This window comes from Amphiprion ocellaris, chromosome 22 (assembly GCF_022539595.1).
Source record: "Amphiprion ocellaris isolate individual 3 ecotype Okinawa chromosome 22, ASM2253959v1, whole genome shotgun sequence".
Lineage (NCBI taxonomy): Eukaryota > Metazoa > Chordata > Actinopteri > Pomacentridae > Amphiprion > Amphiprion ocellaris.
In genome coordinates, this window is record NC_072787.1 from 4,342,268 (window position 1) to 4,486,446 (window position 144,179).

Consider the following 144,179-nt stretch of genomic DNA (forward strand, 5'->3'; position numbering starts at 1 on the left):
AGATGACAGCATGATCTTAATCAAAGAGGCTGTCAGGGACGAAGGGATGGACAGAGGGAGACAGAGACACTGAGTCAAACATCCCAGTGTAGCACTGCAAACACACACATAAACAAAAAAAAAAAAAAACAGTTGTTTCTGCTTTTTTAAGAAACCTCAAACTGCTTGTTGGGATTTGGTGTATTTGAAAACTGCTTTGCTTTTCATCCATTTCCCTCTGTTTCATTTTGCCTCTGCGTCAAACATGACATTTTAATTTTACTTGTAAACGTATTCAAATTGCAGCTGTTGTGAACATATTTACAATTTTTCTAAAGAAGATGCAGTGGTTTTTGGACGTTTTTGTGGAAACTGTCTGAAACTTCAGCCTCACGATTTGTGTTTTCCACAGCAGCTGCTGACTGACAACTGAGAGCTGGTGTTGCTTGAATATGTGCTGTCAGCTTCCATATTGTGCTGCTGACTGAAGCACGTCAGACTGTGCAGCCCATGAATGTTCACATAGCTGTAGCTATCATTAGCACTTTAACACCTCTATCCTCTTTCAACAGGACGCATTCAGGAAGTCTTACTGTGCTGCTATGTTTGAATTCCACATCGTAGAAACTTGCAAGTGAGGTTCACTAGTTTCTACTAGTGCTGGGCTGAAAAATTAATCACAGTAGAATATTTAATTTCAGTCAGTATTGATTATTATTGATCATTCATTATGAACTATTTAAAAAAGGCTGGGAGAAAAAAATGTTTTGTAAATGTTAATAAAACAATGAAAACACACATAAATGTATGTACACTACCAGTCAAAAGTTGGACACACCTTCTCATTTAGTGCTTTTTATTTATTTGTATTATTTTCTACATTGAAGATTAATACTGAAATGTAACACTTTTTTGTTCACAACATAATTCCATATGTATTCTTCAATAGTTCTGATGTCTTAAGTATTAATCTTCAATGTATAAAATAAAGAAATAAAAATCATTGAAGGAGAAGGTGTGTCCAAACTTTTGACTGGTAGTGTACATAAATAAAAATAAATGATATGGGAATCATTTCATCTTCATGCTTGCAGTCTGTGTTTATGTTTTCTCTCTGTATGGGTCCCACTGAGTTGAATGCAATTCAGATCAGGACTATCTGGGTTCTGACTTGGTTTATATACAGTATATCTATCTACATATATATATCTATCTATCTACATATATATATATATATATATATATAATATATATATATATATATATATATATATATATATATATATATATATATATATATATATATATATATATATATATATATATATATATATAGTCATCTTCATTGAAAAAAATGCTTTTCTTTCAGAAATAAGGACATTTCCAAGTGACCCCAAACTATTGAATTGTAGTGTATATATAATTTATACACATCAGGTTCTGATTGGTTATCTACAAAGCAAACATTCTGGACCCATGAAGATCTTTATTACAATTAAATATTACTAGTTCATATTTCCAATACAGACAAACCTCAAACAATGACTCCTAAACAAATACTACTATAGTTTCAGCATGACTTTAAAAACTTGGTAATTAAGTGCTGATGTACAAATTAGAATTGTGAAACACTGCTTGCTGAAACATTATACAGAGTAAAAACTGGATGATATAAACTTAATAAATAATCTTTATGTTCAATCACTGGGAAATATGTTGCATTTCAATTTGTGTGTTTATTGTGTATTTAAAATATTGGCAAACCATCTATGCTAAGTCATCATATTGCTTTTTCTGAAATAGAGAATGAATGAATATGTTACAGGTAATATATATTTTTTCTACATATCTTAATATAGTAGAATGTGCATTCTGTTGTTATATATTGTTGATTAGAGTTATGTTCAGAATTACTCATTAAAGAAACATAATGATCATTCTGCTCTAAAGTCGAGCGCATGTTTTGTAGAAACCCTAATGGAGAAAACATACAATTAAAAACATTGAACAGCTTCACTGCAGAATATCAGCAACTGTGTCCAGATCGAGTCTGAATGTTTGTGAGTTTATGGTCCTTTATATCACTGGCACCCATGAGTCCCTGCGGCACCAGCAGAGTGAATAAGCTCTTCCCACTTGGAACATCTACCCTGCAGCTGGCTAAAATGCTCAATAACCACCCAGACAAATCGCAAATGACCCAATCAGATGATCCAATTCCACCTGGCTGTCCAAACCACCGGCTGAGCTGCCTGGACGGTTATTAGCCATTGATTACAGCTCACGCAGATTGCTTATCATATCTTTAGATAAGGCTTCAAGCACCCATGTGCTGCAAGCTCATACTGGGTTAAATGGATAATAATGCAGATAGCAATGTGCATGATTGATGGTGAGATAGCAGGCTGATGCCAGCAGCTGTTTGGCTCGGCAGCAGGCCACCAGTGGAGAATGACACTGACTGGATTCATTAGAAAACCGAATGGGAGCGATTGAGCATTGTTTGCTTTTGTAATGGGGATTAATGATGATGATGAACTCAGCAGGCTTTATAAGCCCATCAAGTGTGCACACAAAAAAGCATAGACTCACACAGACACAGTGTACTCACATGCCCCGACAAGTTGGTGGAAAGGAGCTGCATATTGATGAAATGCGCATTACTCCTGCGCTCATTAGAGAGCGAGAAACCAATGAAAACCCCACTGTTTGATAGGAAACCTGCTTAGGATCTCACCTGGGGGACGTGAAATCCCAGGAGGAGATCACCCCCCTCCAGAAACACACTAGCAGTGATTATTGTCGTCTCTCTCATGCGTTTCTGTTAGGAAATAAACAAAATAATAATCCAACAGTGCAAACTTTGAGCCTACATTTGCATTCAGAGGCCTATTGAGTTGGTCCCAGTATGTTTGTTCATCTTTTGGATGCCTTCTAGCCTCCAGCTGTTCAATACAAAGATAATGTAATATTTGCAGATATCTTCAGCTGCCGGTTTCAGACAAGTCTGACCTTTCAAATGAATATATCTTCTTATCATGAATGCACTTTTGATAGATTTGTTTGCTGCCACCCGGAATACAAACAACAGCGCTCCCCTCGGCTGAATTTATTTGCGGTGGCATTTTGATGTGCCCCGCTCCACACAGTGAGCTGCTCATCAGGGCCAGCTCATCATCCTCAGGGAGGGGATTGCCAACCTGCACCACACACTCAAGACAACCCACACGGAGAATGAAAAGTCTGCTCTCCCACCTGTGGTCAACAATCCTCACCTAATCCACAAACCTGTCTGGGGTTGTATAATGAAAAATTTACAGTGTGAAATTTACTGTCGGTCTGTGTGTAAACACATGTTTCAGTGCAACACCATCAGTTCTGCTGTCTGCCCTGCAAAAACAACCCTGTTATACACCAAATCTACTGAAATGGAATGATGTTGATTCATTTTTTCTTCTTTTTTTTTTTTTTTTTTTTTGGAGTCCACAGTGCTGTTTGGTCAAACCGTCACTGCAGAGGATTTTATAGTTTCTCCTGAAGGTTGTGTTGCTCAACCCTCTTAAACTTTACTATGTGGTGTATAATCAGTCAGACTGAATCACTTTTATATCTATGTACCACCAGAAGATCACACCAGCTCAGTCTGACATATAATGAAAGGCCAACAAACAGTAAATAGCAGAGGATATGACCTATTGAATCCTCTGTTCAGGGATCCAACACACACATATTGTTCATCCTCCTCACCCCAGCTGGCGGTTTGGTTTATGAGTCAGGGTCAGAAGCAGCAGGTAAACTTCCTGTGATGCCATCACATGTGAGTGCAGGGGGGAGGGGCTGCCAGGAAATGACTCGATGTCTAAGTGGTGATGCTGCCAGATTGTTCTTTCACATGCAAACACACACACACACACACACACACACACACATGCGTTGCCAGTTAGTCTGTGCACGTATCTGCAACGCTCCCATATGTTAGTAATAACGTCTCGATCCCTCATTTTGTTCATGTTCTCTACATTTGGATCACATGACCTCAGGTTGCTGCTAGTGATGCCAGCAAAGTAATTATTGTGGAGGTCGTTAAAGCTCATTAAAGTTTCTGTTGTGTTTTATATGCCCTGGTTGGGCTGTTGCTGAACTAATGGGGCTACAAAGTGAACAGGGAGATATAACTCGAGCCATTGTCCCTGAGAACTTGGCATCCATGTGAGATGAGACAATACACCGAGTGATGTGTAATGCATAATAATGCAATAACAAGCAAAAGACTAATAGCAGCTTTTTAAATTGTCCAAATACCTGATACTCCGGTTTATTTAGGATTTTCCCAACGCTAAAATTCTGTCCATGTGTAATGATATCTAATTACGACAACACCAACAGAAAAAAGAACAGTGTGACTTGCTATTAGTTTTATGGATCCTGTCTCTATGTCGGGGATCATTTATAATCATAACTAAATAAAGAAATTAATGCTGTTGCTGTGTGCATAAATGTGTCACACTCATATTAATCCTGCTCCTGTCTGACTGCAGATATTTATACAATTTGAACATAAAGGTCCTAAAAACAGCTGGAAACAACAAACTAAACTGTGACTCTGTGTGTGACAGCTCACCTGTTTGTTGTGAAGATAAGTACACAGTGTAAGTGTCATTTGATCCTAACCTAGACTGATCCTGTCAGAGTAATTTGTAATTACAACTTATTAATGCAGTTACAAGCTCTGTTGTTTCAGGGGCTGAATATGCACAGTTTGGAGATGCTTGTACTGATTCTACTGCTGACTGATGCTGCACATGTTTAACAAGAAAAGCACTCAGAGAGCACAGTATTCTATCCAGGCTATTCAGTCGTATCATTTCTGACAGCTGAAATCTTGAAAAAAAGTCATGGCAGAAATCATGGCAACATAGAATGTGCCCATTTAATATAGATGTACCCACAAACAAAATGACGTTGCACTGAGTACAAGTGTGTATTATTCATGTGTACGTTATGTACGGATACCGAATCACGTGACCTAAATATGTAGCAGGCAGCGGGAATTGATGGGACTCAGAAACACCCCCACAATTTAATCAACTGTTCCTTTTATCATTTCCGATGGATAAGTCCTGATAAGTCCGCAGCGGTGGATTTGTAGTAGGATCACAATCGTGATCGTCAGCAGGCAGCTGAAGTGGAGTTCACTTGTTGTCATAGTTACAGTGACGCTGGGTCACTATCTGGCAATGATAAAGAAATCTTTAACAAATCTGTGGATCCAGACTATAAGCTGCATCACTACCAAAATCTAATCACTTGGTCCTTGTGTCATTTCTGACCTTAACTGAAAATTTCATCCAAATCCGTTTGTCTGTTTTTTGAGTAATGTTGCTAACAGACAGACAGACAGACCAACGCCGATCGTCACATAAATCTGCTGAGGCTCTGTCTTCTTGGCAGAGTAATAAACTCAGACAAAAGACTGTCTTTGTTGCTTTTTTGGGTGATTGATGCTAAAATGTGGAAAAAGCCTTCCCTTCATCACTGTGCACAACTCAAAGTGCCGTTGTTTGGACATGCTTTACTGTTAGTTACTGATACGGTGGAGGTGATGTAAAGTGACCAAGGTGCTCATTCAGACATGAAGCCGATACATTCAGCTGCTGTCAGATCAAACAAAAGTAATACACATCTGAAAGGGGTTGGAATGAGTAACAATCCACGTTTAAACATGACTCCACAGTTCTACTCTACACGTTTGTGGAGCCATTTTAAGGGTCACCAGAGGGGCACTGCAGGGAGAGTAGAGTGCTCATTTATGGAGCAAATTATTAGTTCAGGTTTGGGACAGCATGCCCATATATGGAGCCACTGATTAGTTCAGGTGTGGCGCGCAAGACATGCATTGTTTTTGACTGCAGGCTGGCGCACTTCTTTGAGCTGGGATTTGGACATTTGATTGTTGTTTTTTGAACCAAATAAATGGACTGGCATATCCAACTGAAGTAAGTGACTGGTTGTATTGTTTGTGGAAGCAAAGAACTGAGAAGCTGCCAACTAAGCCAGAAGTGCAAAACCGGGAAGGTGCATCACCACACGTTCTTAAGCTGCAATGACTCGTCCTGACTCCCAGCTAATTCAAACATGAGGTGGAGCATAAGATCCCTGGGTCAGGGATTGTCCTGGGATGGTATCTACCTGTCACACACAGTGGTGACAACCTTTATTTTTCTGGTTTTAAACCTTCCTACATTTTAAACAATTGAGTAATATAAAACTTCAACCCCTGTACAGGAAAATTATTTATTGAAAGCAAAACAATTTTCTTGCACCATGCTGTAAACTGTTTTTTTTTTTTTTTTGCTGGTCATTTTAACATGGGGTTCTATGAGGATTGACTTGCTTTTGGAGCCAACATCACATGGTCATTTGAAGAGCTGCAGTTTTTGGCACTTTTGCAATGGCTTTATTTTTTTAGCCATGGAAGTTGCTAACATGCTGTATAAATTTGCCCAAAGATACCAGCTTTTGAAACAAAAAGTAATATGTAATAGGTTGGAATTGTATCTGGCCAATAATAGCTCATAATACAAACACAAGAGGCTCTATTCTACAAGTGTAGCCATATGCTGTTTTCTTGTTTTTATTACATTCACTGCTAGTGTTTTGACAATGTAGAGCAATGCAGACACACCATTATACATACTGACAATGATGTAGACGCTGTGCAGTTTCAGCAGAGGTTTAGCACACTGAAGTTCATTAGATACAAAGTTTTCCACGTTTTCCATTTTAGTTTAGCTTGCTAGCATTAACATTATTTGCTAATTATCGCTAAACATGAAGTACGGCTGAGCAGAATATCATTATTTCTGCAGATATTTGGCATGGATGCATGGAAAAACGGCTGCCACTTGCCTGAACGAAAACTGGTTGCCAAGCAAATAAGCCAAAGCTGTACTGTAACTGCATTGTATGGCCTATTGTATGTGCACTTTAGTATTTCATCAATAAAATGAATTCACAATATAGCACAGATACACAGGTCTTGCGTGTTGCATGTGATGCTCTTTTAGTTACAATATTACTGTCAGTAGAAGTAGATTGTTTAAGAGATTTTTTATTCATTTTTATAGTTTTGTAACACTCCTGGTTGCTTCATCTGCATGCTAATACGTGGCCAGTTTGTTTTTGCACACTTTATCTGTCTTTTACTAGCAGATGTCTGTGACCACAAAGCTTCTTGCACCTCAGGTCACAGTTCTACAAATGTGAACTTACTGTGCACCACTGCAGATATCCAGAGTGATCACAAACATACAACAACATAACAAACCAGAATATCAGCAGATTATGTGCTGGGATGACGTCAACAACTGTTAAATAACTGAAACAGTTCTGACGGGAAATGCTGTGCTCATGTAGGATCTTATTACTTATAGTCAGAGCCTGCAGGTGAATTGAAATAGTCATGAAAACACTCGTCTGTTGTGTGTACACCCTGGTTATAATGGATTAGCAGTCTTATGGCAGTTTAATGTCTGAGCTGCAGGTGCGCTCTGTAAAAGGAATACTTTTTAATGAGGTTGCATTATTTGGTGTTAACAAGCACAGCAAGCCCACCTCCTTTCCTCTGAATGTTCCCTGTCGTGTTTCCACTTGCACCATTTGAAAGTTGGCTGCATTCTCATATCTGCAGCGCAATGAAACATAATGCAAATCCTCACCAGTGTTCCCTGTTCACTCAGCTTATTAGTAAGACATGTTTCACTTAATGATCACAATCTGATGGTCCTTCTGCCTGCAGTTCATATCAGCTGTGCATCTGCAGCATAGCCTCCTCAGAAAGGGTTTTTAAACACTGGAGTCACATTTGCCTTTGAGAGCCCAGGGCTTTTTGCTTACAATTAACATTTTTAAAGGCCTCTAATGTCATAACACCTTTGCTTTAATATGATCATTCATCTGAGAAGCATCTGCCTGATAATGGTTTTCCCATGGCATATTTCAGCTCATGATTATTCTTGGCCCAGGGCTGCTTTAGCACATCACAAATTTTGCATTTACATTTTAGATGCATAGCTAACTCTTGGAGCTGTAGCTGTACCAGGGGATCAGGCCTCAATTTCAAGATCACCAGCATTATAAGCAGTAAATACATTACTAGAAAAGTGTACACTTAAAACACTGAAGGAATGCTTATGATATTTGACCCACATTGGTGAATAATTAAGTAGATCTCCATATGTTCAAACTCTTTGCTAACATGTTTGTGATATTAATGGTGCAGAAAAAATGCATTATCACAGTTCTATGGGAAAAATACAGACGCTAAACATTTGCTTTGTTGCACAAATGCACAAGACTGTCAGACTCCAGGTGACGCAGGACAGTCCAGATGCAAAAATCTTTGTTTGCATAAATGTTAAACTGTACAGAATCTCTGTCGCCAGTAAATGAACTGTCTAGCTGTAGAGGAGAAAGTCCTCATTGTTGATAAAGGTCTTTGTTGTTCTGGACACCCTCTTTCTTGTGTCTCCGGCCTCCAGGATTACACATGCAAACAAAAAGAAAGTGCAGCTTGGGACAGCGCCAAATCTGAACACATTTGTATTTAACCCATTAAAGTAAATATATCTGAAATGGCTCAAGCATGTCACATAACCCAGTGTTTATGTAATTCTAAATTCTATTCTGTTTCATGTGTAAGATTTAGCATTTTGTCCAATGCAGCTTATCAAGAGTGGAGCAGATGGAGTTCTGAATCTGAGCTGATGTGAACTGTCAGTGTGGTGCATTGTTGTTAAAAATTCCTTCAGTTCCTGTACATTTTCTTTTCCTTCCCTTGAGCTGAACTGACAAAAACCTTGTCTGCAAAGTCTTGTACTGCTTCACACTTCATAACCCTGGCCAATCTGGGCCCACAATTCAGAGTTATTTGAAAAATGGCGCAGGGTCCCGACTGGCCCTGAGCCTGGTCTGCAGTCAGGATGGTCTAGGTATTCACTCTTGAACCCTTTCAGAGTGCAGGCTAATCTGCACCCACAGCTGGGTTACTGCAGTCGCACTTAGAATAAGAATAAAGCTCATCTAGTGTGACATAGCATTAATTCATATGCTAACTGTGGCCAGTCTGGGCTATTCTGCTTTAAAATGCTCGGCTGTGACATGTTGCTTTGCCCAGAGCCAAGAACCAGTTTGGTCTTGGGAGAAGGCTGGTGTGGGAACTGCTTCGGGGAGCTATAATCAATCATAATTGCTCAAAGTAGGGAGGTGAGTGCATTGCTCACCTCTCTGCAGTGGCAATCCTATCACTGCTTAACTTGATCTATTCAGCTTCACGTATAAGTGGGCGACAGGCAGTGAACGTCAGTCACGATGTCAGACGACGGTCGAGTATTTCCACCTTAACATCAGCTGTATTCAAACACTCTGGCTCAACATCATGTTACTCTCAAACTTAGGTCACAGGAACTCCTGATTTGTTCATCACTAACTCAGACATTAGTAGATGATGATGTACAGATCATTAGACCCTGACTGGTAAATTATAGATCAGCTGGGAAACACAGCATTCTCTTTCACTATTATAGAGCATTTTCTGCTTTTCCATCACAATATTTAAAAAAAAAAAGACTAACTATGAATAATGTATTGGTGTCAAAAATGTATACTATCCATTTCTCTTTTCTTGATACAAAACAGATGCAGTGGTTCTCCTTCCCATATTAGTGCATCAATATGAGTTGTATAAAAAGCAATCATCAAAACTGGAAAAAAAGGAAAAGCAATTATGTTTTGTGAGGATTCGCTCTTCTTTTTTGCCCTTTCTTCCCTCACTTATCATTGGATCAAGAGTTAATTAGACATTTTAAAAGAAAAAATTGTGCTTATTCACTTTCTTGCTGAGAGTTACATGAAAAGATCCCATTCTGGGAAGTTACTGTGAATTTAAAACTACAGCCAACAGCTGCTTGGCTTAGCATGCAGACTGGAAACAGGGGAAACATATAAACTGGCATTGTTCAGAGGTGTCAAAATCTGCCAGCCAGAACCTCTAAACCTCACTCATTAACATGTTATATCCAGAGTGTTTATCCATCCATGCCCGGTTGCTTATTATGTGCTGGATTGTGGTGGAAGCAGGCAAAACAAGGCAATCCACACATCACTCCCCAGACACATCCTCAAACTCTTCTAGGGGATCCAAAAGCCTTCCCAAGCCAGAAGAGATAAAATCCCTGCAGCATGTTGTGGGTATTCTCTGGGGTCTCCTAGAGATGCACAGAAAAATCTCCAAAAAGAAGCACCCAAGGACCTTGATCAGATGGATAAACCACCTTCGTTGGCTCGTCAAAGCCCAAACACCCTGCAGAGGTTGCTTGTATTTACAGCCTCATTCTCTCTATCACTACATTTTTTGTGGGGGCATTTTATGGCTTCTTTTGATGACCATTGTGAAGGAAGACCAGCAATGTGGGACAAAAGAGTAGACATGCAGCAAATGCTCCTGCGTCGTAACCCCTTGTCAATTGGGTTGCCCCTTTCAGGACCCACTTAGAGCTTGATGGAACATCAACTCATGGAGAGAATGAACCTAAGGGCAAAGCTCACTGGTTTTTTACAAAACCTACATTACTGCTGATCACCAATCTACCTCAAGCTACACAGATTCTTGTGGCAGCAACTCACTCTCAACACCAGAGGAGAAAATCCATTATTTTCCAGCTAGGAAACAGGACTTGGAGGTTGCTGACTCTTGATCTCTTCACACTTGGCTGCAAACTGCTGCAGTGCATGCTGGAGGTCACAGTCCACATCTGCAAACAACAGAGAAGCTATTCTAAAATTTCTTTACATTGACTTGGATTTGAGATGCTGTCCATGAAGATCCTGGTGGAACCCAACGTCCATCACAAATTTATTTGAGTTCCTGCCAAGAATCTGGATGCTCTTGGTCCAACTGATTAAAAACACGTGTAAAAGATTTACATGCTGTTTCTTAGGCTTGTACAGTAACTCTCTAGCTAAGCTAACCTGCCATGGCTATACTTTAAAATATCTGTCTACTCTGCAGAAAAGCATATTCCCCAAAATTTGAACAATTCTTTAAAGTTTATAAGTGTTCAGTGCCAGAAAAAAACACTTAATGCAGAAGATAGATGCCATGCCTCTACACAATCTACATTATTTAATGTCTTGTCCTTAAGTGCAGAAGATGGGTTGTGGTCATTGCCTTCTATAGTGTTGTACTTCCCCTCCAAGTTTCTCCCACTGAAGTTATTAAGAGCTCAGTTATGGCATCAGTCTGCCTTATTCCCACAAGCACAAGTTTGAAAAAGAAACTGTTGGCCACACTGAGCCAGGGAGAGAGTTTGCCAACAGCACCAATTGACCTACTTCCGATTATGCGGTGAAGATCGGTTTCAGGTTTATGGCCAGTGGGTGGCTGCATGGTACGAATGTTTACCCCGTACAGGAAGGGTGGGAACATTTTTGGTGCAGAGCAGAAACTCTGGTTTTCAGAGCAGTGTAACCACAACCAATCAGGAGGGAAAATCTCCCCAAAGCCATTTGTGTGTGTGCTGTGTTTCTGTGTGTGTGTGTGTGTGTGTGTGTGTGGTGAATTACTTTCCAATGCTCCAACTTTGAAGCTTACAGTTTCTAGTCTTATCAGATCTCTGGGGAGGTACTGCACAACTATTTTTGACATTGCACCACCATCTAAAGTCTGTATGTTGGCTGATACTATCAATGCATGTTAATAATGCTGCGGTAGATGGATGTAGGAAAAGTATCTAGTACAGTACACTGATTGAACAGTTCAACTTTATTTTTTACTAAATGACACAGACCTGGACTTGTGTGTTTCGTGTGGATCCCAGTTCTTATCAGGCTGCCAAGTTCTTTTCTATGGCATCCTTATTTAATGCATCAGGCCAGACACACCAGGAGTTGTGTTCCTGTTTTGCAAACTTGCATCCAGTGTCAGCACTGCCTCCTGCACTGACAGTGTGTCCCACAGTATGTATAGCAATGTGAGGTATGTGTACTGTGGAGATTTGGGAGATGCTGATCAGGAGAGGAAAAAAAACATATATCAAGCAAGCAGAGCACTGCTTGTGTCTCCATTATGTTTTTCCTCCTCTGTTCCATACAACTCCATTTTGAGTGAAATCACTCATCCGAATAAAATTGATTATCAATTGTGTGAATTTTAAAAAAGCAAGTCTTGTCCATGCCAGCAGCATAGTTACAATCAGCATGTTACTGGCATGTAGTTTGTTTAGCTGGCAAGCTGCCTGCTAATCAATGGTCTTCTTTTTTGTATGTTTAATTTCAGTCAAACCCATGTATTTGAACTATTTAGAATTATTCAGAAAAGCTTTGGGAGACATGCACTGCTTGCTGTGATATATATTGGTGAGGACAAAGTTAACAAGACCCATCATTGGAAAGGTTGTAAATACAAGCTGTTTGCTATTGCAGCAACTGGTGGTCCATTTCTGGGAGGCCTGACCTTTGAGTGTGTCCCAACTGCAGGAACTGCCCCTATGCAACCTTTATAGTGGGTACTTCCAGGGTATGTACTACTGAGTGTGTGGAGAACTCTACGACGATTACGGTAGTTAAACTTAGAGAAGACAATGCTGATTGGTTGAATTAGCATATTTTCCAGACTATAAGTTGCACTTTTTTTTCATAATTTGGCTGGTCCTGCGACTTATACTCAGGTGCAACTTGTATATATTAAAATATATAATTTCACATGTTCTTAAATGTTATTTCACACTGACCAACATGACCAAGGAGTAAACATTACTTCACGGCAACCGGGAGGATGCGCCATGCAACTTTCCTGCAAGTCATTGGATGGATCGACACAGCATAGACTTCAGTGACAACCGAAACCATCCTGTCGGGATTCAGAAAGGCCGCATTAATTGGAACTGGAACTGATGCTGAGTCTTATGACAGCCACGCAGAAGAGCAAGCGGTGCTTCATCTTCCTCCGGAGTTGGCGGAGTTGTTCGGAGGTGACACCAAGGATGAAGAATTCAATGGATTTAGTGATTTGGAGTGAGATCGAGAGTTTGGTAAACTTGCTTAACGGTATCTTGCTTTTTGGACTCGTGACTTTGTTATTTTTATTCCTCCTATCCATCCTCCCTGTTATGTTCTTTATGCTGTAGTGTATCTGAATAACTGTTAATATGTTACGTTAACATACCAGACACCTACTCAGTTTGTTGTTTATGCTTCGTGTAGCTGAACAATCATTAATGCATTACGTTAACATACCATACACCTATGCAGCCTGTTGTTCTTTATTCTATTGATATTATTATAACTTGCCTTTCAAGATAAAATCTCTGTTCTTGGTCTCGGATTTTGTAAAATAAATTTCCCAAAAAAATGCAACTTATAGTCCAATGCGACTTATATATGTTTTTTTCTTCTTCATGATGCATTTTTTGACTGGTGCGACTTATACTCCAGAGCGACTTATAGTCTGAAAAATATGGTAACTGTTTAAAAGACAACAAGCACCGTTTTCTAACTTACTTGTACCTGAACCATGCAGGGACTTGTACAGCTACTGTAAAAATGAAGTCTCCAGAATGGTCCAGTCTTGCTGTTTGGTCTTGGACACACAAAATACCTGCAGAAATGATATTTACTGAAGTTCAAGAGGGTGGTTAATGCATGAGTTAAAGAAAATTATTGGTAATATTTACAAATGACAGCTAGAATTCGCCACAAGAATAACACACAATTTGATAAATCAACAGACAGTTTGGTAAGTAATCAGGCATCTAATGTGAAATTGCCATGACTGAGAGATTTGAGAAGAGAATTAGGACAAGAAGAATGGTTGAATATGTTTATACAACATGTGATACTGGATTGATATTGTACTGTGGGAAGACCCTACAGACAAAAAACCCGGAATGAAAGTAGAAGCCTTCCTATATTGTGTACAAGACGGAAGATAGAACCTCCCACTGAGCCATTTTTGGACCTGGATAAATACTGACAGAGATCCTGGTCGAGTTTAAGAATAGCCAAAAATCTTTCACTGGAAAAGTCAAAGTAGTTTTTTTTTTTTTTTTTTTTTTTTTTAAAGAAAGAACTACAGTTCTGCTACATTCCCAGCCTCCAAAGATGCAGTCCACGTATAGTAAAGTGTGCATTATGTCCTACGCTGTGCTTTGATTTTCACATCCCTCCTCCACACCTTCTCTTTCTGTCTTTCTCTCTCTTTTGTCTCTCCAGGCTTCTTTTATTGGGGGTTTTTGCTTTTATCAGCAAGGAGACTGCCAGGATTTCAAAGCCAACACATCCATTGTCATCCCCATGCGTCCTCAACCAATTTACTGCCAAATCAACTGACCACCCTGCTGACTGAACACCTTCATCTCATTCATGCATCAATTTCTGTTCTCAGTCGCATCAGGTTGTGGTTTTTGAGTCCAGCAGTGAAGCATGACACACACAGGTGATACCTGCATGCGTCTCTCTAAAAGCAGATCACAGGAAATCGATCGTTTTGTTTGTTTTTTTTGCTGATGTGAATCTGACTGCACGACTAAGCTTATTATGTAAATATCCAGTCTATTTCAGCGATGGCAGCGTGTGGGCTGTAATCGGGTTATTTTTATACCAAGTCAACCCATTTCAGCTGTTTGTCTGTGTGTCGAAAGTTTAAACAAGCCGGTGCCCATCTGCAACGGAGCCGGATGGCAGGGATTCTGGCATCATGGCTGAGTTAATAGAGATCAGCCCTCTGCCTCATGTCAAAACTTCCTAGAAGGAGGCACAATCACATCACTGATGGGCTGTGATTGGAGCCAGGGACCCAGATGTGTTGATTTCCTGTGTCATTTGGGCCTGAGAGTGGAGCCAAGCCATGATTCAAAATGGCAAAATTACAGGCTCAGCAAGCACACGGTGCCATATTCTAAAATGACCTCACGTGTAGGAATGCATCCATGTGAAAACTGCAGTTGAAATGTGAAAGAAATACAGGACAAAGTGGGAGAGAATGAGAACAAATGTTCTATTTTTTTATTGAACTTTGGCAGCACTGACATCCAAACTACTATAAATCCACTAACAGAGGAAAAACTACAGCAATAATGAGAAACGTGGGATTTTAAAAAATCAGGAACTTGAGTTTTTAATGTAACCAAGAAACCTTTTTTTAATAAAAATGTCTTAATGTATAATGTGAAAGACACAAGGTGCTTATTTATTTATTTATTTTAAGATTAAATTAAAAAGTAGTAACACGGAATAAGCAAAACTGCTCGTGGTTGGGAAGAATTTTCATGTGAAAGAAAAACAACCCAAAATGATTTTGGATCCACACCAAACCAAAATGGTCCAACAGTGTAAAAAAAAAAAAAAAAAAAAAAGAAACTCTTTTTGGAATACAGCAGTTATTTCTTACTGGAGGTTTTTCTTCTTATTTGGCTTCAACAAGTCGTACGATAACACAGCAATCAATCCGAGACCTTGTTGAAAGGGTGGCTTCTCACTGTGCTTCCAAGTCGACCCCGGAGCTCCATCTGGAGAGAGAATGTGATCCGATGGTGATCCCACCCAGCCTCAACAAGCACATTAGAACTTAAACATGCTGTGTTATGTTGCTTTACTCCCAAAAGAAGTGAATAAAATGCCAGCTCCAAATTGCTTTTTGCTGATAAATTGTGGTTTATTTGATATTGTAGTGCGTGAGCCAAAGCAGAAGTGTATGGGAATTACTCATCCCCAGAACAGTGTAGGTTTCAGCTCCTTTGTTTAAATTACCCATGAGCGCTCCACTGCTGATCACTGGCCTCTCTTCATCATATCTTTTTTATTTTATTATTCTTTTGCTCCGAGAGAAAGCGAGACAGACGGGAGGCTTTGGATTCATGCTGCCAGGAGATCCAGGAGGTCTGAATGGGAGCAGATGCAGCAGTTATGAGACAGAGTCGTGTTTGCAAAGGGAGGCTTTGAGGATCCTGGCAAAGCTGTGTGCTGGTGGGAGGACCGGTTGGAAAGGGCCAGAACCTTTCAAAAAGGGTATTTAGGATTATCGAGAGAGAGAGGAAATCATTAAGGAGAGGAAGAGAGATGGTGAGTGAGAGAGAATTAAGGAAGGAAAGAGGAACTCAGGATGAGAAAATGAGTCAACCTGTCAACAAACTTCTGCATGAGTGCAAAGATGGGATGTCAGACTTTTAACGCTGGCAAAACTATTGTAAATATGTACAAATTTGCACTTGTTTTTAGCCGTATTTGTGCAACTTATCCAGCAATAAATGCAACTGAAATATCATCATTGAATTTAAAGGAGCATTATCAAATGGCAATCATTTTTAAAAGTCATCGGTATGATCTTAATACATTTCTGCTTATGCCCTAGTTTCTGAGTGAGGTAAATAAAGCAGAATGAGTGGGAGTTTATGGGAACATCAACATGTTGTTTCTGTGCCACAAATGGCACAAAACTGCAACAGTGATGGGTGGAAAACATTCAAAATCCCATGAAGGGAATGTATTTTTCAGCTGAGGTTGTAATTAGCTGTTAGCACCTTACAATCATAGTCAGCGCTCTGGGTTTTATTGATTTTGTGAAGAAACAGGTCAAGAAGAAATACCTGTCTTAAGGCAAGACAGGTCATTCTGCTCCTGTGTGTTTAAAGCTGCTTAGTGAATATTGTTAAACGATAAAATCAGATGTTTTGTTATGTTTATATTTTGCAGACATATGTGGAAAAATGTCTTTTCATAATCCTGTTTGCCTAACAAATAATGCTAATGCTGTATTCACACAGAGTCTTATGAGCAGAAATGTGCCTGTATACACAGCAGTCATGTAAGCAGATGGTTTAAAGCATGTTATATAGCATGTAGCATGTGGGAGCTTCTGTGCTCTTAAACTGTGTAGCAGCTGCTAACTTTCACCAAGTGCTCAACAAAGGGAATCTCTGGATTCATTGTGTTTTCCATTTTGTAATTTTGTAGGGTCTTAACCTTGACATTTAAATTAGTCAGATAAATTTGTACATTATATCATATTGTATGATCTTAACCTTAATAATTAAGCCAGGCAGATTTGTCATATATTTAACCTCCTAAGACCTGGTGCCCACAGATGTGTCCATCTTTTTTTTTCTCAAAAAAGAGTGTATTGTTAATAATAACAAAATAATAATAGAAATATAATAAAATATAATGAATATAATAATCTGACATTAGAGATTATCATATTTATCAGTTACTCTTTATCCCAAACAACTAGAGGAAATCTAAAATGCAAGCCCAACCAGAGCTCAGGTACTAGGAAGATAATATTGTAACCTTAATTTTTAAGTTAGTCTGGCATATTTGTATTATACATAATCTTTTAGGGTCTTATTCTACATATTTAAGTCAGGTATCATACATGACATTGTAGGGTTTCAACTTTATTATTTTAGTCAGGTAAATTTGCATCATACATCATATTATAGGGTGTTACGTTTCCCAAGTGGGACCCCAGGAAAATACCCAGAACCCCAAACTTTATTAAAGTATCAAAAGGAAAACCGTAACAAAACAAAGAACCCCAACACAAATAAACCAAACAAAAGGTCACAAAATGGGTTCGGAAAGGTGATAGAGGTAGATTGCTTCTATCACCCACTAAGCCAGCCAAAATGGCTGGAAGAATTATAAGAAACAAAACCAAACAAAAGGAGGGGAGGGTGAAATAAATGTGCTTAGGATGTAAACACAATTCAAAGGGGCTTTATTTCTCACAAAAGAGCTATTTGACACACGCTCTCAAACGAACAGAGAAATATGATGTGCAGTTCTCTGAAGTCGGAGCCCATCTGAACAGCTCAAGAGTGTGTCTTTTAAAGGAGTGTCACCAATCACTGCAGCAGGTGCGTCGGATGCAGCAGCTGTAGCCACTCAGCCTAATCAACCAGTGTCCCAACACTGATCACATAGACACATATGGAAAAACAGCAAAACAACACAAATTTGCAGTCACAAAGCCACAAAACAAGTTTGAAATGGCCAAAAATACAAGACACAAAACTCAAGTGAACTGATCAATGTGTTTTAAGCATTATTTCCTTCACTGTGGTCACTCATGAATTAAAAAGTCCCCTCACAAACATATGGCCACCAAAATTGGGCAAGACACCACACAAACTCATAACAAGGGTCTTAATTTTAATATCTAAATCAGACAGGTAAAATTGTACAATATATTGTAGAGTCTCAATATTACTTTTTAAGTTGCATAAATTTGCATTATATCTAATCTTGTAGGGTCTAACCCTTAATATTTAAGTTAGTCAGGTATATTTGTTTTATATATAATACTGTATAGTCTTATCCCTAATATTTAAGTTTCGCAAACTTGCATTATATTTCATATTATAGGATCTTTATCTCAATATTTAAGTTAGCAAGATATTTTTTTAAAATCATATTTAATATTGTAGGACCATAACTTTAATATTTAAATCACTCAATGAAAGTTGACTTATATGTATTCTTGTAGGATCTTTATCAAAATATTTAAATTAGGTCAACTTATACAATAAATATTATTGTAGAGTCTTTAATATTTAAGTTGTTTGGTAAATAATTTTAAAATTATTATTCATCTATTGGAAACTGCTTTGTCTCTCTTGTTTTAAGGTGTTACAATAGTAACAGTGGCTTGACTTAAGGTTAAAGCTTTTTATGAAAATAAAATGTCATGTATGGGGCTCTGCTTGTGTGATTTTAACTTCTGTAACAGTCAAACAGCAGCATGTAATGTAACTTAACCATATCTATGAGATGCTTCTTTGCTTATAGTCAACAGCATGCTAACATAGCTTTTTAAAAATTCAAGCACTGCATAAGCGGGAGAAGTTTCTGCCTTTGTGCTTCGTTTTATTATCACTGGCTACTTCTAGCTAATTAATGGAATTTGCGAGTTATTTTAGCTAAGACAATTTTTGCATACAGATTTACCACTGAGCAGTAATTTCATTGGTTTACATCAAGCTGTATTTTTCAAATACCTAAAATATGCCTATAAGCTTTCATGACATTGTGGTAATGAGTTTTCTACCTCCCGCTGCTCAGTTATTACACAGAAAACCCATCTACACATTAGCCCTCACTGTTCTGAGTGATAGGACGACATTAGCATCATCTCCCCGGTAAGAAAATGAGAGCTCATCGTATTAATTTGAACTGCTCTGTTGGGAGCTCTGAGGCTGATTTTAGTGTCCATATTCTCGTCACTGATGAGGTGAATCAACCGTTTCTGTCTTCCCTTATTGCCCTCCATTCTAAACAGCAGCTCAGCCATGCAAAAGGTGAATCAACAATTCATGAGCCTCCACCTCGTTACGCACAGTGTCGATTAATGACTGTGTGCAGCAGCAGCAGGCCCCTGAGCACAAACACAACCTTTATCCTTTGGGACCCGTGATGAACTGTGTCACATGTCATCCCCTGTGTCTAGATACAATGGATTCACACATGCAAACTATATTAATAATAGTTACACTGTTTGCAAGACAGTGTTTGTTTTTAAGATTCGGCGTGACTCTCTTTCCTGCAGAAATTCAACACATGTGGGTGACGCAGGGGTCAAACAAACATGTGTGGTTGTACATCTGACTTTAATGCTGCCGTGGTGTTTTCAAACTTTAAGTGGAGTGTTCCATTTAGTGTGATCTCTGAGACGTCCTCGGAGGAGGATGGCAGGGCGTGTGTGCAAACTGAAACCCCATCAATGGGCTAATGGTGCAGCTCACCTAACTTGGCTGGAGCACACACACTGACACACACATCTGCTTCCTCCGCGTCCCTTGGTGTTAGTCTAAGTGGAAAATCATTGATCTGACTCATTAGATCTGACCCTTCTTTATTATCCAAGAATATTAAAGAAAGGATTTTTTTTAGTTGATACTCTTGTTGTATTACCGGGGAGACACTAGCCTCTGGATGGTTCTTTATACGACAACAACACTGTTTTTACTGATAACACACAATTGTAACATTACACTAATGAATTTTAAGAAGATTGATGTAAAGGCTTCCTTGAAACCTTAAACACATCAGTTTCTCTACAGTAATGACAATGACAGTCCTGATTGCATCACCACCACCATCATCATTAACATCATCATCATCTACGGGAAGTGATGCAGACACATTCTGAGTAGGACTATCCAGTCACACAGCATTATGTGAATTGGGCCTATCATTGCCCTCTACTGGCACTACAGGGTTTATAACATAAATAAACGGAATCAATTCCACACAGACACACAAACACACTCATAGAACAACTAGATTTATACTGGCAGATAGAAAGCATAATAATAATTACAGTCTGGATCTGCATAATGTAATTTTTGAAGATCCTAAACACCAACAATAATGATAATAATAATTAATCATTATCATTATTTAATATATGTAGAACCTCTTTAAACAGGGGTACAAAGTGCTTTACAGCCTGAAAAAGGAGGCTGCCCAAGAAGACTAATGGACAACAGAAAGCGTAAGAGATTTACAAAATGAATTAATATAAAAAACACCAATGGACACAAATAAAATAATCAAAACACCATGTACATGAACAGATAGGTATACAATTAGCTTTAGCCACATTCTGCTTATGTTCCAGGGTATTAGCAGAGTTTGTCTGTGTTGTGGTAGAGTGTCAGTGGTTGTTTCATGTCATAAAGTGTGCCCCCAATGTGGATATACTATTAAAGTGTTTATTTACATATAAAATAAGTATACTAGTATGGTCTGAGTCAATGACCGCTAAGCTCCTGAGCAGCATGTGCGGCTCTGCTGGCAGCGGCTCTGTTTTTATAGCACGCTTTGGATGAGGAGTGGGATGGGGGCGCTCGTGCCAGCGCGCACATGCGCACTCGGTGGGAAACACGATTGAAAACGGGCAGCTATGCCGCGCGCAGCAGAAAACGGGGTGGACGCGTCCGCTTGGAACAACGGCCGGTGTACCGGAGGACTGACCCGGGGACTGCGGGACCGGGAGGCAGCTGACAGGCGCTAACAGCGATTGTTTCCCCGGGGATAACCTCCTCCTGAAAGCGGCGGCGCCAGCGACTCCGTCCGCTCCTTCTCCCATTTCTCTGCTCCGCTAACGGCTCCGCAAGAGAGACACCGAGACAGCAGCGATGTTGCTACTAAACGTCTAGGATTTATCCCCGGTGTCCGTGTGTTTTAGCGACTGTAAATAAAGCCGAGCACAGACAGTAAGCTACAGCAGCGGGCTTCACTATGGTTTTATTGGCGCTCCGCAGTAGGAGATGTCTTAATAGCTGCTGTATGGGGACGTTATGCTTGCAGTTGTTGCTGTGGATTTTATGTGCCGTGAACGGAGAGGAGCAGCCGTTCAGCGTGGAGGTAAGAAACACGAGCGATGTTTGTTGACATGACAGCCTCTCAGCAGAGCTTCCCCTCGTGTTAAACTGCAGTTTCTGTGTGTAAAAATCCTACAGAATGAAGTATTAGAGGCACGATGTCGCTCATGTTCCCACTGTGTTGATGTTTCAACAACAACAACAGGGTCTTTGTGAGATGTCCAGCTGGGTTGTAGTTCAGCCACGGTCCTTTCTCCACTTTTTGATTCTTTCAAATGGACACACTGAGGGGAAATGTAGTCACTGTTGTTGTACAAAAACTGTATTTGTCTTCCAGTCTGTGCTCAAAGTGGGAAACATTTCAGTTTGGATGAAACAAAATGAGTTTCTTTTGTGTTGTCATTCAATAACAATAATCCCAAGAAAGACAGGAGAAAAATCCCCAGTTTTGTCCAGCCTTTTCTAAACACAGCACACTCTTGTGATTTAAGCTAACTTCAACAAAAAATGTCAAAGAAGTCAGTGAGGTGAATATTCAGTGATTTAATAAATAAATAAGTGGAATACGTAGCATGATAACATCCACTATGGAGCATTCAGATACCATCACTTGTCATAGTAACTAAATCAGCACATGCTCCAGGGCTTAACTCCAAAGAAAGAGATCTTATGGGGTCACAAGCAACAATGTGGGCAGCTGGATGAGAGGAGGGCTTCTTTACAAAGGGGGCTTTTATTCTGATCTGATCTCCCAGCTTAATGGATTGGCTAAAAGTCTTTACGGAAATAAACTTCTTTCTTTCACCATTCTGCAGAACAAACTTCCATCCCTGAATTTGGGGTTTCATCAAGGGCACATCTGTCTGCTTCTTACATCCCGCTTCTTGTTTCCAGAGAGACGTGTTACACCGTTTGCTGTCTCTCACGCTCGGCTGCACACCCACATGCACATAGAGACACCACATAGGACCGTCCTGGCATGTGCACCGACAGTCATTCAAGCCCCACGTCCGCATGATTTGCGAGCTTATGCCACGCTGTTCCATTAGGAGAGGCGGAAAGGCAGCAGATTTGGTCCAGATGCTACAGGTTATGCAGTTAAAATGCCCACATGACAGGAGGAGGAAAGATGTAAAGAGTTTCGTTCACAGCTCTGGATTGAGTTACTCCGCTGTCGTCCCTGTATGACCAGCAGTTTATTTCCTCTGTGCCTGTCTGCTGTCAAAACGCACGCTGTTCAATTCCATTTAATCTCATTCTCTGCTGCAAGACACAAACCGCGATGTAATTAAGAGCGTAATATTAGTGTTAACATTACTGTCATACTTTAGAGTGTTCCCGTCTCCCACATAGTCTGCCTCCACTTGAATGTTAATATCCTTCCCTTGCCTTTGCATCTCTTATTTCTTTGTGTCACTGTATTGTGAACATGGCCTTGGCACTCTGACTTGCTCTTTAGAAATCTCACCACCATAGTAAGTCAGTTGCAAATGACTTACAGTTAAAGATATTTTGACTTTTGTATGTGTTTGCAGTTACACGCGTACAGTGAGAGACAAGAGACATCTGCTTTGATGCTGTATTTTCATGAAAAGAAAGCAAAATAAATGCAAGAGTGCAAGATGAGATGTTGTGCATGTATGTTGTTGGCAGCCTCCTGCTGTGCATGTTGTGTAGAGATACTGCTGAGCTCACACTTGTCAGCACATTATCCTGCCTATAGAAAGTAGCGTTGCATAGTCGTGGTTACAGCAGTTTCACATCATTGGAGTCTGTGTTTCCAGCTTCCTGACATGACAGCTTGTGTGCAGGATTTCAAAGCCTCCGCATGTCGACATTCTTTCGTCAGCGAGAAGAGGGCTTTTCACTGTAACAGGAGATCTTTACGGCCGCTAATTTAACTGTTCTTATTGTCTTGAGGTGAGAGGAGAGTCTCGAGGCTGTGGAGAGCCTGTTAATAGCATTTAAACCTCTTTTATCAACAACTGGTGAAGTGCCCTCATGCAAACTTCGAGGATTTAACCCTCATCTGTCAATGCAATGTGGAATTTTTCATTTTTCACGTGCAATAGTCATATCGCATGTGTGATATTACCTCAGTATCACTGTCAGCATTACCTTTAACTTTTCTATTACAGTCTTATTTTAGTTTACTTATGTTATTTTCAGTACTTTACTTTTACATTTTTCTAAAATTTTGTTTTTCCGAGCAATATTAGGCAAAAGAATAGCTTTCACAATTAATTAACTTGAGTCTTATCTTAATAATAATAATAATAACTACCTGTATAGCCCCTTTAAGAAGAACATTCACAAAGTGCTTTGACAGGTAGAACATATAAAAAAAAAATGAATGGATAGCTAATTAAAAGCTGGTTAACAGGACGACATCACACAAGGGGGTCCAGAGAGAAACTGAAGAAAAAATAAAAGATAGAAATAGATTAACCCTTTGATGCACAACATGGGTCAAAAGTTACCCAAATTCAATAGAAAATGGGTATCTCCTGACCCACGTTGTGCATCAAAGGGTTAAGATCTTGTTCCTAAATGATCTTACCAACATATTCAACATATAAGGACAAGCGACTGTGCTCCCCAATAACAAACTAATATAAGAAACAACAATTATAGCATAAAATTGTACTTCTGACTTTGACCATCACCTTATTCTAGAAAGAGGAGTATTTAGGCTAGAGTACAGGAAGTGAAATGTGTCTGTCTCCTTTAATGTCATTGGCAAAGTGACCCTGCCCTCCCTCATTTCAGTAATACCTGCCAAAGATGAACTTCCCAATATTTGGAATTGATTGACAAAGTAAAAAAAAAAAGAAAAGGCATGATTGAATACAACACTTTTGAGGAATGACGTGCATTATCCTTGCGTTTCTCTCACTATAGTCCAACAGGCTGCAGTTTAAACAGCAATGACTGACGTCCCTCTGTGTGTCTGCAGACTTATAAACAGTTTCTGTCTTTGAAAACCTGAACTGGTTTCACTGGTGCCACTTTCTGCACTTGTTATGACTGTGTGTATGTAAGTGTTTGTCATCACACCTACACCACAGGTCACAGAGGGTAATAATGAAGCCAGAGATGAGTATTTCTTCTAAATAATAGGTGTGGTTTGAGGTGGGAGGTCAGACAGAACCTCCCCTGTAATTGCTGGTCAGACTGCGGCCTTCTAGAAAACCGTACCCTTTCGGATGGCGGCTTTAATGCCGTCTGTCTGGATTTGACTTCATGGCTGAACTAACTTTAAAGCCACTGTTCTCCCATCGTTTTCTCTTTTTCTTTTCTTTGGCTTTACAGAAAAAGCCGCCTGTCACTGTGTGATAAAGAAGTAATTAATGCTAACATGTTACACCTCACTTCAACCCTATAGATCTGCCAGTCTGTGCTTACTGCAGAAATATTTCTGAAAGCTCTTCAGCTTTTGTTTATCCGATTTTCTTCCCTCGAAGAAGTAATTTTCTCTGCAAATTAGACAGTCATTAACAATAGCACAGCCACGAGTTAATTTTATTTATGTCCTCATGAGTTTTATTTTCTGTTTCAGTTCATACTGATTTTATGGGGAAAAAAGCTAATGATTTTGTGTGACAGCCATGAAGTCATTTTTCAGTGCTTTCTCTGCAAGGCCTCATGCTGTAGGTGGGCTGTGAGAGCAGTCGAGCTATCTTGAGTTATTTTTATCATTAGCTTTCATATAACTCGGAGTAATTAAAAGAGATAATGGAGGTTTAATCTCTTTTTCCTGTCCTGGTTTGACACTGTCCTACAGTGAAATTTCACTTCATATTACATAACTCATTCAGTGCCACAAATACACAGGCATTTGCTTTAAATGATTTCAAAGTGCGACATCATATTTAGCTGTTTTTAAGGACAAATGCATCTGAAACTGTTGCCGCTGTGCTGCTTTTGCGTTGGAGCTAAATTTATTCATCTCGAATGCTTTTGTTTCCATCTAAAAATCGTCGCGTTACGTAAAATCCTCATTGTACCACTCGGCTATTTCTGTACTGTGTGGTCTGTATTCTCTTCATTCTGTCGGGATTTGAGATATTTTGATTCATTTTTCTTCGCACTGCAGTCGCTTTCTCTAGGTACACAACAACAACAATAGACGCTCCACGGCCTCATGAGCATCGCGCTGCCTTGGTTGCACTGAGTATTTCACAGAGAGGCATCAGGTGCAGTGCTGCGCTCTGAGTCACATTAAGTGTTTGAATCATGCCACTATGCTCACCAGAGACAAAGTGAAGTTGCTTAGTCAGAGATAATCTGCCATACAATAAAGAGCGCAAAGTTGTACTCCCATCTGTTAACACATCCTGTCTCAGATGGATGAATGAATTAAGAGAAGGTGGTTTGGTTAAGACTCTGCTGACTGACTGTTGGCTCTAATTATTAAATCCACCAAGGATTTTATCTGCTCCCTCTGTTTTTCTGTGTGTCAGTGAGGTAACTCAAAAACTAGCAGCAGATTTCCAAGAAATGTGGTGGACAGACTGAACTTTGGTGAAAACAAATTGGACGTTGGTCATCATCCAAAAAAAGAAACAGTAGTAAATTTTTGACTTTTTGTTATATGTGTGAAACAGACACAGGAGACTTATTATTACTAAATTTCTAGATGCTCAAATCTATGTGACATTAAATGTAGGGATAGAAACATGTTAATTGGATTCATAAATGTGACTGTATTACTCTCTTATTTCCAAAACGATCATGTGAAATCAAATCAGATCAAATTGCTTTGGGAACTGTATCATCATATGATTGTATTCAAATATTTTGCTAAAATAATAACACATATTTGCCATCATTTGTCTATTTATTGTAGAGAATTAGATGATAAGACCGGTGCCACTCGCATCTGAATCTACAGCCCACAACAACAACAAGAAGACTGGAAACTAGATGGCATTGATCCGTCCATAGCTCTGATATGCATTTACAGGCATTATTAAAAGTTTCTAATTAACACATATCTTGTTTAGGTGAGCCAAACGCAAACTGAACTGGAATCGTTTGGTGGAACCATTTCTCATCTGGGCACAATGAAACTGTCAGTTTTGCAGTTGGGAATGAATTAAACAAATGAGATGTAATGTGTTCATTGGAAAGAGCTTTAGAACTCGTAGGGTTTTTGTATGCTGAGCTAAGCTAATTGTCTCTTGGTTCTAGCTTCATTTTTAATGGACAGACATTAGAGTAGTACCAAGGTTCTGATCTAGCTTTGGACAGTTAAACAAATGTGTTACTCCAACAGTTAGGAATTATCCCTTGGCATCAAGCAAATAATTGCCAGAAACAAAGAAACTTATTTTGCTTGTGTAAAGAGCAGGATAAAGGTCATTATATAATTGCAGGACTTTTTGTAACATAGTTGACAGGTATCATGGTTGACATTTTTGCCATTTTCAGGCCTAAAATCAACATGGCCGCCTATAACCACCACATGGCATTTTTAGAGAAAGATTCTTATAACATACTATATATAGAATTGAGTGAAATTGAAAGTTATTTCTAAAGATATTGTAGTAAACCTGTTGACATGCCATAAATCCACACTTGACTCACACACTACTTTATATTAAATAAGTCAGAAAGTCTTGGAGTCTGGCCAGTCTTTTCTTCAGGAGGAAATGACATCACGTGGAGCAGGTCATGTGATCTGGAATTAACACACTTCCTTGAGAGGTGTTTTTGTAATGGGAAACTTAGTTGAAAGTGATTTCTCGGACACAGATTTAATGTGTTATTTTCCATATAAAATTTGATGTATTGCCAAAGAAGAAATATCTGTCATGATTATCTCAACTTATTAAAAAGAACACAATCAAAACAATTTTTGAATAAGTTCATTTTATTATTTTTTAGCTAATTAGAAGGTGGTTGTTATGAATTTGGACGGTTATTTAGTTGTCATTTTAGAGATATCCAGTCATTTTTTATTAATAAGTGCCCGTTTCCATAATAAATGATTATGGAATTTGTAAAGACATGATCATAATGAATGTAAGAAGCATTTTTACTTTTAATAAAAATGTATGCAATATATACGCCATGGACTTCAAAAGTCCCTCAATCATATATTAACCCATGTATAATTTTGAATTGACTATTAAATATTTCATATGTAGTTTTCCAAATCCTCACATTTTCATTTATGCCACACAAGAGTAACTAGTGTCGCTGTTTTCAGCACTGTGCTGATGCCAAGCTCAGTGCTGTCCAGTGCAAACTACTTAGTGCTCTTGTCACTATGTGAGGAATGGCAAAGCTTCATCCCCGTCTCAGCTCTTGTTACCAGTTGGCATGCTCAGCCCCTGAGTGGCATCTGAATAATGGAAAGCAACTGGTGGGAATGTGTGTGGATGAGTGTGTGTCTATTTTGTATGTGTTGTCATTCCTCTCACTTCTATGGACTTTTCTTCTTGCTTTCCAATGTTTGTGTATGTGTTCATTTGTAGCCACTTGCATGTGTGTGTTTGTGCCTTCAATGGCTTCAGCTTTGCTTCAGAAAGCCACAGTCCTGCAGGTCACTGGACCAAAGGAGAGACTTTAATTTGGGCTTGAATATAACTGCATACAACAAAAAACTCTGTTATAACCTCCTACTTGCTATTTTTGGTGATAAGGGCTCAGTGGCATGGGTTTTTTTTAGCGCTGCATTTCCCAGAAATTGTTTGGCAGCCAAACAGTGTACTTTGGTACTTTGGCGTGTTTTTCCTTGAAATTTCTGCTAATGAAGTTTGAATGTTTCTTTACTTCCCTGAGCCATGGTGGTTATCAGCATCGATTCTAACTACTTAACTACTCCCCGCAATTGTCCAAAATAGCCTCAAATTGAAAATGCATCTCTTCCTTTGTAGCAGACGCTTTTTCCAGAGCACCAAATGTAAAAGCAGCTGCAGTAATTGGCTTTGTGCTCCATCAATCAGTGACAGTGATTGGGCTTTTATTTGCATGAAAACATAGTCAGTTATTTCTTTATTTCCTTAACAGTTTACACACTTGCCTTTAACACAGTCGATATGAAATCGTTGCTGTTGTTCCCCTGCAGCCATATTCGCCTCCTACATACAGTACACTTTGTATGTATGAGCTTACCTCTGGTGTCTGAGTGCATGCAGGCGTATTTATGAGTGTATTTGTATTGGTGCGATTCGCCCTCGTTTCTCACTGAGCAATCATATGGATTGCAAGCGCACAAACGCGCACACAAGCCTAGCATTCTTGACGTCATTTGGCTTTGGTAAGGGAGCAGATTTCTGAGGCACCAGGGTGTCTGTGTCAGTCTGTTCACCCAATCCTGCAGAAATACAACAACACCTGCATAGACCTAAATGATTCATAATCACAGACGCACACACACCTGACACTCCACAGCAGCCACTTGTTATTGTAATGTATTGTTCTAAATCTTTCTCTCTGCGTGTCAACAGACAGCTTCGCTCTTTCAAAGACGTATCTTTGGTCACAGCTTACTGAGCTGTTAAATCTTTAATGTGACTGACAACTGCAACATTAGATGATGCTGGTGGGGCGTCACGTGTAAAGCTGTCAATTAAGCTTTTGACAAGCTCTCAGGGACGTGAGTGTGTGTGTCTGCTTCTCCACTGCACAGTTTCGTGAGTCATGACAACTGTTGCAATCTGTTTCAGCGCACAGTAATATAATCACATTCCAGCATGTTTGAATAAGTGATTACTCTGCGCTTCATCCCATAATTAACATAAGTTGAAACCTGAATATCAAGCAGCCTTATGGGCATTTTTGTCTATTAGGATTTGATATCACACTGCAGCTGATGTCAGATCCCATAATCTAGACATTTCTTGCTATCATTTTTCATCATCTTGAAGTCATTAAAATCCTTTGACAAATCTCCCAGAAAGATTATCCATTGAGAAGCCAGTGTTCTGATCAGTATGTATGATCAGACTGTGACATTTTTGGGTGACATTTTTGTGGCATTTCATCCTAATGGGGCCACTGAGATGGTGGACATTGCATGCATAAAGCAAGCTTGTGTGTGTGTAAATGTAGCAGTGCCCTGTTCTGCCTCTGCAGTAATCACATTGCATCGGGGTCATGAGGTGCAGATGAGAGTTTTGGTATCATTAAAAGTCATGTTGGCTCTTTTTCTAATTTAAATTTCACCAGCATGAATTCAAATACAGCAGTTTGTATTACGTGTGCATGTGTGTGGGTTTGTGGTTATTGGTGTGGGCAGGAAAGGCTGTGGTTGCCTTGACGACCCTGGCACACTCACCAGTGGTTCAGCGTGTAACCGATGAATAATTAAGGGCGGTCAGAGGCGGCAGGCCTTCCTAGGAGCCTGGGATCATGTTCCCACCAGTCACCTGTGCTGAGAGCTATAGTCACCCTCAGCTGCTCTTTCACTGCACTGATAGATTGACTTCTTACCGTCTTCACCTGCCATGCATTGCTTTACACTCAGAAAGATTAATGCAGAGCTGCTGGCACACTTACTAGATGTTTCATTCTAACATCTCTGCTTGGCTGAAAATTTACAAATGCATCCAGTAGCCAAATGTGCTGATCAGTACTACTTCGAAACATGGCCACATGGATGTCGCAGCTGGAATCTTTCTAATAAGTGACTACTCCTTTCTGCTTTTTAAAGTTTGGAATAATTGGCAGACCTGTTATTTGTGGTATGAAAATGACTTGGGGCAAGGTCTTCCACTGCTGATTTTCCATCCTGGCAGGGAGCTAATTGTATTCTGTCAGCATCCCTGGATGTAAATCACTCACTGATTAGATGAGCAGAATAAAAACTAGAAGGGCTTTAAGTGTCTGTGTCCTCAATTGACAAGTCCTGGCCTATAGGGGAAAAAAAGTGTTGGCATTTTGTAGCCTACAGGCTGTATTTCTGTCCTGCTGACACACAGAGTGGCACACTATCAACTGTGTTTTTCTGTTAATGTTTTTGAAATGGTACATTTGACCACCATATCAAGTGGCAATAAAATTCAAAGTAGGACTGATAACTATTGTCATTGCTTATTAATGCCAGTAATTTTCTCGATTTATCGGCTAGTTGTTCACTGTATAAAATGCCAAAAAATGGTGAAAAGTGTCAATCAGTGTGTTACCAAAAGCCAAATATGACATCCTCATATGTCAACCCAAAGATATTCAGTTTACTATGTTAGAGGATGAACGAAACCAAAAAATATTCATATTTAAGGAACTGGAATTGGAAAATAAGACTTTTTTTCTTCTGAAATTACTTAAACACATTGGCAGTTAATTTAGCAGTTGGCAACTAATCAATTAATCATTGCAGCTGTAATTTAAAGTAGCAGTGTTATACCACATAAGTAAAAACATATTTGATTTTCAAGGTATTTGTACTCTAATTACAAAAGTAACATCCTTGTGTTTTGAGACGGAAGAAGGTACTAATGTTGTTTCTGCATGTGTAGATACAGTACGTACATTTAAACTCATATAAACATGAAGCATCACTTTGTGTACACAGCCTGAGTAATAAATACTGCCAAATTAAAATATGAGGTACAGCTGATCTGCTTAGTTTCAGTCTGCCTGTATACCTTCTCTGAGTAGCTTAGGTTTGTAAAAAAAATCCACTCTGTAATCATTGAAGGTCTGTTCCAAACCTCATCACCAGCATGTTTCAGAGATTTGAGAACAGGCTACTCCAGTGTTATCATGTGTATCACAGGTTTGAATTTTTTCATGAGACCCAGAAAAAGACTTCAGGTTTGTAACTAAGGAAAAGTTTGACATCAATATATTACAGGTATGGTCACCTGATCTTCTTCCCTGATGTCTTTTTGTGGCGGCTCCTCATAAAATTTTCGACCACTTTGAAGTGACTTTAATGTCAAACGTGTGCCCCCACCTCCTGAGTAAAGCTCAACTCTCATGTCCACAACTCGCCATCAACAATTAATGCACACGTGATCTGCAGCACAAACCGCATGCTGTCCCTGTAACCTGAGGGGACCGAGCTCCTATCAGCTGGTCCGTCACAAACGTCAACATCAGCAGTCGCCGCATGTCGTCGGCGCGTTGCCATGCCGACCGTGCTTCCTAAGCCACGTCTCATCAATAATAGACTCTCGCCAACAAGTCGGCCTTTTGATGGCACCTATCGGCTAATTGGCCCGTCTTCTGCTCGTCAGGTAGCAGGCTGGTTGAGGGGTGGTCTGGGGACATGAATGCTGCAGGTTCACCTCAGTTCACAGCTTGTTTGAGGCATCTGGTTGAGGACAAGGCCTCTGAGTCATTCCAGTTCTCTGCCCTCTCTCCTGCTGGGTCATTCACCTGCTACTTTGCATGAGTTTACCTGAGATGCCTTTGCTAATGCTGACTCTGGTTTTAGTCACTCTGTTTGCGACCATTCTCTACCTGAAAGGTCTTAAGCAGCTGGATAAGAGGCTTAGAGAAATGGAAAAGTGTATTTTTCTCTAGATAAGGGTGTATTAAAAGCACTGAAATGTCCTTTAAAGGTAGCTGTAGGACCAAGATTTAAAACCACAAGCTGTACTTTTTTCCATAATGTGACAAAGGTGAAAAAGAAATGGACTCTGCATAGAGAAGTGTGGAGGGGGGTTAGGTGAGGCCAGGTTCTTCTTGCATTTCAAGCATGAGGAAAATCTACTTCAAAGTGAAGTGAAATCAAGTGTGGAGAACCCAGAAATAGGCACTGATGCATTTCAGAGATTTTAGCCTTCATCAGGGCATTGCTGGTGGACTCCTTATCTTTCCACTTCATGAGTGCCTTGATTTCTGGAGAAGTTTAACCTCGTTACAGCACTCACTGCTTTCTGCTTTCAGGAAGTGCTCAGTAGTTCTAACAACGTTATTGTTAGATCGCACAGATGTGAGGGACCTGTGCTTGTTCTTTGACATATTAACGCTTGGCTGGTTTGAATCATTTGAAGCCTGGTGAGAGTTAGAGTTGCTGTGAAGGCGTAAATGAACCAAAGTGACACTTCAAGATTATTTTCGGTTGGTTTGTGATGAGAATGCAACACAAACACAACGCATGAAGTATGTTGAAAAAGTAGTTTGCCAGGCTCTTATGTTGTCTGCCTATAACTAGAGTCTTACAAGAGAAGTTTATATTTTGGGAAATATTCTCATTCTTTCTTTTGCTTAGATTAAGATGAGACGATTATCACCATTCACGCCTGTGCACCATCAAGGTATATGAATCTAATGCTAGTTTGGCTTAAGACTAGAAGCATCTGACTGTCAACAATTATTTTGTGCCATTTTTCAAGAACTATTGCAATGCTTCTGTTATCACAAACTCTTTGGGCCACAATAATTGTGATTTCATTACAGCCTACTGCTAAACTAAACTAAACAACTCCTGGCTGAAGCTTCACGCTCATCAGACAGTGATGACGTCATCAGAACATAGAACTATCCCTTTAATGCCTGTGTGTAAATATTTCTTTGTTTTTCCTCCTCAGCTTTGCTTTCTACAGCTCCCCTTCATCCACTGTGACTTACTATGTACAGCTTGTGGTTTGGTTTGCAAACCTTAAATGGAGAAAAACTGAAATGTACCTATTTGATCCAGAGAACTGAAATACAGACGTGAACTCGCTCTTAACATGTCTTCATTAACGGTTGATGCAGTTTGGAAGCCCCGTGTTTTCTCATTCTATTATGATCTATCAAAACGACACTTAAACGCCTGCGGATGTTTTCCTGAGCTCAGCTTGGACTCATGGCTGTACTACCTCAGTATGGTTACCATTCTCTGTCACTGTTATTACACCAACAAGGAGTCCAAATTGAACAGCACCATCTATGCTTACAAGCTCTCTTGTTGTCCATTTGCAGCGAGAGGACGGGGAGGATTTTCTGTCTTATTGAATAAAGGAGGCTGTCGAGCTGGAGCCTCCTGCTCTCAGGAATCCTTACATCGGCAGAACGCCGGGACCCATACATCACCAAACGAAAGAGTGAATCAATGAGAAGGAGAAGTGGGCAGCAGAGAGCAAGGATAGAGAAAGAAAACAGAAAGATATAAGACAGGAGAGTGAAAGGTATAAAAAAGCAAAGAGCTGAACACTGATTCAGCAAAACACATCTCTAGGATTTGCTCTTTTTTCTGTGATATTATAGGAAGTTGGGTCACCATCATGGAAATGGTGAGGTGTTAAAATGAATGAATTTAACATTATCCATAGTTTGCTATAGTTTCTGACTGTATTCTGCATCATGGGAAATGCAATAATCTTTACTATTGCTTCTGCTTCTTCTTTTTTTTAACCCTCTTTCCCCAAGAAGCCATAGAATACTAATAATGTAGAAGTCAAGACATAATCTATCAACTTTGGCATGATGATAGAATGAAAGATCAAAGACTTGGATTTAATCTTTGGAAGTGTATGCAGTATTAATGTATTTGAGCCTTGAGCTTGTGCGTCTGTTTGATTCTCATATTGGAGTGTGTGGATTTTGAGTCTGGAAGTGCAACTGTGGCAACTTTTGTTTGACCATGGACTGAGGAAAAATGCAAGCAGGTGCACAGCGATGGTTTTGGGAAAATCCTTTAAGGGAGTTCAGCTGTATTGCCGACATATAGAATATTTGTCTGAATGCAAATGGTTGCTCAAGGTTACGTACAGTCATGGAAAAAATTATTAAACCATGATTGTTTTGTTGTTTATTTTGTTCATTTTGATGTCTGGTACAACTAAAGGTACATTTGTTTGGACAAATATATTGATAAAAACAAAACTAGCTCATCCAAGTTTAATTTAAGAGCTGATATCTAGGCATTCTCTAGGCTTTTGCTGATAATAACCAAAATCATTTAAGTTCTTCCACCAATAGCTATGGCATTGTACTGCCAAAAACAGTGCTTTTAGGCTTTCCATGTTTTCTTTTCTGTCTGTTTTAGTTACAGGAGTTAGTACTTGATTGCAAAACCATTGTTTTTGATGACAGGAGTGGTATAATCATTGTTTCCATGATTGTATGTACAGCAGATTTTGAAGCTGCAACGATAACAACTTAGTCAAAGTTACTTTTCTGTTTAAAAGGGAGGATCTTTGACAAGTATGAGATCCCTGATGGCAACACTGATGCTTAAAACAGCAAGCCTACTATGTGAATTGCAGATATATGCATATAATTTTTGACTAATTGTAATTCTAGTTTCAGATACCTATAGTTTACTTCTGACTTGTCATAATTCTAGTTCAAGGTGTCTTTAGTTCCTCTCATTACAAGATGTTCACATTGTCCTTTTGAGATATCCTAAATTCAGTTTGAACTGGTCAGAATCACGTTCTAGATATTTTAAACTGGAATTCTGTGAAAATGCAAATGGAGACACTGTGATTTAGAGTTTTTTCAAGGTGAAATGATATGGCAGATATCTGCAGTTACATCACAAGTGGTGGATGGAGGTGGAGGAGGCTTGCTTTTCAAACACACTAGCTGCATATGGCAGTCCGTGGGAGATTAGTGTCCTGAGCCCATCCAGACTTCGTCATACGCCCTCAAGTGTGTCTGGAGACAGAAAATTGCAAAAAGCTATATATTTCATCCTCAAGTTGTTTAATGAGCAAAGCTTGTGTTCGCCTATAAGGACTTTCCGATTAGCTTTTTAATTTCATGTTGTTTTCTAACGATTTCGTCCACCACAGCAGTTGGCTTTGCTTCTGCCAATTCTGTTCTAATGCCGTGCCTGAAAATATCCAATGAGAATGCACAACAATTCAGAGTAGGCATAACGAACTGCACCATCTATGCTCACCCATTTGCAGCTTTGGCTTTTTGATTGGAACGCAAGCCTGAATCTCTCTCTGTGTGTTCACATCTGAAAAGCACTAAAATGTTGAAACCACAGATTTTCTCTCCTTTGCCTTGCCTTCATAGCTATTTATTGTTTCTGCAAAAATGTAAACCTTTTAATGTTACTAGTTTACAGAAAGACATATTTAATATATTTAATTAGTCATAGCTTATGTTCTTCTTGTGAGGTTTATGAGAGTTTATTTAATGTAGTTTGTTTGCACAGCATAGTCAGTCCATAGAATATTTAGAACGGTCTCTTGTGACTCGAGGTTTTTGTGTCTGTTGAATTTGGCACGGTGCTCCTCGGAAATTAAATGCTTTATTTGTTGTTGATTCTAACTTTTACCTGTTTACAAAGCCATCCTGCCCTTTGAAATGGAGGAATAATATGACAAAAAAAATCTGCATAACTTGTAAAAATGCGAATTAAGATGTATACATCTGAAGATATTTGAAATATCTTCAGTCAGAATGATGCAGAAACTCTGAATAGTTACGGTGTAATTACAATTTGGCTAATAAATGCCTAAATGATTTGCCGTAAATCTGCACACATTGAAGGTGTAGAGTTTCAATGAAGTGAAAAGGTGCAACAGAAAGATAATATCTGTGGCATTATGGGAAATGTAGGATCATTTTTGGAGCTTGTGTTGTACTAAAGAGCTGGAGTACTCTTCTTAAGTATGTAATCATGCATGGCCAAGAAGCTGCAGTGTGTGACATTTATCTGCAATTCTATATTCATCCATGCATGAACAAATTTCAGTATCAATAGCCACATTTCGACTTTTCTGTGAAACGCTGCAGTGGAAGACACATGGTGACCAGAATGACTCGGCTGACTGCGTTTGCTGTCAGTGTAGAAAAGTTTCATTGAAATCACTGGCTGCCCTCTTTCTGCTGTATTCATCCTTTGTGCTGTCTTGCTGTTTCCCCGCGGTGCTGTATATAAAGAACCAGCATGACAGCTACACCCTCCACATCCTGCCTCCGTCTCGCTATCTCATTCTCATATAGGATGCCGAGCAACTCCTCACCTCCTGCACGCTCATGCAGACACCATCCAATATCCTGTCAATATCTGAGTGACAGACATGACAACAGTCTCAGCGTTCTTTCTCTGATACATCCCTGTATCTGATAATGGCTGCATTGTCTGGAGCCACGGATGCACAACCTTCATAATGTTACTTACAAATACTTTCTTTATGTTTTAGAACATCTTAATATCTGAAGTACACATTTTCCTCTGGAGAAAAAAAGGCCTACACAGCCTCTTTTATCTCCAGAAAAAATGGTCCAAATTTTATTAAAATGCATCAAATGTAGTGAAGCTCGAATTGAATTAAAATATTTCTCTGCTGGCAAAATCAAGTTGTACAGTAGTCTTTTCAGACTGCAAAGGGGAAAAAAGTGTTTTTCTTCAGATATGCAGTGCCACGTCTGAACTACAAACTTTTTCATCTATGTCTTTTTTTTCTCCCTATTTCACCCTAAAAGCACCAAAGAATTCACCAGTGAGACATGGCAGCGGTTAAAGGACGCAGCTGAAGTTCGGTTTTAATATAAAGCCTCCAATGTCAGAGAGGAGATGAGAGGGAGGGACAGAGATGATTACAGGACAAGAAAAAGGAAAGTAGAAATTAGAAAGAAAAGAGAGTGACATAACAGAAGATCTTGGAAAAGGGAACACGAAGCCTTGCAGAAAGAGAAGATCTAACAGTGTGAATATATAATGTTTAATGTTGCTTCAGGTTAAACCAAATTTACAATCATGAAACGGAAGATTTGGAAAGCTGAAAAATGATGTGGAGGATTAAAACGTGGATTTGACTATCTGTAATAACAGCATGTGTTAAGGCACATCCATTCTCCCGAGGCTAAAACATGCCCTTTTAGCTTTGCCTTCTGGTATTTACAGCTGTATTTTAACAGCAGAATGACCAGGAACTCAACATAAAGCTATGGAGCTTCAGTCAGCCATTTGTGCATTTAAAATTTAAATCATTCAAAACTTCTAATTATATATTGGGAATTTTACCTCCTACGTTGTGTCTTCCTCACACCATGTTCCTGCATCTTGCCACAACATACTATCTGTTTTGGAGAAAGATTTGTTGATGTGCTTGTTTGTCTGCTGCAGTGTTGTCTCACGATTTCTCCACTGTGGACTGTCATGTGTCATTTCATGCCTGAGCTCTCTGAAAGCGTCGCCGGGCTTTAGAGTGTGTGTTTGTCAGCACGGCTTGTTTGCAAGTGTTTTATCCGTGTGTGTGTCTGCGTCTTTGTCCAGGCTTGCGCACACGCGTGTGTCACATTACGGAGGTGTAGCTTCAGTGGCCGAGCAGCTGAATGACAATCTCACCCATGAACCTCTCTCCCCAGAGGTTTTTCACAGTGTAAAAACCTGACACACATTGTAATGTTATCACCCACTCACTCAGCGCTGGGGAGGAGGGGTAGAGTGCGTGGATGGAAGCAGAGAGGCAGCGGGAAATGCATGAAAAAGAGCAGAACACCCAGCAGAGAAAGAAACAAGCAAGAAAGAAATAAAGGAGGGAAAGGTGTAAGAGAGAACAACATGCAGGGAGGACCTCAGGTGTACAAAATGTGAATCATGTTGTGTGTGTATCATTTTAACATCTGCCACTGATGGGTGTAAGTCATGTCTGCAGAATGTGAAAATGTACATGTGTGGGTTTTTCAGTGTGCCAATCACAACACAGATAATCTGCAAAGACATAATCAGGCTTAGATACTGTAGAGTTTAGACCTTAATGGTACAAGGAGACTTAAATGTCAGTCCATTTTTTCCTATTATACACTTGTGAGGCTGGGCAGCATATCAGTCAAGACCTTCACTACTCGATTCATTTTCTTTAATGTAATATGGAAATGCATTAATAACACTTTATTATATGGGCTCTTAATTTAGTTTATAAATAATTTTCTTTCCAGGAACAGTGTAGGGTAAATGTAGACAAAGTTCTGAAACTCCATTTGAATGTATTTAGTTGTATTGGATGAATAATCAGTTGTTGATTTGCTCCAATTAAAACCAGGTAAATACTGTATGAATTAATGTTTAGTTGTATGATGCCAATGTACAAATTATTGCATATTCAGTTGACCTGCTGTGCACAGATTAATATTCGCTCTGTTATTTTACAAGTTTAACATTTCTGTATTTTGCTTTTCAGGACACTTTAGCAGTCGCAGAAAATCATAATAATTTATCTGTTTAAGTGAATCTAAAAGTAGTGTTTATATTCTAAAATAGTTTGATATTTTGGGAAATGAGTGTATTCACTGTGTTGTACAGAGTGCAAATGAAAAGATTGATATCATACATGGCAAGGTTATAGCTAGCAGCTATAGCTTAGCTTAGCTTAGCATAAAGATAGGAAGCAGGCTCAGCTAGCCTGGCTCAGTCTGAAAAGAAAAACTGCCTGTTTTTGTTTTACAGATTAAACGAACAAGATGTAACGTACTAATTAGTCAGCTTTAGAAATGCTGGTAGCAGGAGACAAACCAACTGTTTCCTCATCATCTCAGTCTTACGCTAAGATAGACTAATTATTTGCTGCAATTTCAACTTCAAAGTACAATGATGAGGCTCTTCATTCTTTCTGTAGAGCCATCATGCTCACTAAAAATGGATCTAAAAGCACCAGTCATTACCCCAAGGCAATATTGTTGTGTTTGCATATTTTGCATTTCTGTTTGTTGACTATTAATATTTTTTTTAAAAATTTCAGAGGATTTTTTTATTCTAGTCAGCTAAGTTTTAAAGTATGATTTTCTGCAGAACTTATTGTTGCTGCTTAGAGTGTGACATGAGGCTCACTCACTGTATCCAAAGCTATAGGCTCACATTTGTTCCATTGTTGAGTAATGGTTTGCCTTCTATTGCGTTCTCTTCGCTTGGTCTCACACCGTGCTTCCCTCCCTGTTTAGTGAATTACATTCTCAGTGGGTATACTATCCTGAGCAGCAGGCCTCCGTGATGACTGAAGCAGCTCAACAACATTGTGTACGAGAATAGCGCTCAGGTTTCACAGCATAGTGCTGCTGAATGAGGAATAAAAAAGGTCTGAGGCAAATTTGCAGCCTGACAGTTCATTGGGTCTTTGAGATTCTAGGCCAGCGTTGTGTTGTTTCATTTTCTCTGCACTTCAAGCAAAACAGTTTAGTTGTGTTTTTATTGGTTGGTTGGCATTGTGTTAGGATGTGCAGCGATTCTGTTTACCATTTTTATGATGAAAACTGAGAGAATACAAAGAGGCTGAGACTATCCAAATCCCTAAAGCCTCTTCTGTGGGAAAACCCAGCCGATTCCCCCTTCTCCTGCCTGGTCCAAAGATCTGAGCAGTGATTCCCTCTGGCTGGATTTTATAGAGACACGGAAAGCTCTATTACACCAAAGCTTTTCCCTGACAAGCCAAATGACATGATAACAGATGACATTCTGCACTATAACCGGTATAGAGATTTCTCTTTTTCTGCTTATGCCCTTTTACAAATGTCTTTTCCGAAGCATCTTTGGATATGTTATTGGCTGGTCTTTGGTCTCTGTAGCTTTCATTCAAAGCCGTATCTTGATGACATTTAAATGTTGTTGTAGGTCGTGTAGAACAGGGAATGTTTTTTGGCTTAATGTATTCAGGGAGATTCTGCCGAATATATTGTTAAAAATGCTTCTCACATGGAAATGCAGTACTATGAATTCACAGCTAACATGGGAACTTACACTGTAATACTGGTGACCCAGCGCTGCTCTGCTTTGCCAGGTGGAAGAAGTGCTTTGCCAAAGGATAGACTTTTAGTTAATGAGCTTTAAGCTGTTGGAAAGCACATATATTTGAACCACATCAGGTAAAATCAAGCTTTTAATCTTTGAAACATATCCATATGGTGTTGTTTGTATGCTAGAAGACGCACCATGAGCAAACTAGAAACTGTACACAGTGTGGAGTTACATGTACGCCATTATAAAGCTTGAAGGGAATATTTTATTTTAAGAAGAAAAACAAAAAAACGAGCCCTTCAAAATATGTGACTTTGATACTCAGAGATGAGTTTTTAGGCATCTAATTAATGGGAGAGTGACTTTAACTTTGAACGGAGCCACGCTAGTTGTTTCTCCTTACTTCCAGTTTTATGCTAAGCTAAGCTAACTGTTTCCAGGATTCATATTAATCTATTTATGGTAATGACTCCTTTCAAGAAAATCAATTGACATACTTTTGAAAATGTTTATCTGTTCCTGTAACAACTATACCACAGTCATGCTTGTCTTTGAACTCCTTGCATTGGCATTATTTTGTGGACTTCTCGATGATGTGTAACCTTTTCCTCTCTGTTTGCTTGTTTGCAGGCATGGCTCCAGAGGTATGGCTACCTCCCTCCTGCAGACCCCAGAATGTCAGTGCTGCGTTCTGCCCGAGTCATGCAGTCTGCTATCGCTGCCATGCAGCGCCACTACGGCCTAAATGTCACAGGGGGTCTGGACAGCAACACTATAGAGTGAGTCACACACCTTTTAAAATTATGCTTAAAGATGCCACAGTGTGAACTGGATGTTAAATTCATGATGTTTTTTTTTCCAAAACAATAAGAAAACACGATAGGAAGGAGTCGATTCCAAATACAAAGAAGCTACTATGATTAACGTATTAGTGTATGCGATTATTTTTTTTATTAGTCATTAGCACCGTAAATGTACATTATTTAATTTTAAACAAATGACTGCTGGCTAATAACATTTTACATCAGTGTGATTAATTGTGGAAATGTCAAAACATCAGCCAAAAGAAATGCATGCTCCTCTATTTTTATTTCTATATATTTAGATGTTACTTCCAAACAAATTGATGTTATGTATGCTGAATTTTTATAATTTGGAAAACAGTACCAATTGAAATTTGAATTCTCTCAGGGCCTTAGGCATAGAGATATCTTTTACAAAAAGGAGTGAACAAAAGCCAGCAGGTAAAAAATGCTGTAAACTCTGTTGATTTTGCGGTTGTTTGTTGTTTTTGATTAAGATTCACAGTGTTCACAGTTAAGTGGACGAGACATTTTCAAAATGGGGGTACAAATGGTCGGTGCCTCTTTCATTCAGTCGCTGTTTTGCATTCCGAAGGCAAGCAGAGCCATTCTGCCAGACACAAAGTTACACTGACATAGATTAAGTGGGGCGTTTTAATTTGATCAAAGGGACCTTTTGCAGAGTACACCTCCGATGTCAGATCAAAGGCTGCAAAATGCCGTAGTATTAGATTCAGTGGAAGAGAAGGAAAAACAGGGACAGTGTTTGGTTTCCCCTCATTCGATCAGTCAAAACTAAAAGCAGACAAGGATGACACGTGGGTTTAGATTAAAATAATTTTAAAAAACATCAAACGTATGTTGTATGTTGTCCACACGCAGGAGTGTAACGGAGGATAAAACCCACCTGAGGCTTATAAATCTTTAAAGAGATATTTTTTAATTATGCATCACATAAAGAATCATAGTGATGGAGCAGAATAGATAATTCATGTATAAATGTAAACCAAATATTGTCTGTTTTACCCAGATTAACCTCTTTGTACCTGCAGATCACTAAAACGGTGCTCACTGACATTTGTACCCACCAACAGTGAAATACCATCCGTGCTACAAATAGCAAATGAGCTCAAATTGGCCACTGAACTGTAACATGGCAATGTGGTGGCCAACGATGTGAACGCAGACTAACAGCTGTCCAACCACTGGGCTGAAACAGAGAGAAATGTGATAAGCTAACTGTATGTGTGTTTTTTTTCTCTTCTGCTTCGCTTGGTTGATGTAGCGATAACACGATAAGGTGAGGTACCTTTTGTATGTGATGTGTGTGAATGCATATAATAAAATGCATGCAAACGTGATGTATTTTTGTATGACGTGGGAATTACATGTGTTTTATAGATGGATGATTTGTATGTTTCTTCTGCCAACCCTTCGTCATGTTTTAATTGCTTGTATTCTACATACAAATGCACAAATGGCTTCATATGAGTCATTTTGCTCTCATCTGTTTAGTTGGAGCTACACTGGATTAGAGTTGGGTTCTGTTCATTACGTACGGTAGTCAGTGTATAAGGGGTGATCGAAAGGTTTTGATACTGTTCATTCTGCGAGTCAGGAGACCGTGTGACATAAAGCTTCTAACAGCAGAACCTTGTTAGACATTTTTGTGACCACTGATAGATATGATTTATCGATGGATCGCATACAAGACCAGAGAAGAAATCATCACAAATTGTGTCTGTCAGCAGCCTGGGATGATTCAAGAAGTGGGTCTGCGGCTACCACCGAGAGACGAAAGAGCAGGTTTAACAGTAGAAAAGCCCGCAGTTTCCAACAACAGGCTTATTGTTTTCTTCAGCATTCATGTGTTTGGTGTGCACTGTGAACTTGTTCTCCATGGTTGGACTATCAAGGCAGATTTCTGTTGTAGTGACCTGAACTGTGGCGCTATGGTATGTGGGTACTCCTGTGTCCCAATCACTATGTGGTGAATATGTGTCGGGGTTGTTTTTGGCCACAACAACACAATCGTTGTCCCCACAATTCCCACTAGCTCCTTGTGACTTTTCCCTCTTGCCCAAAGTGAAATTCACTTTGAAGTGTCGCCGTTTTGACACTCTTAAATAGAGTCATGGTTCATCGCAGATGGTGTTTGACATGTTTACATAACAGGAGTTCCAGGGAGCGTTACAAGCAAAAATGCTGGGAGCGCTGTGTCACTACAAATGGAGGCTACTTTGATGGGGAAGCTTAAATCAGGTACTTTGATTGTTATAGGGGCAGTCTCAGAAATGTTACGATCACCCATTGTGTATCACTTTGACAGGAAAATGTTGCAGCCAACACCTATGACAAGCTCGTAAGTATCTATTAACTGTTGTTTTGTGGCCTCCTCACCTGTGTCCTGTAGGTGGATGAAGAAGCCCAGATGTGGGGTTCCTGACCAGATGGGTGGGGCATCCAAATTCAATGTCAGGAAACGGCGGTATGCCCTCACAGGACAAAGATGGCAACACAAACATATCACATACAGGTGGGTGGATTTGGATTTACCCAGTCTGTTTTATTTGAATTTGTTTTTTTCTTTTGAGGTGGCGTCATTGCACCATTTCATAATAATCCAGCTTTCGTCCAATCCCTGTAACCACCCCCAACATGCTCAGAAAATCCCAGCAACACACACTGACTTTCCCCATCAAGGGAGCTTTTGTCAAGTTGCAAAGACACTCAGTCAACAAGATTAACCCAGTACAGGCCTGCAGCCACAAAGAAGTAACTGATATCTGTACACATTCAGAGACACGTGCGCACAAACAGGACTTCAGGACTAAACCAGTGTTGCTGACCTTTTCATTAAGATACACAGAGACCACCAGCAATCACTAGCCGTCTTTTTTTTTATGCATGTCTCGCTCTTTTCTTGTCTTTCACATTTGCCTCTTTTTAAAAACCAGCTTCTTAATTTTTCCTTGATGTGGAAGCCTCTTTGAAACTGTAAGATGTTGTTAGGCCTTTTGATTGCATAGATCCTTGTCTCTGTTTGCAGGCTTGAATATTTCCCTTTTCTCACTTATTAAGCAAATAAACAAGAGCTGAACACAATTGACAGTATTTGAACTTACATAATGGACAAAAAAAACTACAAAATTAAAAAGATCAACTGAAGTTTGACATTGCCTAAAGCCAGCATCACATCACATACAACACAGGCCCTGTTCTTCAAACCCCCACTGTAGAAGAACCAGCTTTATCCCCCAGGGAACATGTAGTGCAAATGGGAAAAGACTGTACATGTAAGATGAACATGTCACTGGTACACACATGTACCAGAGACCTCATTGCCAATTTCATAATTCACAAGCCCAGTTTCTGGCGTCCAGCTACATGAGTAATAATGTATAGGACAACATGCCGTGGTTATATAATATTTCTCTGTAGATTTAGTGAGGCCAGTAACCCAGATTCTGTAATATTTTATATGTACTATACTGCCGTTTGCCCCCAGCTACATGTTTCATGGATTAATCCTTAAGAAGTGAGCTTGTTTTTCATTTTTGCTCTGCCTTAGGGATAAATGTATAAGCAGTATTACATGCTAAATATAATCTATGGATCAGTGACCTACAGCTGAAGTAGGACTGTATATCACCGATGGCACAACTGCCTGCGCATTTTTCATTAAAAAAAATGACACTGGGATCACGTTTGAAATTAGTTACATGAGCGTGTGGCTCATCTGCGATGGCGCTGCTATGAAAAGAGGCGAATGAACGGGCTTGATGAAGAGCACAGGAGTAGATAGGTGGAAATGAGAGAGGAAAGTGTGGAATGGAGGGAGGAGAAGCAGCTGCAGAGAGAAAAAGATGAGCTGAGCTGAGAGGGGAGGAGAGGAGAGGAGGAAACCCCGGTGGAAGGCAGAGGGTGCTCTCTGACAGATTAGGGTTATGTAATAGGATGGGAGCATTTTGAGAGTGTGTGCTCATGTGTGCGCATTCATATGTGTGTGTGTTGTACATGGATGTGTGCCTGGCCTTCAGTCAGTAGGAAGATGTGCCTGCAGCTGCTCCTTTTATCTCAGATTGGCGCAATGGAGGTAGTTGGAGAATGCAGCACATTCATCGAAAGATTCTTATAATCTGCTAGAAGTTGTGTGTGAAGCGTTACAACTCACCACCATAAGTATTAAAATGTTACCAGTAGTGGAAGATATGCTGTGTTGTCTGCGCTCATAGAACAAAAGCATTTTTTTTTTACATGGAAATGAGGTCACTTAAATAGAATAAAAGTGCAGGAACAAGAAGCAACATCTTTATTGCTTTTGGGAAAACATCTGAGTTTGAAGAAAATATTCAGAATTTTAAAGAATAGTTGTGACTTATTGCAGCTTGGGTCCACAAACTGTATATCTGAGATAGACATAGCCACCATGATGTCTCCTGTTGAGTTAAGGACTGCCATTTTGAAGCCTCAAATTTGTAATTTTGGCTGTCACCATCGTCTTTTTAAAGTGGACATGACAAGTGAGGGATAAATCTGACTTAGAACTCAAGGTAGCAGTTCAGGACCATACAATAGCGACTTTTCAGCCACAATGTAGCCATGTCCTAAAGCATATCCTGCTTTATTGTCTATTTTCCTCTGAATGGGGTTTGTAATTTTCACAATGAGCATCGTGCTGTTCTGAACGAGACATGAAACTTGTGATTGAGACCATAAGCTCTTTGGTAAAAGGTTTATTAAGGTAAGAAATCATCTAAAAAGAAGGGTAATTTTCTCATGGACTTCTATAAAATCTGAGGTATTTTTGCAACAAGAGGAGTCGCCTCCTATTGGCAGTTAGACACAATGCAGACTTAAGTCATTCCTGCACTGGCATTACTTTTCACATGCAGTCTATGCTTGGGCCTTGATTTTTAATTTCTGGTTATTAGTTATCATATCATCCCAAATGACAACATTCTAGTGTTGGGAACTGTGAATTGCCATCACTACAACATGTTCTGCAAACCATCAGCTTAGCAACATTGTCTACACCACTTTATTTAGTGATGAAGTTTGCACAGCTGAAGTGTTTTTCATTGCCAATAACCCTTCATTTCACAGTAGACCAGTGAACAAAAGTGATCATTTTAGCTTGCCTTTTCTGATGATCTAACCATGTCTGTTTCTTACTACGTTTTTGTCCTGTGAAATCTACAATTATACAGGAATTGCGACACAAACTTGTAGTAAACAGATATGATCAGTTTGCTAAAGTTCTCCTTCGACGTTGGGTTGTTCTGCAGGAGTTTGGATGGCTGCATGGAATATATTCAAACTTTGAAGGTACATATTGTATGTAAACTTAAGTGGAAATGTGCTTTGATGATAAACACTCAGATCATTATTTGCATTTAAATAAATGCACTATAGCTTCAAACACTAACTTGCAGCTCTATATTATCCAAAATATACACACACACATATATATATATATATATATATATATATAGTATTATACATAATAACGGCATCACTTGTTGAATGTCTTTTTAGGTAAAGTTTGAAGCTGAGAGATAGGGAACTGTATGTATTGTGTGATTCTGACATCAGGGAATGAGAATTTTCACTCTTGGTGCCTCAGCTGGACTAAAGAAAACGATTAAAACCTGATGTCTTGTCATTCTTTCTCCTTGAAAAAACTCAGTTTTCTCTTTGATGCTTTAAGCTTTTAAAATACTCTTGAAAAACAACGCTGGCATTTGGAAACTATAACAAATGCATGACCGCCCCAGGTGTGTACTAGTTTCCATGTAGCCACATACAGTACTTTCTGTGGGGAGGCACTAATTAGCTTTGGCATCCCTACTGTTCTCTCTGCATGCAGGTACTATTACTGCACGAGTCGCATCCGGTATCATTATCACTTCCAACTTGGAGTTTAATGTCTGATACGGCCTCAGAGCAGACTGGGATTCTTTTCATTTGTTGTTTTGCAGCTTTTACCAGCACGTGTTTCTCTCCTTATACATCTTTCCCTTAAAGTAGGACACACATACAGCAAGTCGGGTCATAGACTTAAGTGAAACCATGTTTTTATTCCTCAAGTGGCCGTGGTTGTTGGTAAGGCCTTTCAAACCGTGCAGGACAAGGACATGTTTTAAAAAGAACCCTTCATGTTTTGTTTGTTATGCTTTTATTTCTATCTGCTCTACGTAAGCCTTTCAAAAGACAAAACAGCCAATTGTGCTGCCTCCATGAGTGGTCTCCATCAGGCAGCGATAGTTTGCTTAGTCAACAGCTAACCATCGCACTAATGCCTCTTCAACTGATGTTCAAGATTGTTTCTGTAATTTTGGATTTGTCAGCACCCATCTTGATAGACACACTTATTAGTCACACTTACTGTAGGACAATTGAGGACGTGCGCAATTTTCAAGCTGTTATTCATCATAATTTGCAGCTCTTAAGACAAATTTGATCACATTCAGCAGCAGGCTGTCAAAATGTGGTTTCTGCTGGGTATAGCTCATGGTCCTGTTGATTATGAGCTGATCAGTTCTTTGGCGTGAAAATGTTCTTGACAGAACTGTGTTGAGAAGAGGTAGGCTTGATTGTTAAAGGCGTCCTCATAGACCTTGTGTCCAAGCTCAGATGCTGGGTCTGAAGGGGTTTCAGCCAACATACTTTTGACTAAAATGGACACAGTTTTGACAAAACACGGCCTCAGAACCTTTACAGCACTAAAATGCTATTTGTAGTTTTTCATTGTGATAATTTATGCTCATCTGCCATCCCTGCAATATACACTATCAACGTTTTTACCTGCCATATTTACACATAACAGCTACATGACAGCAGGAAGACAAATTTAATGACTAGCTAATGAACATAATGGAGCATTTAGGAGTTGGAAATGTTATTGTTCTATCCAATAATGCATATCAGTGTTAACCAATAAATAATTAGCCAAAAATATACTACACAGATGGATGTTGTAAATTGGCTGCTCTGTGATTTGTTTGTTGGCTTGTCCTGCTTAGCAAGGTTGCTATGTAATCATTAGGCTGATCTGCAGTAGGCTAGCAATGCCGCTAAGTAGTTAGCTTGCAAGGTAACCTGTTTGACTAGTAACCATTCAACTAATCTCTTATGTAATCTATTGGTTTTAAGGAAGTAACTGCATTCTGACTACCTAACCTTCTTCTTTTGACACATTTTTACCCATTGTGGGCTCATTTTCACTGTAATATAAAGTCCTGCACTTCTGTGGAACAACACCCCAATGGCTAGAAGTAATGAAAACTCAAAAATATTTTGGGTGAATTTTATCGGAGACATGTAGCATAAACTGACTTTGATGAAATATCACAATTACAAGCTTTGATTAAGTTTGTGCAGGAACAGCACATCACAGCACTGTCAAAAAGTTGAAAAATCCAATGAGACTTTCCGTTTTCATGGTTTCTGGCTGTGATGAATGGTGTTCAGAGTGAATATTCCTTACATAAGGAATCCCTTCATGAAATCTATAGATTTTTAGAAACAAACTGTATTGTTTATGCCACTTATTTATATCCTAACTAAATACAGTTACTCATATTTTATGTTGTAAATACCATGCATTCCAATACTTGTGCTATCATGTTAGCCTTATCAATGCAGGCTAATGCAGGTTAAAGTACAGGATAGTGAAAACTCTACAGACAAGGTTTGGATCATATAAATCATGCAGAAATATCAAATGATCATTACCTGATACAAACAAAGGCCTTTCCTGAATCCATTTTGTAGGGCTGGACCCAAATATCAGAATATTTGATCGTGATGGTGGTATCTGGATATTTATTTTGAGATCCGAATATTCGGATTCCACCCACCACCCCCATTGTCGGATGATGTTGCGCGAATGGTATTTGCCTCGTCAGTTCGCCCGATGTGTTCCCCGTCGAACTTTAGGATATGAACAGAGCCCAAAAACTGTTATTCGGGCCAGCCCTACCATTTTCATGCTTTATGGTCTGTTTCTGTGGGCCTGCCTTTTAAAATGAAATATATTCCATTTCCTCATGATACCTGTGTGTGTGTGTGTGTGTGTGTGTGTGTGTGTGTGTGTGGGTGTGTGGGTGTGTGGGTGTGTGGGTGTGTGTGTGTGTGTGTGTGTGTGTGTGTGTGTGTGTGTGTGTGTGTGTGTAGCTTTCCATTCTGTCAAAACAGAAATCATTAGCTGAAAGAGAAAGTTTTACAAAACTTGTGAGAGCGTAATTAAAGCAAACACATCTCTGCTAAAGTGGTTGTCGGCTGTCAGCGAGTCAGTCTTGAAAGAGCAGACAGAGAAAGAGAAATGGTGTGTGATTTGATATTAGCAATTACAACATTTTAAATGAACGTTGCAGGTTATTCAGCAGCACGCTATTTATCTTTCCTAACCAGCCTTTAGGTTTCCCTGTTCACTGAGTTTGATTTAATAATAAATCTGAGCTTACATGCAGTATTAATATGCAGTATGGATAAATGTGCCTTGCGGCAGCAGACAAAGACATTCTGATAATATTTATTCCTATTATGAAAAATGACAGTCTGACAGCCAAACACAGAAGAGCTAAACTGAAAAAGGGAACAAAGGCAAAGAGGTGACAGAAGGAACACAAAGGACCCAGGGTGAATGGGAGGAGAAAACAGGGAAATCTTGAATAAACTTGAAACACTTGAACAAGAATGAAAATAAAGAAACTGGCACAGTGCTGTTTTGCTGCACATTTTATTTCCACACTTATTAACTGAACTTCAGCCAACCACCTTCATACCCAAACCCAGACGCTGAACTACCAGCAGCATAATAAGACATCGAGAATTGTGTGTTTACAAGAGTCTGAGTTGGATGATGTAAACGACACCTATCTACCTATCCCTGGAGACAAACCAAATTTTAGTAGAGCATGACGCTGAGATATTTCCAGAGCGAATAAAGTGGGAGAGGTTTTCCTGATTGCCCAAACCAGACTGGGGCTCTCAGCAGGCAGTGGGCTGTTGATAATCCTTAATTAGAAAATAAATTCCAGAGGCAGGAAATCGTCCCGTCCTCGCCACACCTGCAGCAACTCAAAGCCGGCAGGGGAGGACTCAGCTGTTTTCTCTCACAAATCGCTCCATTTAGCTCTCTGTCGGCGAACAGGATGAGCGTGAAATGGCTGCATGCCGAGAAAACAGTGATAGTTGAGGTTTTTTTTTTTTGGCATAGTCGGATCAAGTAGATTGACATGCAGAAGTAGCCTCCTTTTTCAGCTTTTATGCTGCCCTAAACTTTCCATTGTTCTCTACTCCATCATATCTCACGCTTCAGAGGAGTTTGCTTTCCCTGATTAGGTTCTATTCTTTATTTTTTCCTCTGAGTGGACATCCAGCAGAATAAGCCACTCTTCGGTGTGCTTGTTTTACCAAACGCTGGGAGCACCCAAGAGTCTTATCAGGCCAATTTACAATGGATTTGCTCATCCTGACAGCTGAAGGAGAAATCCCGATCTGAGGCTTACTGGGGCATGATGATAAGAGAAAATTATCTGGCTGTGTGAAATGTTTACAAAGACTTCTAGTGTTTTCCCCACTCTAACTTTTTCTTCCTTCGTCTCATGTCTCTGTAGCATAAAGAACGTGACACCCAAAGTGGGTGCCGAGGAGACCCACGATGCCATTCGGCGAGCCTTTGACGTGTGGCAAAACGTGACGCCGCTGCGCTTTGAGGCCGTGCCCTACAGCGAGCTGGAGAGGACCAAGAAAGACGTGGACATCACCATCATCTTTGCTTCAGGTTTCCATGGTGACAGCTCACCCTTTGATGGCGAGGGGGGCTTCCTTGCTCACGCCTACTTTCCAGGGCCAGGAATAGGAGGCGACACACACTTTGACTCAGATGAGCCGTGGACGCTGGGAAACCCCAACCATGACGGTAAGCACTGCTCAGTATTCTGATAACATATTAATGAATAAACATGTCAAATCAGCCGACTCACGCAGAATGGATAAATATGTGAATGTCTGATATATTTACATTAGGGCTGGGACTTTAACATGTTAATTTTGATTAATTAATTACGGAAAAACTATCACGTTAAAAAAAATAGCTTGAGTTTATATAAAGTTTTAAATGTTGAACATAATCGCTATAATTGCACTTTGAGTTTTCAGTAGTCTGTGAATGTAGTAGACAGATGAAAAATGCAGATAAATAGAAATGAAACAAACATTTTTGCTGTTTAAATTCACGTATATGTCTATTCATCGATTCAATCATCAACCAACATTTAAATGAAATGAAAAACTTTGCTTTTTGTGTTAAATATTGCTGATTGGCAAAAATACGATTACTCACGATTAGTTAATTACAAAGCTTCTAATTAATTTGATAATTTTTTTTAATTGCGTCCCACCACTAATTTACATATGATGAACTCATATATTGCAAACATAATTGTTTACTGTGGCTTGTTTCACTGGAGATGTGTAGAATAGCCTCAGAATCATCACTTCAGTAGTGTGAAAACTCAAGAAAACCAAACGGCAGTACAAGTAGAAATCTAGAACCGTTTGTAAAGTTCACATTCCAATAGAATCACTAAGAAAGCTTAATTTTGATTCTATTTATGGGCTTTGAAGCAAATTTTACTCGTCCTAGTTAATAAAAGTAGACTGCATTGGCGGATCCCAGATAGCTCAACTGGTTGAGCGGGTGACACATAAACAGGGGTTATAACAATGCAACACACAGCCTAGGTTCGATTCCAATGCACGGTGTCTTCCTTCTGATTCTTCTCTCTACTTTTCTGTCTGCCTCTCTGCTAGCCTGTTCAATAAAGCCAATAAAAGGCCAAAAAATAACTTGAAAAAAAGATAAAAGTATACTGCAAACGTCTATCCCATGTGAGCTGAATACATTTGTGTCTACCCGTCTCCTGATGCATTTGTATTAATAAACTGTGAGTCTGCATTATTCTCAGTTATCAGCTGCTGCTGCGTCGCTTGATTAGCAGGTGAACAGCTCGAGTTGTGTGATTGTCTCGTTGCAATCACCTTAATTAAGCGAACACTGCTACAAAATTCTTTGACAAGTTTAGGATTCGATTTCGCTATGGTTGCAGTAAAGTAGCCGAAGCAGCCAGGAAACTATTCACCAGAAAAGAGACCAGTATCGCTGTAATTTCTTCATCAAGCTTTTTGTTTCTGCTGCTAACACACAACTCTACTATTAAGAGTGGATGTCATAGTAACATTACATTACTTTTATCTTCTGTAGAAACAAACAACACACAGACATAGTAACTATTCTGTTTGTAGAGTCACGTTATGGGTGATAAAAGTAACTTTGCCATCCTTATAGCAACACTTTCCTGTGACTGCAGTTCACTGTGTGCTGGTGCTTCTTTCACACAGCAAGAGAGACTCACTTCACACAACTAACCCACTAGTCTGCGTCACCACACTCCTTAAAGGAGATGTGCAGTCAGACTGTGGCTGTTCTAACCTCAGTAGTAAAAAGCATAATAACATAGTTTACCTTGATAGACAGAGATGGGCAGTGAGGGAGGGAGGAAGCATGCAGATCTTTCACTTAAGCACCACACTATAAAAGTCTTATGTTTAAGTAAAGAAAGTGCACTGTGGTGATAAAAGTAAAGGTACACAATGCAAAAATGTCTCCTGTGACTGTTATATATGCATACATACATACAGTATATTATAGCCATACATTGTCATTACTCATGCATTAATTTGGATATAACTTTAATATGCTTTATGATTTGTTTTAGTTTTTTGTGATTAAATAATCTCAATGGACCACTTACAACATTTTTTCAGAACTTTTGGCAACATCTTACAGTCTTGTGAATAGAACTGACTCAGTAGTTGCGTTCATTGCATTAATTATCATTACTGACACTTAACCACTAATTTGATACTTTACACTAATCATCAGGAAATGGAATAATGTTTTCAATATATAGTGATATACAGTGATACATAGCAGACAATTCCAAGACATAGAAATCATTGCACAAGCTGAAAATATCAGATCCCTAAGAAAGTCTATTTTTCTCATATGTATGTCGGATTAATCTATTTCATAGCTTGTTCTGTGCATTTGCTGCTTCCAAATATGTAATCTGAATGGACTGTGTATGACATTATCCTGTATATATGTCTTGAATGGTTCGGTCATAGAATAAAAGAACTAAAGCCAGAAATGAGATATTTACAAGTCTACAGCTCTGACAAACATAGAAGTAGAAGACATTTTGTGCACTGCTAGCAGGTCTGATACATGATGTCTGCCCCATGTTGCTCAGTGTACTGCTGATTTCTGGTCCTCTCTGGTGTGATTTAACTTTGATTTGCTGAGTCTTGCTCAGTCCTCTCTCTCTGAAAGCAGATCTCTCCCTTGCTGAACTACAGTAATCATATCACCTCTCGCTCTACGCTGACCTCCAGTCCGTGCCCTAGCTGAGTACTTGCCCTTGGAGCCTTGCAGCTTGTCAGGCTGCCTTTAGCAGGGTCTGTATGCCATTCTGTTGTGTGGGTTGCATGTTGAGCAGCTGTGTTGCTGTCTTGGATTGTGCAGAGATCCAGCAGATCTCTACATGTTTGTGAATCTGTGGCAGCGAGCATCCAGTTGACTAAGCTCTCAGGTCGACCTCTGAGTGCATCCTTCAGTGACCGTAAAGAGATAAAGGAAAGGATGGGAAGTTGAAATGAGATGCAATGCAAGCAAAGTTAAACAAGATCAATGAGAGAGATATACAGCCAGATAAATGGTTTTGAGGTTGATTTCAAACTTGTCGTGGAGATTGTGAAACAAAGAATGTTTCAGCTTCTCCATTTGTGTTTTGCCCTGCAGTCCACAGAAAGAACTCAAGAGGAGTCAGGACTGTTACTGAGTCAGGAGTCAAAACAAGGACAGAGGAGACAAGGAGATTCTCTTATGAAATAGGGACACAAATGAAAGGGGAAAAACAGATGAGTTTACTAGTAGGGAGGCAGCAGAGATAACAGTAAAAGAGAGGATAAGAGAGAATGGCAGAGTATCTCTAGACAAATATTGGAGGTTCAAGAGCTCACAAGAGAGACAGGCGGAGAGGGAAAGACTGAAAGAGCAGCATAGCGAGAAGTAAAGAAAACATTTGAAGAGGAAAGGGGAGAGAGGAGAGCAGAGGAGATGAGTGGGAGCTGTTGAACACTATACGTCGGAAATAGAAGTGAGGAACTTGCTGTTGGAGACTGAATTTTAAGCAGGAGCAGAGGGCCGTTTGTAGGCTTCAGATAAGGCTTTTGAGAATGCGCAGTTTGATCGAACCGACAAGAATCAGTCCTGCAAGTTTAATATCACAACTGACGGGATAACAGTTACCTCAAGTAAACTGTTGGCATAGGCGTGTTTCATTCACTGACATGATAGATATGTGTTAAGGCTTAGATGCGCACATGTGCAGGTGAAAAGTCACACATGCACAAACAGTGTTGTCGTTGCTGCTGTCACGCCTTGGAGGAAGGAGAAGAAGCTGTCATTGAAGGCTATGATTCACTCCCCTCACTCTCTTCTACCCCTCAATGCAATATTAATACAGCCCTGCTGCGGCCCACACTTCTGTAAAAACATCCCATAATGCATGCAGTTCTATTACCCCCTCTCCAGCTGGCTTTCTTGCCAAATGCGAACATGCACTGGCTGAACCCTGACTGGCCACCGTGGAGTTGGGGATTGCTCCTATTCCTCCATGATGACCAGTGTTAGACAGAGATGCGGTTCTGAAGGCAGATACAGCCTGTAGCTGCCTGTTACCAGTATTTTGTGCTGAGACAGAATTCTTATGCCAAAAACTGCTACAAATATCAGGTACTCTTTATTCCTGCCAGATAGTTTTTTTTTGTTTTTTTTTTTTGTCTTGGCACGATAGTCAAACTTCTGAGGCAGTGTGTAGCTTTTGGCAGGCAGAGACCTAAAACTTGTACGATAATAGTACTGAAAGTAATAACACCAACGTTACTACTAATAATCAAACATAGTCCTGTTTCTCTGCAGCATGTACAGTTGCAACCAGTGTAGGAGTGATCAGATTAATATATTATGAAACAATCTCTTATGCTACAATATTGACACTCTGGCTACAGTTTCTATGAGTCAGAAATGCTCTCTTTTTATCTCATGAACAGATTTGATGTTTTTTGCGCTGGCAAGTCAGCATTTTGCCAGTTTAAAACTCTTTGGTGTAACAATGCAATAAAATGCACATTATAGGTTTGATTCCTGTTTAATGACAACTAATTTACTTGATGTTTAAGAGCAATACTGTTATCTGTAGCTAATTATAGTTCAAATCTAATGACAAAAGCAAAGATACACCTTGCAATTAAGCAATAAATGGTATTTAAGTTTTCAAACCAACTATATGTGCAGTCATTAAAACCGCAGCATTTCCATTCAACTGGGATGTCATGAATCCTGATAGTGAATGGTTACGGAGCGCACAGTACCACATCACTAATAAAGGAAAAAATGACAATTACCGAGTCCTGGAGGAAAAAAGAGTGCTCACAGTTCTGTGCATTTGGAGACATACTGGATGTTATGAAACTAGACCAGACAACTCTGGGAAGTTACCATAATATGCTCTTGCACATACTGGATTTGCCAGTGCATTGCCTCTCAAGATGACATTACATTGTGACAAAGGATGAGTCAGACGATCATATGCTCTTTAGTGGGGCCATGTTGATGCAGTGCACTCGAATGATATTACTGCATTTTAGTTATTTTTATTTTATTACACAGTGCTATTGTCTCCCTGAAGCAAATGATGCTTCTAGATTATGTTGGTATTTTCCCCAAACCTATGAGTCTAAATGGAATTGATAGAATAGATTTAAATAAACACGTGTCCCAGACTTTGTTTTTGCCTAAACATACTCATCATTTGATTCCAATCAGCCTTTTTTCTACATCTCCAAAATCCAATATTTTGATAAAGTACATGCATGTAGATGTTCATTTTAATCTCGATATTGTCAGAGCAGAGATGGATAATTCCATATATTTCCAGTACATGTTGTTTCAAGGATTTGTAATCCATCTCTCATCCATCTCCTCTCTCTTTCCACATCCATGCTTTGTAAGGAACAGCTGGGAATGATGTAATTTTAGCTCAGAATGGCACATGATGTCTGGCGTTTCTTTTCTCTTTCTCATCTCTCTTGTTTGAGTCTCCTCTTCCTCCTTTTCATTGTGTTTTTCAAAGCTACAGCCACAGACACACACAGGAGATGAGCTGCTGTCCGGTAAGCTGCCCATGCCTGTCATACCTAATCCCCCGTACACTGTTGTCGAGGAGGATCAGTCATCACGGCGACTGTTGCCAGCATTGCGCCATAGATGTTATTGTTGTTGTTTTGGATGATGACATCACTGATGCACACTGGAGGATTAGTCCCTGTCTGCCTGGAGATAAACACTCGCATGCACGTGTTTTAAGTACCCACACACACACTTTGTCCCTCACACACAACGTCTGCACCTTCTCTCACGCTGCAACTCAGGCATCTGAGGATAGAGGATTACTCAAAAGTTAAATTCAGTGGGATTTTTAGCACACACTGCAGAATTACGTACTTATTAGGATTAACTAATGGCATTCGGAGAGACTTGGATGTACAGTATGCAGCAGCTGCTTTCTGTATGTGTGGGAAACTCACCACCACAGTAGCATCAAGATCAAGCAAACAGCATCTGATCTGAGGTTCCTTTTTCACAAAATATTTAGTAATTTCAGTCATCAACATTAACTTGATCCAGCTTCTCCATGTGAGGATTTACTTTTTTTTTTTTTTTTTAATAAAAAAAACTTATATCACTGTAAATTAAATATCCGTGGATTTTTGGAACTTTTCTCCGGGTCCTCCAGCTTCCTCCCATAGTCCAAAAACATGCTCAGGTTAATTGGAGATTCTAAATTGTCCATCGGTGTGAATATAAGTGTGATTGTTTGTCTGTATATGTATCCCTGTGATAGACTGGTGACCTGTCCAGGGTGTCCCCTGCCTTCACCCTAAGTCAGCTGAGATAGACTCCAGCCCCTCGCAGCCCGAATGAGAATTAAGCGGTGTATAGATGATGGATGGATGGATGGATTTTTAGAACATTTGTCGGACAAAACGAGAGATAAACACATGACTTTTGATTGTCCGATGTAATATTTGCCATTCAGTGCTGCCAATTTTTGACATTTGATAAATAAAATGATTAAGAACATGCATTGATGCATGCATTGATAATAAATGTCAGCTGTAGTTCTTCATGCTTCTAAACACACCAGGCCATCTGTTGAGACTCCATGTTCATCCATTTCTTAGCTGTGCATTAACTAATAACATCATGTGGGGTTTTGAGACCCATTTTTAACAAAAAGATTCAGTACAAGATGCTACAGAAACATTGCTGCATATTCAAGATTATAGAAGATCAGATGTAATGATGTGTGAAATATCTGTGATCCACTGTATGAAAACAGTTCATATATTGACACTGAATACTTAATAAGTCAATTTTTACAAATTTCCTTATTGTGTCTGTTTGCACACAACCAATACTCATGTTGCGTTTTCCTTTTAATTTGTCAGCTTTATGAATATACACCCACAACTTCGCCTATTGTGGTATACAATAGCTACAATAGGTGGCTGTTATATGGAATGTAAATGAGACTGTCCTTCCCCGTAGCAGCAGTGGTGTCATCTGTGTGTTACGACTGCGAAAGATCAGGGAAACTCTCAGGAAGTGAATCTCACATTCAGCCACATCAAGCTTCTGTTAACGCCTGTGCTTCACACTAAACCCCCTCCTCTGTGCTGTGTAGTAACTATTGCTGACATTGGACTCCATGATCACATCACACATGCCAAACCTCCAGAAGCTTTCATGTGCAACATATCATACCTGAAAAGAACACCCAATGAGTGAAGAGTGTTTGACACAGAGTTTTGGAGAGATCTTTTTTTTTTTTTTTTTTTTATGAATACTAACTGATGGATTTACCCATCCTCCTCCCTGCCTGCCACTTTCCTTGTGTTTACTACAAAGCATGCGTTGGCTTTTGGTGCTGCTTTAAAACAAAGCGGGCTTGTTGTCGAGGGAAAGGATTTGTTGAGGCAATATTTAAACGAACAAGCATTTCCAGCAGTGGATTAGAGATTGGCTGTTGGCTCTTTTTGAAGTTTTATACCATCAAAATGAAAGTCTGTATCGTATTTGTTCACATCGACTCTTATTAACAAGCGTTAAACACATATCTGTTAGGGTGAAAAAATAAACTGGATAAATACAACCTGGTTGCATCCATGTACATAGAATAGATGCTACTAAACTGAGCAGCTTTCAGGAGGATTTGATTTGTGCATCCATCCTGGAGGTAGATAACACTGTTATGTAATCTCAAACCTGCTGGCACCTTAAACTGGTCAGTTCCCATTCCTCATGCCTTTGAGCCGTCGAAGAACGACCAAGTCATATTAAAATGAAACACCCTGACTGACTGTTCTTGGAGCTTTTTCATCTGTTCTACTTCTCTTTCTCTTTCTCTCGCTCCGTTTCATTTTATCTCACACTGTGAGAATTCACACATTATTGTGTTAAGGATTGCACAATGATAGCTCCTGGTGTTATTTTAGCCAGAATGATGCACAGCGAGAGACAACAGGGAAGCAGCGTGAGGGGGTGGGTGATCAGCCAATATTCCCATTCAGAGTGCAACAACCCTACGGCCAAAACAGAAAGAAGTGGGTCTGGAGCTCTTTCAGCTGCTTTGACTGTTTGGGTTTAGAACCTGATGGATGAATAGCTGTGAGGGATCAATAGATGGAGGGACAGATAGACGCATGGGAGAAAAACTAAAGACATAATAGGTTACGCTGGGGGAGAGTAGAGGTTGAAAAGGAAAATTATGCAGGGAGAGTAAGAGGATGAAATATGGTTGCATGAAGCATCATGGAAAAAGTGAAATGGGGATACAGAGGCAGAGCCTGGGAGGGCAGACAGGAGAGGATTGTGGGGGGATTTAGTGTGAATGCGGGATAAGGAAGAAAAGAACTAGAACTGGAGATGGAGATGATTAGATTGTCTTTTCACCAGATCTCAGCATGCCACGACCACTTTTCAAAGGGAGCGCATTTGCAAAAGGCGTTTTTGTTTTCCGCTTTTCCACTTCTGCGCAACAAAAAAGGCGAACAAGCGGAGAGCTCATCTGTGCTTTATCACAAGGTCATCTTTGTGGGCTGAAGCTGCTGTGTTTTTCTTTGTGAGAAATCAAAGCGATTCACGTAGGAATAGATAAGACAGATTCCATTTAGACTTTCAGTCGCGCTAAGGCTGATTGGATTTTACAAAAAGACCAAAAAAAAAAAACAGCAGCCTGGCACCCGGAGAAAAAATATCACTCTTAGTGCATACCATGACTGTACACAAACACCCAGTTTCACCCGAGGGTGACTTATAAGGCCTGGTATGTCTATGTCAAGGACCTCCAGCCTCCAGTAATATCAGTAAAAACTATGTAACAACACAGCATGTGAGCTAGACCTACACACAGGAAATGAGAGATTCCAGGGCTTTATTATGTTCTTCACCCCTGCTCCCAAAATGAACCAAAGAGGTTAGGAAAACACACAGTCACCAGGAGAAAAAATATGGCAAGAATTTATGTTTCCAGGTAATGGGATTAGACAGTGGGGGCTGGGTTGGTGGGGCACTCGATAACTGAGTGATGATTGGCTGAGGGAATAGATGTTGGGTCAGACATAACATCAATCAACTGATTTGATTGATGGTCATGGGAGAAAACTTGGCGTCTTGACGTCGATTGGCAGAGCAGTTTATCATCGATGTCCAAGTTGCTCGATTGTTCATTCAAAGCAGCTGTCATTTAAGGTGTTTTTACCAGTTGACTATGAAAGGGGATCAATTTCTGTCTTCTCAGCGGCCGGCATTGTTATGTGGAGCAGCCTCTGTCGAGTCAGGACACTGTAAAGAAAGAAAATAGAAGAGGAAAAAGAGAAACTCGGGAGCAGGTAGAACACAAGAGAGGATAAAGGAAGAGTAGTTGAGGAATAGAGGAGCATATGGTGTCCTTGCAGGTTTATTTTTAGGCTGCTACTCCTACTGGGTGATGAGGAGGAAGCAGTGCACTCTGTCTTTTCCACCCTGTTTCTCTTTCTCTGTTGTTTCTCACTTGTCATTCTTGCACTCACTCTCTCCATTACGTTCAGTGCCTTTGGTTGGCCTGATGCGTTTCCAAAGCACTGTTAAAGCTTTTGAAATAATAATGACTACAAAACAAACTGGCAAAACAAGAATAAAAACAAATTTGACTCTGATATGCGAGTGACTGCATATCCCCACATAGTGGAAATGAAAAAACACACTTTATGTGCTTGATTGACTTGATGATATTTCCCTCTGGGTGTCGGGTTTTTGTGGCAGGCAGTAACATACTTAACATCCAGCACTTCCCTAGATTCAAGAGTTATTTCACCTCGTTGTCCAGACATTAAAGTCTTACTTGTGTATATTTTTCCAAATGTTGGAAAGAATGTTGTTTAGACAACGTTTTAGGAAGTTGAGTTAGTCTGGATTGTGTGGTCTACATGTCTACTTTTAGACTATACTCTCAGGCTATATACTATGATGGCATTTTTTAGATTTCTTATCAAGTATTTTAGTTTAGTCATTTCATGTGCTGCTGCATGTGCTTCAGCTTTGTTTGCATTTGTCGTTCTACCCCAGCAAATGATTTATTTTTGTTTTTCTTTCGTGGTAATTTGGTATCATATTCTGTGTCTATATGGCTGTCTCAGGTTAATGATGTCAGTTGTTGGTTCTGGGGCTCCTTTTTGTGACATCCTCTTAGCAGAAAAGGGCTTAATAACGTTAAGGGGTACAGTCGCTATTTTTTTATGTGTCTCTCTAGATCTTTTTAAATGTTAAAGATATTGACCTCAAGTGAAGTGTGAGCTTTACTAAGCCATGAAAATACTTGCTGAACTCAGTTCCACATAGATTTCTGTTCCAATTTCTTTATTGGAGCGGGTAGAGCCTCATATCTCACTGAAACCCTGAGCATTTTTTACTTTAATCAAATGGAAGTGCCTTTCACAGTCTATTTCCAGTGTGATTAGACAGATACTCTCAATTTTTTCTGGGGCTCAGCAGTGCATTGTTAAGTGGATTACTTGGCAACACTAACTTTGTACTAGGATCAGATAAAGCTCTGAAATTCTTGGGAAAATATTTGTTGTTTCCTCATAATCACTAATAATGCTCACATCAAAGAGCCGATGTACATTTAAAAGTTTCTGATTTTGTTTTTGGGGTCTTGTAGATTACGTGTACAGACTTTAATGTTCTATAAGCACATTATTTTTATTAGGGGCGGCATGGCTCAGTGGGTAGAGTGGCTGTCTTGTAACTGGAGGGTTGCCGGTTCGATCCTCGCCTGGAGAGCTCATGTCAAGGTGTCCCTGAGCAAGACACTGAACCCCTAACTGCTCCTGATGGGTCGTGGTTAGCGCCTTGTATGGCAGCTTTCACCATCAGTGTGTGAATGTGTGTGTGAATGGGTGAATGTGATGTATAATGTAAAGCGCTTTGGGTATCGTTACAGGTATAGTAAAACGCTATATAAATACAGACCATTTACAATTAATTTTTTCATGCTGTACATTGCTGCAGCACTTCTACTGACTGAAATGCCCAGTTTTGGCTGTTGTCACTTTAGGACCACTTTCTATAAAGCCCAGTCTGCCCTGATAGGTCAACTGTCTCGAGTAGAAGCATCTCTTGTGAAAAAATAACTGTATAGCAGCTGCTGATTCTTTGTTTGGCATGCCATACTAGCTTATAGGCAGCCATTACGCAAATACATTCCATGGTGATGTACACAAGTAACAAAAGAAAAGCCTGGACTTCGAATGATGTGTTGAGGCAGGAGCAGTGTTTTTTATGGGGGATCTTTTAAGTTTGAAGACCTTTTTACATGCATAAAACACATAACAGACTATATAGTCCATGGGCCAGGACCCAAGATTTTCAATATCAGTACCACTCGAGGTGACCAATACTTTCTGGTATTTTAAACTTGTTATATGTCTCTAGTTTGCATTTTGATATGATAACCCTTGCAGACTCACAGCTTAACATGTGTTATCACTCGTTTAATGGACATGCCCCACAATGAAAGGTGCGAGATCTAAGCCAAAAATCCTATCAATGCAACGGAACGGAATTTGATAGGATTTTTCCTCATTATAAAAAAATATGCCACATGCTACACATCATCATCTGTATTAATAACTTTACCACACAGAACAATACTTTAACAAACTTGAGATTGAGAAACATTTCGTTGCTATGGTAACAAGATTTTCTGTAAGCGGGACGTAACGATAGCATAGTGAAATTTTGACAAACAGATTCAAAGTTAAATTGTACTGAAGTGAAATACTGAGACTAACCACATCTTATAGGAATCTATATCTAATCTTATCTAATAGGAAAGGGCAAAACCTCAAAAAGCTTCACATGGGCTCTTTGTCTAAGCAGAATTTGGATTAGAAATGAACGCTCAGTGGCTTAAAATGACTTTTTAACCTCTGAGAGTCTCATGTTTCTATAAAACATTTGTGTAACTCTGCAGATTCCATGCCATTTAAAATGTACATCCCGTTCCTTTAACGTAGATTTCTTTATAAATTGCCTTTTTCAGTAATAACCTAAAAGGTTCAGGCCCCATTGTAGTCATTCTTTAGGGAAAAGAAGCATGTCATCTGCGTAAATAAGGATTTGGATTTTAAATTAGGTGACCTGTACTTAATAGTATATCAAAATATTGAGTGGACTGAAAATGTACATCAAATATTAGGTTTTCAAGGGGTCTCTAAGCTCCTGTTCAATTAAAGGATGATCCGGAAGTTAAATAATTCCTCATTCTTTCAAGGTTGCCAACAAAAAACCTTCCTTCATGATTTGGCCGTTTCTATAAAGATTTTTAATCTTCTCTGTGTCCTTCAGTCTCTATCTTTGTCCTTCTATCTCCCTAACTCTGCTGCTGCCTGTCTCTAGCTCCCGGAGAAAATAAATGGGGAGATTCAGATGCTTTTTCTTACCACCGGAGTAGATCTTTATCTTTTACTGGAAACGTGTATGTGCGAGTCTACGACCAGCATGGCTACATTTGGGCAGGCAGTAGGAACAGTATTGATGGCTGGGTTACTGTAAGTCGAATGGTTTGTGGGAGGACACAGGCGGTAAAACAGCACATAAATACACACACACACACACACACACACACACACACACACACACACACACACACCATTTTCAAGGGTGCTGGAAGAACTCACTATATTGTAGGCAGTTTATCTCAAGGATCCTGGATGACGGTTGACATTACATGATGTAACGCTGTGATACGATCCTGTGTAATATAATAGATCAGTGTGTGATTCTGTGCAGTCCAATATAGGAACATCATGATGAATATACTGGATGCAGTCATATATAATATACTGCATACCTATATACTGCATACACTGCACTATACGATGTATATCTGTGACGTATGGTGTAGTGCATATAGCTCTATATGTTGAAGGAGCAACACAAAATGGTCGTGACCCTCCTTTTTTCTTAACCCTGGGCTTTGTCTCTCAGGCTAGATACAGCCTGTCATAACATTGACTAGGGAAGGGGCTGTACGTGACCTGACAGGAAGAGCGGCAAATACTGTTCAGGGATGTTCAGGACTGCTTTTCATTATGCTAACTTATGCTTCCTCGCGTCCTCTCTCCTCCGGTGACCCAAAAATCGCTTTCCCTCCACCATCACAGAGGATTTTCCTGTTACTTAAATGCACCTTAAGAAGATGAGGAGAGCGGAGGAGCTTAGAATGGGAAAAAGCAATTGTGTCCTATGCAGAATTTTGATTTGACAGGAGGTGTGCCGCACATGATAAGTCACTGGTGTTAGTTAAAACTGGCCCTATGGAACAACGGGGTTCTCATTTGGCAGATTTGTTCCTTCCGTCCACTTGTGTCTTCCATGTTCCTCTTTTTGCATCCTTGCTGGGAGGGATGTGATGAGAGAGACATTTGTACATTGAAAAGCACTAAACTTAAACAACCCTACTCATGTACACCATTTAAATGCCAGCACAGAACTATTGTCGTTTTTGTAAAGATAGAAATACAACCATAAATGAAAGTCAGAAGGATTTAAAGTATATTTCGTGTTATTAGAGATCATTACAGATAAGACCAGCTGCTTGTGTCAAAAAATTAGATGTGCAGAAATAAGGAAAGAAGGCTATGAAAAATGTGTTTTGGTAGCTCCTGGTGTTGTGTAGGTCAGTGAAAGGATAGCCTATACCCATGTCATCATATTAGATTGTTTGCATTTTAGCAAGTAAATGAGAGGCGTATGAAAAACAGGAGTAACATGGAGGGATGAGGTAAAGGATTGAGCATTTATTCTGTGGCAGAAAGCCAGTAAATTTATGTCAAGTATGGTCTTATATTTTTGTTAATATATGCGGTGACAATTGCACAGGTATTAGATAATGGCCAAGTCTCTTTATGATGTTTTTACTAGCGTTTGAATTTGGGTCCACAATCTTTAATACCTTGTTTATCTTTGCGAATATGCCTTTGGTGATTACATAACCACTTTTGTAACTACGATTACCACTTTGGAGAGAGATGAAAGATTTAAATCATTACTTTTACACTTTCTCAAAGAAAAAAGAAGTGAAGATAAAGAAAACAGATATCACCATGCGTTCCTGCCCACCATGTTGCCACTAGAAATAGACGGCCGCCTACTGACAACAGCATCAACTTCCTCGTGGGCGGCAGTACTCTCTTCTGCCCCCACACATGAATACACTCACGCACACACTTACGCACTCAGAGACACACAAACCGTGCACCTGGGGAGGCTTGCCCTCCCACTAGCCAGTCAGATGCTGTTGTAACCTCGTACCTATAATCCTTAGCAAAAACAGTGTAAACAATCCTGCCCAGGGTACGCCTCCTTCTGAGAACACACATAACATTCTTGAAGAAATATTACTCATCCTGTGCATATTTCTCTGTTTTGAGGATGGAAGTAGCAATGTTGTCATGAATGTTATGTATTTCTAATGAAATATTTTACAGATCTTTAAGGACTCTGTGGCGTTGGTGAGATCTCAACCTTTGTTACTATTTGGATCATTCAAGGGAAATGCTACAAACCCAGACAGTCACTCGTAGCCTACTTACATTTAGACCTCAGGCTAGATGCTCTGAAACACACTCACAAAGACAGCACGTGTCTGTAAATATCTGATTTGTAGCTCTACATCCTGGGAGAAAATCGCACCTAATAATGCTGCTTCAGTTGATCCAGTCATAAAACCAAGAAGAGTTTTGGCAAAACAGCAAACACTTTTACTCTACGCAAAGGTGGAGAAAGTAGAAGGCTGAAACATTTGAATATAGCTGAAAAGTTGCAACGGCTGAAATATTATTGTAGTCGAAGTGACTGCCAGAATACAAACACTTAAAGAAGTTGATGCGGCAGTGAAAACGGAAGCACTGAAAGAACCTGAAGTGTCAATTTAAGTAAAGTTGAAGTATCAGCTGAACGGAAAGAAGTGTCAAACGAGTTGAATTAAATTGGATGTGACAATTGAAGTGCAACTCTTTAAAGAAATAAGTACCATGTGAAGAGTAGAAACAAAGATGAAGAACGCTGTCTTCCAGTGTTGGTCAGGTCATTACATCTTTGCTTAACTTACTTTCTGAGTTTAAGAAGGTCTTTTTTTAAAGAAGCTTACCAAATCTACACAATATATTTGTACTATTTTGAGTTTTTCATAGTTTTATTTAACATTCCATTACCATTATCTGTCTTGCTGACTGGTACACGGTGAATTCAGACAGTTACCTCCAGCATTTTTCTGGTGAAGTAACATTACTACAGACTCAACTGTCGAAGTTTATTCAAATGCGCACACCATCGCCTCACTTACCATAGCCAATGCATTATTAATGATTAATGATTACAATGAAAATGTACACACATCCCTGTCTCGCTCACAGGTGCTGCGAAGAGATAAACATGACAAGAATAAAAGAAGTCCTTTGGATGGCAGCGTTAGTTTTTTCCCCTCCTTTCTGCCGGTTTATTTACCTCGAGTCCACAGGAGCGGCCAATATTTGGATCCCTGGCAACGTTCCACACACCGAATTTCAGTCTGTAGCAGTCTCTGTAAATAAATAATTACTCCAGTGTACATATGTTGCTCTCATCAGTCAGGGTTTTGTTCTCTGACAAGCTTGTGAGAATTAAGTGTAATAGATTCAGCAGCACAAGTGTTGCTCAACCAGTGTCAACAGCCTAGAGCGAGGGGAGCAGAGAGAGAGAGGACAGACCAAGAGAAAGGGAATAGAAGAAGAGGGGAGGGAGGAGAGCAGCACACTCTTTTCCTCTGCAGGATAGTGTAACTCAGTGGATAGTGCTGTAATACTATAGGGTTGGAGGCTTTGATTAACACTATGGATAACCACACTGACAGTGAGGTTATTTGAAGTTTCCACTGGTCTTTGTGGTGTTTTTGAAGTAAGGAAGCACTTTTACAAACACCTTTTGAGAAAAATAGGTTTATGAATGTGATAAATTTGCTTTGAAGTAAGAACATTTGAGAGAACATGATAGTATGATGATATTAGGCTTGTAGTTTTGTAAAATTTCTCCATAAATAACATTGTTCAGTCTGTATGTTGATTGTACAGTGATCCCTCGCCATATCGCGGTTCACTTTTCATGGTCTCACTGTATTGCAGATTTTTCACTATATTGCGGGATTTTGCGGTATGTAGGTATTTTTATATATTTATTATTGAGGCGAGCTGCGTTGAAGAACGACGCCGGAGAAAGGATATCTGCCTTTCATGCACTCTGCAACTGGCAGATGCTTTTATTTTGACACACGCAGAGACCAACAATCTAGCAAATGTGGCAGGAAGTCATCAAACACACTTCACCCTCATGGTCCTGACAACATAACGCTTAACCAAACTAACTAAACTGACTAAACCACAAAAACACAGTAAAACACAAACACTAATAATACTGTAACACTAACATAAATCACAGTAATGACATTTACACCCCCAACACCCCGAACTCCCATGGTGCATTGCAGCACAACAGTTCAGTCATAGCGACCGACTCTGTGATCACTACATTATTTTAATAATTTTTGCAGTAAAAGAAGCATTTTCTAGCCAAAAAAATGTAAAACAATATAAAAAATAGAAAAAAATAATAGTTAAAACATATCACAACAATATTTAATTGAAATATGGGTGGGTGGGGGGGTCTAGAATGTAACCCCCATGATAGACGAGGGACCACTGTATAACTATTCTGCCTCTGTCACAGTATGTTTTAGCATTATGTATGATCATTTTCCAGACTGTCTTGTGGCCACACTGGCCACTAAAATACAGCTTGTGTACTATACTGAGTAACTGATTATTAGTGGTGGGTGTTTCATCTACATTTTAATACCAAACTGCCCACAACACCAGGAAGGAAAGACATTTTCAAGTTCTTCAATCTGACATCTGAAAACCTCGGTGTTTATACTTGTGGTACTGTAAGTTAATTTGGTGAAATGCACCAACTGGCACACTGTGCGTTTCTGTTTTGTCCTGTGAGGGTATTTTGGAAGCGGGGGAGAGTGTGAAAGCGAAGCGAACAGAATGCAGCCATTGTACATTGGCTGCATTCTTAACAATGGTCACTCTGTCAAATCAGGCACACAGCTCTGGTTTGACAGCCAGCAGAGCTGTGTGCCCCGGGCCCTCTGAGCCAGGCACTGAACCACTGGGCTGAGATCATCTGGCAGCTTGTCAGTACAGCACACCACTCCTGGACAGCCAGTGCTCTCATTGACTCACACTCTGTTTCACTGCTGCTGCTCCGAACTCTCTGCTTTTCCTTCTCACTTCACATATCTGCAGCTTCCTCCGGTGTCAAGGTTGTTCTGATTTCTGATGACGTACTGCCTCCGACAAACAACATCCAGTGTCAGGATTGTGTACTTCACCGCAGCTAGTGGGTAACAGCGGATTTCCTTCCTTTTCCTGTTCCACACTGTAGAGCTTTCAGCCAGTGTCAGAACAGTGAAGTGTGACAGTGAATTTTACGTTGCATTTAGTGTCATAAAATTCACTGCCAATTCCTGAATCAATGCTGGGCAAGCACTTTTCAAATATTTAAATTGTTTTAATTAACTCCTCTCGGGTGACCTTCCCCTTCTTTTAGTGTTAGAGAGATTCTGCCTGAGCTGTACAAGATTTTTACGACTGCTGCTTCATAAAAATATTGTGGTTGGTTTGTTTCAAACAAATTTATGAACTTTAAGTGTATAGAATGGAAGCTAGTGAGACAGCGCTGCCTATATCAGTGATTCCCAAACAGGGGTCCTTGAAGTTAGTTAGCTCAAAGCTACCAATATACAGTTGATATTGTTAGCTGTTGTTATGTGAACAGTTGCAATAATGAGCCAGAAGTAAAGGAAAAAACTGTTGAAATAGCTAAAAAAAATAATGGATCAACAGTTGAAATAATGAGTTACAACAGCAATGGATAAACAGCTGAAATGTTTGAAAGTAAAAAGTACTGGATTAACAACAAATATTTCACTAAACATATTGGACAGACAGTTTAAATAGTTAATTTTATAGGTAGAAAAGATTAGTTAAAATTTAAATGATTAAGACTGCTAAAATTGTACAATGTGGTACACATGTAGTATTCGACTTCACCTCATATGTATATGTAATTAATAGTGGTAAATAATATCCAGTTTACTATCCAAGTTAGGTATTCTTAGGGGATATTTAAAGGTCCCCTTCAGCCATTAAGACATTTAACATTATTCTAGTGTGAGTAATGACTTGTATGTCATTTTATTTTCCACATAAAACTTTATTAACTCTTTTCCTGTTCTCATCGAAAAATTCAATACCTTTAATTATATTATTGTTCCTTTTACAAGTTTTAAATCTAAAAACAACATCTCTCCTTTACCATTGTCGTTGTGTATTTACTTAAAGTTATACACATACATACTACACTTCTTTACATAACTTATGGGTCTGTGATTTGTGTTACCACAAATCATGCTTGTCCATGTACATCTTAAAATAATATTTTTAAAGGGAAGGAGGCTTTAAGTTCTTGCGGCACTGCAGAAACCGCCCAATGTTCCCAGTGCTCTACCAAACCAACAAAAACATTCCTGAAATTGCAATTAACACCTTTTTGTGTTTACTGTGCAACACTAGTTTTTTCCAACACTATTCCCGAAAGCGCTGTGTCAGCCACTCAGGGAGTTGTGGGAGCTGAACAATGGGGAACATTTCAGCTCCTCAGAGACAAAGAGAGTGCTTATGCTTGCTTACACTTGGATGGCAAGACAACAGCAGTCACAACAGCTGTTTTGTAAAGAAAGGAGTTAGTTCAGTTCTCTGCTGGACACCCTCACTACTACAACCTGAGGTGTACTGAACAGAACTGTAATCGTTTTGTTTGAAGACTTTCACAAGTACAAGATGTTTATATGGTGTAAATGTCACAGGGGAATGTTGTGTTTTGGAAAAACTTGGTCCCTTGGTGGCATTGGGGGTGTGTCTACACTGGACCAAAAAAGACAACAGAGTGATAATGAACATGTAAAGCTGAGGGAAAACATGTGCAGAGGGATAAAGAACAGAAAAACTAAGATTTGGTCAGCCTGCTGGTCACCCATGCTTGAAGTTTACGTCAGATGTCATGTATCAAATGAACCACGGGCGCTTAGTTAAGCAGTAAGAAGGCAGAGAGGGTTACAGGCCACAGGAGGCATCCGCTGACAACCTGAGCTATTACTGCAATTGAACAGCAGTGACCAGAACCCTACATCTGATTTGCAGGCTGGTGTGTGTTTACCTGTGTGTGTTTCTGTCTTAAACCTGGTATTGTTGTGTCATGTAAGCCCCCTCTCCCCGGCCAGCTGATGGGCAGTAGCAGCTGTGGCATGTGCAGGGAGCCGGTAAATTATGGAGAAAGAGCAGGTAGAGCTTTCTGGTTTCTAATCACAACCCCTGTTTTCTTTACTGCAGCCCCTGTGGGGAAATACACAGGAAGGTACATCTGATCGTAAATCTCCAGTGTCTCTCCTCTTCAGCCTCTTCTACTCCATCTTCCCTTTTTTATTTCATTTTTTTTTTCCTTTTCTCCTCAGCTACACTATCTCATTAGCGGCAACCTTGACCTATCCTGCGCAGAGCGCCGGCAAGACTGCTGCTGCCGTGGGCTGCCTCTGTGATCATTGCCCACTTAACATAGACAAAAAAAGCTAAATAATTTAACAGAAGTGGAATTTTGTTACTTCAAATGTAGCTTTCATGCTTTAAATAGATGCTTGGGATGACTTACTTTCATCCTGAATTCTTGCCCAAACTAGCAAGTGGCACACATAAGAATGATGATTTAACATGTGATTAATTTCTCCCCCCACCAACAACAACAACAAAAAAAAAAAAACGTTTTTCTTCAGTGGTTTGTAACACAAGACCTGCAGAGCTTTGTAATGAAATTCATCTCCCCGTATTGTTTTCTTCAACTGTATCCTCCATTTTCTGTGGTATTATTGGCGTTTGGGGCTGAGACACAGCCACTAACAGGAAGGCGATGTTATAAATGCCAAGGTCAAAGGTTAGAGCTGTATAATTCATCATCTGTCTTCTATGATTGCACCAACACTGGAACATCTTACGAGATAACATATAGTACCGGGCCTTATCATTTTCCTCGCCTCAGTTTTTCCTCTTCTCTTTATCATCCAGTTTTCTTCCACTTTCACTCACGCAGCTGTTACTCCGAACGCCCTTTCTCCTTGGTTTACCTCGTCCTTTTTATATCTCTGTATTTATCTACTCCTTTGAATCTTTGTCTCCCACTCATCTGTTTCTTCATCCCATAACTTCTTTTCTCTCCCCTTCATCTTTCTTCTTTTCTCCTCGTGTGCACTCTCCCCTTGCTCTTTGTGTCTTTCATCTTTCTTCGTCTACCTCATACCCTACCCATCTCTTTCCACACTTCACCATTTCCTGTGTTGGCTCTGTGTACCTTCCAGCTGATAATTAGGCAGGCAGTACGAAGTGCTTCAGCTTAGTTTGTGGCCCCGGGGGCCGAGGGGACATCCCTGTCTACAGCAACGTGACTTACATAAGCAACCGAAACAAAGTGACGTCGCTGACCTCAAATGGACCCAGGAGGCAGAAAGGCTGACTCAAGATTGAGGGTTAGAGCGAGACAGACGGAAGAACATAGAGACAGTCTTTCGCTTCACTAGTGCAGCTGAGGTGACTGGAGCGTCTTTAGTATCAGAGCTTTATGCAGCTCTGTTGTAGTTGCACTGCATTTATCTGTGAACACCTTTGATAGCACCTACTTTAGCACTGGACAGTGCCTTTTTATAACCTCATTTGATTGGTGTAACAGCAACTGCAGTGCTTGCACTTGTTACATGGATGTTTGATCAGATAACGTACACAATGAAGTAGCTTCCCTTGGCTGTAGGAACTAGGGCTGCATGTATGAGAGCAGGGAATTAGACAGAATCCGCCCTTCATTTTCCCCCTTTTTCAGGTCTTGTAGATAATTGTGTAACAAACATGTTTGCTACATCAGCTGTTTAGACATATGGAGCGTTTGGTGGTAATAACTAGCACTTAAAATGTGTTATTTTTCCTTTTTTTTATGTCGATAAGCATGATCATACAAAAATTACCTGCGGGAATTTCATCAAACTTGATGGAGAGATAGGAAATGGCAAATTAAATTCCACTACAGATCCAAGTCACATGGACCATCGTCTCCGAGTGCCCCTCTTTAGAAAGTAAGGGTGTCAGCCGCTTTCATGGTTAAGTTTTATAATTAGTCTCTAGTTCACTTGCATGCCAAAACGTAAAAGGAAATACACACGGATCATGGATCAACTACAGCCTGTTAAACCACAAGTATTCATAAAATAAATGGAAGTTTGTGTGTTTAATAGGCTGTTCCTGAAAAAACATGTTCTGTATGACAGATGTGGCAAGTCTCTTCTACAGATTTAAATATATCGAAACTAACACTGTGCCTTTCCACAAAAGAACAACTCAGAATGATCATTAGTGCGCCATATGCTCATTGCGATGAAATGTACATTTTATGAGTCATTACATCTTATACAATCCATTGAACTTTATGGAGCTTCATTCCTCTCAACCAATGCATCGACTCCTTAACACTCACTGAAATTTTTTGCTGTTGTAAGTTAAATGGCATTGGCCTTTTCTGGATCATATTTGACAAAGTGTGCATTGTTTGAAAGCACAAGCCTCACCATTCAAACAATGTCAGTCATTTTATTGTACAGATACTACAGTAGTGATAGTTCCTTACTTTGTAATAAGCAGTGTATGAGTGCAGGCACTGTAAAATAGTGGAACATTACTATGTGCTGCACACTCTTTTCACCGTAACAGTCAAACTAACAAAATGCTTCCATGCTTTCAGAATTTTTTTAGCAAACATAGAGGCAAATGTCAAGATGTTCAGGTCAATGAGTCCTCATATTATTCAAAAGTCACAAATGATGCCAGTCAACATTTAACTTTCAGAAATTGTTCTGCAGCACCAACAAAACATCTATTTTAAGAACATCATCTACATTCGAGATCATTGACACATTTGTATACTCTTATTGCACCAGCTGTTGTAGCACAGTTAATTTGAAAATTACATTTGGAAGTTTAGAATTTCACTGAGCTCTTTCACTCTCCACTGCTATCACAGGAAGCAGCCTGAGGAAGGGTCTTCAGCTGCAGAGCTGCCTCACCCCGTTTCCTCCACAAGTGATTCCCCAATCACGGAGTCGTTTCTCTGTCCTCTTTATCTCTCTTCTTTCCTCAACCTCTCTTTATTTGCTATAAACCACATCTCCAGACACTTGTTCAATATTACAAGCTTGCATAAATTTTGCCTCAATTTCTGGACTTCTCCAGCTTTAACAAGGCATCTATTTTCATTGGGAGATTTTGGCTGAAACATCAAGTTCTCTCAGCCAAACCCTGGATATTAAACCGACACTGTGTAGTGCTGGACTTTACATCAGGCCTATAAAGACTCCCTGACATTTATACAGTCAAATATTATTCACAAGGTCTCAATTAAGCCATTTCTCTGTGGTAGCCTGGTCTGTAAATTCTTAAGTATCGCACTGTACTTGCAGTGAAGTGATCTGAATCACTGTCTCTATCTGCTGATGCGTTATTCATGTGACAGATTTGCAGCAGATAAGTGCCTCACTTTAGTAGGAATTCCAATGAATAAGTGATGCTCTTTTCCATTCCTGTCGAGTCTCAGTGTGATAAGAAAAAGAGAGAAAGGTAAAACTGATGAGAGCATGATGGTAGTGGGAAAGGCATCAAGGAGGCAACCTTGAAACTAAAAATTTTAGATTCTATTTCTTGCTTTTGGCCAGCACAATTCCAATTTAACAGTATCAAATGTCATTACATTGCTTGATTTCTACTGCAAAAAGAGACCGCAACTTTTTATTTATGATAGGGAGGGAAAGACTCTCCTTTGAAGTTCAAGAATAACATATTTAAGCTTGAGATGTCTCATTGGAATCAGGTTAATAGCTTGCCACAGACAGCCTGTGTAGTTTTATAAATAATAGAAGACTGAGCAGTCCTACCCTAATTGTATGATGATCAGCTTCTTTGCGGGTCAGATTCGACATCTTGGCGAAGCATCAGAAGGGAGGTTGGTTTTTGTTGTTGTTTTGGTTGCCAGTGACGCAAGTTGAGGAATTTGAATAGAACACAGAGGGGCGGCTTCAAATCCCAAATATCTCAGCCTAATACATTTGGGATTGGTTTGGGGGTTGGCTGTCGGCCACAGAGGGTTTCTGAGTCAAAAGGTCAACAGAGTGTAGTCATCGGCTTACCACAGCTCGAGTCTAATTACAGAGTGCAGGGTTGTCTGTGCTCTGTCAGTGGGAGTGAGTGTGTATATATGTGTGTTTGTGTATAGTGCCTGTGTTTCTATGTAACATCTATCAGTGCACACATAATCCACTCATTCGGTACATAAAAGGTGGATTATCTGTGCTCACACACTTATCCGTACATGTTTGGATGCATATTGGTGTGACAGTCGTACATTTAATGTCTAACTGTGAACTAACTTTCCCGTTAAATGCTGCTCTTTATTTAAATCAGTCAGTATGAAACTTGTAAAACTTGGCTTCATTTTGAAGGAAGTGCTCTGGCTCTGCCAACCAGAACAGGTGCAAACCGACAAGCCGCGAGGTGACAAAAAATAACCTGAGGCTGACCAAGATTTTTAATTCATCTTCGCTTGCTTGTGAGAGACATAAAATGCTACAAACAAATTTACTGCCAGCAGCACTGACAGAACTACCGTCTCTTTTTCTCTCTCCTTATTCTGTCTTTGTGTTTCTAGGTAACGATTTGTTCCTGGTAGCCGTCCACGAACTCGGCCATGCACTGGGCCTCGAACACTCCAACGACCCCACGGCCATCATGGCTCCATTTTACCAGTACATGGACACTGACAACTTCAAACTCCCCATGGATGACCTGCTGGGCATCCAGAAGATTTATGGTAAGACCTACTGGCATCATTCAAATGCACACTGTAAATTTTGAGGCCAATGTCTCAGTAACTTGCTGAATATTGACACACCACACAGTTGACAGTGAGATTTATTTGCCAATTATTGTCAAGTTTTTGGTTATAAAAGCTGTGACAAACAACAGCTATTATGCCAGCAAACCAACAACATGCTAACACTGTCAGGCACAATAGCTTCCTAAGCTACTTAGCTTGCTAACAGGACAATAAGTTAACAGAGTATTGTACAAACGCACAAACTTGTGCCATCAACTTCAGTTACCAGGACATGGTGTTGAAATCCTGATGTCATGTGCCGGCTAGCCAATAACTGAACTTTCATAATGTATTTTTAAGCACATTTATTTTTAAGTACTGCATTTCAAAAGGTTTATGGAAGTTGCAAGATATGAAAACATTTCCCCAACTTTGGACAAAACTTTATAAGTTTGAGGTGGTATTTGACTTTTTCAAAAAAAATTTTGTTAATGCCGTAAGTCTTAATTGTCTTTGTCTCTGGACAACATGAAACATGGTCACTACCAGCTGACATGAAGATATAATTACAACTCACTAGGGCTGGATGACTCATCCCTTCATTATTTGGGCCAGCCCTACAACTCAAGAGATTTAAAACAATTCTTTTAGACTTTACTACTCTTTTTTCATAGATTGTCAAAGTTTTGTTTCTTCATCTTCCAACACCTTGTGATGACACTATGCAGCCTAGTTTATTCGCTCCAAGGCAGTTAATGCCAACAGTCTGAATTCACACTGCCTTTTTTTGATTCAGTGTGACATTACAGATTAATTTGACAGTTATTTTTAACATTTAGAATTTCTTTCGACTGTTTGTCTGAAAAAATGACGCCTAGTCTTTAGGGTTACTTTCTATAGTGACTGATATAGTATTTGTTGTAGGACAAAACACCATCTACTACAGCAGTGCCTAATTCACTTCCACAGTGGTCTTTCCTCTGTGTTGTGCTGCTATTACAGACATATCTAAGCTTGCCCCAAACCCTCAACTCATTTGTTAAAGACATATGTTTGTTAAATCCAGCAAAAATCATGACACACTGCAGTCCTCATCTAAGCATATGAAGCAACCCAGGCAACATACTGTCACTAAAAAATGCTGCAATTTTTGGATAGTAGTGTAGTTTTACGAGTTACATGTGTAGGTTTTTGCATTTTAAACGCTGGTGTGCCTGAAGTCAGCCATCATAACTGGCTTTCTCATAGCAGAAATAGTGTGTTTTCTATGTTATTTTACCCCAGTTACAGCAGCAAATCACTTTGATAACAGATAAAGCATAGATGTAAGATTAAGACCTAAATTTAAGATCTCAGACGTCACCATCAGAGCACCTGCAGCACACATTTTGAGTTGACAGGCACTGATTGCAGAGTGTTTTGTCTACTCATAAAGCCGATACAGCTCTGGGGTGTGTGAAATTCAATTTGATGGTAAAGGATTTACGTGAGCAGCAACGTAGGCTTTATTTGTACACTCTTGGAGTTGAATTAGTACATCAGGGTGGCAAAATCAGAGTTTCTTGTTAAAACCTCAGTCTAGATGCGTTTTTAATGTTTTAGTCCAATGAGGTCATTCTGGTGAGGAGTAACCCTTTTATATATTTAAATGTGAACGTTCATGCTGTCATCTCTAGCGCAGTTCAACATCTAAGTCAGGAAACCTCTCGGTGGTAAGTGACAGTATTGTCCCTCACAGCTGTCGACGCTGTAAACCAGTGGCACTCCGTTGAGATGACTCGGGTCTGTCACATGAATGGCTGCATGAACACGCACACACATACACACAGCAGCAGACACACAGAAGAACCTGCCATCTGCTTACATGGTCAGGGCACGTCCCTCTGGGAGTGACAGACCTGGGCAAGCGATCAAATCTCTCCTCATCCCTCTTGTGTTTTACTGCTCTCCGCTGCCTCCCCCTCTCTGTTGTAGCAAGAGTTGAAGGGCAGGACAAGTGATGGCAGCTCTTCGCTCGGCCTCATTTTGTTTTCGTGCAGCGATTGGCCTCCTTTTCTTTCCTCATGGCGACAGCAATGCTAGATGTGGAGCTAAGCGGTGACAAAGACGGGAGGTGCACGGTTTAAATGGGCTAGACGGTGGCGAAGTTCAGGCTCAGTAGGCAAACATGTGAATGAGACTGCATGAACGCAGAGAGATGTATTGAGATGTGAAGAGAACGATAAAATAGGCTGAAATAGGAAGGAGGTTTTTAACGTAGGAATGCATTTGCAGTCAGGTACGATAACAAGGAATTGTGGGAAGAAAAGTTTTGACAAATCACCGTTACAGTTTTTGGATGTGTAGCTCTGCTGTTTTTATTTATTACCTCTGTGCTTAGGTGATAGTACTGTAGGGATGCCTTCTGGCTGCATTTATTCCTCAGATCATTTTTATTTCTTTTACAAATCCATAAAGATATTTATTGCCTTAAAAAATGATAAAATGCTTAGCAGCTTGCAAGTAACTACAGTCATTCCATATAAAATCAACCAAATCTGAAAAAAATTCCCACCTTACCCCCTTTAGAATCAGCTGATTTTTATGTACAATAACTTTAGTATATTTAATAAAGACATGGAATTTTTTACGTGCATATTAGTAATATTTTCTGACTTACAGACCCTCAAAGTATATAGATGTGGATCAAAAGGTTTCACTTTTTAATTCTTCTTTCAGATTTTTTGAGCCCTTATAACTTTTTAGGACTGAGAAACATATTTGATCTCTGTTGAAAAATACAACCAACTCAGTTTTATGAGTCTAGGTGTGCCAATCTAAAGCTAAAATCAGGTTTTTGTCCAGCACAATTCCTTCCATAACAAACTATAAACATCAAGATCATAGATTGAACAGCAAAACTGCACCAGTTTAATGTCTGACATAGAAAATAGAAACAAGCATTGGTACCCTGGATGTATTAAAATGTAACTATATTAGACAATTGTTGTTCTGACCAATCGCCTGTCCCACTTGGTGATATCAGTCTTGAATGTGTCCCAGAAATGCACTTGTTAAAACAGATAACACACCTACCACAGCTTTTTTCTTTAACTCTGTGTCATAGACATTAAACTGATAATGTCTGTGATATATCGTGTAACATTTTTCATGGCTTTATTAAAAATACTGAAGTTATTGTACAAAATAAATCAGCTGATTCTAGGGGGTCAGGTGGGAGGCGCTGATGGATTTTTTTTCATAGAAGGACTCTATAATAATAAACACAGATGATTCACAGGCTTATAGAAGTGGCGTTGCTGTCATATAGTCTGTAATTCTTTGTCCCTTTAATCCCTCATGTACAAATCATGTTTTTCTCACTGAGCTTTGAAGAGAATGACTTCCTGTCCCTTTGAAGAGAATACCCCACTTCCTATTTACACAAGCCTCAAATTTAGGAGAACACTGACATTGCCGTACGGGACAATATTGTCAACTGGCAGCAGAGTGAAAATCAACATTGAGTTACTGAAATCACATGGCAATAACTCTACTAAATTTCAATTCATTTCCAATTTCAAGCTTGAAATTGAGAGAAAAATCTAATAGTAGCTACACAAAAACAACTAAATTAAGAGTTTTTGAGGGTGATGACCTAAATAAAGAATCATATTACCAGAAAGCTGGCACGTCCGGACTCTTAGGATGTTCTACATTTCCAATAATCAGCTCAACACCACCCTCAAATAACCCTAAGGACATCAGATGCCCCTTTATGTGTTCAGCACCATTTAAAACATATTTTAACATAATTCATTAAAATCCATGTGTATTTAGCTAAGCAGGTCAGTAATAAATGAATGTAACTTCATGGTTACAGAGTTAGTACAGTGATTAAAAACACTCTAAAAGGTTCTTCGGATGCTTCTGTTCCAAGGCTAGATTGCTGGTTTCCATCTATGGTCCATTAAGGCCTGTGTAGATTCGCAGCCGCCACACCAGCTGAGTTCACTGATTAGATTCTCGTCCTCTGGTTTCAAATGTGCTAATCAGGGAAATGAGCTGATTGGCTGAGGCAGTCCTCACAGTGCTGGTCTAACATGTGGGACCACCTGAAGATCTCCAGCTCAGTTGTGCCCAAATTACAGCCAGACTGAAACAGGCCAAATCTGCAAAATGCCACGTTTAATTTTTCATGTCATGGGTTTACCGTGACGCTGCTGTGTACACACATTAGCATGTTTGTTTACATGTCTGTGAATCTCCCCATGCTTACATAACAGCAGAGTACATTGGCTTCACTAATCTGGGATGTATTTCAGAGGATTTAATTTAGTCAGTGAATGGAATTGCTCTCGTGTAGGCCTTGCTGATCAGTTTTGTGGACTGGGCGATGTTTTAATCCTGCAATCGTCTGGTTTGTCAACTAATTTGATGGTTTATCTTCCTTCATTTGTTTGTTTGTTTGATTGCTTACTGTAGACCAACCCATTCAGCAGTTTTTAATCCTCTTTTCATTCACTCACATTTAAATCATGTGTCAAGTCATCATTCATCCATAGCTGCTGAATGCTTCCAGAAGCTTTCAAGGTCATTATTTATATATGCCACCATTACTCATTGATACTTTTCATGACTGGAAATGGGGGCAAAGAGGGGGGTGCTAGTCACATTTACATCTTTCATTTTGCGGCCATCTATTCCTGTATCTGTTGGCCCCAATCAACACATAGCAACTCATATCCTCACAGTTACACAGAGTGTTATTCATGCGTCGTCATGTTCTCAATTATTCATACACACAGCCCACTCATTTGGCCCACCTCTACCTCTCTCCTCACTCTGGTTTTCCTCTGCAGCCATCGCACTCTCTCTCTCTCTCTCTCTCATGTAATTCATGAATGTTAAATGACACCCAGGCATATCTGGACCTCCATTTGGGAGCAGATTTTATTTTTATCTCTGCAGTGTGTACATTTTTAAGATTAATCCCACTAATATTTTTTCTGATGCTTTTTATTTTATTAAATATATATTATTCTTTGCTGACACAGTTAGGTCTACCCAGTGATTTTTGCATGATCCAGTCTTGTTTTCTCCTTTGTCTCTCTGTAGTCGTTTTCTCCTTTTTCTTTATTCCTTGTTGCCATTCATCACTTCTTGCTGTTTTTTTGCCACCATGGTTCCTGTTTCAGGTGAAAAAGCCAAACTTGGCTGGAACGTTTGGCTCTCCTACAATCTCAGACTGCCGGTTGGGTCTAATTGGTGCAGTAATGATGAGCAAAGTGTTTTGCACTAAATTGGCATGCATTTTCACATCCACAAGTATCTGAAAATATCACATTTAAAAGCTAGTTTATCTTCTGCCTACCCAGGAAAACCCATTTTGAAATGCATGAAATTTGGGCATTTGGGGCTCTGCTTTGGCTCATACACCATGCTTTTACTTCAGTTAAGGGATTTGTAACATGTGGATTTGTCAGATGCATTTAGCAGCACCACTATTGGCATGTTAGTGTTGAACCCAGATGATGAATTTTGATGACTTTGGTGACTTGTCACCTAGTGCCATGAGCAGATTAGAATTTTCATTTACGTAGTAAAATATATCAGCAAATACAAGACGGATTGGAGCATATTTTTGTTGTAACATCCAAGTGTCCCAGATGATTTTTGATCTTCCTTGTGGTTTTGAGTTGGACGGATTGCCATGAAATTTGTTTCACCCATTCATGCCCTGCTCACAATAGACTCTAATAACTTTTGTGATCCTTTAGCCCTTAGAACCCGATGAACGCACTTTACTCTTGCATCCTCTCTTTTTGGTTGAATTGCTCTCAAAGTGCTTATTGCAGTGTAGTAAGGTGTAGTGCATAGCAAATGATTTGACCCTTCCAACAATGCCAGCTGCTTGTCTGTGCAACCAAAAATTTTGAATTTATATCAAATCTAATCTGAGATACAACCTGCTTGCAACTGTGTGTACATCTCCACACCCATTACCATTGTTTGAAATACTTATGAAGTCATCATTGCACAGATCTGTCCACATCTAGATATATTAGACCCTCTATAAATCCCTGTAAGTAGAACTTAGTCTTTGAGATAGTGCTAGTTGTTTATCTGTGCAGCCAAAAAAATTTGATTTTCAAATTACAGCAAATGTCTGCATCATCTCCAACATGGGGCTGACATTACATCCAACTATGCATGAAAAATAAAGACAAAACAATCAATACGCTTTTCATCGCAATGTTTCAAAAGATGTAAGACAGTAGGCAGTGGCGTTCCTGGACTCTCGGTAGCCTGGGCGAAGTGGCTATTTAGGCCAGGCAGACTTTTGCCCGGTTTGCCACCTCTGGCAGTAGGCTACTGTATGTTAACATGTTGAAACTTAGATGAATAAAAAAAATTACATTTATTTCCGTTAGACATCGAGCACTTATTTTTTCCAATTTCAAAGCCATAGAGTGGGATATGTCTGTATTCCATTCAATTTCCCCTCCCTTTCTAACCTGACCTTTTCTATACTGCCTGTATTTTCTGCTGAGATACATGTAAAAAAAAAATTCATAATGTGAAACTCTTTTTGCCCCTTGATATAAAGGCTAATTAAATTTAAAAAGTACTATACATTCAAATGATGGAAGTATCTCAATAGCCTAGACTGTTCTGAAAAGAACAAAGTACAGCAGGTGTGACTAGTCCTTATAATAACTGCGAAAGTAAAGGTAGTGAGATTATCCTGAAAATAGCCAAGAGCCTGTAGGGTTCTGCAATTTTTGTACCGTGTTTTTTTCTTATTTATTCTCGCACTGTCTTTATACTTGTATACTTTTCCTTTGGAGCTGCTGTAACGGTGAACTTTCCCCACTGTGGGATCAATAAAGTTTATACTTATCCTTATCCTTAATTATTCTTGTCGTATTTTGAATTATTATAATTATTTTGCACCAAACAAACACCAAACAGGCTAAATATCAACATGTTAATATCGTCAATGTGAGTAGTTGCGCTGTAAACTTGCATGTTGCAGATTTTGTATCCCAACCAGTGAAATGTATTTCTCTTACTTCCTCCAGGGCCTCCTGATAAGATTCCTCAGCCAACTAAACCCTTGCCAACGGCGCCCCCTCCTCGCTCCCATCCACCTTCAGACCCGCGTAAGCCAGACAGGCAGACGCGACCCCCAAGGCTGCCCCCAGGAGACAGACCGTCCCACCCCAATTCTAAACCCAACATCTGCGACGGAGGCTTCAACACCCTGGCCATACTGAGGAGAGAGATGTTCGTCTTCAAGGTAAATGAAGTGTCTGTAATATCAAAACAAACCTGAGGCCTTTTCCCATGTAGTTTGTTTTCCACTGTCATTTTGAACCCTCGAGCTGTTTAGCTTTTAACCATAGCCTGGATCTCTTAACAGTGTGAGAGCACAGCAATCTGTCTGTGCAGACCAAACAGCTCTGTGTACCTGAGGAGAGTCCTTTGCTGTGTGACATTTCTGGCTTAAATGTATAACTTAATTGGCTGATAAATGCAACAAAAGAGCAACTTATCCCTTAATTCAGACCAATATGGCCTGTAGCTTTGAAAACTGCCTGTGGAGAGAGAGAGCTGCAGCTGGCAGTGGTTGAATACAGAATGGAGTGCTTGAGCGCTTGGAGGATTACCTAAGTGTACAGAGGGTGGGAGCTTTTCTGTTAATCTGCTTCATGTTTAGCATGTGCATAGTGTGCATAATGTGGAAAAAGCTCATTTGGATGTGCTATAAATTATTTGGTCAGAAAGTTGGCTGGAATTTTTGGGAGAGCAAGTCTGACAGTGTGGTTAAAGCTTGTACAAATATGGCGGAACCTGTTCTGTTATCTTGAAACTAGCGCCTGTGTATTTTATTGTATAATTAAAGATGCTACTATGCCTGGAGGGGCTCTTTCCAGATTACTTGGGGCCTACTGAGCAAGAATGTAGAAAAGTGGATATTTTACTAAGATGAAACACCATGCACAGTGCAATACAGTTTTCCTTTCTCCCAGAGAATTCAGCCTAGCTTTCATTCAAGTACAAGAGAGAAAGTACACATCTTTATCCTGGGTCTAAGCTTGAGAACACAAGGCCTTGGCAACATGCAGTAAGGAACAGAGAAAAACCTTGGGGCAACACAAAGCTGTCCTGTGTTCTCCACAGAAAGGAGAAAGAGTGCCTGTGATGCTTCATGTGAGTGCAACTGTATTTTTCTGAGGATATAAATAGATAGTATTCATTGGTTAAATAAGAGGCTTGTGGAACCAGGGAAAAACCCTTCTCTGCCCCCCACCACCACCTCCACGAGTGTGTTCCTTTAGGCTCAAAAAAATAAATCTGGCTTGGAAGTGGAGCTGCTACCTGTGGAGGTATTTAACCAAAATTAGTCTCAAAGCCCACACAGTGTCTGCTTTGTAATTGAAATAATCTGCTTGTCACAATAGTCTAAATACAGCCCCTGTCTCTTTCACATGGCGTCTGCAGCAGCTCTTGTTAGCCTTCATTACTCTCAAAGCAGCAGACTGGTCTGATGGAGTGATGAGGATCATGAGATTTCTGCAGAGTTCAGATTTAGAGTTGTGACAAAAAGGAGTTCAGCAATCAGTCAATGCTTTTATGAGTTAAGGAAGTGGAGAAGAGGAGGACAGAGAGGCTGTACAAAGTCTCCATTGTCACAGTAATCACAGTGATTAAATCTGAATTTATTGCTGCAGAAACTGTCTCGGCACTACTGTTTTTTTTTGTTTCTACTTTTATAACTTCTGTTATACTGAACATCGCTTGCTTACATGTAACTGTTTTAAAATCAAATCCCTACTTTAAACAGCCACCAGTAAAGATTTTTTTCTCATTTAGTATGTCAGTGTTTTTTGTTTTTTTTTTTCAAATTCTGATCACTTTTGAGATGTTACAGTCTGTGAATGTGTCAGTAAAGCATCTCTTTGTTTTGCTGCCATATTTAATCCAGTGGGACATTTTTATGAACTTTTTTCTCTTTTATACAGCCAGTTGACTGTTTTTGGTCTACATTTTTGCTAATTTACTATGTGGAGATAAAGAGGATATATGGGTCTAGCATGCAGTAAAACAATCAAAAATCATAAAAGTGATATAATTGTATGCTACTTAATCATTGCTTTTCAAGAATGCCAGTGACCGGGTTAAATTTCTTGACATGCAGAGATGTGATGGTTTGTATCTGTGGAGCTCTTCTTTGTCAAATTAATAAAGATGAAAGGGAATGCTTTGATTAGGTTTAGTTTATTTATGAGGTTCAATCAAAAAGTTTCACCACTGTTGATAAAAATCAAACTGTAATTTGAACGTCCCCATCAAAGTAGTCCCATTGTGTCGCGATACAGTTAGTCCAACACTTCTGAAACACTTGAAACACTCCCAGGAAGTCCAGTTACATAAGCATGTCAAGCATCATTTATGATAGGTGCTTAATCTTCTAACCTATGTCAAAACAGCACCTCATCAACTTGCATTTCATTTTCCACTGTTGTGGCCAAAAAAAACCTGTGCATAATCATGGTTCTGTAAATGGGTCCACAGTACATTAAAGCACATGCCATTGTTTTGGTTGTTTGCACTGTAGACGCTACGGTAAAATTCTGCCTGGGGGACTAATTCATGTTGCAAAACCACGTAAATGTTGAAGAAAAACTGCAGTTTCTTCTCTCAATGATAGATGCAGACCCACCTCTGATCACCAGTCGTGATGATGCTTGTAATCCCGAGTTGCTGACTGACTCAGAATTTGATCTTGAACATTTTCTAGTGACACAAAAATGTGTCTAACACTGTTGCTGCTGTTAACACAGTGTCACAAGATCTCCTGACTCATAACAGTTAATGTTTGCACATGTTTAACAGACACCAAAAACACTCCCTGAACTTTTTGATTGCACCATGAATATAATAAATTGTATTTATTTTGCATTGCACTTCTACTTGGATTTTAAAAAACTGTTGCTCCTGTTTCAAATGAATTGCCAAGTACAGTTTGGAGGGCCGATCCTCTGGGGCCAACCATGTAAAATGATGTTTGGCATGAGCTGCATGGCTCCTGTCATTCATTTCAACTCTGCACTTTACATATTACTGCCACCCTTCCATTTTATGTATATGATAATTATAATCGATCCCTAGGAAAAGGCCATGAGATATAGCCTACTTTATGTTCGTTATTATCGGTGTGGATAAGTGGAGCATGAAGTGAGAAGAGAGTGCTCAAAAAACAGCCAGTACACTCATATAGAACCAAAAGTGTCTGCAAACCAGTTTGTTTGCCAGATTTTAAAATTCTCTGTGAAGTTTATGACAGCACGCTAAGTAAGTAGAAGTAGCTGTAATTACTTTGCTTAAGTGGGACTCTGCTGATGTGAAGTTGGCTTTCTACTTCCATCATTTTGAGGGCTTTGAATGTTTCAGCTCACATTTTCCCAAAGATCCAGAGGAGTGGAAAGGAAACACTGACAGAAAGAGGTGATTTGTTGTAGAGCACATGCGAGCATAGCTGTAAATCCACAGTCTTCACATCATTAGGACCACCAGTAATATTAGGACCTGTGATGATTTGCTCACCCTTTAGCGTAATCCTCATCTCTGTCTGTTAACGAGTGTGGTTAATGAAGTGAAATCAATGAGGGATCACAGGTTTGACTTGGATTTACTTTGTCAGTGTGTTTCACAGGAGGAGCAGGTGGTCCCAATATTTCTTGATTCTCAGCGAATGTTTTGCCAGTTTTCTTCAAGAAAACCGACGTATCGTGTTAACGCCTTCTTTTCTCCTGGTAGATAAAGCTGCCCAACTGTAAAGCAGTTTATCTGGAATCATAATTACAGATGTTTGTATTACTCCAGGCTGTGATATATTCCCTTTAGAACCAGCCAAGGTCGAAGTATGAGATTAAGGACTGGTTAAAGAGATGGCTCCCACAGAAGGAATCATGGACAGTGTGTGGTTATGGCTCGTTTCGGTTTTATTAACATTTTTTGTCACTTGTTACTGTCATTTATAAGACTGATTTCTTCGATGCTTAATGGTTCCATTGATTCTTCGCTTGGTAACTCCATTTTGTAGGTCCATTTGGCCTGCACAACTTGGCTGTACTCACAGTCCCTACTTGATTGTTTTGGAAGACTGGCGTCTGGTTGATGCCAAGTCATTATAGCAGAGATCTCAGCTGTCTCGCTGGCCCTGAGGTCCACAGGTGGTCCAGCAATGTAAAGTAGGGGGCTTTAGAGTGAGGTTTATCTGGTGAGATACCCTGGGAGCAATGAGGTTTTCTAGGAAGAAAACACTACATTTATCATGGAGAATTGTGTTACTTTTTGGCTTAAATTGACTAATTGGGCGGCTTTTTTTTCTCGACAGTTATTAAATGCACGACTTGTTGGCATTTGCAGCTCACTTTCAGCATTTTAGTACAATTCAGAGATAAGGCTTGATTTCAGTGGAAGCTTCTGTTCTTCAAAAGGCAAAATAAAGCAAAAGAAAGAGATGATGGTCAATTACAGTTATCTTTTCAGAAGAACCTTCATTCATGGCACCAGTGTGATGATTGTTTTTGTCAAAACTTTGAATGTTATTCCCTCTTGATTGTTTTCTTCCTTTTGAAAGTATAATGGAGGCTACAGGTTTGTATATTGCCCTCCCGCCCATTTACATGTAAATAGAACATTTCTTCTCAATCTATGGGGTTATTTGCAATATATACAGTGGGATGCCGGGACATTTCAACAAATATTTCTCCTGTGCTAGAGTTTTAGAGCCTTTCAGAGTTTGTAATATCAGTGATTTGCACAAACAGCCTCTGACTCTTCATGTTTTTAGCAACGGAAAATGGTGAAACCAGGAATCGTGCATTGCCCTGCAGAGGCTGAGGTTATTGTTTTCAAAAATATTTAAATGCTCCCCTTTTGAAATCACAGAGTAGTACAGTTCATCAAAGGACTGCTAGGGAAACTGCTGAATATTCAATTGCATGCCAAGTCATGAAGATAAATATATTCTTTATTACAGCAGGACTTCAACATGATCAGTGCCAGTTAATACAGTAATGATTGTACTGACGAATTACAGATTCAGGATTGTACTTTGATTAGGTTTGGGGAAACACAGAAGACATATTTAAAACCAACATATAATGCATATAATCATTCATTAGACATACCCCCATAACTCCTAAAATACCAGTTTTATCTATATATATATCTATGATCTATATTTCCTGAATGCATCTCTTGCAACTACTGCAGATGTAAGTGTAATTAGTGCAGTGTTAAGCTCTTCTTCCCACCAGTGCTGAGAGGTGCCTGATTTACACAAGGCCTGTTAATCTACAGAGGCAGGCTTGGAGTCATGCTTGTTAAGGTGCTTGTTTTATGGTGGCTCATTTTTCTTTTCTACGGAGGCGACATAGGGTCAGTTAAGGTTCACAGATGACTGCCTGGATCCAGTGTCACCAGTAAATGTCCCATTAAAACTACAAAGTTACCAGTTTTATGGTTGCAGTCACTTCAGGTTCAACTTTCTATGAACCCACACACCATATGGTATCCCGCCATTCATGTATATGCATGCGTACATACATGAATAGTGCACTTCTCTGACATTATTTGCAGCCACTTTTATCCAGCTGTACCCCCAAACTGTGAGACTGATACTGTCTGACAACAACCAGACAGAAAGTTTCCAAGACTCCATTCATTTCCCATCAGGCTTGGAGTGTAGTAAAATATGGATGAAGAGTCTCAGACATCATTATTGAAGTTTGGATTTGGGTTTGTGGCTCACTGCTATCTTTTGAGTTTGTAGAGCCAGAAAATCCGAACAGGGATTTAGGGATTTAGACCAAACATTCCCTACAACATACTTCCCTTAAAGCTTTAATATTTTTGTAATGGAACAATAATGCAACAAGACCAACACGAGGACATCAGCAAGCAAAATTAGCCACTTTGTGATTTTATTTCTTGTAAAAAGTTGAGCTTTTCCACAGTTTCCTAGTCTCAAAGCCAATTATTTGTAATTCTCTAAGACCTTTATGTAAAAGCCATGGTAAAAGAAAGGCTGCATCTAGTGTTACATGCTGCCTCATTGTACTGTAGCTCTCATTTAACGACAATTACTTATATATATATATTTTTTTTTAAATAATTGTAGCTGCAGATCAGTGCATAGACACAGTTAGAGGCTTTCGCAATTCCCATTTGCAGATATGAGAAAGAGGAAAAACACACTTAGATACATACAAACAAATATATTTGTACAGAAACTTCGGCTCTGCACTCTTTGTGTCAAGAAAAACTGCTTGAACTGACTTTGTTCAACCCTAACCTCCATTCTCAGTTCATTGTCCATCTTTCAACATTAGACAGTGTATAATAAGGGAAACTACCTCCCTCCCCCCACCTCAATGAGGGACATTTCCTTCCTTGATGTGGCCAGATACAGTGCTAGGGATTCTGGGAAGCCGGAGGGTCCCTTGCTGTTGAGGATTGCTGATGTTGGAGCCATGCTTTGATTCCGACATCAATTAATGAGAACACAGTGGCCAAGTCGGCAGTAGGATGTTCACCCTTCTTTGAATCATTCTCTTTTCCAGTACTGGGAAGAAAGATATGGCGAGTCCAGAAAAAGCAGGATGACTGAGTGGACTTTATAATGACACCAAATGAACTTTTGACCAGTTAAAGGCTTAAAAAGTCAAATATGACTAAATAGCTGATTACAGTGTCAAGTTCATCAACTTTGATACTGATTTTTTTCATCTGTTCTAAGAGTCCTTAGAGAAAGTATATTAGTAGAAAAGATCAACACCACTGAGTTAGGCAGGTAGCTTAGCTTAGCTTAGCATAAAAACTGGAAAGAGGATGCCAGCTAGCTTGGCTCTGTCTAAACATAACACAATCCCTCTGCCAACAATTCAGAATTTTACTAATTAGTATGTTATATATAATTTGTTTCATATGGGCACATTTAAAACATGCTAATTTTTCCCAATTCTTCCAGACTTTATGCTAAGCTAACTGTCTCTTTGCTTTTTTTTTTTTATCATGCAGACATGAGAGTGGTATCTATCATGTTTTCTGGCTCTTAGCAAGACAGCAAAAATCGAAGTTCCCATGATGTCAGCCTGTTTATCTAAACATAAACACTTACAGTTCCAATAAACAGCTCCAATTATTGCTTCCCACAGTCATGTAACTTCTATTCTCAGGAAATTCACTCTTTTTAATATAGCTGAAGCCCATTTTAGATCATAGAACTGCAGAATAATGATCACAGACTTAGACTACAGGAGCGTGCCTCTGCAATGCTTTGATGTAGTTATATCTTCTGCACTTGATGCTTCACCTGTTGAAAATCCCACTGCTCTCTGATTTTGAGAATGGAGGCTTACATGTATGATTAAAGTGCCTGCATAAAGCACTGTGCTGTGTTGACATTTATTGGATCGGAAAATCTCGCCACGCAGACATAAAGCTGCCATATTAGAATGAACAGTAATGGAAAGAAACAGCTGCAGGTTGAAAAGTTGAACCACTGTTTATTGCTCTGACCACTGCTGTTCAAGGTCATACTTAATTATTTACAACGATTGCAGTTTTGTTCATGCAGTTTAGAGGAGTTTTGTTCAAGGCTGTACAGAACCACACACGTATTAAACAAGCTGGTCTTCTGCACTTCATTTCCTCGGTGAACAGAGTAGATTTTGCAGCTCAGTGCTGTGATCTCAGGCTTCAACTTTAATCCTCATCCCTCTGAATTATTTGCACTCATGTTCTGCTTACAGTAAAGCATGTGGCCCATATAAACCGAGTGAGAGGCCACTGTCATCCTAACACCACTATCTGTCATATTCTCACCTCTTTATGCAGATACAAACACGCATGGCAGCAGCAGATGCTCACCCAGGGCTGACCTGGATGTTGGAGGTTCTGGGCTTAACCTCGTTACAGTTGGGCTTAACCCCACCAAACAAAACAAAGCCTGTTTTTTGCCCTTTGAAGGATAAAAACACTACAGATAAGGTTTTTTTCATGCTTTGTTGTTGTCTCCACTTGTTTTCTTTAAATAGCAGGGTTCTCGCTACAGTCTTTTGTTCATTTTAGCAAATTTATTTTTTTATCCATATTTATATATTTAAATTCCACAAACATAGAGATTGTATAGTGTTAATTTTCGAGTTATTTATATGATATTTCAATGGAGACATCAACAATATAGTATATAACAGGAAAATTCTTGAGTTTTGAATCTCTCTGTAGTCATTTTGTGTCACCTTATCTTTGTTTTACATCTCTTTGCAGTTATTTTGGATCCCTTTGTAGTCCTTCTTTGTCTGTTTTTGTATGTTTTACGTCACGTTGCAGTCTAGCGGCGTCTTTTTATGGTTGTTTTGCATCTATTTGTAGTCCTTCTTTGTCACTTTTTGGTTTACATGTCTTTGTTGTCATTTTGTGAACCATTTTTGCATCTTTGTGGCCATTTTAGATTTGATTGTGGTATTATGAGTATCATTAAGTCCTTTGATTAAACCCAAAAAAAAAAAAAAAATGGTACGTATGGTCAGTATTAACAAAAAGCAGTTGCAACGATGTTCTGAAGCTAAAAAGTGATTTGTCAGATTGGCAGATCAGTAAAGTCATGCAGTACAGTGACGTCTCGTACATTGTTGATTTTGAGCTTGCAAAACACCTCAGCTCAGAAATTCGTGTTCTACTTCACAAGCTTTCCTCAACACTGACAAAAACCCATTGTAGAGACAGTTAATTAATGCAGTCCACAAGTCATTTTCCTATAGAGAGCATATGGTAATTCAGCCTTATTGCTCTGAATGCATTACCATGCAGCATGAGAAAGTATGCATGACAAACACTCCACTGCCCTTTTATTTAAAGCAGACAACATGAACAATTTGTGCTATAATATTTCCAACTTCTACTAAGACTGAACTTGTTGTGATTATTCTGGACGTTCCTGTAATTGCAAAGTGCCTGCTGAAATTTTCTACAAGTGAAGTCTGCTCGCCTGAGCTTTATTTTCAGAGTGGGAGTGGGACGGGCGAGCGGGAGAAAGAACATTTTCCTTTTTATAACGTCAAAAGGATTCAAATGGGTCGGATTTCACAGTTTGATCTGTTTTCAATTACTGGGCCGAGCCGTGTACAGAAGAAAATGCTGAACAATTGAAATCTATAGAGGCAGTAGGTATGGCGTGAGAGTGGGAGAGGAAGAGAGGAGGAATTGGAATGAGAGACAAGGGGAAATGAAAAGAAAGAGGAGGAAGAGTCTGGGGAGAGTGGAGAGTCCCAGAGAAACAATTGGATTAGACAAAGAGAGAAAGAGCAGCACAGAGAGTGTTTGATAAACTGGCTATTTATTTAGCTTTCGCTGTGAATGAAGCAGGGTGTGATGATGTGTTGTCTCCCTTCTCTCTGACTCTGTGTCCCTCGCTATGTGGTCAGACTTTTTGGCCCGAGCGGTCGGCAAGTTCAGGAGGCGCAATTGGCCATTCATTGCCAAAGGGTGGAACATCTCGCTGAGTCCTAATGGCTTTCACAGCTGGGTCTCACCCCAGCTCCCTCTGTCATCAAGTTTCATCCAACATCAAAAAGACACACCTTCCACTTGGCCGCGCTCATGTTTCCCCACCCCAAAGGAAATCAAAGACTCTTGGCTTCTCATAAAGCTCCTGGCTATCACTTTGCCCCCGTTACTTGATGGTTTTCCCAGTATGTTCTTCAAGCTCTGCATGTGAGGTGACTGTCACTGAAGCTTTCCAGGCAACCTGAGAGAGTATATGGGGATCTTAGAGGCATCACGGCTGTCAAAGCAGCAGCCAGAGTTGATCGTCACGGGCAGGCTTTGTTGTTCGAGCATCAAAGCAAGGAGTTGGCGTGAATTCACCGATATCAGATGTTAGAATTTACCACCAACTGTGTTACAATATGCAGAATCTTTATAGATTTTTACTCGCTTTGAGGCAGTGGGCTGTTTGGTCTCAAGAAACGTTAAAAGTAATTAAAACTCTTGCATGAGAGTTTTTCTTTCCTGAGACTTCTTTTTGTATTTTGTCACTACTTGATTTTCCACATAGAGATACAACAAATAGACTGCACATCTACAAACACACGTATCATGTAATTGTGTCTTATCTAATGGGAAACAGTCCTGGATGCTTTCTAATAAAAAGCTCAGGGAAGCAGCGCTGCGCTGCCCTTTATCAGAGGTTAAACATGCATTAAAAGATTTTTGGTCACTTGGGGCAGTGGAAACAAACTGTAAACACAACTGTGACCTTTAATGTTGATGGCAGTTGTGTTCTCAAACGTTCATATTTACACATCCAGCAAATGCATAGTAATTTTGTCATTTAATTCTAGTCATGTTTCTGACCACCCAATGACTGTAAGTTCAATATTCACTCTGTTTCTTGTTCTATTTTTGATCACCAACACAAATATCTTTAGCTGTTAGCTTTGTTCAAAAGCTACTTGCTAGCTTTATCTCTTCAAAAACAGTAGAATTGCAGACCAAAAAACTAAATATTGAGTTATACAGGCTTTGCTATTGTGAATCCTAACTCGCTTAAAGCATACATGTCCCATTTCTCTTCTTCACTCCGGTGTATTAATTATAATTAGGCTCATTATGGCGGTCAGGTTAGATGGTTTGTCTCACTGAGCCTGCTTCCGTGAAAGGTTTTTTCTATTAAAGGGAAAATGATTATTCCCACTGTTGTCAAGTGCTTGTTGAAAGGGAATCATTAAAGTATGTAAAGTGCCCTGAGATGAATTATGTTGTGAATTGACGCTATATAAATGTAACTGAATTGAGTTGAATTACCGATGTTGGCCAGAGTTGTAATGACAGTGACATTTTTTTTTTTTTTTTTACCCTTTGGCTACAAGGGTGAATTCATTCCACTCTCAGGAACAATTGAGAAGTCAGTGAGAAAAACGTAACACAGAAATTCACTATGTGATTGCATTAACCAATTTTGTCTTTCGTGAACTTTGCCACCTCTGATGAAGAAAAATGCACAAAAGTTTTCTTAAATCCTAAATGTAATCCATTAACAGATGGACACAGCCTCCAGGTCCGAAAGGTGAGGTGGAAGTGATTTAAACCAGCAATCTGACTCATAGCCAGTAGGGGGCAGAAAGAAAAAAGAAGTCCAATTTTATGGAAGTCTATGAGAAAGTGACCCTACTACTGACTTGATTTGTTACCTCCGTAAATGTTTTTGTAATAGGTTTATGTTCTCATTTGTTAGTTTCAAGTCTCCTTCAGTGCAGCAAGATGTTGTTAATGGAAGGTTGCTAACATATGAACTTGCATAGTGTCCTTGAGTTCTCAGGCACACTTACTCTTAACTCGTCACATTTGATTTCAGAAGACCAAGATGGCAACAACCAAATGCCAAACTCAAGGCTTTAAGACCGTACTTTACTGACCAAGAGGTGCCATCACAGAGACCGTGTGCAACTTTTACGCTGTGACCTACCCTTGTATTGAACCTAACAGTTGGTAATTTTAAATCATGCTTGACCTTTATCGTGCTCTTTTCTTTCCTAACACTCTCCATTGTTGCGTTTCAGGACCATTGGTTTTGGCGGGTGAGAGATAACTCTGTGATGCCGGGATACCCCATGCTCATCAGTGTTTTCTGGAGGGGCCTCCCGCCCAAGATAGATGCAGTCTACGAGAACAGCGAGGGCAAGTTCGTCTTCTTCAAAGGTAAGGCTGTGCTCTCCACCACCATCATCACTGTTGCCATCATCTTGCTTTGTAAAGCCTGTTTCCATTAGAGGCAAAGCATCATAAAGCTTTGATTTATTCTGACCCTGCAGTTTCTGAAGCCCAATCAAAACATTGTGTGCAGCTCTGGTTTACATTAGCCTCATGTTGTTATTATCCAATGTATTTTTCATCCACAAGAATCCCTCGATGTGTTTTGTTTACATGGATTCCCTGTCGTCTTTTTATATAAGCTGTATGCTCATGTCTTTTTAATGCCCTGCACACATTTTCTGCACGTGTCTGTGTTTAGAGGAAAAACGAGGGTTTTTATCTTCAATAACTGCTGTATGTTATCATGCTCACTCAAACCACTGCCTTGATCTTATCTGTGTATGAGTTCAGTGCAAATCTGGGGAAGATTAAAGCAGTGTTTTGCTGGGTTTGAAAATCCACCATAATCCACCTATTTTGACCTTTAATAATAATAATACATGTGTTGTTGGAGCTAGTGATATATTTTAGCATAAATCTTCAACTGTAGCTCTACATAATTAGCATGCGTAGCTCATAGAAATCACAATCACAGCACATGCCAAGGAGCTTCACTGCTTCCTGTCTGTGTTTGATGGTGCCCGATTTAGATTTTTGCACCTTTCTAAAAAGATTTGTGTACATATTCAAATCTAGACTAAGCTTGCCCCAAAACACAGAGCTTTAAAGCTAATTATGTCTAAAGCTGAAAAGCTACTTAAAAGAAACAGCGAAGAAACATGGCAGCGCTCATATTTGCTCCATAGAGGAGGAGAGGGAGGCAGACAGAGAGAGACGAGTGTTGACAAAAGGAGATGTAGGTAAGCATTGGAAGTCTGCTGGGATAAAAACTACAAATCTTCTCTCGAACCCATTTCTATTTTCAACACCAAACAATTCCTGGAAATGCAGACTGCTGGTCCCGTGCGCACCGCAGACTTTGCAAGTTTGATTTTGCTGCCTTTTCCTCCACCCCGCTCTCTATCCGGGCTGCATAGATTTAGAAAATTTATACTAACAGAATGCCATTTTTCATTTGAACACACACAGCTGATTTCCCAGAAGGCCTTATTCCGTCTGTCCCCATTTTGGAAGAAAAAAATTAGGAAGAAAGTCAGTCAGAAAACAAAATGCAGCACTCTAGGTCCTTGTCTAAGCAGCCGTTTTGAATATCCTCTAATAGCTCCTGGTCTGATGAATTCTTTTAAGATGAATGCACAGATGGGGACTTCAGAGTCTAGTTTGCGCTGAAGTCATGACTGAGACACTGATTAACTTAGAACTTTTACAGCATCATAGAGCAGGTCGGAAAGCACACACCACTGGTGTACATTAGAAGTAGATTCAGCATGTGTTGTTCATTCTTACAGTGAAGCCTAGTGCCAATTTTTAAGTCATTGTTTCCTTGTTTCCATTTCTGAGACACTGGGTATCCATATCAAGAAGGTGTATTTGAAATTCATACGACTCAAGCATGTTGTCTGCTTTTCTACCCACACTGAACATCGTCACAGAATCATCATTCACAGCTCAGCACCCAGGCAGATCTTGAGTAATTTATGTGTAGAACTCTTTATTTAGTCTAAATGGCAGGTAAGAGGCTGCATTATAAATTGAATCAAATTAAACCGATGCTTTTTGCAGGGTTACATCCAGACACCATACATATGCAGCGACATCTATACATCAGTATGCATTTTCCTCCTAGGAGGCAGAATCCAATCAGAGCTTGATTGGGCCTTTTGTGTCAGAGGACAGACAGAGCTGCTAGCTTCATTTGTATCACACTGACATGTCTGAAAGTGGGTTATTTTAGATTAAAGGAAGAGCAATGCGTCAGCTGGGCCAATATGTCTGCCAAAATGAGCCAAAATGAGCTATATATCAGCATTGGCATGTACATTAGGTGTATGTTACAATTTGAAATACTAAATTCTGGAGACAGTTTTATCAGCTGAGGCTTGCAAGTGGGGGCTAACACTAACACAAAAAAATCTGTGAGTTGGTTGAAACTGAGTCTCTAGTTGTTTTATTAATGTTTCCAGATGATTTTTCTGAAACAAGTATTATATTAAAAAGGGTTTAGAATGCATTGTAGATGAAAAAAATGCCAAAACTACATGTTAAAGACAAAACGGATCTGTTTTCAAGCAGCATTACTGTTGTGTTACAGTTTAGAGCTAATTAGCGCTGCAATTATAATACAATACTAATGCTAATTCTGAATAATAATGTTATTAAAAGTTCTTCATTCTGACTTAATATGGAGAAATAGGTGTTACAGTAAGTAACGGGTGAGTTTGTAAAGCGTTGTTGGAGTGTAAAATTTCCCAGACCAAATAAAGTTCAGGGCAGAGCTGCTAATGTTATCCTAAACTTTGATATCCTAGCATTTTGCCTTCCAGCGGCTCATTGTACAGCTGTTGTTAATGTATTTATAGTTATAGTAGTAGTTATAGTAGCTAATATGATCCTTACCTTAGCAGATGAAACTAGGCTACCAGTGAAAATAGTGAACTAGTTAAGAGAACCTGCTAAAGTTTGTAGCAGAGACTAGAGCAGATGCACACACAGTTTAATCCAACCATTACACTTTACTTTTTAGAGATGATTTTGGTTTTATTAGATAGTTGCAGTTGAGATTGGCAGAAATTATGGTAAAAGAGAGGATGGCAATGACACGCAGCAGAGATCAAAAGGTATCAAACTCCAGTCAGAACCCCATGAGCACCGTTTTAACATTTTGGCCTGACAGGCCTGAAATTTTCATAAACTGTGTGGTTCAGGTCAGAGTGTGTAGAAAAACCCTATGATTTCTGTTGCATGAATACGCTAGAAAGTATTTTGCAGATTCTTTGACATGTTCTTTGCATTTGATGGTTTTAAGCAAACTGTCAAGCAATCTTACCACAGAGACATGATGGGTGTGCATGTGCATATTAACTTAAGTACGGACAGGCACATGTGGTTGGTTTTCCTGTACGATGCGTGCTTGTGTGTGGCCTGTGTAAGGAGGAGGCATCTCTTTTATGGAACAAATCTTCATCCTATATAACACTCTTCATACACTGTCGAGGGCAAGCAGGGGATTAGTCGCTGCACTGCAGCAGATGCTGGAGCTGCCACTACATCAAAGCAGCCCTCACAGCTCTGAAGATGAAGCTAGACTTTTATGTGGAGGGCGATGCAAGTCGACTCCAATTTAAAAAGAAAGAGAGAATGGAGAATCCTATTTTATGTAGGATAAAAAAGGGAGAAAGGGTAGTTTTTTTTTTTTTTGTGAATCAACTTGAACTCATTCTTGATGGGGATGGAAGACTATTAATCTCAGGGTGCGGTGTGTTAGTGTGTGTGTGTGTGTGTGTGTGTGTGTGTGTGTGTGTGTGTGTGTGTGTGTGTGTCTGTGTGTGTGTCTGTGTGTGTGTCTGTGTGTGTGTCTGTGTGTGTGTCTGTGTGTGTGTGTGTGTGTCAAGGCCAGAGGAAACGTGACCCTCAGCGAGTGGAGCACTGTAAGAGAAAGACGTGAAATGACAGGAATTTCCTTTCCAAAAAGAGGCCACTACAGGTCTCTCCTTCCCACTTAACATTCGACCAACACCCTGTCCTACTGTTCCTTCCTCCGCTCCATCTGTAACTCTCTTATAGTTTACTTCTTTAAGGTTAAATGTCACATATGCGCCCTTTATGGAGCAAGAAAGTGAATGTAAATATTGCTGCAATATCACGTCGGCTTTATTTCACACCCATTTCCTGTATTTGTTAAAGAAAAGTGCTCAGGTCATCTTAAAGCTGACATTGCGAAAGTTCCACATAGTTTCTGAGCCTGGCTGGTGTTTAGTTAGACACCCAGGAGGAGTCAGGATCCGGCTCTTTAAACACAGCTTGTTAATCAGCTTCTGCAAACATCGCACAGATATTTTACATCCAAATGTTTGATTCTGTTTTCTTTGGGGAAGAAGTGTTCATGTTCTCAAATATTAATCAAACTACAAAGAACAAAAGTCTTTTTAAGAAACAGGTACATTCAGGTTCTTTAAGTATTCATGAGAAAGAGTATATTGTATATTTATCCGCCGCTTTATCGCTGTTTCTCTTCTTTGTCGGCCTTTTCATGTTTTTCTTCTCAAGCTGGCGAAAAAGAGACGCTCATTTATTTTTGTCAGTCCTGAGATTATTGAAAGACTCAGTAAAATGTACATCCAATTTGGAGATATTATCATATTTATAGTCTTTGTGATTAATTTTATTTTCCCTTGCATAAAATATTGAACATTTGTAGCCTTAGGCCTCATTCCAGCGACTAACCAAATCAAAGGGGAATAATAAAAAACTGTATGTGCTCTGCCTTCGTCATTCCACTTACGTCTTTTCTTCTGTAACACACACCTCCCCCGCACACACACTTCCTCCTGCCCCAAATTATACCTCCACCAGTGATGAAGAAATGCACTTCCTGGGGTCATACTGTGTCAGAAATGTGCAGTTTAACCTAATTACACCACAGGAAAGAATGCGTAGAGAGAAAAGTGGAAAAGAGGAACAAATGGAAAACTCACACAATGTAATATGATTTAAAAATATTTCAAGATTTTTAATATTTCAGCAACATTAGCCCTGCCTAAAAATAGCCCACAATCCAGGTATTTTCTTTGCTTCGTGTGGCTGGGAAACTTTCAAAAAAGGCTTTAATTTGATTTGTTTGGTCGCCAGTTTTCCCACAAGGGTCTTTGCTGTTTCTTTTTTATCTCAGCTAAGCAGTCACCAGCATCGTTTGCCAGCCCCTAAAAGTTCCCAGAGTACCTCTAAGCAAGGGCAAGGAGAACTTGTCACCACGTTTGTGTCCTGTTTTAAATTAGGGAAACATCAACATCAAATACAGTAATACAAGGCAACAGGTTATTGCCTACTGTTTGTTACAAGGCTTGTATCTGTCCTTCATGTATGTTTTCCTCCTGGAGGGTAATCCCTGCTGTTACTTGTCCTTGTTCTTCTAATTTATTTTCCCATCTCCTCCTTGATGTGCAGGGAAGCAGTTCTGGGTGTTTAAGGACACGGTGTTGCAGCCTGGATACCCCAAGGACATCACCCAGTTCGGCCACGGCATGCCGGCCCAGAGCATTGAGACCGCCGTGTGGTGGGAGGATGTGGCCAAGACCTACTTCTTTAAAGAGGATAGGTGGGTACGACTGGAAGAGGACCATTGTTTTAGATAAGATTTAGGTCGCAAATATCTTTTAGGACGTATGATCATACAAATATATTCTAATATAGTTGGTATCTTTTAGCGTGATGCTTCCTCTCTGGCAAAGGTTAGACATGACCAGAGACTGAGTAGATTCTACTTTAGATTTCATTTTGTGTTTTAATGATGGTGCTAAAGAACACTAACACGCTGTCAGTTCACTGACCCCTTTTGCTCTGTGGATAGGGAGCATTATCACATTGGAACTACTGTCGTTAAAGTTTTGCTTTAATTTGTCATCTGTCCGTATTCCCATTTCATTAATGTGAAAAAATGGTTTCAGAGTAAATGTTTGACTGTAGAAGTTATAGTTTTAAAGACCCCATTATATGCACATTTACAAATCTGGAATTTTATTATAGAGGGTTGACTTGAGTGTGTCAACATGCTTTATTGTTCAGAGCACAAATTATTTTGCTCATACTGTAAATAGCATCTTTTTTCAACCGCCATCTGAAACAATTGATTTTAGGTCCCTTCTCTTTAAGCCTCTTCTGCAAAAATCACAATCTGCTCTGACAGATGCTCATTCTTTGTTTGAGGTTGTACCAAACTAGCCACTAGACAGATATTCTGCTAATGTGTTAGATGGTGACATAAATAAGTAACGGAAGATAAACCTTGGTGTTTCAGGCAGGTAAGGAGCAGGGATTTCTGTGGGCTTGAACTGCAGGCTTTGTAAGTTTGCAGAAAACAGCTATATAGCAAGCTAAAAGAAAGCAAACCCCATCAAATATATAATATGGGCTCTCTGAATCAATAAATGATGGTATGATGAGAGCTTTCTATTGAAAACTGCATGCTGCCCAGTGGCTCTCACTGCCGTTTTGACTGATATTATTCAGCTTAATTCAGATACAGTCATCTAGAGGATGCCCTTAACCTGACATGTGGTGTTAAGATACTAAGTATGAACATAAACTACCATCTGTTGTCAGTTTCAACCCTATTTCCTCCACATTTATAGACGTACAGTACCAGCTTTGTCTTCCCGTGGCTCATCATTTGTTCCTGTTTAGGTACTGGCGCTACAATGAGGATATGAGAACCATGGATCCTGGATATCCTAAGCCCATCACAGTGTGGAGAGGTGTGCCTGACTCGCCACAGGGGGCCTTCGTCGACAAAGCCAATGGTACGATTTGTCCTGCCCAAAACTCTGATTTGGCAATAACAGCACAGTTCATGTTCCAGGCTGCATTGATTTCAGCTGGTCACTGGCACACACTGTGTGGGAGGTAAACCAGGGTAACATTGATGAAATTTGCCCCAGTTATTACAGCGAGTCTTGGTGGGTGGCATGCTTCCATACGTGCAGTATCAAGGGAAACAAGCAGTGTTTGCATATTGCAAACACAAGATGAAAACAGGTCAGTTTATCCAGAAATGCCTGTCTTGTTTTTGAATTGTTTCACAAGTGAAATATTCCATAATCAGTTCATCCTGCTCATTGTGCCATAAGACCCAGTTGGAGCAGGGCTGTGGAAAGCAGAAAGGACAAGACCACTGCTGGGCGCTCATTCCGGTTTAAGCCAAGTGGCCCTTGCCAAGGGTGGGGAGGCGGGATTTATAACTCTCAAAGAGCTCAACCATAGGCCAGTGATGTAGTCTGAAGAGGGGAAAGCTTTTCCCATTGGTTGCATTGTGCCAGGTGGGTTTGGGTCTGGTCTTGGCAGCAGCTTGGTTGGAAAAAGGAGAGCAGGTGGTGTTGAACGCTCCGGCCATCTGTGCCGAAGATCTGCTGCCAGATCCGTCGCCGGGCATGTCTGCCGGTGAGGCCAGGTGGAGCGGGCATCAATCAGAGCATGGAGGATGGATTGATATCCAAGGGGACGATGATGTGTCTATGTATTTCTGCTCGTATATGTGTCGGCATGCATTTATTTGGCAGGCTAGCTGTTTGCACAGACTGTGTCAAGTGGCACGCTCATAACATTGACCCAGATAACCAGGCATAATTGAGTATGCTGCTGCAGCCGATGACAGTGTGGGTGAGGCAACACGTTTCAGAGCAGGGGCCCCAGGGCGACACTGACCTGGCTCTAACCCACTGTACCTCAGCCTGTCTCTCTTCTCATTCTCCCCTCACCGCCCTCTCCCTTTCCTAATAGCCATTCTTGTCACTACACTTTATGTTTGCTTTCTATCTGTTGCTTCATCTGGATCTCCCCACCTCTAAAAAAAAAACTGTTTTTGCTTAATTTGTGTTAAATGTAGAAGAAAAGTATTGCAGAAGCGGCTGCCAGGTTGGAAAGAATAAAACTCCAACAGTGGTTATGATTCTTCAGCTAATCACAATACTCAGCTGAAATCTAAATGAGAACTTAAAGGGCGTTGTGTGTAGATTGGCTTGTGTTTGACTTGCATACACAACCACATGTTGCTTAGACTGCAAGTGGTCAGGTTGGGAAGACCAAACTGTGCCTTCTCATGGAACACAATACGAGTCCAACCCTTTTATAAGCCATACAAGATTAAACATTTTCAAAAATACATGTGTTTGCTCGTGTGCCAAGAGTTTGAGACGATAGATTCCGGTCTTATGTATGTGAGCTGTGCATAAAGCTACAGCTGGGAGGCCTGGCTCTGTCCAAAGTTGAAAAACCTGCCTCCGGGATCACTAATTAGCAATCTATGTTACATTTATTTAATCTCTACACAAACAGAAGTGTAAAAAAACTAAGACTCAGAGAGTGTTGTGTAGAGTAGCTAGTCTGACGACAAGGCTCTGGAAGCCACTGCTCCCTGCCACTACTTGCCAAGAAATACTCAAAGCATATAAATCCCTGTAAATGATAAAACACAAGGAATACAACATGTGAATCATTAAGGTTTACAAGTTCCAGTAAGCAAGTAAGAGTCTAACTTCGCCAAGCTAACTTTCTCCTTGATTGCTGGCATTATGCTAAACTAATTATTTGGCTAAACTCATTGCTACCTGGTATCAATCTTTGCTTGTGATTTCCCAGAATACACTGGAAACTGGACTCAGGGCACCAGACTTGTGTTTTACACTGGTGGCACTGGGGGTCCTCAGTTTCTCTAAAGTGGTACAAGCACATAAGTACTCCGTAGGATGCGTACGTTTGTCTGTCTGTCTGTCTGTCTGTTAGCAACATTACTCAAAAACGGACAAACGGATTTGGATGAAATTTTCAGGGAAGGTCAGAAATGACACAAGAACCAAGGGATTAGATTTTGGCAGTGATGCGGCTTATAGTCTGATCCATGGAATTGTTAAAGATTTCTGTATCATTGTGAGATAGCGGCACAACGTCACTGTAACTATGACAACAAATGAACACTACATCAGCTGCCTGCTGACGATCACATGATTGCAATCCTACTAGAAATCGACAGCTGCGGACTTAACGGAACTTATCCATCGGAAATGATACAAGGAAAAATTGATTAAATTGTGGGGGTGTTTCTGAGTCCCATCAATTCCCGCCACTCGCTACATATTTAGATCGTGCGATATCGGTATCCGTACATAACGCACATGTGCATAACACACGCCTGTGCTCAGTGCAAGGTCATTTTGTTTTTAGGTAAATCTATATTAAATTGCCACATTCTACGTTGCCGTGATTTCTGATCATCAATAACTAATAAACAAATGCTGCATTTCTACAAAAATATGCTGCATTTCTGATAATGCCATATGGGGGAATGAGCAGCCTTGGCGGAGTACTGCGCTCTCTGATCTTGTTCAGGTTGTGAAGCCAAAAATTATTTCTGATTACTTATGTTACTTGAAACAGTGATTTTATTTACCTGTGCGGGTCACCCATAGACACGCACAGGCAGAGCTGTTAAACGTAAGGCCTACCGGTGCAACCAGTGTTTAGTCACACCCAATAGATTTTTGGTTGCATGTGAAACCAAAATTATCACCTGCTGGATCGGCTGTGATTTCCTGCTACCCCTGAACTAGATGTAATATGTCAGCAGTATAGGTACATAATGTCCTGAGCATCCAAAACACCAGTTGCATTGAAATTGAACTGAGAGTTACATCTATAAACACTCTGTTTTATATGCTGCCAGGTGTCTGACAGCCTCATGGGAGAAGGCGTACAAAGGGTCTACACAGTTTCCAATAATTTGTTAGCAGTTCTTCCTTTGTGGATGCCCTCAATGCCGCTTCATTATTTTATCTCCTTCCAAGATGAATCTTTTAATACTTCACCCTGTGCTTCTTCACTTCCCCACCAGAAACATCTCCAGCTAACAAGTGATTTAAAAAGCCCTGGCCCTCCTTCACTGGAAATTTAGAGCATTCCTTCCCTCATCTTTCCAGAGAAGGGTGTACATGAATAATAAATCGCGAGACACAAAGTGTAAAAGGGGGCCAGCGAGGAAGAGGCGAGCTTGAGAATTCAGCCAGGCTGTCAGGCTCAGTTTTACACAGCATATACTTTCCCAACGAGCATTTCGGGGACAGTAACTTGCAGCAGGCAGCAACGTTTAGCGTCAGCACAAATAGAAGCAACCTTTCCACAATATGGCGTTATCATGGAACCGCAAAAACTGTCATTGTCAAAAGAGTTGTTAGAAATGGCTTGTGTTTGTCTGACAAATGATTGTCTCTCCATTTTAATTGCAAAAATGGTTCCCAAATGGAATGAACAGTGGCTGACTGTGGTGGTTGTATTAATCTGGACAGCACAAAGACATGTTCCTGTCAAAAAACAACTGTCACTCTTGTGATTTGAAAAGCAGGTTGTGTCTCGATGACATTCGCTGTGCTGTTGTGTGACTCTCGTTGTGGGGTCTGGCTCCTGCATGGGTGTGTTTTCTCTTTTATGACCGATATAATTAGTCCTGAGGGACAGTCAGAGACATCTTAGCTGAACAGTCAAGCTGAAATGGAAACAGCGCTTCAACAGCAGCATCACACTGGTTGTGAAATAGTTTGAGGTGGGCTTTTCTGAACCTTACTGGTGGGTTGTCATCACTTTGACTTTAGCTGAGTCAGTATTTTTCTGTTAAGAGGAACGGCAGTTTTACTGAATATTTTCTTTAGAAAGAAAATGCTTTTCCTGAATTGGGAGTAAACAGCCACAAGCACAGAAACACTACGTCTGCCAGATCAAGTCATTGAGTTAATTTTTAGTGTTGTGAGGTGGTTGTTGGAAATTATTGGATTGTATTTGGCCAGTTGGTCTCAGGACTCAAGAAGTTGTAAAGAAAGCTTCCAAAGTATGATCAGTGGTGAACTAAAGAAATGGAGTAAGGACAGTTACTCTAAACTACATTCCACTTTGCACTTAAAGTTTGTTTTTCCTCTTTCTCCACTCCAGGTTTTACCTACTTCTACAAGGGGAAGGAGTACTGGAAGTTCAACAACCAGTTCCTCCGAGTGGAACCGGGCTACCCTCGCTCCATCCTCAAGGACTTCATGGGCTGCGATCTGACACCCATCGACCCCGGCCGCCCACCGGCCGACGACGGCAACTCGGACGTGGTGATCGAGCTGGACAACGAGGCCAACACGGTGAAGGCCATCGCCATCGTCATCCCCTGCGTGCTCGCGCTGTGCCTCCTGGTGCTGGTCTACACTGTGGTGCAGTTCAAGAGGAAGGGTACGCCACGCCACATACTGTACTGCAAACGCTCCATGCAGGAATGGGTCTAAAGCGTTGGAAAGAGACAAGAGGGTGGGGCGAGGGTGGGAGGAGAGGCTGGTAAAAAAAAAAAAACAGGACCACAGCCCCTGCTTTCACAGAGAGGAGGACGGCGGACTTCGGACAGCTTTATTAAAAAAACACAGCCATGCCTCCTCCTCTTGGGTGACCTGATACCTTCGTTCAAACCCGCAGAAACAGCCGGACAGTCTGACGGTGATCCCTCGTACAAAAGGTGATCCCAGGACTTAAAGCTGACTCTGCTAGCCCCCAGCCTTTTTAACAAACAGGGGAGTAGAGAGACAGCTTGTGGGGGGAGGGAGGGGTCTTTGTCAGGAATGACCTTCAGTCCCAGTCCAAAAAAAAACAAAAAACAAAACAAAACAAAAAAAAGAGGGTCAGCATCACTTTGTATCGCAGAAACTTGACTTCCTATCCCCTTCTTTGGTTTCTGCGCCCGACTGCTTTTAATGAGAGGGAGGACGTTCAGGACTCACACTCTTCCCACAGGGCACTGCATTGTCATCTGTCATATCAGGTTGTTGGTAAAACAACGGTTTTCTATGTTCTGATTTGGGTGCCCCCCTCCCCGCTTCATACTGTGCTCAAAAAAAACAGTCTTAGATAAACACGAGTTAATCACATTACCAGTCATCTTTTTTATTTTTCTTAATTTTGTATTTTTTTTTTATTTGAATTTATTTGAGAAAGGAGGTCCTCACTGTTCCCTTTAAGACGCTCCTGAGGAAGAGACCAAACTAAACCAAATAAAATCAATTTCTCTCCAAAGAGGATCACATTTTTAAAGTTTTTGTTCTTTTTTTGTTTTGGTTCTCATTTCAGTTCATTCTTCTTTCCCTTCTCTGGATCCTTGCAGCGATTAAGAGTCGGGGAGCTCTGACTGTTGTGGCAGTCTGTTTGAGACACAGGGGCCAAATTATTCTGCAATATTTTAACTCGCCTTAATTATAGATCATTACTACTTGTGCTTGGTTTTGCTGTTCTTGGTGTTGTTTTTTTGTTTAGTTTTTTTATTCGTATACCGCTTTTGTTTATGTTTGTTTGTAAAAAGAAGCTGATTAAGTGCTTCTTGTGATTGGTATTTTCTGGATTTTATTACGTTACACAGAATCCTCAGCACTGGCTTGCTGAGCCGTTCTGGACAGAATATACAGTAGAGGTCAGCCTGTATTGAGAGTAATGTATTGTATCGTATAAAGATGTTGGAAGGTTCTGGAGTAAAGCCACTATTTTTGTGTGTTAAGATATTTGTTACTGTTGCTTTCTTATTTCCATATGACAGAAACCAGGCTATAGAGGGTCTCGAGAGTCTTGTTATTGGGTTTGTTATTGGTCTATATTCCCCTCAGTTGAAGAACAGTTAAAGTGTGCATCCAAAATGTTCATTCTGTATGGTTATTGGTGAATGGACAGACCTTTTTTTTTCTTTTTTTAAAAGAAATTTTGTTGACTGCCTTGTTTGAGAGAGCTTACAGTTCCTAGAATGCTCTTGTCTTGTGACTGAGGACCCACAAAGTGAGACACCAAGTCAAGATCAGTGCCTGTGTCAACGTGCATGCAAGCATTTACTGTACACCCAACTGGTTCTGCTCAACATGGCTTTGGAACCCCCTCTCAAAAGCTGAGGAGGAAGTTTTCTCTTGAAAGTACTGTTTTGCATTTATTTTTGTACCTTTTCAATGTTCCCCCACACGCCTTCCTCCAGGTACAATGAAATCTAAGAGGAACAAAACTATTCAAGTGGTACATTTGGGAAACTATTGGGAGATCTGATGGGTGATTGGATTCTTCAAATTGGCCTCAATGAACCGTGTAGTGTCCTCGTCGCCGTGGCGAGCAGTCTTTGAATGTGTGTTTGTTTCCATGATCAACATACTGGTTTTTCTTTCTTTCCTGTTTTCTGGTCAAAACAAATTGGACATCTCACAATGACTTCTTTGTGTAAGACTTTGGGACAACAGAAAAACATGTCCTGACTGAATGAATAAACTGATCCGATACATGATGAAGAGCTGCCTTCCAACTCTGCTCATCTTTTAACTTGCATGTTTTTTCCGGTGCAGGTCGTGTATTGCGTTTTTCTGGTGGTGCTTGTGTGTCGTGGTCCTGTCTGGTTTGAGCACATCCAGCTGGTTTTATTAGCTTGAAATGGCAAGTGATAATGTGAACATCCAGAATTCATGTCTGCTGATGTCAGGGTAAAGCAACTGCCAGAATGCGTAAAGGCTGAATAAGAAATTTAATAAAAACAGGACATTCTAACTAACTGAGCATCCATCACAAGTAAACCTCTGTCTTGATGTCAAAGGTCAAATCTGTACTAAGCATTTAACAGATTTAGAAAGTAGCTTACCATTAGCTTCGACAGCTAGCCTAGCTGTGTCCAGTACATATTATATCTTGTTTGTTTAAACTGAAAAAAAGCATGAACATTTCTCGTCCTGGTCTACACTTGTGGAAGTCACCACACTAGAAATAGTCCCACATATAACCAAGTAAACAAACCCCATATTCTCATTTTTCACACTTGTGTGGGTTAAACAAACAAAAACAGTCTGAGAGAAGTAGTTGTTTCTAGTGTGCTATGCTATGCTAAGCTAAGCAACTGCTGGCTATAGCTTCATGTTTCAGGTCAGTGTTATACTTATTACGTCCATGAATACAGTGTTCATGAGGGTTTGTTTGACATAAATTTTGTCCACGAGAGTGCATGTGGACGTCAGCATGCAGCCCAAAATTCGTGTCCGTGACAACTGCGCTACAAGGGCCGTATTGTTAGTAATGTGCATGTACAGAATTCATAGTTTGTAATCTATTGCGCTTGTATGTAACATGAGTCCTCCGAGGAGACTAGAGGGTATTCAAATAACGGCTCCACGTCTGGTAGTCCTTTTGAATCCACTTGTAGAAGATCGTTAGATACACTACCGTTCAAAAGTTTGTGGTCACTAAGAAATGTCCTTATTGTTGAAAGAAAAGCAGTTTTTTTTCAATAAAGATAACATTAAATTAACCAGAAATACAGTCTAGACATTGTTAATGTGGTAAGTGACTATTCTAGCTGGAATTTTAATGGAATATCTCCATAGGGGTACAGAGGAACATTTCCAGCAGCCATCTCTCCTGTGTTCTAATGCTACATTGTGTTAGCTAATGCTGTTGATGATTAGAAAACCCTTGTGCAATTATGTTAACACACAAATAAAAGTGTGAGTTTTCATGGAAAACATGAAATTGTCTGGGTGAACCCAAACTGTTGAACGGTAGTGTACATACACAGTAGTTCGTGTTTACGTATGCCATGCATGCTACTATAGAGTATCTGCACCACTGCCATTGTAGCTTAGTCCATGCAAACACAAATTTTGGACTGTACACGAATGTCGTCCCATGGACACTTGTATACTCGTGGATATGAAAAATATCAAGCCTTCATTATGGTCCTTTGCAGACGTGCACACAGACACCACTGATGCATAGTTGCTGTTATTGTACTAGTTTAAAGTCTACAAAGTCTCCTCTCTCTGCCTACGTATTCGCCAGTGCACACTACTTGTAGCAAACTCCACATGAACACAAATTTTTGGACTTCCCCGCAGACCTTTGCTTACGTGCACACTCGAAAACTGTAACACTGGCCTTACAGGTTCAAGTGATACTGATCTTCTCGTCTAACTCAGCAAGAAAATGAACATATTCCCAACTATCAAATTATTTTTTTAATCTTGACTGGGACTATCGTTGCCTGTGCCCTCCCACACACAGGGCTGACCCACAGTAAATAAGGGTATTGGCTCGAACCACGGCGTTCTCTGAACTCCACAGATTAACCCGGCCAGCAGCAGGGAAAAAACATAAAAAGTAGCGTTTGATTCAGAGAAATGTGTATACGTGCTGATGTGGGTTCTGAGCGCTCAGCAGTCCTCTGGTATTGTGTGCGGCTGCTGCTGTATTTTTGGGGTGGTATGATAAAAAAAAAAAACTGCTCTTTAGATGTACGATCCCAGAGGTGCAGCGCTGGCATTTACTGCGGATTGAATGTGAAACAGGAGCCTCACAGGGCCAGATAGTGTTTATTTTAGCTTTGCTGGGACACATTTGACATACAGTTGCTGACAACAAAGTGGGTGAGGTCAAACCAGTTTACTGACTGCGGTCACTGACTCCTTGTGAGTGAGTGAGTATGTGTGTGTGTGTGTGTCTGTGTGTGTGATGAAATTACACTCTTAGGAATAACACTTCATTGGTTCTCATCATAGGACTGTTCAATGGTGAAATTGCCTCTCTGCTTTTAGACAAAGGCATTATGTGCTCAGTTATGTTTAGATTGGTGCTTTTTCTCGAGGCTTTTACTCATTGTCTGTCCTTCCTCCGTCACTGTAAATACAGACTTGGAGTGTGTGTCCATGTGTCTCCCTCACATCTCCCAGGGTTGTGTTTGCTGTATGTACAGGTCCTCTAACAGTGATATGAGCAGTTTAGTTCCATAGAAAGCCTCACAAACTTTATCTGTATGTATCTACGCTGAGAAAAGTGCTGCGTTTGTGTTATAGAAGGTATAAGTTGGTCCCTGAGCCCCGCTTTGCTGTGTCCATCAGGATGTATCCATGTCTTGGTCTCACATTCTGGTTTCTAGTATGTAAATCTGTGTGAGATCGTGTGTGTGTGTGTGTGTGTGTGTGTGTGTGTGTGTTTAAGTGCATGTCGGCCTCACAGCTGGAGCTCGGACAAAACCCTGTGGACCCAGCAGCCTCTTCTGCGCCTGCCAGGCTAAAACATTGGTGCTAAACTGACCTACTGGCCAGGGCTGTTTTTCCACAGTGCTATTTCTGTCGGCACTTCTCCTCCTCCTCCTGCTGTCATTGGCACAAAACTTGAATGATTACAACAGGAACCAAAGTCATACATTTTCATTTAACCCGAGTCCTTTACGGTGCACTTCTTCTTAACGGCCGCTCTTAGGTTAAGGTCCATATAACCTAGTGGTGGTTGTTAGTGCAGCACAGTGAAGCAGCTGAAAGGAGCTCGGTTGAAGGTCAGTAGTGGTCAAGATGTTGCCTTGGTCGGATGAAAAAGGGTTAAAACATTTACTGAAGACACAAACGGAGATGGCGGTTGTTTACTTGTACTGTCTTATAGCAATGAGGCCAGTGGATCATGTGTGTTAACATTGTACCATCAAGTCCTAACATACTTTCTTGCCATTTTCTGTTATGTGCTCATCAGATCATTATGTCAGTTTGATGACATTTATTGTGTTTCCTGTACATGTGTGACATGTCCTCAGCTTTCAGCTCATTCATTGTCAAAACTGACCATCTGCTAAAACTCTCCCTGAATTGTGTAAGTAGACACAGCAGGTCTGTCAAGTGTCAGGTGTTCATGGGGCAACCATAAGGAGTTTGAGTGAGATGTACTTTTTAAAACCTTACCAAAACCAAATACACAAAGGCAAATGTTTGAGTAACGGATTCGACAGTGTTTCCTTGCCCTAAGCTGCAATTGTTAGCATGGTCTGCTAATTAGTTTATTCTTCAAGAGTAACTTCCAAGGCCAAGGAGGACATTATTAACTAAGTAGGCTACATTAATTTTACAGTTGAGGGCTACATACAAACATAATATCCATGTCCACAATTAGCGGCACGCTCATTATGTAGCATTTCGGTCTTGGATGCAGCACAGCTTTGCCTGGTGTCAGTAATTCCATATAATGTTCCCCTCCGATGTTCAATGTAAGCAAATGCATTTAACGGATGGATTGAAACAGCAAAGAGGCTAATATCAGTGGTTCACGATTCAGTTTCATAAAATATGTACGTGGCGCATTACTGTGACAAACGGAGCACTAGTATGGAACGGAATTAATGCAACAAATGACGAGGTTCGCCTGTCAGGTGTGTAGCATGTTCTGTAAAATATTTTGGTAAAAGAAAGGAGAACCTCCATGCATGCACTGCACAGTCAGCATGTCTGTGTGGATTCTAAGTCAACAAGATAATAGGAATCCAGTAGAAGGCAACAAGACTAAACTTAAAACACCCAAATACAGCTTAGCAGTGTTCTACATGCAGTTCAATGTAGCAAGGAGTGGACAGACTCATATGTAAGGGAGATTTAAATAACTGCTGAAGAAGTTCATGGCTCCTTGGGACAAGACTCAACAGTCCACCTGCTTGTAAAGGATAAGAAACTCCTTTGGGTTCTCATTCTGGACAGAGAAGGCAGATTTGCAAGCAAAGCAGTTGCCTGGTAGAAATGAGAAGCCTGCTATTGTCTACTAACACCTGAAATCAGGAACTCGCTGTTTCAAATATAATCCTGAAGTCTGAGCAGTAATTGTGCCACAGTTGTCTCTGTAAACTGAGTATGTCCCCTCCCAGAGCAGAGGGCTCGACACTCAGGGGGATGGAGCTTAGCGAACCATCAGCTGAGCTGTCCAGTCATGTCATTATGTTTGGGGAGGCACTCCGATGACACCCATTTAAAAAAATGTCTTTTTCTACCATTTTTTCACTGATTGTTTCTCTGCGTTGTTCCTTTGTTGTGGTCTGTCTTTGGAAGTGCCGCTCTGTCGATCAATAAATACATTTGAAAAGATGTTCCCATGCACCTTTGTCTTGTTCATGCCGGTGTTCATGCTTGCATGGTCTCGACCCGTCACCGTTCCCTACAGGAGCACTATCGAGCTCGCTCAGTTGTGACATGACAGGGGGACGCGGGAAAAAAGTTTACAGATGAACTTTGTTGAACTTTCCCTTACATGTATTTGAGTATAAACCTGCCAAACAGCAGATCTAAATTGCATCTTTTGCCAGTTTTTTTTTCTCTGCTGATTTATATTCACAGTTTGATCATATGTCATCCTTTCATGTCATTCCTCCCACATCCATTCAGAGATCCTCTATCATTCCTTCAAAGAGATGAACGGAGCCATGCCCGTGATTTTTCACTTTTTTTTTCTTTTTGTAATGAAATAGAATAGTTACTGTCACGATGTGGAGTGTGACAGATGAAAGCCATCTTCCAATCTCCCTCAGGTCCATTCAGAGGCAGACAGCCTTTCTCCTCATACCACAGAATAGACCATCTTCATATTTCTGCAGCCGTAAACCACCTCTGTAAGGACAGGAGAATTTCCAACACAGCACCATGTAGAATGATATTGAATGAACAAATCAATGACACCTCTCCGCTGCAGTACACCAGGCTCTACATCTACAAAGAAATACCCATTTCAGCATCTGCTGGCTTTGAACGAGCTGCTCGGACCAGACAAGCTGTAATCTGTTTCCAATTTCTATCATTTCCATCATTGGTTCCAAATGGTTTTTGTCCGTGGTGCACCTTCTCACTGAAATCTGCTTAGAATAACACCTACATGCATATGAAAACATACCCAGGGCATATTGTACATTCCAGACACTCAAATGAGACACATTATGCTTTTGTTGAAAGTATTTCAGCCCCATATTAACAGTATTAGATTCTTTCTTTTTCTAATTGCTGACATTTTATTTAGCCTTCCCACCGTGTTTTGACTGAAAGCTTTCTAGTTTCTGACTCCCCAGCTGTCTCCAGCACTGCCGCTATGCGTACTATGTTCGCATCATTAACTTCAGTGGTATGGGGCTGATGGATTGAGATGCATAGAAGAATAATTTAATACAGAACAGGCCTAAATGAAGCAAAGAAATAGTTCTTTACGGTGCTATCACTTGCTCCCTGTCGTGTCCATTTGCTATCCCTCCTAGTAAGCGTTTGGTTTAATGGTACTGAGGCCACTAGATGACACAGCCTACAATTAGGTGCTAATGGGGTTGGAGCTGCAGGCATTATCTTACTATGCAGATTAAGGTAAAATAGACTCAGGGTAAAAACCTAAGGACCATCTGGTCATCCATTAAGTACAGATACTGATTTCAGCTTTAAAAATCCCTCCACTATGAGGTCTCCATTACTGCTGAGCTTCTTCAAGCTAATGTCTACCAGCAGCATCATTACGATTAATAATGAAGACAACAGTAATGAGACCTTTCCATGCTGAAGTAGTTCCACTTTACTTACATCTGTCAGGTGAGTTCTATGGAAAAATCTTGCAAAACATTTCGTCTTCTTTCTCCCACCAAAGTCTGTAGGGTGACATCTGGTGACCATGAATGTATTTATCTAAAGACTGAGTGGTTGAGGAGCGTAACACATGGGTTAATGTGCCCTGAGCAGTGGATCCCTGCTTTCAGTTTGTGACACGTCAAAGTCACAACATGCTGCTGCGCTGGTGTTACACAGAGCTTTACAGATGTACACTGCCTGGCCAAAACAAAAGTCTCCACCTGGATTTAACTAAGCAAATAGGTAAGAGCCTTCCATTGGATAACTACTGCAGTGATGAATATGTTTCAGCTGCAACAACCTGTTTAACCCTAGCTGATGCAGTGAGGAGCTTCTCATTTCTTAAACAATCGTGTCAGAAGACATATCCTCTGGTCATGGAAAGGATGTTAATCTGTTTCAGAAGGATCAAATTATTGGCCTGTATCAAGCAAAGAAAACTAAGGAGATTTCTGAAAATACTAAAATCGGGTTAAGAACCGTCCAACGCATTATTAAAACTTGAAGGATAGTGGAGAACCATCATCTGGTCGGTCATGTGGTCTGATGAGTCCAGATTTACCCTGTTCCAAAGTGATGGGGGCATCAGGATAAGAAGAGAGGCAGATAAAGTGATGCACTTATCATGTCTAGTGTCTACCAGCCTGTGGGGGTTCGAGTTATGATCTGGGGTTGGTCAGGTTCAGCAACGTTATGTTCCTAAAGAATGAGGTCAGCTGACTACCTGAAGATACTGAATGACCAGGTCTTTCCATCAGTGGAGTTCTTCCTGATGACATGGACATGTTCTAAGATGATGATGCCAGGATTCATGGGGCTCACATTGAGAATGAGTGGATCAGGGAGCATGAGATGGATTGTCCTCCGCAGAGTCCAGACCTCAGCCCCATTGAGAATCTTTGGGATGTTCTGGAGAAGACTTTGTGCAGTGGTCCAACTCTCCCATCATCAATATAAGATCTTGGTAGAAAATTAATGCAACTCTGGACAGAAATAAATGCTGTGACATTGCAGAAGCTTATTGAAATGATGCCACAGTGAATGAGTGCCATACTGAAAACTAAAGGCAGTCCAACAAAATATTAGAGTGTGCGACTTTTTTTTTTCAGTGTACATCTACATGATGTAGATGTCTGCTGCTACTTGGGGTCAGAGTCTAAAATATGTGGAACAACTGGAAAAGTCGGCTACTCTTGTTCATGCTTGTGCTGTTTTTGTGCTTTTTGCTTTTGCCCCTCCTGTAGAAAAGACAGAAGTCATAGTGAAGTGTGGAGTGTTGTGTCACAAGCTTATAAACTTATACATTGTTCATCATACCAAAAGCACCTTTTACCCTTTCCAGTTCAAGGCAATGTTTCAACCAATGGCCAGTTGATCAACACCAATGGGTGACACACTGGTGACTGCACACAGCCTCAAACAAGAAGTCCCACAATCCTTCACTATGAGTGCAGGCAGAGATAAACAAATAACTTGATTATACTCCCTTGAGGACACACATACCGACAGCTGCTGACGCCACAGATGCGTAGTTGTTGTTGGTATAGTACTTTCTAGTCTGGTTGAATCCACTAGTAGGACTCCATTCCATACATGTGGTTTGCACCTGCACACCACTGTTGAGCACATGCACTACTGCTCTCGTAGTGGAGTTGCCACATGGACACAGAATTTGTGCTGCACAAGCAGAAGGGTCTGAGTGGACTCTTGGAAAATGGGTAGATGACAAAATTTACATCCCTCAGACAACAGCAGACCCTCATATACTCAGGGACACAAATTACAATGCTGGACACAGAACAACAAAACTGGCTTTATTTCCTGCCCTTTTTTTCACCGTACCTTTGGAAATAATACCCCAAAACAAATCAAATTGTTGACAAGAAATTCTGTGCCAATCATTTAAGGAAATGTTGGGATATTGACCTGCTGGAGGAAAAGTCAATGGAACACCAGAGTAATAAGGATTCACTCTCTTGGCTCACTGAATGTCTTTATAAAATACTGTGGCAGTAATTAAACTGTTAACTTCAGTATGATGTGAGAGGAAACATGGGGCTTTTATATTATTATGATATATTAGGATTAGGCTATATCCCGTGGGGACTGTGAATGTCTCTGCAAAATTTCATGTCAGTCCATCCAGTAGTTTTTGAGAAATTTAAATTCTTTTAATTGTATTTTGAACAGACTGATCAGTCAGGTCAGGTCAGGTTTTTAAAAAATGAATTTAAAAATTTGCTTTGAAAAAGGGCATTTTAAAAAGCAACATTTTGTCCACAAGGGGAATCCACAGTTTTCATAGAGACTGCTTCCTCAGTAGAAAGTGCTTCACAGCTATTAACCTGGGCACCATAGAAGGACACACTAGTGTTGATTTTTTTTTTTTAAAAATCTACGTTTTCAGGATGCCTCAAGCAAAACTCCTTTGACCTTCATCATATTGATGTGGTGGCCGTAATCTCAGGGATAGATGCCTCACTACATGAAGAAATAAAATCAAAATCATTTTCATGGCCAGATCCTATCAAAGATATGGTGAATGAGGAAAAGTCTACTTTTTTTAGTCCCATTACAAAGTAGTGTAAACAAAGGGAAAAATACACTCTTCAAGAAGGGACACAGTATGCTTGTTCAGTGGTTAATGGAGTCACAAAGCTCAGCTGACTCATGTTGTCATCCCCACCCATCTATTGTACAAGTCCCAGTGGGCCCATTTTTTCTCTTCTCTCTTCTCTGCACGGGCCACAAGTTCATGCTTTGCGGCGGTCATCCTGAGAAAACCACCCCCAGGAGGTTACACGTTTTTAGTCATATTTCAAATTGTCATCTCAGGTGGCCTCTGCAGCCATGCGACCGAAACACACGGAAGGGCATCATACGACCCCATCCCCCTCTGAAACTGAGCTCAAGGTTAAGGTCAGCTAAAGATGCTTTACTTATTGTTGCTGTCAGATGAAAATTTCCAAAATGTCAAGGTTGCAAGGGTTCAGGAAAACCAGCCCTGGCCTTATGCTGACCTTATCTAAACGGCAAAGCGTTTTGTGTTTTGAAAGGGCTTCATGAGCCCAAAAGCTCTAAATATCAAGCCACAGAGAAACATGTACTAAACAGACCTAAAAACACCGTATGGACATGTTAACAAGATTGTAAAGAAAAGACTTTCCACAGGTTTATATTAGTATAATGATAGGTTTACAGGTAAAAAGAAATCAAAAGAAATGCTGCAAGTATGTGGTGTTTATTTACGTTGCTGTTCATATTTTAGGATTCAGTTTGGACTAAAGCTGACATTTGAGTTCATGTTTTCCTCCAGCATTTTCATTCAGGTCATGGTACAAAAAGCTCTGAAATAAAATTTTCAGAGGCATAAAAAAAAAACCTCTCCATAGAAAACCGGACTAATGAAATATTGTTATGAGACAGGTATGCAGGGTAACATTTCAAGTCAGCACATTGTGGTGGAAGGTCACGACTCCATAAGCCGTGGCGATGCTTTCAGTGGCGGCTGCAGATAGCATCTCTGCGTGCCCGGGCTGCAGTCCCAGATGACTTGTCGTCCGTGGCTTTTACCCTCCACTGTCCTCTGACTCCCTGCGGGACTCTCATTAGTGAAGCAAACACATTATCCACGCCGGCTTCCATATAGACAGGAGGAAGGAGGAGATGGAGAGCAGGAAATAATGATCCGCAATGTCCAGGTAAAATTAGCTCCATTAATCACACCATTGATTTGGTCAGCTGCAGAATGCAATGACTCTTCTCTGTCTCCTTCATAGGAAGCACTTATGAACTTCTGGAGACTGGCATGACTCTCTGCTTAACTATAAATGATATGTTTTGATTGTGGAGGAATAGTTTTTGCAGAAATGTCTTTGTTTATCTGGAGGCTCTTTTCTCATGCTCTTTGTGTTTTTCGCTCTTTAGAGAAACAGTCGATACCTGTCTGCTGGTAGATTAAGAAGAATTGCGCTTGAAAACTTCCTCCATCGCCTTCTCATTCACCGAAGTGGGACTCAAAAGTGATTTGCTTGAAAACTTTTAAATCTTATTCTCTGCATCACCACCTTTGTTCTCCCTCCTTCCTACCCTCAATAGATTTTCCACTGGCTTCTTGACCCAGACATTATGCACTGTTTTCATTTTTTAGAGGCCAGATTCCAGAGGGGGAGTGAAAGAGCCTTCTCTTTTATTGATATCCACCTTTCAGAGAGATGTATGAGATTTCAAAGGGGAGATGCCAGAGAGGCCATTACTATGCATCAAACATCAAAGCCAAATACCTGTAAAATGAAAAAAATGCGACTTTTTCCAAGTCAAAGAGAGACTGCAGCTTTTTTATTACCATGGCAGGAACTTAGGTCTGTTTATGCATTTTTTAAAGTTGAAATAGAAATGCAAATAACTCATTTGCATTGTTTTAACCCAGTCATTTTCCTTTACTCACTCCAATGATTTTTTTCTCAGAGCTTGTGCCATGCAGTGCCCCCAGACAATGGAACCTGTTGGTCCAAAACCTGTTTGTTCCATCACTGCCAACATCGTGGTTATTAAACAAGGTGGAATACATTATTGTCTGTGAGGAATAACTTGTTCTCAATTGGAATACCTTCATTCAACAATTAGGGAACTGTACCTAAATTGTAGATACTTGTCTTCTTGTTTCTATACGATCTGTATCTGATTACATCATCGCTACAATTAGCCATATTCAAGTCACTGGTACATGAAAGTGAATGACATTAATCATCTTTCTTCAATGCTCTGTTTGGAAACTTTGAGTCCTGATACTCCAGTGGATGTTAAGTTGACACGCACCTAAACAGTGTTTTGCACACCTACCATGGCAAAAGCACTCCCCAAAGGCAACACCTACCAAACTTCTACTACTACTATTAACAAACAGCTTGAAGAACATGGCAAAGAGCTCAACGCTTCCAAACTCTCCATATTCTGATCAAACAAGCTCATACATGGAGACCTTAATTCGCAAACCACTGGGGCCCAAAGGATCCAGGATCCTGGTATCAGACACCACAGGACACCTTCAAAAGTCCAGCATCCATGTCTCAGAGCTATTTTAGCAGCAGAAGTGTATCTACAAAAGATTAGGCAGCTGGTTTTAATGTTGTGGCTAACTGGTTTAAATTGAATATATACACTCACCGGCCACTTTAATTGGTACACCTGTTCAATTGCTTGCTAACACAAATAGCGAATTAGCCGATCATAAGGCTGCAAGGCAACACATTTAGACATTTAGGCATGTAGACATGATTAAGACAACTTGCTGAAGTTCAAAACGAGCATCAGAATGTGGAAAAAAGGGGATTTAAGTGACTTGGAATGTGTCAAATCATCTCAAACTGGTTTCTTGAACATGACAGTGAGTTCACTGTACTCCAGCGGCCTCCACAGTCACAAGATCTCAATCCAATAGAACCTTTAGGATGTGGTGGAACGGGAGATTTGTATGATGGCTGTGAAGCCAACAAATGTGCAGCAGCTGTGTGATGCTATCATGTCAATATGGAGCAAAATCTCTGAGGAATGTTTCCAACACCTTGTTGAAAGTATACCATGAAGAATTAACAATTAAGAATTTGTCCCTAATGAAGTGACCAGTGAGTGTGTATGTAAGCTGAAAGTCTCCTAGCCCTGCCTTTTTCTACTAGCCAAAGTCATCCAGCAAAATTTACAACTACTTGCAGCAAGTCGTCCTTATATTGAAATGAATGAGATCCACTCGTGGCATTGCTTCCTTTTACCCAGGTTGAAGTATTACTGGAGTCCCTGTACTGGGACAAGGCCATATTTCAGCCCTATTCAATTAGCGGCCCGCGGGCCACATGCGGCCCGAAAGCAACCCTCGAGTGGCCCTAAAGCAACTGCCGAGTGATTGGGACTTGGGTCCGAGAAAAACAGAAAAACCTCTTTCAGTAACACTGACAAGTTCTTACAAAAACTCCGACATTATTGCAAACATTGAATGCAACACATACCGTAACCTAGCAACTAACCCACAATGCATTGTGTTGAGGAGACGCGTTTGAAAAGTTAACATTAGCAGTTCTATACAGGCGAAAATAGCAGCATGTCTTTTTCTATCCTGAAACGACAAATCGGCGAGGAAAACCGTCAGTTTAATCCTGCGTGGACTGACAAGTATTTATTTATTTACCACCAAGTCCGAACGCCAAACCAATGCGTTTACTCTGCAACGAGTGCTTTGCAGCGCTGAAAGATTATCATGTCCGAAGACACCACGTTGGAAAAACATGCCGCGTTTCGGACAAACTTTCCCGAGGGATGTCATGAGAGAGCGGCTATAATTCAGAGTTTGACTGCATCTTACAACCGGAGCTGTACTACAATGAAGCGGACCTGCACAGCTCAGGAAAGGGCCACGAAAAAGAGGCCGTTCACAGACTCAGAAACTGTGAAGGACTGCATGTTGGCTGTCGTGGATGAAGTTTTAACGGACGATAAAGTTAAGACGAGTGTGGCATCTGCTGTCAAACAGGTCTGACACGTCAAACATTCTCACCACAGATGTCTTCGAGACATGGTAAGTGCAACAAAGCAGCGTGCTGTAGCAGACACTAAAGGTAGTTTTATGTATTTATGTGACTATTTTATGTTCACTTATTATAAGTTTAATATTTAAGAAAGACATTTTGTTTTGACAGTTATTTCACTTAGTTGCACTTTATTATGCACTTTGATGTCAGCTTTATTTCGTTTCAATAGTAACTATCACTGTGCCTACTGTTTATTTATTTTTTTATTATATGCACTGAAGATGTGACTGTCTCAGATGAGACCAAATATGGACAGGGACAAACTCTGTTTTTTATTATTTCAAAAGAAGAATAATGTCTCAAGTTCTGAAAAGTTACTGTTAAGCAAGTTACTTTTTAATGCACTTTGAGATGTGACCAAAACAAAAGATGGTGTTTCTAATCTACACTTAGTTTTTATGTTCATATGCACCTTAACATGTGCTTATATTTACCTATCAAAATGTGTTGAAGTTGTGTGTTTGAAATGTAAAATTTAAAGAAGCAGTATTTCAGCACAGGTTTAGTTTAAGTACTGCTCTTCTATTGTGTTTATGTCCTTTTGGATGTGGCAATACGTTAGTAAACATCCAGTGTTTTTGTTATCTTATCTGTTTGTGTTTATTTTAAATGGTTAACTTTGCTCAGTGTCTGCTAAAAACGTCCGGCCCAGCTCATGTTCTTAGTCTGAAAATCCGGCCCGAGTCAATTTTTAATTGAATAGCCCTGCCATATTTGTTATTAAAATGCAAGCTAGAGGTTGTCTGGTATGGCAAAAATAGGTGCAGCATTGTTGTGCTTCAGTTCTGCTGTAAAAAAATTTGGTAGTTATATCTAAACATTTTTAGAACAAGATTAATAAAATCCCTGTTAACTGACTCAGTGTCATAAGACTGTTATATTCTCTCTGTATAGTTCTGACAGTGGCATGTGGAAAAAAAAGTCATTTTGTTTTGGTGCAGTTTTTCCAATCTCCGCCTGTCCTAGTGATGTGCACACAGGGTCTTATTGTATTTCAGAGTTCACCAGAGTGTCTCTTATCTGTAGAGCTGTTAGGGGTTCAATCTGGGGATGTTTTTCACACTGAAATACCCTGGGGCATAAGGGGATAAAACCAAATGTAAATGTACAGGCGTACTGATCAGATGTTATCATCCAAAAGTATATACCCAGTTACAGATGACAAGTTCATATCTGGTATGAATGTGGCTATAGTTGCTAATTGATCTGCTAAAAGACAGCATTGTTTTCTGTTTTCTTGGATAAATCTTATAAATTTATTTTTGTGTTTGATGGAAACTAAAAGGGACGTTGTTTGACAGTTCTGCCAAAGTCTGTGTATCAAAAACAGTAATGGTTAAACATGCTTACCTGTTACCTATTGTGTGTAATGGAGTTCCCAAATGTTTCATTAGTCCGAACCCTAAAGTTGTGGAATGGTCAAAATCAATGCAGTAAGGGGTGACCTGTCCTGATTTTGAACCCCTAAAATGCTTTAAAAAATCCTGGCTCCTACATTTTCATGTGACACAACTCAATAGCACCTTTAGACTTGTCTAGGCACTTGTCTTTCAAAAACAATACCCAAGTTTGATACAAAAGTTTTGCATTGCATGTTTTAACCTTAACCTTAAACTAATCCTGATGATGTCACCAGAGCTATTTTTTAAACAATTTAATGCTCCCTACGGAAATATAGTCATAGACTGTAGATAAAAGATGGACATGGATCAGAAAAGTGACCTACACCCACACTTTTTCTAACGGTCAACAGAGGGCAGTCCCTCTGGTTTCAAAAAGAAATCCAACTGTACTGAAATCTGTGAGAAAATGATTCTATTTCTCACTTCAAGTGTTTCTTGTGATTCAATTGTTGCCATGTGAGCATATATAGTTTCTTCAGGTTCTCTGTAAGATCCACTGCTTGTTAATCTCATCTGGTTTCAAATTTCAAATTCTACACAAGGATTCCTCAGTTTACGACGTCCTCGACCTACAGCGTTTCATCGTTAGATTGGAACTGGTTACAGGGGACTATATGGTGAGCAGAACGGACAAATACGTCGTCATGCAGTGCAGTAAGATGGCTTGTTTACCTTCTCTGGTTGTACGCCACCTTGGATTGTGCTACATTCGCTAACATTTTGCCCTTCGTTATGGCTCCCAAGCGTAAGTCAGACTCTTCTGATGGTGGTCTCCAAGGAAGTGAAGTGAAATTAGATATAACAAAACCCTCAGAACATGACTTTTCTGAAGAACTGATCAATATTGTGATGCACATAATGGCTTTGTTTACCTTTTCGCCGGAGTTCCGACTTATGGCGAAAATCTCATTGATCCGTGGGAACAGAACTCCAACGTAAGTCGAGGACCCTCTGTCCTTCAAATCAACAGTCCACAAACCCATGGGTGACACCACGGAGGCGAAGTACATCTTTCATATACATGTCATATGTCTATGACTATATGTAGCTGTTTTCATGGAGCAATGATCACTAGTCATACTGAACTTCATGTGTAAAATAGTGGAGTGCCCTTTACAGAAGTTACAGTAGCTTTGAGTGCTAAGAGTCCGCGTTTTGACCTTTACACAAGTGGCTACATGAGCGTGAGAACATCCGAAGAGCAAAAATTTCTGTTTATTTTTTCCTGCACTGATTCCACAGCTTCCTTTGACAGTGATAAAGTTTTATCAGCAGGAGACGTTGGGATACAACCTTTTCATGTTGAATGCTACCATTTCTGAGGACCTCAGCAACAAATCTGCTAAATCAACACACCCCAGACGTTTTCCCTTTTTTCTGTCTCTCGCTCTCTTTGGTGATTATTTTCAGTGAGGGGAAACTCGGGCTCAGGAAGTGTTACGCATTTCAAACAGTCCACAGAGGCTGGCTGCATGGCTACCCGCTGGCAACCCGTCTTATTTGCTTTCACTTGCTTTATCTCGAGCCTCGATGTGAAGATAATATGAGGGAGCTGCTCTGGACTTTATTTTGGTACCACAGTCACGATGGACCCCTGTTTGTTTCCAGAGACAATTTTCTTTCCTGCACTCAGCAGATTTCTGCTCAAATCTCAGGCAATTAGGATAAGATCTGGGGGATTTCATGAGCCCCAGTCAAACACATCTACATCTTTAATATCTAACAAAAACATTTTACCCACATAAGCACATTTCAGCAAGGATTAAGCCTCTAGGGAATATGTAAAGGAAAGGAAGCGAGGGTTAAAATAAGATGACAGGGGGCTGGATGAGACAAATGACTGTGGGAAAGAGACGGAGCTCCATGAGGCAGTCAATCTGATGTAAATGGCTCTTTACGGAGGAAATGTGGGCTTTGGCCTTGTAACACAAAGTGCATGTTATGTACGCTGCAACGTATGATCACAAAGGAACTGACTAGGAGCGATGAAGAGCAGAGCCGCATGGTGTTCTACTTACAGGATGTATGGTCAGTGGCCTGGATAGCCTGAAATATGGTTCATATGTTGTGTGTGTGTGTCTCTGATGTGCTCTCAGTGTGACTCACAGGTGTCCTGAGGTGTTGGTGTTTGTGGGCCTGCTTGCCTGTTTAGGTTTGTATTTGGCTTCACACACAGGAGCATCCTGTTGCTGGGTCACAGTTTACTGTTTCCCCTCAGGCTCTACATACAGTATGTAGGCTACACAGAGCCCGAAGGCCGACGCTAAATCAGGTCAACTTACAGACAGCAGATCACACGCATCATCAACAGGAGCGTGAACAAACACTTGTATGACAGCAGCAAAACAAGATGTAGGATGGGTTTTTGTAACTAGCTGGTGAAATGTTGCTTTAAAGGGTTAGAGTTGCTGCTTCAGTTGTTGATTTAACCCCTAAAAACTCATCTGTGTGTATCACAGTGACAGACTTGCATGTATTTTCCATGACAACTTCAAATGGCTTGGATGTAACTGTACACTGCTGCTTATTGTACAATTTGTCAACGTCTCTTTCTCCATCCACCTCACCCTGTTCCCTGCAGCTTCAGCACACCAGCTCAACTACACCTAAACTATATATTTATCCTGTACACCCTGGAAAGGTCACCAGTGAACCCTGACCTTCTTGCTGCCTTTCTTTACTCCCAAAATCTGAATATGAATTATGAGCTCGTACGACCACAAAACCATCTTTTGTGGTCATTATAGTCACTTTTGGTCGCTGTTTTGATCAGCTGTGGCTGCAATGTGCTGTATTCTTGTTTTCAGTTTGCTCCCATAACAAAGCTGACATGTGTTGAGATGCCTGAAAATTTTCCCAAAACACAGATTTGTCTGATATGTTCTGAATGTGCAGAAAGTTTTGAACATAAGCAGAACTCTTGCTGAAACACACATGAGCTATTAAAGCCAAGGAGTTTATAAATGAATTAAAAATGAATAAATTCAATATTTACATGAAAACGTGGTTACTGTCTCAAAGGAAAGATTATATTTACTTATATTTTGAAATGTGTTTTTTCATTACATAAAGACACTTTAACTGATGCATACAGGCAGAAAGTGGTGCATTCAAATTCATCGAAAATGCAGGAAATTAGGGGTTTTGGCCTTCCAGAACCCCAATTATTATGTTCACCCCATTTTAAAGTGAAGCCCATGGCTACACACACAGAGAAAAAAATAGTTATATATGAACTTTAGCACACATAATTACAAAAACAAATACACAGTTTTTATTTATTTATGTATTGCATTGTTGTTGTGTAAACTGCAAAAGTAGCAATAAGGTTAGGGATTATATTGTTATATTCCTGACAAACTTTGATTCTGTATGTTATATTTTATATATACAACTCTAACAAAGTAAAAAAAAATAAATTAAAAAAAAAAAAACAGAAATAACTAGGGGCAAATTCGCCACCAACCGCAGAATGACAGCTAAATTGAGGCCCAGAAATGTTACCTGATGCAGGTGTGAGACAGTGAACGCACCATATTTGACATGGCAGTGTGTTTGAACCTGCTCACCTGCTGTTTTACTGCACATCATACAGCATTTAAACTAGATAACAGTCCAATTTTGCTGCTTTAGAAAGTTTTGTGGAGATAATACTTTATTATTCATTAGCTGCTGGCTCATTTTAAGGGTTAGACTCCAGAGTTTCAAACATCTCATTAAGGAATTCTTCTTATTTAGGATATAAAAACCTCCTCTTCTCTCCAACAAGGTACATATTTGTGCTAACTTGCTAACTCGTTTTCAGGCCAAAGTGCTTGCTGGTTTAAATAAATAGGCTGTAGCTACTGTCTGCTTGTGAGCAGTGTCCTGGCCTTAGTTTGATGCTAATTTAGTTTTTTCCTGCTATGCTAAGGGTCTGTTAGCCTAACTGTGTGCAGGTTTTACCTTTCAACATTCAATATTAGGGTATTGTTGGTTCTTTGAGCGTCAAACATGCACTAATTTGTGCCTTTTCAGCATCACTTTGTGGTTTAAATGTATTTTTATTATTCAGAAACTGGGTGAAAATTCAAAATGTAGTAGAATTCAATGCAGTGAGGCTTACAGACATTCTGTATGACTTCAAGGTTCTTTAGTTTTCATTATTACTGTAAGACGCTTTTCTTTGTACAGTCCTTTTCTCTGCAGAGAGAATATGTGTTGTCTAAAGGAATGTTAACATGTTGTCCTACAGAACCAGCTCACATTGTTTCCTGGTAAACGGGAAGTCAATATGAGATTGTGTCACAGCCACATTTTCTCTGCATACTTTTTGTTCCACTAAGTATTAGAAAATAGCGCTGTGGGCTTCTTTGTCAGCTTGCTTCACTGCTTAGCTTCACGTTGCTGTTGCTACACTCATTGTCAATATAATGTTGTTTTTTGTGTGGTATTTTAGTAATCAACAGTAGGTTTGTGCAGAATCCATAATATCACAACGTCCTGTCATTTATCTGTGGTATACAGTATATATAGGCTTGGATGATGAAGTGATAGCAGTATTTACAGGCAATTATCAATAGCAATTTAAAAATTGATAGAATGTTTGATAGTTTCACCGAAATGCATCAGATGCAAGTGGTCATGAAAGGATACAACAAAAACAATTTGGTTACGAAAACAAAAGTGTGCTCCCTCCCTGGATCATAAACAGTCCATTATATCCCTTGATAGTAAAACCACTTAAAACCTTAACCTCAGCACTGTGTGTTAGAATCACCTTAGTTTCCCTCAGTGTGCCTCAAAGTATTACTAGCTTTCTTTATTCAGTGTGTATCATGTAGAGATAAATCTTTTATCTTTATTTAGTTTTATATTCATAAGATGTGAGTTTCATTGTTCCGTTAACATTAAAATTATTATACATGTTCGCTAGTGGTTATTGAAAATAAATCTTTGTTTTACTGGAGTCAAAATGATCAGTAAGTGTTAGTGGTGGGACGTGATTTTAAAAAAAAATTAAACTAATTAATTTGAGGCGTTATAATTAATTGTGATTAATTGTTTCATTTTTGTCAAGTAGCGATATTTGAAGTTATTCAAATAAATGTTGGTTGACGATTAAATCGATGAATAGACATACATGAAATTAACAGCAAAAATGTTTATGTTTCATTTATAATTATCTGCATTTTTCAACTGTCTACTACATTCACAGATTACTGCAAACTCAAAGTGCAATTATAGTGATTATATTCAACATTTTAAGACTTTTTGTAAACTCAAGCACTTTCAATGTCGTTAAAAGTGGTCTATTGTGGGCTGGCTACACCGTTGTAGTCGTAGCTAATGTATGGTGCGTCACCCTGGAGCTCATTTGCATAAAGTAGTTTCATTTATGCAAATGCAGCGCTCGGAGTGGAGGTCCGATGCATCGCAAAACTTTCGTCAAACATCTAATTAGAGAGCTGAGAAAGCTGCGATTAAATGCATTATTTTTTTATGTGTTATTTTTTCTGTAAGTAATTAATCTGAATTAACACGTTAAAGTCCCAGCCCTAGTAATTATTAATATTTACTGAGATGAAACATTTTCTGATATTTTTTGACCATCACCCAGCTTTGGGTATATGATGGTATTTGGGTTAAAAGAATAAAAAAGCTGAGTAAAGTAAAAGCTGAACCTCTGGTGATAGAAGTCATTGTAGCATGTAAAAGCGTCCTTCTCGTCCATAAATGGCCCTTGTTTACCATGGGAGATACCAACACATCAGTGGGCTGAACAGAGATGATGTGAGGTTAGTAGAGGCAGTGGAAGGTAATCGTGCGTCTCATAAACTGTGTATATATTTGGATAAAGTCATCTCAGGATAAAGGTATATGTGGCAGCTGGCCATGTCTAACTTTATGAATGTGTGGGTTGACCCAGAAGGTTCAGGTAAGGTTTGTAGAAAATATCAAAAGTTAGAGCGTGTCAGGTCAGAAAGTGACATATGAACATTCAGTTGTTGTTGGAGTTGTAAATAATTTACAGGAACATTGTGTGCATTATGCCTGATTACTCATCCACCTTCCACCTCCGTCACTCGCACTCTCAGACACACAAACACATCAAGTCCTCATATGACCCGACTATCAACAGTCTGCATTATCCAACTAAAAAAAGCAACCTACAGATACAGCTTTCGTCTAGATGTTTGGTGCAACCTCGGAGCAGGGCATGCGATAGAGGAAATTAACCTGCTCTGACCTCACGACCTCAGCTGCTACAGTTATATATATATAATTTCAGGTCATGCAGCTTAAAATGGCCCTGCAGAGTATCATGAGAAACATGAGAAAACCCTGCCTGAATAAACACAGTCTGCTGTATTAAGTGTCAAGGTGTTTACTCTTAAGCTGCTAATACAGAGCTAAAAAAAACACATCTGTAGTCAGCAGAGGAGGAAGATGACCTGATAAAATAGAACTGTGAAGTTAGAAATGTCACGGTTTTAAGGCGTCCAGTGGCAGCAGTTGAGGTTGGGTTTGGAGTGGTTGATTACCTCCATGTTTTTGTGGTTTGGGTGGTGCAGATTGGTTTTCAGAACAGGTCAGCGGGTGTTAAAAATCCTGACCTACGCATCTATAATGGAAAGTGTCAATTCCATTCCCATTTTTTATTAATCCTGTTATGTTGTCCCCACCATTCGCCAACATCTTTCTCACCTCAGCTGCCTGTTCCACCAATGACAGCATCTCAATTTAATAGAAAGAGGAGCGTCTGAGCGTTTTTTGGAATTTTGGGGGATTTTTTTTGCATTTGAGATGGATTGCTCAGTTTAGATTTTTCCACCTCTCTTCACTATTATGTTCTCAGGTGTCCAGCAGGTGGGGATATGTATTTTTAAGAACATTATTGCTACCTGTTTTGATTTAAGCTCATTTTTCTACTGATTTTTAGTTTTGACAAAAAATGGTACAATGATTTCGCTGCCATTCAGTACAAATATTAGGAAAAAACAATGCACAGCTTATGGTTTAAGGGGACATGTTTACTGGTTTGTAGAAAGTGTTCTCAGCATTGAGTAAGTGCAGATTTTCTGACATTTAGATATAGCTCTATTACTGTAGTCTAGTAATACTGTTTTTGTTTTTGTGAAATCACAGAATTTAAGTTCTGTCTTCCTCTTTTTCCCCTCCCCAGTCTTGTACTAGTTGCAGATCATATGTGATCATTTTGATCTCTAATAGGAGAAAATAAAGCTTTTTGTGTCTGTTAGTGTTTGCATTGGTCATCTCAGACACAGAAGCTGGCTGGAAATCTAGTTACATTTTAGTGTTTACTATAATGAATCACTTGGCATAGTTGCACTTTGGATAAAATTGGCTCAGAAGGACGAGCGGCTGTAACTACATTCATTAAAGCTCATTAATGCGTCTCGTCAGAATGGACTCAGTATGACTTTATCAACAGTAGCATACTGAATTTTAAAAAATGAACCCTTCTGCCTCCTCTGACTCTCAGCTTGGGCCCCACTTGGCACGACTTTATGAATCGATTTAAGACTTCATAATGGAATTTTCATTATTAATGACTCGGTGTCAGGCATGATAAAACTCTGCACCATAGATGGGCCTTTGCAGGGGAAACATGAAGGAAGCTAAAACAGTCATTCATGAGCCTCCTCTGTAAGCTGGGTGTGACTCAAAGTTGTCACCTGTACCATGAGGATGTAGAAGAATTGTCTATTTACAGTGAAGCGCAGAGCTGTGAAATGTGCTGCTCAGCAGACGGTGTGTATTTATAGTAAGAGGCGGTGTTAGCGGGAGTAGCCGTGGCTCTCTGACAGAGTTACTTAGCAAACCCCTGTGGGCTCAGACTATCTATCCCTTTTACAGGGAAGTCATTATAGAAGTGGATTATACACGACAGCAGAATCTCATTTCCAAACCTCTCAGGAACGCAGGCTGAAACGTTTGGATTAAAATACTCGGGCAAAGCTTATTCCAAATATGAAACATAAATTTGCACTCAATTTAAAATGCTCTGTACAGTTTAATTTTTAACTCTGAGACTTGTATCTATCAATAAGTCAGATGTATTTTTAGTGGTCACACTTAAATATATGACGTCTGCGAGCTCAGGCCTCGGACTTTGCTTCTGGTTTAATAACAGAAGGCGTCTCCAATTCAGATCTGATCTAATCTCTCATCTAATCCCACAAAGCACTGACCATTTGACCTCCCAAATTTATGGGATGATTATCTGGCCGATTTCTCTTTTTCTTTTGTGCTCAGAAAAAAAGAAGTCAGCCATGTCAAGAAAGTGGATTACAAACAGTGATCAAATACATTTCTAAGTGTTAAAATTATATTTATGTTACAATAAACTGTCAAACCATCAGATTTTTATTGTAAGTAGGATATAACCACATCATAAAACAAGAAAAACACAGAGAATGCAGTACTCCACCAAGGCTGTTCATTCCCCCATATGGCATTGTCAGAAACGCTGTATTTTTTATTTTTATTTTTTTTAAGAAAGGCAGCATTTCTTTATTAGTTATTTATGACCAGAAATCACATCACTATAGAATGTGGCCATTTAATATAGATGTACCCACAAACAAAATTATCTTGCACTGACCACAGGCGTGTGTTATTCATGTGTACGTTATGTACAGATGCCGAATCATGTGACCTAAATATGTAGTGGGCGGCGGGAATTGATGGGACTCAGAAACACCCCCACAATTTAATCAATTATTCCTTGTATCAATTCTGATAAGTCTGCAGTGGTTGATTTGTAGTAGGATCGCAATCATGTGATCGTCAGCAGGCAGCTGAAGTAATGTTCACTTGTTGTCATGGTTACAGTGACGCCATGCCACTATCTCGCAATGATACAGAAATCTTTAGCATATCCGTGGATCCAGACTATAAGCCGCATCACTGCCAAAAACTAATCACTTGAGCCTTTTGTCATTTCTGACCTTCCCTGAAAATTTAATCCAAATCCATTAGTCCATTTTTGAGTGATGTTGCTAACAGACAGACAGACTGACAAATCAACGCCGATCGCCATGTAACTCCACCGTGTTCCTTGGCAGAGTAATAAATAATAAATATATTAATAGTGGCAATCTTTACCATATTTTTGAATAAACTTGGCATGTCCTGAAGGTGTTTTATAATAATTTAATCATGGAATCGGCGTCAGAGTCCAAACATAACAAACATCTTATCATACAGAGGAACAACAGTGGAGGAATGAAGTGGACAGCAGGTAATGTTACACTACCACAGCACAGTAGAGAAGCACTTACACTGCATTCATTATTTATTAGCCTGAGGAATATTTTATTATTAATCCATTCCTAGTTTATAACATGTCAGATAATTAGGAAAATACAGCTTCCTAAAGCCCAACAAGATATCATCACGTCTTGTTTTGTCTGACCAGCAGCCCAAAACGTAAAGTGATAGAAAACAAATAAAAACATCGACCTCACATTTGAGTCACTGGAAACAGTGAATTCTGGCCAGTTAATCAAATCAGCATTTCAGCTCTTGGACCAACATGTGCACAAATAATTCTGGAAAACGCCACAAGTGCATTTTATTTGTCCATGACAACCTGGTTACATATTAACAGGTACTCGAATAGCTTTGTCCAAGTGGGCCCAAAATGACACTTGAAAATTTCCTTTAAGAAAAAAAAAAAAGAAAAAAGCCAAGGTTGAATAAGACTTTATATGTATTATGTTCATAAGAGGCCAAACCAACAAGAGCCATAATTATTGCTCATTCATAGTACACATATATGGTTTGCATGCAACTTTATCTCGAGGCTCTGCAATTGTGCCATATGTTGAACCAACATCCAACATATTTCCAAACAGGTTTTTTTTTTTTTTTTTTTTTTTTTTTTTTTTTTTGCTTGGGGTGAAAATCACTCTCTCTGCCATCATTACAACACAGTTACTGTTAAATCATTTGCATTTCAGCTTGTCCTACATTTCAGTGTCAATCATTGAGAGTGATGTTGTGTGACTCCTGTCAGTCATAAAGTGCATTCAGAGCAGCGGTTCAAGCACTAAAGAATAATTCTTCCCACAATAGAGTATTAACTTTATTCATTTTCACAATCAAATTTATTTGCATATTTATATTTTTTTTATTACAATTTTACCGTTTAATGTACATAATTGAATTTAGATAATTTGTCAACAGCTCTAGTTGTTGAGGTTAAAAGATGGTGCCTCGTGTCAGATATGAATGACTGACTTGAATTTCCTCTCCAATCCTTTGTTGGCTCACGGACTTTTGACTGCTGTCCAGCTGATACATTGACAGCTGCCATTAGATTTTTGCAGAGGCAGTAGGTTTTTGCCAAGCAGCTTTTTCCAAAGACCTTCAAGCCCAGGCATGTGTCTGGGTTCTGTGCAAAGTGTAACTTCATAAACTATGGGATTCATTTGTTATAAATTAAGTAAATTCTTAAATTACTTATTCTATACATACGTTGTGACAAATAGGCTAAATAACTAATGATTATGAAGGTGGTCTTGTGGGAAACCTCAGTGTGACAGAGGTCTAGTGGCCTTTGTTGTGGGAAATGAGTGACTGTCTTTGCTGCAGGTTTGTGAGAAGTAATGTTACTGCACACTTCAAATTGCATGCTGACAGAACTGACCAAGTGACTGTTATCCATCATTAAGTGTGTAGATAGGTCCAGATTTCAGTAGAGCACTTATAAGACAAAGGACATGCGTTTTAAAAATGTATTGTAGATTAGCTGTAGTACCTGGTTGCACCACCAGGTGGAGCATCTTACTGTGTAAAGCTTGGGTTATGTTCCGCAAATGAGATGCTCAGAATCTGCACGAGAGAACGCGTGTGTCTTTTATAGTCCATGCGGCCTCTGCTCCCACACTGCAGGATGCAGTATATAGTAAACACACATCTACCACGGTACTAAACTAGAGTAGAAGAAGTTTGCCATTGTTTGCACCACTTACAACATGGCATTTTACCAAATAGCTGTATTTCAGCAGTTAGTTTTAATTTCACACCATGAATTGTTCAAAACCTGGTTACCATGGTGATCTGTGTGTGATGAATCATATAAATGCTTGTATTTATGAACTTCTGCTGCAAGGAGATGAAAAAGTCTTCTGTGACACTTCATGCCTGCTGACCACAGCTCTCCTTTTGCAGACAAGTGTACTAACACACTGTATGTGTGACTGATGATCTAGCCATTTGAGTGGCCATGTCATGTGACATAACCTGGTCGAGTGGCTTATGTCACATGATCCTATTCAAAGTAGCGGCCTGATGTCCATTCAGTTCATTTTGCTATGTTGATAAGTTGATTATTGATTGATAAAGCTGCTGATTATTAGTTAAGGAATTGTTTAAAATTTGCATTCCTGCCATATTTCCTGCCATGACATTAACAGCTAACCAGGTAGTGAGGCTAGCAGTTTTTGTCAAGCTCTTTTGGTAGGCTACTTCAGTGTAACTGACACTGCATGATGTCCAGGAGTAATCTACAGCTTGTTATGTTGTTATTGTATTAATGAGCATTATGTTAAAGAAATTGGCTTTATATGAATCAGGTCATACCTTTCCTTTACTGCTCCCTGAAGCTATTCACTTCTCCATTGTCACAAAAAGTCTCTGTCTCTCTCTCTCTCCATGAAAATTACTTCTACAAAAGAGGCTAATTAAAAATTGCACTAACTCTAACACTGACTATGGATCTTATCTTTAGCGATCTGTGCATTGCGTCAAAAGCAATTAAGCAAACTGGATGGGCTAAGTTGGCTTTTGTTCCCCAGTCAGTTTAATTAGTGTGATGAATAGTGAAAGAACCAGGATCTCAATGCCATTCAGCACATAACTTGTAGGACGAAGTCTGAGCAAAACTCTTTGTCTTTGTCCTTTATTTCAAACGCTGCAAATGGTTTTTGGTAATACTTTGCTAGTGTGTTCTGGTTGGAGCCTTACTATAAAACTGGACCTGAAAGCCCAAATATTAAATGTATCCATCACACATATGCCTGGATTGATCTTGAGTTGTCTCAAATAAACACATGGACTTTATTTCATCCTTCATATTCTAATAGTACAGCTACAAATGTTTCCCCGGCCATAAAAACTCCATTAAAAGCACTGAAGCTCATTCATCAAGTGATGGAGATATAGACCAACAAAGTCTCTCAGTTGTAATAACACTGTCATTTCTTCATAAGCTAGTGTTTGGAGTATGTATACATCTCATCTCATCCTTCAACAGCATGCTCACTCTCGTGGTCTCATGATTCCTTTGGTTGTGGTCACTGAAGCCCTGAAACAGAGTCATAAGCACTATAATTCATGCCGTTGTGTCAGAGCTGCAATAACTACATTTCTGCCACTGTGGGCCTCAATGCTGAGTGCCTCTGTGTGGAGAGTTTGTGTTTCAGTGAGAGAGCGAAAGACAAAGACGTCTCATTTACTCACTTTTCTAGAAATATTGATCTGAGCCGAGCACTAGAGTGGTTTCCATACAGTGTGAGTTGTTCCGTAATGGGCCCGGTTCTGTGGAATCCTCTTTGTGGTTTCGTGGCGTCATGTTTCAGTGATTCCCCTCAGCGATATCTGAACTTGCTTCCAACTACTGCGTAAACACAGTGTCTCCCATGTGTGGTAATGCGCTGAAGAGGTGTTCCTCCATGTGTGGTTGTATGTGTATTTTTACAATAAACACGATGCTGATTGTTTTTGATGCTTGAGCAGAACAAGGAAAATGGAAGCAAAATATTAGCTAGTTTAAATACCTTTAGAAGCATCTTAAAGTTTGGGATATTTTGTGTAAAAGCCAAAGGTTGAATGTCAAAGTAATCATATTATCTGGAGATACGAAGTTTATTTGTGAGTATGAATTCAGATATCCGAATTGAGGTGTTGAAATCAGTATTTAGAGACACATGTGTAACCCTACATAAACAACTGGAGTAGTTACTTAATTGGATGATTTCTTTTTAGTTCATAAAAAAAAAAAACTATTCCAACTTTATTTCTTCATTTCAGGTGACCTATTTATTTGCTTTGCTGCTGTTTTGCAGGGCAGTAAGACAAGATGTAGAACAGACAAAAGAGAAGCACGTTGTGAAATCAACATCATGATGTAGTTACATGAAGTGATCTTTCTCTTTGTTTTTGCACTCTGCGTCACCACTAAAGCTCTTGTTCCAGAAAAAGTTGGCTTGTGGCAACCAAGAACATAATAACAGCCAATAAGGTAATAATTTTGGCCATTGGAAATGTAATAAAGCTAATAACACAATAACATTTCCAAGAAAATGCAGTCCTCTTCATGTATTATTACATTATCGTCTGCAGTTATCACATTTTCAAAGGATTTTTTGAATGCTAGGAGATTAATGTAATAACCAGCCAATAAAGTAATAAGTTATTACATTATTGTAAAATGTTACAGACTGAAAAACTTTATTGTATTACTGGCAAATTATTTTGTTATTGGCTTTATTACATTTAAAATGGCCAAATTTATTTCAATTTTGGGTGTTATTACATTATTGGTTTTCAACAGTGCTCATTGGTAGAGAGCAACACAGGTTTTATTCACCTTTACTAAGTTTAGCAGTCCAGAATGATTATTAACTAGAATCTATAATGTTGTGTTGGTCTGTGCTACCGACTTAGCTAAGTTAGCTTAGTTAGTTAGTAGTTAGCTTAAGATAGCAACTGTGCAGCCTCTGGCAGAGTAATTTAACAGTAAAAGTTAACAAGATAAAATGTTTCATTTCAGTTGATTTAAGCACTTTAGCCTGTTTTTAAAGCTACACAGGTAATAATTTTGATGTTAACACACAAATAAATATATTTACACATAAATAAAAGTAGATAAGGATAAAAGAATGATTTCACCTTGATACACATTAGATAATTAAGCTAATGAAACCCAGAGGCATATGGAGGGTGACCAAGGTGGAGCTGCTGCACTGCGCTGAGGTTAAGACTCTGACTGGTTGGTCTGGACCAGATACCCCAACATCTGCCTCTATGTGCACCCTGATGTCAAGTCTGTCAGACTTCAGAGCAGACAACTGGGACTGGGTCGCTGAGGTGGAGGTGACGGGGGGCACAGGGTCATTGGTGTTTCTAGGCCATGAAGCCCGTCTGGTGAGGGTCGCTACCAGCTAGCGCCTCCACTGGAGGAGGTCTGTGGGTGTGGACGGGAGTGAGGAGGGTGAGGATGAGGCAGCAGCACAGCAATACGCCTCAGAAGACCTGCACAGAAGCCATGGGAAAAGCAACAGAGGGGCTTCATTAGGCTCCTTAGGCTCTTAAAAAGCCAGGGAGGGAACATGCATGGAATATGTGTATAAACCTGAAGTTTGTGTTTTTGTTATGGGATTTCATGGTAGTTTTCAGTTTCTGTACAGTGACTGTGGAGAAATATGAAAATTTACACTGGATTTGCTGGGTTTTGTGACAGACAACATAAATGTTTTTTCATTTTGATAATTAATTTTAGAATATGTTTAATGTGACTCTGGGCTGGCTGGCTGTGGTCCCCAGGTGTGTGACCATGAAAAAAATGAGTCTATTTGGCTGCAAAAATGACATTTAAAGGACTCTGAGAGGAAAACATTCTCTGGTCTGATGTAGCTAAGCTGTTTTCCAACATTTGAAATTTTTTTTTTTTTTTGCCGTCTTCCTGTTTATGACTTGTTTATGCATTCAGCTCCCACATCTGTTCCTTGTATATGTTTCGTGTAGTTTTGTTTTACCTGATAGTGACTTTAGTAAATACACTTGTAATAATTAGAAGTGTGCATGCAAAGTAAATATGTTTTGAAATTTATTTCCTGGCGAGTATACTCTGAGCCCCCAGCTGTATTTTTATTTATTTTTTTGCTGCTGTTGTTGCTTTACCCCTTACCTCTTTGCATCTAATTTTCTGATTAATTTAGTCAAGCTTTGAGGTGCTTTTAGGACACTACAGCTGGATCATTTTTGAATTGCCCCATATTGTAGCATTATTATTAAAATATCTGCATCTTTCTGTATTTGACTGTACTTAGATACCAGAGAATCATCTGACAGGGATAGCTAGTCGCAAACTTACACCACCTTGACACCTTCTGATAAACCATCACATTACACTGAGAGCATCCCCACTTCACTTAATATTTTTGGAGACTCAAACATCTGATATCCTTGATACTTTTATATATATATATTTTTTTTTTACTGCAGAATTCCTGAAAGCATTTCCAAGGATGCTCCAACAATAAAAGCTTCAGGCTGCAGCTCTGCGTTGATAATCCTTAAGCTTCTTGAACCAACTACTTAAAGAGACATATGGTGAGTTGAAAATTATTTTATACATTTATTGCTGCAGGCATTTTTCCCCTCTCGTTACTTAGTGAGGCAGATATACAGCGCTGACACAGGGAGGTTCTAGTGAAATGAAAGCAGATGAAGTAATGGTTTAATGGAGGGACAGCCACAGGTGTTTGTTCATATATTTCCACTCACATCCCACAGGTGCCTGTTAAGGACGGGAGAAAAACCACATATGAACACAGGCATTCCTAACCAGAGCACATAATGGTCATTCACACTGAGGATTTACTCGCTTCTGAGCCTGTACCAGCCTTCATGGTAAATAATGGATGGTGGTATCCAAACAAATGGAATACCTTGGTTGTGTCAGAAATGATTCCTTAGTGTGGACTCAATAATGAGCAGGTAAGTGAGCTTTTAGACACTCAACGATTATTCTGTGCTATTGTTGACAGTTAAAATTAGGGCCCGACTGATACAGATTTTTTTGAGGCTGATGCCGATGCTTGGCAGAGAAAAATTTCTATAACCAATTAATCAGCTGATTAATTTAAAAAATATTTAATGAATAAAGTAACTTATTTTTTGGTTCCTTGAAGCTTATGACAACGAAGATCCGAATTACAGGCAGAACATTTTACTGTTTCACAATATTTTGTCCTTATTTGTTTAACTTTACAACAGAGGAATTTACAAGTACAAAAACATGCAACAAAGCAATTAACCTCTGGGAAATTATATAACCTTTAAAAAGAGTCAATCTATATATGTTACGGGGGGGAGCTGGAGAACCCAAGTGCAGGCACACAGAAACTGGCAGACAGGTGAATAAAGGCAAGAGATTTATTTAACCCAAAAACTAAACCAATACATAAATGGAGAACTGAACTGAGAGGACAGAACTAAACCAAACTACTCAAAACTCGACAATAAACACTACGAATACAAAAACGGAAGTCTACCAAAACTAAACTGAATTTACAAAACTAAACTAAGGAGGGGTATTCACAAGATGGGGGAACTGAATACAGACGGCAAAACAGGCTGAGAAAGTCCAGGGGCAGATGGAGATGAGGAAGGAACAACTGGCTGGAGACTGAAGCAGGGCTGACAAGAATCCAGGAGGAGAACTGAGTCCATGTGTGAGAAAATCCAGGAGGGGGGAAAATGGAGTCCAAAAAAGGGGGAAGCAAATCCAAAAGAGTGTCAGGATGGGAGTTTTTGAAGGTATGTGGGTCAAAGATCCAGCAGGGAGTGAATGAAAGCACAGGGCTTAAATAGCAGGAGGTGAAGTAGAGAACAGGTGAAAAGAGTGAAGTAATTACTGCAGCTGATGTGCATCACTGCAATCAGCAAGGTGTAGGCAGGTGAGTGAAACAAGGGAGACAGACAGATGCAGAGACCAACAGACAAACAGACGGAGCCAGAGGGACAAGACAAGGAGAGAGAGACAACAGGGAGACAGATGACAGGATGAGTGAGAAAAATACAAAAGAGACAGATGACAAAGACGGGAAGAGGGAAAAAGGAAGGAAAGAGGAAGAAGGAGAAAGAAGGGCAGGAGCTAGAGCAGGATCATAACAATATATGAGTTATGAAATACATCTTGTCTTGTACTTCTTGTTGCTGCAAATTAGAGGTAGGTTATATACAGTGAGTACGGAAAGTATTCAGACCCTTTTAAATTTTTCACTCTTTGTTTCATTGCAGCCATTTGCTAAAATCAAAAAAGTTCATTTTATTTCTCATTAATGTACACTCAGCACCCTATCTTGACAGAAAAAAATAGAAATGTAGAAATTTTTGCAAATTTATTAAAAAAGAAAAACTGAAATATCACACGGTCATAAGTATTCAGACCCTTTACTGTGACACTCATATTTAACTCACCTGCGGTCCATTTCTTCTGATCCTCCTTGAGATGGTTCTACTTCTTCACTGGAGTCCAGCTGTGTTTAATTAAACTGATTGGACTTGATTAGGAAAGGCACACACCTGTCTATATAAGACCTTACAGCTCACAGTGCATGTCAGAGCAAATGAGAATCATGAGGTTGAAGGAACTGCCCAAGGAGCTCAGAGACAGAATTGTGGCAAGGCACAGATCTGGCCAAGGTTACAAAAGAATTTCTGCAGCACTCAAGGTTCCTAAGAGCACAGTGGCCTCCATAATCCTTAAATGGAAGAAGTTTGGGACGACCAGAACTCTTCCTAGACCTGGCCATCCAGCCAAACTGAGCAATCGTGGGAGAAGAGTCTTGGTGAGAGAGGTAAAGAAGAACCCAAAGATCACCGTGGATGAGCTCCAGAGATGCAGCAGGGAGATGGGAGAAAGTTCCACAAAGTCAACTATCACTGCAGCCCTCCACCAGTCGGGCCTTTATGGCAGAGTGGCCCGACGGAAGCCTCTCCTCAGTGCAAGACATATGAAAGCCTGCATAGAGTTTGCCAAAAAACACATGAAGGACTCCCAGACTATGAGAAATAAGATTCTCTGGTCTGATGAGACCAAGATTGAACTTTTTGGCATTAATTCTAAGCGGTATGTGTGGAGAAAACCAGGCACTGCTCATCACCTGCCCAATACCATCCCAACAGTGAAACATGGTGGTGGCAGCATCATGCTATGGGGCTGTTTTTCAGCTGCAGGACGACTGGTTGCAATTGAAGGAAAGATGAATGCGGTCAAGTACAGAGATTTCCTGGAAGAAAACCTCTTCCAGAGTGCTCTGGGCTGAAGGTTCACCTTCCAACAAGACAATGACCCTAAGCACACAGCTAAAATAACAAAGGAACAACTCTGTGACCATTCTTGACTGGCCCAGCCAGAGCCCTGACCTAAACCCAATTGAGCATCTCTGGAGAGATCTGAAAATGGCTGTCCACCAACGTTCACCATCCAACCTGACAGAACTGGAGAGGATCTGCAAGGAAGAATGGCAGAGGATCCCCAAATCCAGGTGTGAAAAACTTGTTGCATCATTCCCAAGAAGACTCATGGCTGTACTAGCTCAAAAGGGTGCTTCTACTCAATACTGAGCAAAGGGTCTGAATACTTATGACCGTGTGATATTTCAGTTTTTCTTTTTTAATAAATTTGCAAAAATTTCTACATTTCTGTTTTTTTCTGTCAAGATAGGGTGCTGAGTGTACATTAATGAGAAATAAAATGAACTTTTTTGAATTTAGTAAATGGCTGCAATGAAACAGAGTGAAAAATTTAAAGGGGTCTGAATACTTTCCGTACCCACTGTGTGTGTGTATATATATATATATATATATATATATATATATATATATATGTATGTATGTGCTGTATATAAGCAACATAGTGAGTAAAGTTACTGGCAAAACACTATTCATGCAGCTCTCTGATGCCCTTTGCGTTCACATCGTTCCTCCTTAAATGCATCTCAGCACGCAGCTGACGGAGTGATGAACGGTCGTTCTGTACATTAAAATATTTTGTACACTTACTATTTCTGCAGTTACTTACTGGCTTTTAAGCTGTTAGCTAATGCTATGCTAGGTCACAGTGATGTTATTGCTAGCATAAACAGACAGGGAGTATCTTAAACTAGGTTAGCACAACTTTAGCAATGCAACGTAAATGAAAAACATGACCAACGCAATGAAGCACACGTCACAGGATTGAATGGAGTCAGAGCTCCATGTATTGGACAAACGGTGCAAGGACATCATTCAGCGTGACTCTGACACTTAACAGCATTTACTATTTTATGAGAAATTAAGAATATATCGGCGTTTAATCAGAAAAACTTCGGCAGTTGATGATTAATTTGAAAAGGGCTATAATTGCCGATAAATCGGTCGGGCCCTAGTTAAAATACTCTCTCAAAAGACACATGAACATGTAAGCAAAATGTACCTTTTTATGTTTCATTCCACTGTGGAATTCCTGTGGGAAATATGTTGTAGAAAAACACTCCACCAAATAACATGGCAGACGAGATGAATGTCGTATGCTATGTAACAAGCAGGGATTGATACGGACTCAGCTTGTTTGTGTGTGTGTGTGTGTGTGTGTGTGTGTGTGCGTGCGTGCATGCGTGTGTGTGCGTGTGTGTGTGTATTCATGTCTAATCATCACAAACGCATACATATGCAGAAATGGCTGCAGAGCTGGGGAAGATAAATGGCACCAACGTCCTCCTTTTATGAAAGCACACGCTCACACAAACGCATGCACACACACATAAAATGATAGATAGATGGCATTCTCTGGCCAACCTACCCCATTAGAGTTGCATGATGTCCTCCCTCCCCCCGGCTCCATCCACCAAATCTCACCCAGGGGGTCAACAACAATCTAAATTTCAATTAAAGAGGAAAATGCCGCTGATAGAGACCGAATGAATGTTGATGCCTCTTCGTCTGAGGGGTTCAGGTTTCAGTGGCTGCATGGGGAAAAAAAAGCATTTGGGGCAATTATTTCATTATCTCAAATCCGCTCGCGGCAGGCCGGGGTCACAGCTCCGGCTGAGATTAGCCGGAACCACAATTATTATTACAATTAGAAAGCAGACAGCACCAGCACAAGTGTTTGGCCTCGGGAAAAACTGAATGTCAACTTAAGACTGTTATTAGAAAGCTGAAGGTGAAGAGAGGATTGAGAATGTGGAGAGGGACGGAGCAGGTTTGGGAGATGCTTTTTTTTTTTAATTGTCTGTTTTCCATGTTGTTCACAGGCGATAGTGTGCAATTTGTGCTTCACTGTAACGCCTGAAGTCCAAAAGAGGATTTAATGAGTTGAAGAGAAACTACATTTGCAGAATTAAACTGTATGAAAGCTAAACTTTACTTGAAGTGGAAGAATGAAAGACTGATCTGAGTTCAGAGTAACTGACGGGACAAATCTATGACACAGTAATACTCATCAGGTTTAACTGGTGAACTTTAACCCACTGAACTAGTTTTGGGTGTATAAAAAAAATACTACTTGGAAAGGAATAAGAGACAGCACCGATGACATGAGTGACAACTATATTCTGTAACTCAGTAAATCAAATTTGCATTTGTATTACAAATGAAGTCCAGCTGCGTTTGATTTCTGTCATGCCTCTCCAATTACTGCTACCAAAATGAAGTGCAGTGCAGATCTGTCAGTGTGAGATCAAAGAGGGAAGAGAACATGATGTTGAAGGGGTGGAAGTTTAGAGGAGGTGAGGTAATGAAAGGGGGATTTCCAGGCCCATGTGGCTGCTGTGACCATCATTGTGCTGACGTAGGAGATATTTTGCAGTTTGTAATAATTAGGGCAGCAGCTAATGATTGTTTTCATTACTGACAGTCTGTTGATTATTTCCTCAATTATTTGATTAGATGTTTGGTCATATAACGGTGAAAACCATCAATCAGTGTTTCCTCGTCCTTAAATGTCTGGTTGTGTCCACAGCCTAAAGATGTTCAGTCTATTGTCATAGAGGAGTAAAGAAACTAGAAAACTTTCAAATTTAAGGAGCTGGAATCAGAGAATTTAGATTTTTTTTTTCAAATTCATACATTCTCAATGAAATATTACTTGAGTTAACAGCTAAGTGATTAATAAATTAACTGTTGAAGCTAAAGAAACACTAATCAGCTGTAGTTATTTTGTAACCTAACAGTTCTTTAAATTAGTGGTGGGATGCAACTAAAAAATTAATGTAATTAATTAGAGGCTTTGTAATGAATCTAATGCATTTTTGTCAAATGGCAATATTTGACACAATAAGCAAAGTTTTCAATTCAAATAAATGTTGGTTGACGACTTAATCAATGGATAGACATATATGTGAACTTAAACAGCAAAAATGTTTGTTTTATTTCTATTTATCTGCATTTTTCATCTGTCTACTACATTCACAGATTACTGCAAACTCAAAGTGCAATTATAGCGATTATATTCAACATTTTAAGACTTTTTGTAAACTCAAGCACTTTCAATGTCTTGAAAAGTGGTCTATTATGGGATGGCTACACTGTTTTCCAGTCCCAGGACTGTTGTAGCTAATGTATGGCGTGTCACCCCATAGCTCATTTGCATAAAGTGGTTTCTTTTATGTAAATGCGACGCAGGGAGTGGAGGTCCAACGCATTGCGAAGCTTTAGTCAAACCCCTAAACTAGCCATCGTTGAACGAAAACCAGGACAGATTCAGCAGCTTATTTCTCACCTCAAATGCTTTCAGAAATACCTTTTGTGGAACAGTTTTCGTATTTAAAGAGAAAGTTTGCAACTTAGTCGCCATGTTGGTCCAACGTTTCTGCTCTGATTCACTCAATGTGTTCTGTGTATCTTCTTCATGGCTGGAAACAGACTTTAGGTTCATTACCGCCACCTACTGGGCTGGAGTGTTCGTCAGTGTTACCGGTATGCCAGAAATTAGGGAACTGAGAAAGGCGCGATTAAATGCATTTTTAATGCATTATTTTTTTCTGTAATTACTTAATTGTAATTAACACGTTTAAGTCCCAGCCATACTTTAAATACTTGCTATGCCCTTTAAATACTGTTGTGACAGACATCAAGCTGTCTGTTGTTGCATAGTTTACAGTCCAGTTTGGATACCAGAAGTAAAACTCAATTCATTTTTCCCACCGAAAAGATTACTTATCTTTGGACCACTTTTCTGACTGGGGTCGGCATGAAACTCAGAAATTTTTAACACCTGCATTACAAAATATCCGGTTCTTTGATTAAACAGTTGAAGTGTTCACAGCAAAAGTCACCAGAATGCTTTCATGTGAGCTGCTTATAGTGGTACTGAGCACAACTACAGTGATTACAATGTAGAAAAAAAGTGGAAACACATCTGCAGTTTGAATTGGCTTCTTTTTAAAGTACGAATAAAACCCTGTGTCTGTTTGGATTGAATTTAGCAGCTATGGCGCCACGTTTTGTTAACAGTTCCCTGTTCAGATTCACACCTCTGACTGGCTTCTTAGCAACACCTCCCAAAGCTCATAGGGATTGTGATAATAAAAGCTGTACTGTTAAAAATGACAGGAAAAAAATATTTCTTAAATACAAATAAAATATACTCCATGGCTTGTAAACAGACTTAGATTTAGGAGAATGATCTTTTGATGTAACATCATGATTCACAATGTGAAGCACAACAACTCATGTGATTACATAATTTGTTGTTTATGGTTCCCAGGATACACAGCCACTTTAAATGCACTTCAACTCAAGGATAAAGGCCCAACTAACAAACTGCTGCATCCTGTTTTTGCTCTGATTTTAAGTTCTAAACAGCAGTGGTGATTTGTATCTCTGCTGCTGTGTAGCTTCTTCCAGGACATTGGTTGATAGAAGATCATCTCATTGCCCACCCATGCTTTGATGTGTAAAATTAGTGGAGATAAAGGACAAATCTGAACTCTTGACCTCTTCAGTGAGGGGATCTGGTAGCTCAGTTATGCTGTGGGGGCATTTTGCAGACATGGTTTGGGTCCACTTGTTCTGTAAGAGGGAAGGATCACTGTGCATCAATATAAAGATGTTCTGAGTGATCACCTTCATCTACCATGAAACATTTCTATCCTGATGTGAGTAGTCTTTTCCAGGATGGCAGTGATCCTTTCTATAGCAGCAGTCTCCAACCTTTTTTGCACCTCGGACCAGATTCAAGCAAGACGGTTTTCTACGGACTAGTCATCATGCACAAAACAAACAAGAAATGCACTCAGAGAGCGCAGTGCTCCACCAAGGCTGCTCAGCCGTTGTATCATTTCCAACGGATGAAAACGTGAAGAAAAAAATGATCTTGTGCTGAGCACAGGCATGTGTTATGCATGTGTACGTTATGTACGAATACAGAATGTGTGACCTAAATATGTAGCGAGCGGCTGGAATTGATGGGACTCAGAAACACCCCTGCAGCTGATGTAGTGTTCACTTGTTGTCATAGTTACAGTGACGCTAGGTTGCAATGACACAGAAATCTTTAACAAATCCATGGATCCAGACTATAAGCTGCATCACTGCCAAAATCTAATCACTTGGTCCTTGTGTCATTTCTGATCTTCCCTGAAAATTTCATACAAATCTGTTAGTCCGTTTTTGAGTGATGTTGCTAACGGACAGACAGACGGACAGACAGACGGACAGACAGACAGACGGACAGACAGACGGACAGACAGACGGACAAACATATGCTGATTGTCACATAACTTCGCCGCATTCCTTGGCGGAGTAATAATGATTGTTTTTATTGTTTTTATTATTTAAAAAGAGTCCTAAACAAATAAAATTACTTGTTATTGCTTTTTCTTCTGTCAGCATCAAGCCTCTTGTTCTTTTAAAAGAAGCTCTCCAGAGATGTTTGTTTTTTATTAATTTTGGCAGATTGACGGCTTCATTTAACATCAAGTGCAGGAAACATAGTCATTTTTCAAAATAAAAAACCCTGCGGACTCCACCAGAAATAAAATATAAAATAAACCGTCTTTATTCTCTATGTGCGGCCCGGTACTGATCCGCGGCCCAGTGGTTGGGGACCACTGTTCTATAGGACATGAGTGATCACT

At 39.8% G+C, this 144,179-nt stretch overlaps 1 protein-coding gene across 2 annotated transcripts; it reads left to right on the top strand.

Moving 5' to 3' along the window:
- Nucleotides 1–20,902: 20,902 nt before the first annotated feature.
- Nucleotides 20,903–106,232, top strand: LOC111587077 (matrix metalloproteinase-16-like). Of its 2 annotated transcripts, XM_023296891.3 has the most exons (11): nucleotides 20,903–21,402; nucleotides 40,570–40,718; nucleotides 42,028–42,042; nucleotides 43,156–43,278; nucleotides 50,366–50,670; nucleotides 74,371–74,532; nucleotides 81,603–81,820; nucleotides 93,159–93,297; nucleotides 98,356–98,506; nucleotides 99,592–99,707; nucleotides 103,879–106,232. In XM_023296891.3, exons 1-11 carry the CDS (start codon nucleotides 21,277–21,279, stop codon nucleotides 104,211–104,213), a joined length of 1,839 nt encoding a protein of 612 aa, XP_023152659.1. In that variant the 5' UTR covers nucleotides 20,903–21,276; the 3' UTR covers nucleotides 104,214–106,232. The 2 variants fall into 2 exon arrangements, with proteins under 2 accessions (XP_023152659.1, XP_023152660.1); XM_023296892.2 differs by lacking the exon at nucleotides 42,028–42,042 and having other exon boundaries at nucleotides 20,904–21,402.
- The last annotated feature ends 37,947 nt before the right edge of the window (nucleotides 106,233–144,179 follow it).

Excerpts from the sequence above, each read along its gene's own strand:
- LOC111587077 (XM_023296891.3), top strand. The coding sequence starts at position 21,277 with ATGGTTTTATTGGCGCTCCGCAGTAGGAGATGTCTTAATAGCTGCTGT. Across the intron at positions 81,821-93,158 it reads GAGAGATGTTCGTCTTCAAG|GACCATTGGTTTTGGCGGGT; the intron begins GTAAATGAAGTG and ends GTTGCGTTTCAG. Across the intron at positions 93,298-98,355 it reads CAAGTTCGTCTTCTTCAAAG|GGAAGCAGTTCTGGGTGTTT; the intron begins GTAAGGCTGTGC and ends CTTGATGTGCAG.